This window comes from Coregonus lavaretus (assembly GCF_964263955.1).
Source record: "Coregonus lavaretus genome assembly, contig: HAP1_SCAFFOLD_1106, whole genome shotgun sequence".
In the NCBI taxonomy this organism is placed as follows: Eukaryota; Metazoa; Chordata; class Actinopteri; order Salmoniformes; family Salmonidae; genus Coregonus; species Coregonus lavaretus.
In genome coordinates, this window is record NW_028159858.1 from 28,659 (window position 1) to 160,000 (window position 131,342).

At 44.7% G+C, this 131,342-nt stretch overlaps 2 protein-coding genes across 6 annotated transcripts in view; both read right to left on the reverse strand.

Moving 5' to 3' along the window:
* The window catches only part of LOC311122374 (alpha/beta hydrolase domain-containing protein 17C), a 35,149-nt gene extending 26,507 nt beyond the window's left edge, over positions 1–8,642 (reverse strand). The window contains exon 1 of the mRNA XM_084196741.1: positions 7,797–8,642. Coding sequence (XP_084052867.1) covers positions 7,797–8,281 — 485 coding nt within the window. The 5' untranslated portion in view covers positions 8,282–8,642. The remainder of the gene's footprint in view (positions 1–7,796) is intronic.
* Positions 8,643–35,413: 26,771 nt separating this feature from the next.
* Positions 35,414–121,098, reverse strand: LOC311122372 (aryl hydrocarbon receptor nuclear translocator 2). 5 transcript variants are annotated; one of them, XM_084196736.1, is made up of 21 exons: positions 120,780–121,054; positions 117,129–117,243; positions 116,735–116,776; positions 114,013–114,060; positions 112,391–112,438; positions 109,723–109,936; positions 108,595–108,808; positions 85,142–85,244; positions 82,005–82,070; positions 80,181–80,266; positions 77,098–77,174; positions 74,200–74,334; positions 67,061–67,135; positions 62,589–62,740; positions 52,137–52,212; positions 49,527–49,650; positions 48,588–48,690; positions 47,877–48,015; positions 46,894–47,044; positions 38,857–39,002; positions 35,414–36,987 (listed from the first exon to the last, which is right to left on the reverse strand). In XM_084196736.1, the coding sequence occupies exons 1-21, from the start codon at positions 120,808–120,810 to the stop codon at positions 36,889–36,891; spliced, it is 2,244 nt and encodes a 747-aa protein (XP_084052862.1). In that variant the 5' UTR covers positions 120,811–121,054; the 3' UTR covers positions 35,414–36,888. The 5 variants fall into 5 exon arrangements, with proteins under 5 accessions (XP_084052862.1, XP_084052863.1, XP_084052864.1 ...); XM_084196737.1 differs by lacking the exon at positions 116,735–116,776 and having other exon boundaries at positions 120,780–121,098; XM_084196738.1 differs by lacking the exon at positions 112,391–112,438 and having other exon boundaries at positions 120,780–121,095.
* Between the last annotated feature and the right edge of the window lie 10,244 nt (positions 121,099–131,342).

Sequence of the window (131,342 nt, forward strand, 5' to 3'; positions counted from 1 at the left end):
CGTATCACATTTAACAAACCAAACATTGAAATAGCGTTATAGAAAGTAAAGTAAATACCCAAACCGGTCCGTGCATCAATACCGTTATATAGTAAAATACGGTATACCATCCAGCTCTAGTATATGGGTCTCATGATGTAGGCTAACCTAGGCCTAGCCTATACAATAGGGCCTACTAATTGCATGGCATACTTCAAGGCAGGGTTTCCCGAACTGGTTTTTGCCCTAACAATACACAGCTGATTCAAATAATCAAAGCTTGATGATGAATTGGTTATTTGAATCAGCTGTGTAGTGCAGGGGCAAAAACCAAAACGTGCACCCTGCTTCTGCACCCTGCACCTGCACCCTGCACCTGTTGTATTCGGCGCATGTGACCAATAAAATTTGATTTGATTTGATTTCACCACCCACCCCTGTATCAAAGAATGACAGATGCCTTCATGTATACCAACAACAACAAAACAGTGGAAAATATGGGCACCATTTAATGAAATGGAATAATATGGTGCCACTGCCAATTTATCCAATTCATCTGGGATTGAGGCTTGCGGATTTCTCTGAACGCATATAGTGGGATCGACACAACAGACCCCTTTAAGCCTAAAACCGGCAGACAGACTGATATTTTGGGTTAACTCTCCCTTTAAAATCAACAGCATCCGAGGGATGTGAAGTCAGTATGTTGTTACAGGCAGGGTGGTTGTGTTGAAGGCTCTGGGAGATACGAGCTCTCCTCCGCTGAGGCTTGTCTATTGACAACACACGTTACTGCTTTACAACCACTCAACAGGATTGAGACAGTCATTACCTGCAAGGTAATGGACACACACACACTGCATCAAGTGAGCCGTCAGCTACATCAATACTGCTCACTATCTCAGTAACTGAACACTAGTTAACTTTGTCCAATTCAAGAGAGCAGCCCGAGGTAGGCCTAATTCATTTCTAAGAAATCAAATAGGTTGCGTGCGTGCGTTTGTTTCTAGGCACAATCTTAATGGTTTCCCACCAAATGTGATTAAAAAGATATTGAATAAACATAAATCTTCTCCGCAGGTACTCCTGCCCCCCCCCCCAAGAGCGGAGAAATGATTAACAGTGTTTTCATGCATGGGCAGGCAGCTCAGGAGGGTCAGGGCATAATGAAATGTTTAATGCACAAAAGGAAGAGTTGTTAAAAGCTCTCCCTTCAATGGCATTCAGACAATCTGTCAAATCCATTTTTAATTAGAGACATGTTTGGAATGGGAGATGAGATGGCCTGGTTGAGCAGGTGTTATTCTTCTGTGATCCTATTTTTCATTCATGTTCATTTGAGGGAAGAGGTTCAGCGCCAGGATTATTGATCAGTGTGTGACAGTGAGCAAACGCAAAATGAAATACCACGTGTAAGTAATTTGTTCTTCTGTAATCATAGCTGTATAAAAAATAAGGCCAAAAAAATCTCACAGAGCACTGAATGACATGAAGTTGGCTGCAACACTGGTAAAGATGCAACGGTTGCGCTTAACTGACACAAATAACAAGCATGGTGGCAGATCCCCAAGACAGGATGGCTGTGAGGTTTATGGTGGAGAAGCTCCTGCCTATACCCATCGGAAGGCAGCGGAATAGAATGCAAACTAGTTGAAATAGTGGTCGGAAGTTATACATTCTTGGAGACAGGCAGGCAATCATGTATCACTCAAACTGCGGTTTAAAGTGGAATGAGTGAAAGGCTTACACAATTGCAAACACACACACACACACACGTGCATTCCCACACTAGGGGGCTTTCTCACCAGGCCATTGTGACTGAAGGGGGCTTTCTCACCAGGCGCTGCAGGCAGGCTTTCAATGTGTCACACCGGCTTCTCCTGAAGCACATCTCAGGGCAGCAGCAGCCCACTTGATAGAGACATTCATTTGCTCACTCAATTACAGCTGACATTCTCCTGAAAGGCTGATTGTGTCGAACAAGCCCAGATAAAAACAGTTTGACACCACTTTGCATGGGAACTGCTGCCAAGCGACAATAGCCCAATAAGAAAAGGTAGCCCGAAAACTGTTGGCAATAACAAGGGAGCTAGGCCAAGGCCCGTATTCCTTTGTAGAACACCTTGATAGTGTGCAGGGCCGTGCACAGACCTTTCAGGGGGCAGGTGCTAAAAATAAAAAAAGCACCATAAAATAAAAAGATCTACTTTCGTATCTCTAAATGTATAACATACTGTACAAACTGCCTCTGTAGCAATGTATTTTTTAATTTTTTTGCATACAGTGGGGGGAAAAAAAGTATTTAGTCAGCCCCCAATTGTGCAAGTTCTCCCACTTAAAAAGATGAGAGAGGCCTGTAATTTTCATCATAGGTACACGTCAACTATGACAGACAAAATTAGAAGAAAAAAAATCCAGAAAATCACATTGTAGGATTTTTTATGAATTTATTTGCAAATTATGGTGGAAAATAAGTATTTGGTCAATAACAAAAGTTTCTCAATACTTTGTTATATACCCTTTGTTGGCAATGACACAGGTCAAACGTTTTCTGTAAGTCTTCACAAGGTTCACACACACTGTTGCTGGTATTTTGGCCCATTCCTCCATGCAGATCTCCTCTAGAGCAGTGATGTTTTGGGGCTGTCGCTAGGCAACACAGACTTTCAACTCCCTCCAAAGATTTTCTATGGGGTTGAGATCTGGAGACTGGCTAGGCCACTCCAGGACCTTGAAATGCTTCTTACGAAGCCACTCCTTCGTTGCCCGGGCGGTGTGTTTGGGATCATTGTCATGCTGAAAGACCCAGCCACGTTTCATCTTCAATGCCCTTGCTGATGGAAGGAGGTTTTCACTCAAAATCTCACGATACATGGCCCCATTCATTCTTTCCTTTACACGGATCAGTCGTCCTGGTCCCTTTGCAGAAAAACAGCCCCAAAGCATGATGTTTCCACCCCCATGCTTCACAGTAGGTATGGTGTTCTTTGGATGTAACTCAGCATTCTTTGTCCTCCAAACACGACGAGTTGAGTTTTTACCAAAAAGTTCTATTTTGGTTTCATCTGACCATATGACATTCTCCCAATCCTCTTCTGGATCATCCAAATGCACTCTAGCAAACTTCAGACGGGCCTGGACATGTACTGGCTTAAGCAGGGGGACACGTCTGGCACTGCAGGATTTGAGTCCCTGGCGGCGTAGTGTGTTACTGATGGTAGGCTTTGTTACTTTGGTCCCAGCTATCTGCAGGTCATTCACTAGGTCCCCCCGTGTGGCCTCTCTCATCTTTTTAAGTGGGAGAACTTGCACAATTGGAGGCTGACTAAATACTTTTTTCCCCCACTGTAGGCCTATTTATTTATGCAACACACTCACTCATCACAAATTGCAGACTAGTTAGTTACATTTTAGTCACTTAGCAGACGCTCTTATCCAGAGCAACTTACAGGAGAAATTGGGGTTAAGGGGGTTGCTCAAGGGCACAGGCAGATTTTTCACCTAGTCCGCTCGGTGATTCAAACCAATGACCTTTCTGTTACCGGACCAATGCTCTTAACCACTAGGCTACCTGCCGCCCAGTGCCTCCTAAAGACATGATTGACGTTGGGAAAAGAGGGTAGGCTATCTACTGGTCATTGATGTTGACGATGAATGTAAATCTGATAGTTAGCTAGCGCTATAATATTTTTACTGGTTGTGATTTATCTTCAATGCACTTAAATAATAACTTTAATAATATAGACTAATAGTCATAATCTTCTAACTCATGATATATGGCTGGCTAGTGTGGATATTTTAGTATATGGTGGTTAGCTAGAGTCTAGACCAGTGGTTGCCAGACTGTGTGTCTGTCCTAAAAACCTTTCCAGTTTCACTGACTAACCCCATGACGCGCAGCTCACCGTCCTGCTATGGCCGACGAGCTCGTGCCAAAAGCCTACCTTTTGGATTTACTTTGTAAAACAATGTTCACTCAATAGACCTATTTGGAAGTTGATAAAATGTTGGTAGCCTACAGCAGACAGGTTAGTCTTCTCTTTTCAGCAGGAGCCATTTGCTTTCCAACATGTTGTTTTCCGCGACTGTATTGGAAATATTGCAAAAGGCCTGTTTTCTCTGCATGCTGTTCACTGACAGCTATTCCGACTGTAGGCTATGCCTTGTTATTGGGCTACATCCAATCGACAGCTAGGCTTTTTTTTTTAAGCTGTTGATCCTCCGTGGCTACATTGTAGGTGTAGGAGGCTATTCTGAAATTCATTTCCTTCTTATCAGACAGCAGTACGTCTATAACTTTGCCAATTTATTTCTAATTTATCAGGGGTGCTGCAGCACCTCCAGCACCCTTTCTGCAGCTATGATTCTATAATGAACTGCTGCTGCACATAGTCTATCAGCCAACCAGACCGAATATTGGAGACGATGTAAATCAAACGTTTTCTAGTGTTCATTAAATGGTATGCTGCTGTGGCAGTACTGTTGATATTTAAATAAGATAGTTTGCCACTCACACGACTGGTGACCACATTTTAAGCAGTGCATGTTTGGATACAGGGAGCACGCAATCTCCATACAGGGCAGACTGGGGAAAAAGGCACAACCAGGCACGTTAGGGCAGCATCAACGGACAGGGTAGGGGTCTGTCCAACTTGACGTCATGACGACATGGGTGCAGAACAACAACACAAAAAACAGTATACAAAATAAATACAATTATACCACCACCCAAAATGGCACTTGGCGATTGGGAGGGGCAGGTCAGAGGTATACCCCCATCTGTGCACCTGCCTGATAGTGTCACTGCCTGCCAAAAGCCCCACTGTAGAAAGCTTCAAACCTATTGATTGTTAGTCGGTGAACTCTCAGAGAACCCAGGCTATAAAATGTGGCAGGTATTGATATTGGTTAAAACTGCTTTGCAATAGATTAGGCTGCATCTCTGGACAAAGTTATTCGTACTCGGCTGGAGGAACTTGTATTAATTACAACGCTTTTCAAAGGGGTTATTCCTCGAACTAATAAGGATCACGGTTTGATTTGAAAGGCTTTTCTCCCTGGCTTTGAACTGGTAAAGACTCTCACTTGAGTTATCAAGCCCGGAGTCACTGTTAATGTAGCCTATAGAATGAATCGGTTGCATTACCACAGTTTATAATATTTCAAAATTTTTAGGGACACTAATGGATCCAAGAAAATTCTAAGTAATGTATTAAAATAACTGATAAGGTGGAAAAGTATTCGTAAGAGCGTAACACATCAAATTGTGAGATTGGTCAGCTAGTGAAACCATTATGCATTCAAAGTCTATCCAGCCTAATCTTACTATATGCTTGGACTACTAGCAGAACAATCTAATGTTGACTAAGCTTGGCGCAGTAATGACTGTCGTTTTCTATTTGTTGCTGTACACAGGCTGCATTCCATTCCAAACAGCTGTAACCTCACTAGTGCCCTCATTCACTCCCTTCCATAGATGTGATATGAGGGAATAGGGCCTTAGTGGTGGAATCAACAGGTCTAGCTCCAGACCTTTGATGGGGCAGGTGCTCATTCATACCTTTCTACTGCTCCTGTAGCCCAATTCACCATATAGATTTTATTAACATAGGCCTTTATTTTCTACAACAACAACAAAATTGCGAAGCAAGCTAGAACCACAGATTAAAAAAGGGAGTTAGAAACACTACTTCTTTGTTAGAACTACTCCTGGGGTGGGTATACTATATCAGCTGATCATTTCTCATGTAGGCTAGATGAATCAGACAACACATGCTAGCAGTTCCAAAGTAACCTATAGGCAGTATTCATTTCAAACTCGCCACGCGGCGCAGGTGGGAAGCTGGTGCATGCTATGAGGACAAGCCCGCGGTGGCAGAAGTGAAGGGACTTTTATCAAGATTAATGAGTTCATGAGAAATTATCTAGTTTGACAGGCAATTTGTTACATTTAAAGTTGAGAGAAAAGAGGCAAAACATTTTATAAAAAAAGTAATTCATTTATAAAAAAGGGCACCAATCAAAAAGGGCACTTCTTTTATAGGAGGGCAAAAGGGCAGATGCTCTGGCAACCCTGGGGCTCCAACTGTGCACGTGCCTGCTTAGCTCCACCTACCTCACTGTGTTACTTTAATCTATCCAATCAGATCCATGAAGGGGAGTGGTCGAGTGCAGAGGGGATAAAAGGGAACAACTTTTTGGAACGAAACGCAGCCCAAACTGATCCCTGGCCTTGACCCTATCCCAATGTGAAAGGAGCCAGTAGGGAAACATCCTTAAGAGCTGAGAAACTTTTAAGACACTTCTTCACTGCTCAACCTTTCACACTGTCTCCTGATGTTCTTCTTTTCTTCATAAACATAACCCCTGGTGTGTGGTCCAGTTATGGTGGGAGAGGTTACCAGTGGTCCAGTTATGGTGGGAGAGGTTCCCAGTGGTCCAGTTATGGTGAGAGAGGTTCCCAGTTTCCAACATACTACTCATTTGTCCAATTCCTTTTCTCCCTAGCTCCTTCTACCTGAATTTTGCACTCGTTCTATCCCCCTTGCTAGACAAATATGCAAATTTTCCCACCAGTGGTGAGCCACCAAACTGACTTTTGCTGATAAATATCAGTGTGTGATGATGTAGTTTTTTGCTTTAGTTTTCATGTACCCATTTTTTTAAAGATAAAGTTCAATGTGTTTCCATCGTATTTTCAACTCTACTGATAGTTGTCACGAATACTGTTGACTTAAATTGCAAATGTGCCTACTCTGGTCTTGGCACGTGCGCTCTAGCCAACAGTTGGCAGATATAGTGCGGGTAAACTGCGCAGGTAGGCTAGTCTACATGATGAGATTATGAATAAGACTAAGAGCGAGAATGTTTTTGGTCAAACGGCAGTCAAGCATCGACCATGTTCCTAGAAGAAGATCCTTGATATTTGTTGGAAAGCAGCATCAATCTGATCACCGGCACTTTCACCACCCTATGAAGTTCATCTGTAGCCTAATACACTGCATCATTTCCAGTAAGCTAACTACTAAGATGACACAGCACACCAGGCGGTCCTTGTTTGGATCCTGCCCTGACAAAAGCATCTCATAGCTGGGCTAGTAAGCTAGTGTCATCTGTAGCTCAATTGGTAGAGCATGGCGCTTGTAACGCCAGTGTAGTGGGTTCGATCCCCAGGACCACCCATATGTAAAAATGTATGCGCACATGACTGTAAGTCACTTTGGATAAAAGCGTCTGCTAAATGGCATATTTGTTTTTATTTTATTATATGCTATGGCTAGCCTATAACTAAAGCTCTCTGTCCTCGGCATACAGAGGAGACACAGCTAGTAGACAGTCAAACCTGTTTTCATGATTTCTGGAAGATCTAAATAAATCACAGCACGTTTTTGGACTCATTCAGCAGGTTTTAACTGATTAAGTAGAAGGGGCATACTGTTTAAAGTTCCAATGTGGGTGTCAAGATGAGTTGTCTTGCCTGCACAGATCAAAGTTTAAACATGGAAGCTCCTGGATATGTTCAGAGTAGCATGTCACAAAATCAATTGAATAGGTGCTAAGTACCAAATCACTATGCAACTAGCTACCACCTATCTAACGTCTCTAGTCCTCTCAGCCATATAAATGAATAGCTAATGCTCTGCTCTCAGCTGTGTAGGCATGTTATAGTGGTTGTCATGGAAATGGAGTACAGTAGCTAGCAAAAATAGACGAGCTAGCAAACGTTAGCTAAATAACAAAGCCCAAGACAATAAACCCAACTAGCTAGGTAGCGTGCATGTGAGCGTGTTGACACTAGCTGTATAGGCTATACTCACTTGTTCCTTAGCACCTGCCAGGCAGCCTCGATGTCCGCATACAGATTCTTTTCTGACGGTTTCCCGCTGCTGACACCGTAGCCCGAATAATCATACGAGAAGACGTTGCAGTTTATCCTCGAACCGAGGCCGATGTAGAAACTACACATTTGGCCTAAGTCCACTGCGTTACCGTGGGAAAAGAGCAGCGTGTACCGGCTGTTGGGTGCGCATCGTACGAACATGCACCCCACACGGTTTCCCCGACTGGTTCTGGTGTTGAACACCTCGACAGCGTCCAGTTCACGTTGGGAGTACTGCCAGTCTGCTCGCTCGGTTAGATGCAGGCTACTCGTCCCGTTAGCATCGGTGTGCACGGAGTACGTGGGTTCGGGTGGGAGAAAGGCTAGTTTAGACGCGATGCGACTGGGACAGGGTGGGCAACAGAATAGCCAGCATAGTTCGCCGAGGGAAAAACCATTCATCCTTGGGCCTTGTTCGGGCATTGAGGCTCGGAGTTACCCGATAGGCGCTTTTTCTTTGTAACACCAGCAAATGTATCCAGCTATGTTTTTTTTATCTAGCTGGTCACAAAATAACAGTAAACACTTCGTAAGGAACTAAGCTAGCTAGCCACCTAGCTAGGCTAGCAGCTGGCTACCTGGTTTATCCTTTGTATAGCTTGCTAGCTAACGTGATTTACAAAACTCAGAAAGCCGTTGTTGGCATGGTTAAGGATTTTTTTGTGTCGACAGAAGCGATATAACTTCCTTGTTATCATACAATTTCAAAACGTTGGTCGAAGAATTAAGCTTCTGTCAAACGTAAACGTCGAGTTAGCAGGCTAATACAATGTATGCAGCCATATCTTTCAGTAGTAACGCCAAATATAGGATTTCCGGTCAAACCGGATATCCTATCGCACTTGTTCGTCAAAATGGAATCATGTTGATGACAGAACCGTAGCATATTATGCAGTCACTTAACTGATAGTAGGCTAGTATTGAAATATGAGTGTTTTCTCTAATGCATATGCAATCATGCAACACCCTTGCTCAAGCTAGCTACATCAATAGTTTGCCTGAGACTAGACCACAGTTTGAATGGAAAGAGTCTTGCTTTTCCTGTAATTTCATCTGAATAAATGCACATTAGTTGTAGGTACATTGGGTTGGAAACAAATATACAAATTGCTGTGAAAAGAAAATGGATAATTCACAAGTTTAAGGACCAGACATCGAAATGGGTTTAGAATATTTATTGAGGAAATGGAATGGATGTGAGAGTGATAGGTTGTGGTATATGCACCTGTCAATTGGTTGAGATCGGCCAGATACTGTACTGGAGTTGAGGGAAATGGGAATATGGCGGAAGCAGATGATGAAGTGGAATCTGAATACAATGGCGGTAGAATCAAGGAGCATTGGAGTATTGTTCAAAATAATGGAAAACGGAGCAAAGTAGGGTACAGTGATGAGAATGACCATTCGTATCTAGTAGGAGTACGGTTTGTTAATAAGGAGCAGCTGAGCAGAGGACCAATCTTGAAGAAACAATTTGAGTTATCCAAACTGGTGGAGAGAGTGCTGGGTAAAGTGAAGGCTGTGAGGATCACGAGAGGCGGCCATGTTTTGATTATTTGTGTTTCTGCGGATCAGAAGGAACGTGCGTTGTGTCTTAATCAATTTGATACGTTTGAAGTGTTGTGTGTGTCTCTCTGGCGTTTCGTGGGAAGTTGATTTGGAAGAGATACAAAATATTCCTGGAGTGATTGAAGCACGTCGGATGAATCGAGTGGTAAATGGGGAAAAAGTGAAGAGTTTATCTGTTCTTTTGTTTTTTGAAATGGAGTCTCTCCCTAATGAAGTGCAGTTAGGGTATATGAACTACAGAGTTAGAGCATTTATCCCAAGACCAATGCAGTGTGAACATTGTAAAGCTTTTGGTCATGAAGAAAGTGTTTGCAGAAGGGAGAAGCCGAGATGTACAAGATGTCGAAAATATAATATTAAGTGTTATAAAAGTTTTAAAAAATTTAACATGTTGTAATTGTGGTGGGAATCATGAAGCCATGTATTCTGAATGCCCCACAAGTGTAAAGGAAAATGAGGTGGTCAAAGTCAGGGTTGTACAGAGTATTTCATATGCAGAAGCTGTGAAAAGGGTTGAGGGTTTGACTGTTGCGCCAGAAGAGTCCATGGTAGTGGATAGGCCTTCACTGCAGGCTGCAGGGGTTGTCTTAAACCAAGAGGATCCTGACATTTTAAAGGTTAAAAAGGTGGACTTTGTGGCCTTTATCGCAATGGTGATAAATGGCACTGCCAAAGTGGAGAAAAGGTCTAGGAAGATAGAAATCATTGTGATTGCGGCGAAGCAGTTCTTGGGGCTGAAAGATTTCACAGCAAAGGAGTTACATGGAATATTAGCAAAAGCCGTACCAAATTCTCAGGTCCTAGAGCCTGAGAAGGGAGACATGGAGAACTAAAAGAAGGAAGAAGTGGGAGTTTTGTTTGTTTTGGCAATGTACTATTTTTATTAGGGTGGATTGTTAGTATCACTATTAAGTATGGATTTATTTTTATTTTAGGTTTCAAACCGTCCAGTTGGTGGCAGCAATACAACTTTTGGATGTAGTCCGCCATTAAACCCACAGAAGAAGAAGAAGAAGAAGAAGAAGCGATCAAAAGTACAAATAGGATTCCTTAGTTTCAATGTTAGAGAATTTGTCCCATATGCACTGCAGTGTTTTAAATGCCAAAGAATGGCATTCAGTGTAAAGGAAAGAAAAGATGTGCCAAGTGTGGAGGGGCACATGATTACAGTGAATGTGAAAGCAATGTGAAGGTTAAGTGCTGTAATTGTGGCGGAGAATGCAGTGCAGGATTCGGTGGATGCCAGGTACAGAGAGAGGCTCAGAGATATAGGATCAGTCATGATGTATCATATGCAGAGGCCGTAAAACAGATTGGTAGAACTGCAGTGTGGACTGATGGAGCTTACATGGATGTACCTGTAGTAAGTGGACCTACTGTCGGGGCTGGTGCTTCTGATGGTCCTGGCATGGTTTCAAGGCCTGTTCAGAAATATTGTGCTCATGAATGTGCGGTGTCAAAGGACACTTTGATAATGAATAAAGTTGACTTCATAAGGTTGTCAATACGTCTCGGGTTGTGGAAAGCAGAAATGCTAGGTTGAAGGTTATTGTGGAGACGGCAAAAGAGATATTGGGGTTAACAGATGTTACTGTTGAAATGGTTGTTGAAATGCTGAACAATCCTAAGGGTGGAGTGTTTCAGCATGATATAAAGTTTAATGGGGAGGGGTTTTGGGGGGAGGGTGTGGTAGAAGTTAGGGATTTATTTGGTTTTTAAATTTATTTTCATGGTAGTACAGAATTGGGCAGATCATGATTGATCGTACATTCCAGCACAGTAGGTGGCGGCATGCACTTAAATGGATATCCGTGGAAGAACCTAAGAGATACTAGATAGAAGGTGGAGATGGGATGCACAACTTGATAAGGCTAGTAACTTGACATGCACTGCAGAGCAAAGAGGAGGAATGTTAGTTTGGTCAGGTTTAGGTAGGGAGGCAGTGGTGATTAAGGAGAGTGCGGACAGGTGTGGAGGCTGATTAGCAATTAGCTGCAGCTGATGCTTGTTGAGTTGCTAGGGAGCTGCGTACAAGACAACTAGTTAAAGTGTTGCAAACTGGCGTGGAGGGTGATTGGCAATTAGTAGCAGCTGGTGCTTGTTGAGTTGCTAGGGAGCTGCGTACAAGGCAACTAGTTAAAGTGTTGCATTCAAGTCTAGTCCTCTCACCTGAATTTTAGTTCATTCTTAACACCAAAGTGTTCCTCGTGAATGGAAACGTGAATTAGCGTGAAAGCATATTTGAATACCATAGAGCACAGGCGCCAAACTCATTTCACAGAGGGCCGAGTGGCTGCGGGTTTTTGCTCCTCCCTTGTACTTGATTGATGAATTAAGGTCACTAATTAGTAAGGAACTCCCCACACCTGGTTGTCTAGGGCTTAATTGAAAGGGAAAAACCAAAAACCTGCACACACTAGGCTGTCCATGGAATGAGTTTGACACCCCTGCCATAGAGGTTGCAACTTGCATTCTTTCCTTGTATTTACAGAGTTGGGAGTGGTGTGTCTGCAGTATCATAGAATCCCTCTGGTGGGGCTCCACTAACGTTATACACATACACAGTTGCACTCTCTCAAACACACATTGCAATCTCAAACACACTGCACATACTGCCACAATCAGTAATAACCATATGGCGTCGAGACTGGGCTGGATTTATCATAGCTAGAAGGATGAAGCACATTACCAGATAGTCTAATGTGCTTAAAGCTGACAGGATGCAGAGACACGTGGCCTGGGACTTCGCTGAAAACGACTCGGCTGCCTGGGAAATTAAGTGGAGTATAATGTGCCGATTGCGCCAACCCATCTGCTTAATATTCGGAGGAGATAAGCATAACTTCAATTCCCGTGCAGAGCCCCGTGCAGCTGTAAAGTGTAGGCATGTGCCCATCACAGGAGGTTGGTGGCACCTTAATTGGGGAGGATGGGCTCGTGGTAATGGCTGGAGCGGAATTGGTGGAATGGTATCATGTGTTTCCATGTGCTTGATGCCATTCCATTTACTCTGTTCCAGCCATTTATTATGAGCCGTCCTCCCCTCAGCAGCCTCCACTGATGCCCATATGCACCATATAATTAACATGTTACAGTGTGTTCTGTAGTCTAGGCATGCACCAGTCACTCACGGACACGCACATGTTAGAAGAGAAGCATCCTAGAATGTCACATTCCTACTCTCCTCTTCATCATCTGCCCTTCATCATCCCTAGGTAGGTATACACACACACTCCTCTGCCCTATGTTCATATACGTTGACGCGCATTCTCAAATTAATGAAAGGAGACCGACAGGGATCAAGCATTTTAACTGCATCAAACGTCTAGTTGTCCGATCAAAGCAGATCTTTAACCTCATACAATGGCAATACACATCATTATCCTCGGATGAAAGATGAACCAGATAAATGAATGTTCGAGTAAACCCTGATGATCTTGCAGGCACATTGCTCTGAGTCCTAGTAGTCGTCACATGTTGTGTATTTCTCTGAGTTTCAGTGCGCTATGATAGGCTAAACACAAACTGTGGGAGAAATTAGCAATGGCCAGATTGGGCACCATGTCCTTTGTTTTATACCATGTGACATGATCTGGACACTGAGCAAAGTGTGTCACACACTGCACTTGAGCAAAAGCACTAATAAGAGATTTGAACAAGTTCACACATTTCAAGTTTACAAAAGCCTCATTAGCCAACCCATTAGAGAGTGTAAACGTTTAGTTTAATACGTGCTATTAATGCCCAGTTTAAAGCGACAATCAGCAGTTGAAACAATAACAAAGCATTTTCCCCACCCCTGTTTCGTTAAAAAGCTGAGGGATAGGCCTGGAGAAATGTAACCACTCTCAAATTCATAGACAGAGCTATGGATGCAAGGACTGACCATCCATGATATCAACATGATAGGCTATATGGTGATTTTACATTTACTTTGTTTACAAACATTGGAGTGAAACAAGCTTATGTTCTGATGGGGTACAACGGTTGAACTAAGTTCAAGAGGCATACGTTATATTCTTCAACAATCAATGGGTATCAATTGCATCAATTCAGAAGTCCAAAAATGGATGAAGCAACTGCAGATTTCCCCTTTTTATATGGGTAATTCAGCACTATTGAAACTCATGTTCATTATCTCCATCACTTTACCAGTGTCTAAATATGTGAAATCTGCAATTTTCTGTTCTGTGTAAAAAGATAAGAAAAGGTCCTAAGAAAATGATCTCCTATGAAAATCAGCTGATCGAATGCATTAGAACAGTGTTTCCGAACTCCAGTCCTCGAGTTCCCCCAACAGTACACATTTTTATTGTAGCCCCGGACAAGCACACCCGATTCAACCTGTTGACTAATAATCAAGCCATCAATGAATTGAATGAGGAGTGTTTGTCCGGGGCTACAACGAAAATGTGTACTGGTTGGCAGCAAGTTGATTCAGTTCAGTTGCACAAGCTGCCCTCTAGTTATGAAATTCTGCCCTTAGGACAGAACAGGGGTTTGTCTATCCCAAGACAAATAAGATCCAAAGACAGCCTGCTGATCATTGCCTCTACCCAACTGGGAAGGCCATGGCATGGCTTCCCCCCCATATGGTTTGTTTGCAGAGTAGTATGACACTGATCTTAGGCCAGTTTTGAGTGTCCCCTTAGTGGTTAAGGGTTGGATGTCGAGAGTGGTAAGCTGATCCTAGATCGGTGCCAAAGGGCAACATTAACCTGGAGTGAATGTTTGTTTAAATAGATCTGATTCCAGCTATGAGAGAGAGAGGTTTAGATCTTTCTCTCTAAGGCCGATGAGTATGAAGGGTTGGGTTAAAGTCCGGTCACAAGCAGGGACAACAATAACAGTCTTGCATTGCTGCTATAAAAGACCTCTTGCTGCCAAGCCGTCTGCACAGTAATCCATCTCATGTTTTGACACATTGCAGTATTTTTATTCTGATGGTATCTCATGTCCATATTCTCAGCTGTGCCTGTGGTAGACGTGAGAAGAAGAAGACAATCTGCATTTGAAACAGTAAGTGCAATCAAAGGAAGCAGAATATATTTTTAAAGGAACACATTATTTCGTAAGACCCTTTTCTTTATTTTGGAAGTTGAGGCGCTACTCTGGGTGGTTCTAAGGCCTGTACTCAGACCAATTCACCACTCACACCCCAGCCCAAAGGATTTGGTAACATCCCCCATCATATAATTGGCATATACATTACTCTTACTGAATTTCCACGTGGGCGAGGATATTGGAAATTTAATCAAAGCCTATTGGATGATAACTTGTTTTTAACTAGGACAGAGGAATTTATAACTGATTTTTTCCGACATAACATAGGTACAGCAAATCCCCTTATTGTATGGAACACTTTTAAATGTGCTTTTAGAGGCGATGCAATTCAGTACTCATCTCGAAAACAAAAGCAATTTAGGTCAAAAGAGTCCATACTAACAAAGGAAATAGAAGGTCTAACAGAACAGATAGATATCAATAAAAACTGTAACATAGAGGCTCAGAATAAATTAGAGGAAAAACAAAAAGAAATGGAGAAACTTATTCAAGAAATATCAAGTGTAATATATTATAAAAATAAAGCAAACTGGATGGAATATGGGGAAAAATGCACCAAATTATTTTTTAATCTTCAACATAGAAATGCTACCAAAAAGAATTTACTGAAACTGGTTACAAATGACGGAGTCACCCATGATTCACCAAATGATATTTTGAAGGAGGAAGCAAAGTACTTCAAGCATATGTTTTCGTTTCAGTCACCTCCATCTCCTCTAACTGAAGCTATTTGTAGGGATTTTTTTTCTGTTGATAATGTAAAATTAACAGACATACAGAAAGACTCATGTGAAATTACAGAGAAGGAACTTCTGGATGCAATTAAAGACTAAGTCCGGGAAAACTCCAGGGTTGGATGGCATACCAGTCGAGGTATACCAAACCTTTTTTTATATACTCAGAGGACCGGTATTAGCATGTTTTAACCACTCCTATGTAAATGGTAGATTATCAGACACTCAAGAAGAAGGTCTGATTTCATTATTACTGAAACAGGATACAAGTGGAAAATACAAAGATCCAGTTCATTAAAAAAATTGGAGGCCCCTTACAGTTTAGTGTTGTGATGCAAAAAATCTAGCAAAATGTATAGCGCATAGAGTTAAAAAGGTATTATCGGACATTATTCATTACATTTTTTTACATTTTAGTCATTTAGCAGACGCTCTTATCCAGAGCGACTTACAGTTAGTGAGTGCATACATTTTCATACTGGCCCCCCGTGGGAAACAAACCCACAACCCTGGCGTTGCAAGCGCCATGCTCTACCAACTGAGCTACAGACAGATTTTTTTACATGGACGATACATTGGAGATAATATAAGGCAAGTATTGGAAACAATAGAACACTATGAAAAACCTGGGAAACCAGGCCTGCTATTCATAGCAGACTTTGAAAAGGCATTTGATAAAGTACGACTGGAGTTTATATATAAATGCCTGGAGCATTTCAATTTAGGAGAATCTCTTTATAAAATGGGTTAAAATCATGTATAGTAAGCCTAGGTGTAAAATAGTAAATAATGGCTATTTCTCAGAAAGTCAAGAGGAGTAAAACAAGGTTGTCCACTATCGGCATATCTATTTATTTTGGCCATCGAAATGTTAGCTATTAAAATCAGATCCAACAATAATATCAAGGGATTAGAAATCCAGGGCTTAAAAACAAAGGTGTCATTGTACGCTGATGATTCATGTTTTCTTTTAAATCCACAACTTGAATCCCTCCACAGCCTCAGAGGATCTCGATACATTTTCTAACCTCTCTGGATTACAACCAAATTATGATAAATGTACTATATTAAGTATTGGATCACTAAAGAATACAATTTTTACATTACCATGTAGTTTACCAATAAAATGGTCTGATGGTGATGTGGATATACTCGGAATATGTCAACCAAATGACATAAATTATCTCACTCCAATACATTTTAATAGAAAGTTAGCAAAAATAGATAAGATTATGCTACCATGGAAAGGGAAATACCTGTCTATTTGTGAAAAAATCACCCTGATTATCCCAGTTTACCTATTTGTTTATGGTCTTGCCCACGCCTAGCGAACAGTTTTTAAAATTATTCCATTTTATTTGGAACGGCAAGCTAGACAAAATTAAACGGGCCTATTTATATAATGAATATAAATTCGGAGGCAGAAATTATTAAAATTAAAGCATTATACCTATCACTAAAAGCTTCAGTCATACAAAATATATACTTAAATCCGAACTGGTTCTCTAGCAAATTAGTAAGATTGTCTCACCCCATGTTCAAGAATGGCCTTTTTCCCTTTATTCAGATTACATCCTCTCACGTTCAGTTATTTGAAAAGGAAATAATCTCCCAAATATCATTATTTCTAAAACAAGCCATAGAAAGTTGGCTGCAATTTCAATTTAATCCTCCAGAAACGACAGAACAAATAATGCAACCAATATTGTGGTTAAACTCAGATATACTAATTGATCAAAAACCTTTTTTTTTTTTTTTTAAATGTTTAAAAAAGGTATAATCTTCGTAAATGATATCATAGGTAGGACTGGTGGAGTTATGTCGCACATGCAGCTAACAAAAACATATGGAAATGTCTGCTCTACCCAAAATTACAACCAACTAATTGCAGCATTACCGCAAAAATGGAAAAGGAAAGTGGAAGGGAGAAAAAGTAAGGCCCTGCATAAAGAACATAATTGGTTAAAGAAAATTGTGATAAATAAAAAAGTATACCAGTTTCATTGAAGGACCAAATGATTGACAGCCGTCCCATATAGATTGCAAAATAGTTGGGAAGAGATTTTTGACGTACCGATTCCATGGCATAGTGTTTATGAAATGTTTTTTGTTTTGGTACTGTCCATTTGTAGCTTGTTTTTGGTCACAGGTCCAGGAATGGCTAAAGGATTGCAATATTTACCTGGAGCTAACCCTGCAGATAGCACAACTGGGTGATCTGAAAAGTCATAGTCAATCGATCAATAATATAATAATACTTTTAGCAACAAAAAAATATTTTCAATTTACAATCTGTAGAAACAATGAGAATAGAAGGGTTCAGAACATTTGTGAAACATCACAGTACAGTTGAAAAATATATGGCAAATAGAAATCCAATATGGATGGTGTTAAGAGATAGATGGGAGGTGTTGAATGGAGCTGAAGGATGGGACTAATAACAACTAACAACAACTAATAACAACAAGATAACTAATGTAAAGCATACTGTGTCCATAATAAGTATATAGGTTATAGGTTGAGAGCTTTTGTGAAAGAGCACAGTTAGAAAGATGTGGCATATAGAAGCAAACCGGATGGACATCATGAAAATGATCAGAGAGGTTGAGGGTAGAGGAAGTTCAGGAGTAAAAACAAACTAAATAGATTTATTGTAAAATTGACTGTGTCCATAAAATGTACAGTGGGGAAAAAAAGTATTTAGTCAGCCACCAATTGTGCAAGTTCTCCCACTTAAAAAGATGAGAGGCCTGTAATTTTCATCATAGGTACACGTCAACTATGACAGACAAATTGAGAAAAAAAAGCCAGAAAATCACATTGTAGGATTTTTTATGAATTTATTTGCAAATTATGGTGGAAAATAAGTATTTGGTCAGTTACAAACAAGCAAGATTTCTGGCTCTCACAGACCTGTAACTTCTTCTTTAAGAGGCGCCTCTGTCCTCCACTCGTTACCTGTATTAATGGCACCTGTTTGAACTTGTTATCAGTATAAAAGCCACCTGTCCACAACCTCAAACAGTCACACTCCAAACTCCACTATGGCCAAGACCAAAGAGCTGTCAAAGGACACCAGAAACAAAATTGTAGACCTGCACCAGGCTGGGAAGACTGAATCTGCAATAGGTAAGCAGCTTGGTTTTAAGAAATCAACTGTGGGAGCAATTATTAGGAAATGGAAGACATACAAGACCACTGATAATCTCCCTCGATCTGGGGCTCCACGCAAGATCTCACCCCGTGGGGTCAAAATGATCACAAGAACGGTGAGCAAAAATCCCAGAACCACACGGGGGGACCTAGTGAATGACCTGCAGAGAGCTGGGACCAAAGTAACAAAGCCTACCATCAGTAACACACTACACCGCTAGGGACTCAAATCCTGCAGTGCCAGACGTATCCCCCTGCTTAAGCCAGCCCTGCTGTCCAGGCCCGTCTGAAGTTTGCTAGAGTGCATTTGGATGATCCAGAAGAGGATTGGGAGAATGTCATATGGTCAGATGAAACCAAAATAGAACTTTTTTGGTAAAAACTCAACTCGTCGTGTTTGGAGGACAAAGAATGCTGAGTTGCATCCAAAGAACACCAAACCTACTGTGAAGCATGGGGGTGGAAACATCATGCTTTGGGGCTGTTTTTCTGCAAAGGGACCAGGACGACTGATCCGTGTAAAGGAAAGAATGAATGGGGCCATGTATCGTGAGATTTTGAGTGAAAACCTCCTTCCATCAGCAAGGGCATTGAAGATGAAACGTGGCTGGGTCTTTCAGCATGACAATGATCCCAAACACACCGCCCGGGCAACGAAGGAGTGGCTTCGTAAGAAGCATTTCATGGTCCTGGAGTGGCCTAGCCAGTCTCCAGATCTCAACCCCATAGAAAATCTTTGGAGGGAGTTGAAAGTCCGTGTTGCCCAGCGACAGCCCCAAAACATCACTGCTCTAGAGGAGATCTGCATGGAGGAATGGGCCAAAATACCAGCAACAGTGTGTGAAAACCTTGTGAAGACTTACAGAAAACGTTTGACCTGTGTCATTGCCAACAAAGGGTATATAACAAAGTATTGAGAAACTTTTGTTGTTGACCAAATACTTATTTTCCACCATAATTTGCAAATAAATGCATAAAAAATCCTACAATGTGATTTTCTGGATTTTTTTTTCTTATTTTGTCTGTCATAGTTGACGTGTACCTATGATGAAAATTACAGGCCTCTCTCATCTTTTTAAGTGGGAGAACTTGCACAATTGGTGGCTGACTAAATACTTTTTTCCCCCACTGTATATAGTATGCATCAGCTGGAAGTAGAGGCCTAGGCGTTGTTATTCACTAATTTACTCCAATTAGGGAAGGGGTCGTGGGGTTGGAAAGTAATAAAGGGAAATATATATTTTTTAAAGGATATGTATATAAACTCAGCAAAAAAAGAAACGTCCTCTCACTGTCAACTACGTTTATTTTCAGAAAACTTAACATGTGTAAATATTTGTATGAACATAACAAGATTCAACAACTGAGACATAAACTGAACAAGTTCCACAGACATGTGACGAACATAAATTGAATAATGTGTCCATGAACAAAGGAGGGATCAAAAGTAACAGTCAGTATCTGGTGTGGCCACCAGCTGCATTAAGTACTGCAGTGCATCTCCTCCTCATGGACTGCACCAGATTTGCCAGTTCTTGCTGTGAGATGTTACCCCACTCTTCCACCAAGGCACCTGCAAGTTCCCTGACATTTCTGGGGGGAATGGCCCTGGCCCTCACCCTCCGATCCAACAGGTCCCAGACGTGCTCAATGGGATTGAGATCTGGGCTCTTCGCTGGACATGGCAGAACACTGACATTCCTGTCTTGCAGGAAATCCCGCACAGAACGAGCAGTATGGCTGGTGGCATTGTCATGCTGGAGGGTCATGTCAGGATGAGCCTGCAGGAAGGGTACCACATGAGGGAGGAGGATGTCTTCCCTGTAATGCACAGCATTGAGATTGCCTGCAATGACAACAAGTTCAGTCAGATGATGCTGTGACACACCGCCCCAGACCATGACGGACCCTCCACCTCCAAATCAATCCCGCTCCAGAGTACAGGCCTCGGTGTAACGCTCACTCCTTCGACGATAAACGCAAATCCGACCATCACCCCTGGTGAGACAAAACCGCGACTCGTCAGTGAAGAGCACTTTTTGCCAGTCCTGTCTGGTCCAGCGACGGTGGGTTTGTGCCCATAGGCGACGTTGTTGCCGGTGATATCTGTTGAGGACCTGCCTTACAACAGGCCTACAAGCCCTCAGTCCAGCCTCTCTCAGCCTATTGCGGACAGTCTGAGCACTGATGGAGGGATTGTGTGTTCCTTTTTAACTCGGGCAGTTGTTGTTGCCATCCTGTACCTGTCCCGCAGGTGTGATGTTTGGATATACTGATCCTGTGCAGGTGTTGTTACACGTGGTCTGCCACTGTGAGGATGATCAGCTGTCCGTCCTGTCTCCCTGGAGCACTGTCTTAGGCGTCTCACAGTACGGACATTGCAATTTATTGCTCTGGCAACATCTGCAGTCCTCATGCCTCCTTGCAGCATGCCTAGGGCACGTTCACACAGATGAGCAGGGACCCTGGGCATCTTTATTTTTGTGTTTTTCAGAGTCAGTAGAAAGGCCTCTTTAGTGTCCTAAGTTTTCATAACTGTGACCTTAATTGCCTACCTTCTTAACGACCGTTCCACAGGTGCATGTTCATTAATTGTTTATGGTTCATTGAACAAGAATGGGAAACAGTGTTTAAACCCTTTACAATGAAGATCTGTGAAGTTATTTGGATTTTTACAAATTATCTTTGAAAGACAGGGTCCTGAAAAGGGGACATTACTTTTTCTGAGTTTATATGTATGTATATGTATTTATATGTATGTATGTGTATATGTATGTATGTATATGTGTGTGTGTGTGTATATATATATATATATTTGCGAGAGAAAAAAACATATGGGGGATTGGAAGTGATGCAGACAATTACATTGATGGAAGTTACAATCTATCTGCAATATTAAAGCTGATCTACCCCCATCCCCCCCCCCCCCCATTATATATATATTTAAAACAATCCCCCAGACACACAATCACTGCAAATGTATATCAGCACATTGTGCTAAAATGGCTGTCTGACTTTGTCTTAAACAAAGGACGTTCTAAGAGCGTCATCCTTACGACCACAATATCTAGAAGAGTACTCAACTTATCTTTACCCAAACATTATTTTGACTCTAGACTTACAATGGCTACCACAAAAATGTGCATAGTGCCATATCTATTAAACGACTAGACAAATACTAGACTGCAAGAACAAGACTTTGTTCTCACGTCAAACAACTTTAAAGTAGGTTTTTATGTGAGGTTTTATGTGAGGTTGGCTAGTTCATCATTTTGTACCGCCACCTCGTTAAATCCATTACAGGTTTAATGGAGGTGAGGGAGAAAGTGACCAGGAGAAAAAGAGACGATATGGGGGGAGTGAGAGAAAACAGAGAGGCCATCAAAAAGAGAGAGCTAGAGAGAGACAAAGGAAGATACATACTGTGAAGAGTGTGGTAAGGAGACTGTGATAACCAGTGATGTAGTGCTAAATAAAACCTGTCATAACCAGCTGTGTGTCATAACCGGTCATAACCAGCTGTGTGTCATAACCATGGCTTGTTCTTTCAGAGGGCACAATGAGGATATGACCCCTTTAGCGTCACACTCTAGCCAGCTTCCCGCTTTGTGAATCAGCACTCCCATCCCGTACCTCTTCTCTCTGCCAACTCTATCAGCATCTACTTCCTGTATGTGTTTGCTCCCCTCCCTCCCTCTGCCTGCCATGTCTATCGTCTGCCAGGGGGAAATCTTCTGCCCAAAAACTCTAACTCCAATTTCCGGTTCACTCAATGCTGGGGACCGTAAATCCTTTCATTGCCATATCCTAGTCTGCATCCCAAATGGCACCCTATTCCCTATATAGTGCACTACCTTTGACCAGGGCCCCTGGGCAAAAGTAGTGCACTGTATAGGGAATAGGGTGCCATTTGGGACGCAGACCTCTTGTATTAGCATAACAAGACAGTGGCCGACACGCCCAGATGGTGCAATAAAAAGGGCTTTGAGCAAACAGGGAGAAGTCACCGGGTAGCTTACGTTTGCAATTGACCAGAACTCTCCCAAGGCTTTTGTTCGGGCAACGTCAAAGACACCAATATAACCGGGTTCCTTCACCATATCCACACAGTATTCACATCAACAATGGAGGGAGCCAATTCAGCTGTTTACTCAACAGTACCTGACTCACTCCTTCTGGGAAGAGAAGTGTTCTCAGGCGCACACACACAGAGCATACAAACATGCAGACGCACAAACACACACACTCTCCACAATCACATCACTACCAACCACTGAGGGACTTCATCTAAAATCCTCAGAGTTAAATAAGTGTTTATTTCAGCCAGAGAGAAGGAACATCATCCATTCTGAGGCACTTAACGATCAAAGGGAGCAAGACAAATGATACTTTACCCACTGGGGAGACGGAGAAGAGAGATGTTTACCCCCCCCCAGAACAACAACAATCCGAGGTCATCAGACCGCAGTCTACAGCTGTGCTAGCACAACAACAGTACTGAATGTGATGTTCTGAGCTTGCCCTGATAATAGACTTTCATTATGTAAGTCCAGATACACCCAATGACACCTAGACAAGCAGCCAAAGTCCATAGTTTTTTAACCTGAGATGTCTTGCAGGGGGGTGGATTTGGACGCCAACATCTGCACTTAGATCGAGGCAGATTCATTTTCTGTGGGAATGATGCCTTAATGGGCCTATGGGAGTCCTTTCTCAGGCAAGCTGCACGCTTATCGTCTGAATTGTCAACACATGCTCCATTATGCAAACACACACACACACACACACAAACGCCCTGGCAAAGTGGTGCAAGGAAAATAACCTCTCCCTCAACGTCAACATTTACGTCATTTAGCAGACACTCTTATACAGAGCGACTTATAAATTGGGGCATTCAACTTATGATAGCCAGTGGGACAACCACTTTTATTTATTTTTGTGGGGGAGGGGGGGTAGAAGGATTACTTTTATACTATTCCAGGTATTCCTTAAAGAGGTAGGGTTTCAAGTGTCTCCGGAAGGTGGTCAACAAAACGACGATGCTGATCATGGACTACAGGAGACAGCAGAGAGAGCACACCCTCATCCACATCGATGGGGGTCGCAGTGGACAAGGTCAAAAGCTTCAAGTTCCTCAGCGTGCACATCACTGACGACCTGAAATAGTCCCTTCACACACAAAGTGTGGTGAAGAAGGCGCAACAAGAGGCTGAAGAAATTCATCTTGGCCCTTAAGACCCTCACAAACTTCTACAGATGCAACATTGAGAGCATCCTGTCAGGCTGTATCACCGCCTTGTACGACAATTGCACCGTCCGCAACCGCAGGGCTCTCCAGAGTGTGGTGTAGTCAGCCCAACGCATCATCAGGGGCACACTGCCTGCCCTCCATGACATCTACAGCACCCAGTGTCACAGGAAGGTCAAGAAGATCATCAAGCACCTGAGCCCCAGCTTGTTCACCCCGCTACCATCTAGAAGGAGGAGACAGTACAGGTGCATCAAAGCTGGGACCGAGAGACTGATAAACAGCTTCTATCTCCAGGCCATCAGACTGTTAAACAGTCACCACTAGCACGGCCTCCGCCCAGTACCCTGCCCTGAACCTTAGTCACTGTTACTAGCCAGCTACCACCTGGTACTCTACCCTGCACCTTAGAGACTGCTGCCCTATGTACATAGTCATTAAACACTGGTCACTTTAAAAATGTTTACATACTGTTTTACCCACTTTATATGTATAGACTATTCTAGTCAAGGCTCATCTTATATAACTAGTGCTGTACACACCTTTTCTATTCATATACTGTCCATACTGTACGCACATTATATATACAGTGCATTCGGAAAGTATTCAGACCCCTTGACTTTTTCCACATTTTGTTACGTTACAGCCTTATTTGAAAATTGATTAAATCGTTTTTTCCCCTTCATCAATCTACACACAATACCCCATAATGACAAAGCAAAAACAGCTTTTTATCATTTTTGGCTGGGCTACTCAATGACATTCAGAGACTTGTCCCGAAGCCACTCCTGCGTTGTCTTGGCTGTGTGCTTAGGGTCGTTGTCCTGTTGGAAGGTGAACCTTAGCCCCAGTCTGAGGTCCTGAGTGCTCTGGAGCAGGTTTCATCAAGGATCTCTGTGTACTTTGCTCCGATGATCTTTCCCTCGATCCTGACTAGTCTCCCAGTCCCTGCCGCTGAAAAACATCCCCACAGCACGATGGTGTAGGGATGGTGCCAGGTTTCCTCCAGATGTGACGCTTGGAATTCAGGACATAGAGTTTGATCTTTGTTTCGTCAGACCAGAGAATCTTGTTTCTCATGGTCTGAGAGTCCTTTAGGTGCCTTTTGGCAAACACCAAGCAGGCTGTCATGTGCCTTTTACTGAGGAGCGGCTTCCGTCTGGCCAATCTACCATAAAGGCCTGATTGGTGGAGTGCTGCAGAGATGGTTGTCCTTCTGGAAGGTTCTCCCATCTCCACAGAGGAACTCTGGAGCTCTGTCAGAGTGTCCATCTGGTTCTTGGTCACCTTCCTGATGAAGGCCCTTCTCCCTGATTGCTCAGTTTGGCCACGTGGCCAGCTCTAGGAAGCATCTTGGTGGTTCCAAACTTCTTCCATTTAAGAATGATGGTGGCCACTGTGTTCTTGGGGACCTTCAATGCTGCAGACATTTTTTGGTACCCTTCCTCAGATCTGTGCATCGAAACAATCCTGTCTCGGCGCTCTACGGACAATTCCTTTGACCTCATGGCTTGATTTTTGCTCTGACATGCACTGTCAACTGTGGGACCTTATATAGACAGGTGTGTGCCTTTCCAAATAATGTCCAATCAGTTGACTTTACCACAGGTGGACTCCAATCAAGTTGTAGAAACATCTCAAGGATGATCAATGGAAACAGGATGCACCTGAGCTCAATTTTGAGTCTCATAGCAAAGGATCTGAATACTTATGTAAATAAGGTATTTATGTTTTTATTTTTAATACATTTCAAAAAACCTGTTTTCATGTTGTTGTTACGGGGTATTGTGTGTAGATTAATGACATTATTATTTTAAATCCATTTTAGAATAAGGCTGTCACGTAACAAAATGTGGGAAAAGGAAGGCGTCTGAATTCTTTCCGAATGCACTGTGTATGTGTGATATATAGATATATATATACATACATACATACATACATACATACATACATACAGTACCAGTCAAAAGTTTGGATACCTACTCATTCAAGGGTTTTTCTTTATTTTACTGTTTTCTACATTGTAGAATAATAGTGAAGACATCAAAAATATGAAATAACACATGGAATCATGTAGTAACCAAAAAAGTGTTAAACAAATCAAAATATATTTTATATTTGAGATTCTTCAAATAGCCACCCTTTGCCTTGATGACAGCTTTGCACAGTCTTGGCATTCTCTCAACCAGCTTCATGAGGTAGTCACCTGGAATGCATTTCAATTAACAGTTGTGCCTTCTTAAAAGTTAATTTGTGGAATTTCTTTCCTTCTTAATGCATTTGAGCCAATCAGTTGTGTTGTGACAAGGGTATACAGTAGATAGCCCTATTTGGTAAAATACCAATTCCATATTATGGCAAGAACAGCTCAAATATGCAAAGAGAAACGACAGTCCATCATTGCTTTAAGAAATGAAGGTCAGTCAATACGGAACATTTCAAGAACTTTGAAAGTTTCTTCAAGTGCAGTCGCAAAAACCATCAAGCACTATGATGAAACTGGCTCTCATGAGGACCGCCACAGGAATGGAAGACCCAGAGTTACCTCTGCTGCAGAGGATAAGTTCATTAGAGTTACCAGCCTCAGAAGTTGCAGCCCAAATAAATGCTTCACAGAGTTCAAGTCACAGACACATCTCAACATCAACTGTTCAGAGGGGACTGTGTGAATCAGGCCTTCATGGTCGAATTGCTGCAAAGAAACCACTACTAAAGGACACCAATAAGAAGAAGAGACCTGCTTGGGCCAAGAAACACGAGCAACGGACATTAGACCGGTGGAAATGTGTCCTTTGGTCTGGAGTCCAAATTGGAGATTTTTGGTTCCAACCGCCGTGTCTTTGTGAGACGCGGTGTGGGTGAATGGATGATCTCCACATGTGTATTTCCCACCGTAAAGCATGGAGGAGGATGTTGCATGGTGTGGGGGTGCTTTGCTGGTGACACTATCTGTGATTTATTTAGAATTCAAGGCACACTTAACCAGCATGGCTACCACAGCATTCTGCAGTGATACTCCATCCCATCTGGTTTGGGCTTAGTGGGACTATCATTTGTTTTTCAACAGGACAATGACCCAACACACCTCCAGGCTGTGTAAGGGCTATTTTACCAAGAAGGTGAGCGATGGAGAGCTGCATCAGATTACCTGGCCTCCACAATCCCCCGACCTCCACCCAATTGAGATGGTTTGGGATGGGTCGGACCGCAGAGTGAAGGGAAAGAAGCCAACAAGTGCTCAGCATGTGTGTTATTTCATAGTTTTGATGTCTTCACTATTATTCTACAATGTAGAAAATAGTAAAAATAAAGAAAAACCCTTGAATGAGTAGGCATGTCCAAACTTTTGACTGGTACTGTATATATATATATAAACATTACACACTAACAAACACGTATGTGGACACCCCTTCAAATTAATGGATTCGGCTATTTCAGCCACACCCGTTGCTGACAGGTGTATAAAATCGATCACACAGCCAAGCAAATTCCATAGACAAACATTGGCAGTAGAATGGCCCGTACTGAAGAGCTCAGTGACTTTCAACTTGGCACCGTCATAGGATGCCACCTTTCCAACAAGTCAGTTCGTAAAATTTCTGCTCTGCTAGAGCTGCCCTCAACTGTAAGTGCCGTTATTGTGAAGTGGAAACGTCACAATAACGGGACCGCCGAGTGCTGAAGCGCGTAAAAATCATCTGTCCTCAGTTGCAACACTCACTTCCGAGTTCCAAACTGCCTCTGGAAGCAACGTCAGCACAATAACTGTTCGTCGGGAGCTTCATGAAATTGGTTTCCATGGAGAGTAGCCGCACACAAACCTAAGATCACCACGCCCACAATGCCAAGCGTCGGCTGGAGTGGAGTAAATGAGAACGAGATGTTCGACGAGCAGGTGTCCACATACCTTTGGTCATGTAGTGTGTGTGTGTGTGTGTGTGTGTGTGTGTATATTCCTGACTCTGACATTGCTCGTTCTGATATTTCTTAATTGCTTTCTTTTTACCTTTTGGATTATGTGTGTATTGTTTTGTATTGCTAGGTATTAAAACTGGTGTCGGAGCTAGAAACACAAGCATTTCACTGCACCTGTGATAACATCTGGGAATCTGTGTACGTGACCCATAAACTTTGATTTGACATGCACTCACGCACATATTTGACCCCCACGGGTTCTCACACTGATAGGCTCCCAGCTGGAGGAGATTTGACCCCCAGAAGGCCCCTGGCAGACCCCAGCCCTGCATACCTTCTCCCTGGGTTCAGTCCAGCTGGGGCCTGGGCCGATCAGGATAGAAGATCGGGAGAGGATTCCTGCTTTCAGCAATCTCACTCCCCTGGAGTTAAAAGACAGAGGTTTGACTTGAATTGAATGAGTTTAACTCAATAACTTTAGTGTAAATCCTCCAATTGACGTTAAAATAACAAATTATATTTATTTACCAAGGCAAATGGACATTGGTGACTTCGGCAAATTGTTGTATTCAGTATTCAGCTAGTAGCCTATCTGCTAGTAAGGTGATACATTGAATGGATAAAGTACACAAACATGTTACTAATGGTACTAGTTTTAAAGTCCTGAAGCTACAAACACCTGAATGAGACAGCAGTGATATGCTTTATTAAATCCACTGTAGAACTTTTAACAGTTGAGTGCACAGATAAAGGCATAAAAGAGAGAAAAACATGGAACAAGCAGAATCCAATTCACTCCTCCCCAAAGATTTGTTATTTGAAGCCTCTCTTCCTGTGAGAGATATGACAAGGAAACAAAGTCACACATTCTGCCTGAGGGTAAACCTCCTAGCCAATGAGCGACCTCTCCTTCCTGCCCATCTCAGTGTATGTGGTAGAAACCTATTATGAAACAGTCATATTCATGTACCTGTGCTGTAAAAGCACTCAACCACGAAGCACTGCAATGCGGCTGATTATAGAAGTGGGTAACACCAGTTATAATTGATGCCCTAAGGCAGGGTTTCCCAAACTCGGTCCTGGCCCCCCCCTCCCGGGTGCATGTTTTGGTTTTGCCCTAGCACTACACAGCTGATTCAAATAATCATCAAGCTTTGATTATTTGAATCAGCTGTGTAATGCTAAGGCAAAAAACAAAATGTGCACTCTTTGGGACCAAGTTTTTCTCAACTGGCTTACCTGGTTAAATAAAGGTGAAAAAAAAAATCAGGACAGAGGTGGTGTCACTAGTGTCTTATTTTTAGGACCAGGTTTTCCTGACCATGTGCCCTGACCAGGAAAAACTACTACAGTATGATATCTACCTCATAATAGTAGATCAACAGTTACCTTTAAGAGGCAATGTTTGTTCACAGCGCATGTGTGAGATGACATTGCCCAAGATATGCTTTGATTTCTCTGACAGCTCAGTTTCACATGCACGCACATTGGCAAGCTCACTTGGTAACACCTCTCCAGAATCTATTTACGAGGTCTTGAATGTACAGGTAGTCAATTATAAATGACTGCCTGGCCTGCATTCCTTCCTGACATGACACGCACTCAGATTAGCCTGTAAATACCTATCTGACATCTGCTAAACTCTGCAGCATTTCAGATGGACTGGTGGAGGAGCCTGAGACAGAGAGAGGGGAAAGAGAGAGATGGAGGGAGAGAAAGGGTTAGAGGGATGGATAGTGTGAGAAAGGAGAGAGAGGGAGGTATGGAGTGAGAAAGGAGAGAGAGGGAGGTATGGAGTGAGAAAGGAGAGAGAGGGAGGTATGGAGTGAGAAAGGAGAGAGAGGGAGGTATGGAGTGAGAAAGGAGAGAGAGGGAGGTATGGAGTGAGAAAGACGGAGAGAACTAGGGGCGTGGTCTTTCTGTAGCTACATGCACTGGTGTTTGTCTGGCGCAGTCTATCATGCCTGATTGTCATACCCTCATGGAAGGTAGCCTCGTGTTTATTTGAAAGAGTCAAGCTGAAGTGTTGTTAATGGTGTTTGTGTTTGTGTGAGAAATAATAATAATAATAATAATAATAATAATATGCCACTTAGCAGACGCTTTTATCCAAAGCGACTTACAGTCATGCGTGCATACATTTGTGTATGGGTCTCTAAACTTGGATTTTATTTTGGGGATTAGTTTTAACCATCCCACCCTGACAAGAAGACACTGTGAATGTTTATCTTTTCTTCAAACAAAGGACCAACATTGACTCCACTTTATGTGGATCAACAAACAATACGTGTCAAGAAAGATGGCCGACATTTCTTTAAAATATAATCTGTTATATAAATATAATTAGGTAAAAATAAAGATTTCTTGACACACACTCTGCAGCCCAAACCATATCCGTAATATCCGTAAGAAAGGCATGTCGTTCACACAGCTCTCTGCTCCAGGCCCTGCAATCATCGCTGAGATGAGATTCGGAATCCGCTGTGGGGTGTGTGTGTGGAATTGTGCTTGTGGAATCTGTCGTGTTTGCCAGGGCTGGGTTTTGCGTCTGTCTTTCTGTTTGTCTGTCAGTCTGTGTGCTGACAGGCTTGAATCACGCTCTTCTGCTTCTAAGCCATCTGAACGTACAACGGCAACAAACCCCAACACACCAACAACCTGTTTACTTGGGGAATCGTGTTGGTTCGGCTGTGCTTTGGAAGTCACCCATTCCACACACTCTCATTAACGATACACTTTGGGCTGGTTCCCTAGACACAGATTAAGCTTAGTCCTGGACAAAAAATAATTTTCAATGGAAAATAACAATTAAAGTGTGACAGACTAGGGTTCAAACCCGGGTCTCCTGCGAGCCACAAGACTGTGTTAGCCCGTTGAGCTAACACAGTCATCGAGGAGCTAACACAAGTCTTCAGGTCTCAGGCAAAGTTACTCAGCACTTGAGTGTGGTTAATTAGCCCACTGCACATCGTTGTGTTTTTTTGCTTATATCAATTGTCTTTGTATTGTGATAGGCCTACTCTTTCACCACGTTCCAGGCTGACTACATTGCAGTCGCCTGCCAGATCTCACAACGCCTTGATAGGTGTTAAACATACTGTATCAGCTAACCACATGGTATGCTATAGCAATCTGATGCTTGACTGCACAGTCGATGATGTGGCACACAATCATTGGTTTCTGCGTGCAATGTGACTACAATAATCGTCCTGGAACGTGACCACTGTCATGCCCATGAATTTCAGTTTGTATTGGTGCGTTCCAGGCCAACTACATGCATAAGCATCAACAATGGTTATGCGCCACTTCATCGACTGCGCAGTCGGACATCAGATTGCTATATCACATGATGTGGTTAGCTGATATGTTATACACCTATCCAGTCGTTGTGAGATCTGGCATGTGTCTGCAATGTAGTCATCTATGACCACGGACATTGTGATATAGCAATCTCAGTGAGGATCTACCTGGATCCCTCAGAGTTAATGATAACCTCACAGTTAACCCCAGCCTGGGGGAACAGGCCACCCCTCAGAGTTAATGATAACCTCACAGTTAACCCCAGCCTGGAGGAACAACCACCCCTCAGAGTTAATGATAACCTCACAGTTAACCCCAGCCTGGAGGAACAGGCCACCCCTCAGAGTTAATGATAACCTCACAGTTAACCCCAGCCTGGAGGAACAACCACCCCTCAGAGTTAATGATAACCTCACAGTTAACCCCAGCCTGGGGGAACAGGCCACCCCTCAGAGTTAATGATAACCTCACAGTTAACCCCAGCCTGGAGGAACAACCACCCCTCAGAGTTAATGATAACCTCACAGTTAACCACAGCCTAGGGGAACAGGCCACCCCTCAGAGTTAATGATAACCTCACAGTTAACCCCAGCCCTCAGAGTTAATGATAACCTCACAGTTAACCCCAGCCTGGAGGAACAACCACCCCTCAGAGTTAATGATAACCTCACAGTTAACCCCAGCCTGGGGGAACAGGCCACCCCTCAGAGTTAATGATAACCTCACAGGCCAACTACATGCATAAGCATCAACAATGGTTATGCGCCACTTCATCGACTGCGCAGTCGGACATCAGATTGCTATATCACATGATGTGGTTAGCTGATATGTTATACACCTATCCAGTCGTTGTGAGATCTGGCATGTGTCTGCAATGTAGTCATCTATGACCACGGACATTGTGATATAGCAATCTCAGTGAGGATCTACCTGGATCCCTCAGAGTTAATGATAACCTCACAGTTAACCCCAGCCTGGGGGAACAGGCCACCCCTCAGAGTTAATGATAACCTCACAGTTAACCCCAGCCTGGAGGAACAACCACCCCTCAGAGTTAATGATAACCTCACAGTTAACCCCAGCCTGGAGGAACAGGCCACCCCTCAGAGTTAATGATAACCTCACAGTTAACCCCAGCCTGGAGGAACAACCACCCCTCAGAGTTAATGATAACCTCACAGTTAACCCCAGCCTGGGGGAACAGGCCACCCCTCAGAGTTAATGATAACCTCACAGTTAACCCCAGCCTGGAGGAACAACCACCCCTCAGAGTTAATGATAACCTCACAGTTAACCACAGCCTAGGGGAACAGGCCACCCCTCAGAGTTAATGATAACCTCACAGTTAACCCCACCCCTCAGAGTTAATGATAACCTCACAGTTAACCCCAGCCTGGAGGAACAACCACCCCTCAGAGTTAATGATAACCTCACAGTTAACCCCAGCCTGGGGGAACAGGCCACCCCTCAGAGTTAATGATAACCTCACAGTTAACCACAGCCTGGGGGAACAGGCCACCCCTCAGAGTTAATGATAACCTCACAGTTAACCACAGCCTAGGGGAACAGGCCACCCCTCAGAGTTAATGATAACCTCACAGTTAACCCCAGCCTGGGGGAACAGGCCACCCCTCAGAGTTAATGATAACCTCACAGTTAACCCCAGCCTGGGGGAACAGCCCACCCCTCAGAGTTAATGATAACCTCACAGTTAACCCCAGCCTGGAGGAACAACCACCCCTCAGAGTTAATGATAACCTCACAGTTAACCCCAGCCTGGAGGAACAGGCCACCCCTCAGAGTTAATGATAACCTCACAGTTAACCCCAGCCTGGGGGAACAGGCCACCCCTCAGAGTTAATGATAACCTCACAGTTAACCCCAGCCTGGAGGAACAACCACCCCTCAGAGTTAATGATAACCTCACAGTTAACCCCAGCCTGGGGGAACAGGCCACCACTGCTTTTCTTCTCTCCCTCCCTGCTAGCTCATGTCATAATGGTGGGTGGAAGATTCCACCGTTTGAAAGCAAACAGATTCAGTACAGTAGTTACTAGTGTCAGGAGAACAAAGTCCTAGTAAGTTAAATACACTATAGCCAACTGAAAACACACACATCCATCTCCTGTGAAGTGTTATTGAATCCTCCCATAAACCCTGCTCACACTGAAACCCTTTTCACACTATTGTGCCATCTCCAATATTTTCCTCAGACCAAGTTTCGGCAACACCTTTCCTTTTTGACCACTGAATAACGTTCAATAGGTCAGCAGTGCTTTTTTTTTAAACCATATTGCCTCATCTTGTCATCTCAGTGTGTTCGTGAAGGAAAAGAGAAAGGAAGAGGTAGCCATTTGTTCTTTCTGCAGACTCATCTCCCGGTACTCTAGGGTAAATCCACCTTAATGAAAACAGACAAACGCCCATCTTGTCTTGTGTGAAGTGATAGTGTGGAAAGAGGGACATGCCTGCCAACTCTCCACACACAAATACTAACTCATGTACGTGCGTGCGCGCTCACACACACTCACACACCATCAGACTGACAACTATGGGAGAGAGCCCAACTCAGCGCCTCCCTCACGTTCACCCTGATTCTTTCCGGAAAGGAAGGGCACACTGATGCTACTGGCACTAGGACAGGACTCGGAGGACACCAATGAATGAGTGATACACGCGTCTTCATGACTATATGTTTTGACAAGCAACGGAAACCTACAGTAGAGACAGATCTAACATATCCCTTTGTAAATCCAAACTGTAGACTAGATTGGAGAGTTTCCATTACAAAAACACAGGACAAGGATGTGTCTCAAACAATGGAACACTACAGTGAGGGAATAAAGTATATGATCCCCTGCTGATTTTGTACGTTTGCCCACTGACAAAGAAATGATCAGTCTATAATTGTAATGGTAGGTTTATTTGAACAGTGAGAGACAGAATAACAAAAAAATCCAGAAAAACGCATGTCAAAAATGTTATAAATTGATTTGCATTTTAATGAGGGAAATAAGTATTTGACCCCCTCTCAATCAGAAAGATTTCTGGCTCCCAGGTGTCTTTTATACAGGTAACGAGCTGAGATTAGGAGCACACTCTTAAAGGGAGTGCTCCTAATCTCAGCTTGTTACCTGTATAAAAGACACCTGTCCACAGAAGCAATCAATCAATCAGATTCCAAACTCTCCACCATGGCCAAGACCAAAGAGCTCTCCAAGGATGTCAGGGACAAGATTGTAGACCTACACAAGGCTGGAATGGGCTACAAGACCATCGCCAAGCAGCTTGGTGAGAAGGTGACAGTTGGTGCGATTATTCACAAATGGAAGAAACACAAAATAACTGTCAATCTCCCTCTACCTGGGGCTCCATGCAAGATCTCACCTTGTGGAGTTGCAATGATCATGAGAACGGTGAGGAATCAGCCCAGAACTACACGGGAGGATCAGAACTACACGTGAGGATCTTGTCAATGATCTCAAGGCAGCTGGGACCATAGTCACCAAGAAAACAATTGGTAACACTACGCCGTGAAGGACTGAAATCCTGCAGCTCCCGCAAGGTCCTCCTGCTCAAGAAAGCACATATACAGGGCCGTCTGAAGTTTGCCAATGAACATCTGAATGATTCAGAGGAGAACTGGGTGAAAGTGTTGTGGTCAGATGAGACCAAAATCGAGCTCTTTGGCATCAACTCAACTTGCCGTATTTGGAGGAGGAGGAATGCTGCCTATGACCCCAAGAACACCATCCCCACCGTCAAACATGGAGGTGGAATCATTATGCTTTGGGGGTGTTTTTCTGCTAAGGGGACAGGACAACTTCACCGCATCAAAGGGACGATGGACAGGGCCATGTACCGTCAAATCTTGGGTGAGAACCTCCTTCCCTCAGCCAGGACATTGAAAATGGGTCGTGGATGGGTATTCCAGCATGACAATGACCCAAAACACACGGCCAAGGCAACAAAGGAGTGGCTCAAGAAGAAGCACATTAAGGTCCTGGAGTGGCCTAGCCAGTCTCCAGACCTTAATCCCATAGAAAATCTGTGGAGGGAGCTGAAGGTTCGACTTGTCAAACGTCAGCCTCGAAACCTTAATGACTTGGAGAAGATCTGCAAAGAGGAGTGGAACAAAATCCCTCCTGAGATGTGTGCAAACCTGGTGGCCAACTACAAGAAACGTCTGACCTCTGATTGCCAACAAGGGTTTTGCCACCAAGTACTAAGTCATGTTTTGCAGAGGGCTCAAATACTTATTTCCCTCATTAAAATGCAAATCAATTTATAACATTTTTGACATGCGTTTTTCTGGATTTTTTTGTTGTTATTCTGTCTCTCACTGTTCAAATAAACCTACCATTAAAATTATAGACTGATCATGTCTTTGTCAGTGGGCAAACGTACAAAATCAGCAGGGTATCAAATTCTTTTTTCCCTCACTGTATAACTTGTATGGAAATATATTTTTTATGTTCTTCTTGTACTTTAAGGTTGTGTGTTAATTATTTCTACACTATATTCTGTGACACAAAAATCTGCCCAGAAACATATCTTTGATTGGAAGCCACGTAACCAATAAAGATTTATTTTCACAAGCACAAAAATGTGTTAAACAAAAATAAATGGGTAACATTTACACAATTTTATACAGGTTCCTTAAACTCAATGTACAATTAACAGACTAAACTAAATACCGATAGTTAAATATGTACTCACAATGCACACATTGATGACCTACACAAACATACACAAAAAACAACGTATACTGTGTAAAAGTAACACGAGTCAACATAAAAATCACATTATTTACAAAAACATCAATTATGAGATTTTTTTTTTAGCAAAAGGATTCCAGTTCTAGATTCTGTCCCATCAGTCGTTTACCAGAGACACGGTACACAATCTATCATGTAAAAGTTCCCTCGCTATAAAGTATTATTCAGTCTCTGTTAATAATCATAAAAGATAATAATATAATAAAGTTATAAAGTAGAGCAGTGAGAGCCACAAGGATACACTAGACTAGTATAATATACTGTACTGCGTTGCTTTGACGGTATGGCGTTTTTTTTCCCTTTTTAGCAAGCTGGTGAGTTTTAGCCGTTAGCTTCGATGAAGTGCACTTAAGCATTGTAGCTTAGACACTTTTTCCGGTGAGTGAATTCATTTTTTACGTTTTCTTTTTATACACAGAATCCTTCTAGACTTCAGTAGGTTTTAGCCAGGGGTTATGAACATCACTACATATAGGTATAATTTAGGTCATAAGCGTAATGGAATACTGAGGGAAGAGCAGCAGCGACATACTGTATGATAATATGTATCGATGATATCAACATTGATCAGCGTGGTGAGTGTCTCTTGGCCTGGGGCAGTTTGGCAGAGTAGACTTCAAATGGAGTGCAAAGTGGATATTGGCAGCTTAAAAAGGTGCAATCTGTAATTTTCATTTCCCCCAAAAAAGTGCTGCCTGCCTCTGCAAGTGTTTGCAAATGGAAGGGGGGTGCCTGCATTGTTGAATTTTCTAGTCTTTGTATTTTTTACTGCTTCTTGGCATATTTTGTAGTACTTCAAGATGCCACTAGGGGAAATGAAAGATTACAGATTGCACCTTTAAATTCACAAGGCTTTGATAAAAGAGCTTATGAAAACAGCCATCATTTGAGTGAATTAAGACATTATTACAAAGGAAAAGGTCAGTACACCACTAGTAATGTACCGGTCTTCTATAGAACCAACTCTCCTCTCGTAAAGGAAAGAGGTATGTGTCAGAGAGATAAACTTGGCCTCAATGCCTTAAAACGTAGTGTGTGTGGGTGTGTTTATGTGAGGGTGTGTGTATGTGTGTTAGGACAAGTGCATCTGGACATTCACTGTGCTCTACTGCATGTGTGCGATAAACTCTCTGTGTGTGTGACGATGGGTAGCCATGAAGGACGGATGCACATCGTGTTCTGTTCCTTTCTCCACCATCAGTGGGTTCTAGTGGAAGAACAGAGCAGCGTTCCATTGATAGAACGTAAAAGGGTTCTACTCAACGGGTTCTACTCGGAGAAGGGAGGGAACATGCCCAGGTCAGCAAAGTCTTCGATGTTGTAGTTGGCTGTTCCTTGTGTTGGGTCTCCTGCCATCGGCAACATGTCCTACAGAGAGACAGACGGGGGAGGGAGAAAGGAAAGGTTAGACTTTCATGTGGAGCCATATCAGACAGCACTGTGTACACTGGGCTCAGGCCAGGAAAGGAGAGGAAATAAGCCATTGAAGCACAGTGTGTCCAAGGTGGCCTCTCTTCCTGGCTCCCATACACATGGATTACTGTAGGATATTGGCGCTCGGTGTTGGTGTGCGTGTTACCTGGAAGGGTTAGTGTGTCTCTGTGTGTGTGTGTTACCTGGAACAGTGCTGTCTGGGAGGGGTTAGGGTGTGTCTCTGTGTTACCTGGAACACCTCTGTCTGGGAGGGGTTAGGGAGTGTCCCTGTGTTACCTGGAACACCTCTGTCTGGGAGGGGTTAGGGAGTGTCCCTGTGTTACCTGGAACACCTCTGTCTGGGAGGGGTTAGGGAGTGTCCCTGTGTTACCTGGAACACCTCTGTCTGGGAGGGGTTAGGGAGTGTCCCTGTGTTACCTGGAACACCTCTGTCTGGGAGGGGTTAGGGAGTGTCCCTGTGTTACCTGGAACACCTCTGTCTGGGAGGGGTTAGGGAGTGTCCCTGTGTTACCTGGAACACCTCTGTCTGGGAGGGGTTAGGGAGTGTCCCTGTGTTACCTGGAACACCTCTGTCTGGGAGGGGTTAGGGAGTGTCCCTGTGTTACCTGGAACACCTCTGTCTGGGAGGGGTTAGGGAGTGTCCCTGTGTTACCTGGAACACCTCTGTCTGGGAGGGGTTAGGGAGTGTCCCTGTGTTACCTGGAACACCTCTGTCTGGGAGGGGTTAGGGAGTGTCCCTGTGTTACCTTGAACACCTCTGTCTGGGAGGGGTTAGGGAGTGTCCCTGTGTTACCTAGAACACCTCTGTCTGGGAGGGGTTAGGGAGTGTCCCTGTGTTACCTGGAACACCTCTGTCTGGGAGGGGTTAGGGAGTGTCCCTGTGTTACCTGGAACACCTCTGTCTGGGAGGGGTTAGGGAGTGTCTCTGTGTTACCTAGAACACCTCTGTCTGGGAGGGGTTAGGGAGTGTCCCTGTGTTACCTGGAACACCTCTGTCTGGGAGGGGTTAGGGAGTGTCCCTGTGTTACCTGGAACACCTCTGTCTGGGAGGGGTTAGGGAGTGTCCCTGTGTTACCTGGAACACCTCTGTCTGGGAGGGGTTAGGGAGTGTCCCTGTGTTACCTGGAACACCTCTGTCTGGGAGGGGGTGAGGTCGCCTGATATGGAAATGAGTCGCGGGAGAATTAAATTGAAATATAAAATTAAACCAGAGAGTGCCCTTAGATCATGGGGAAAGGCTGCCCTTGACAGTTGCAGAATGATTCAAGTGCAGCCTTTCGAGCTGTCATGTATGCTGCAGACAATGCATTCACAGTTCACTGCGGAGGAGTTTTGGTTCCTGACTCAAAGGGAATACCCTGCAGTCTCCCTCAGAGCAATAAAACTCATGGTACCCTTCGCCAGCCCATATCTGTGTGAAGCTAGATTGAGCAGTGCGCTCGTCTGCATTAAAACCAAATATTGATCCAGGTTGGATGTGACAGCAGAGATGAGGTGCTCACTGCTGACCACGGCCCCTGTCTTTGAGAAGCTCCAACGTGACATGCATCAAGCACACCCATCTCATTAGCGGTGGTGAGAAAATTGTGCCTTCAAGACAACTGGGAACTGTGAAAAAAAACTAGGTCAAACTAATTTGCAATTGACTGTCATAGCCCCACATTAAAAGTATGTGATGGTGAGTTGAGCCCCAAATAAAAAAGTAAACATTGGCTGTTAATTACATCATTTTTTTCACATGGTTGGGGTCGCGGACAAAAAAAAGTTTGGGAACCCCTGTGTTAGGGTGTGTCTCTGTGTTACCTGGAACACCTCGGTCTGGGAGGGGTTGGGGTGCGAGTGTGGCTCTCCTCCCTGCTGGCTGTGGTGCTGGTTCTGCCACTGGGACCAGACCTCACTGGGCCGACCCTGGAACTGACCCCCACTCTGACTGCCCTCTCCTGACACATCTAGAGAGAGAGGAGGGGGGGCGGGGGGGGAGAGGGAGGGGGGGCGGGGAGGGAGGGGGAGGGGGGGCGGGGAGGGGGGAAGAGAGGGAGAGAGGGAGAGAGAGAGGGAGGGGGGAGAGAGAGAGGGAGGGGGGAGAGAGAGAGGGAGGGGGGAGAGAGAGAGGGAGGGGGGGAGAGAGGGGGAGGGAGGGAAGAGAGGGGGAGGGAGGGAGAGAGGGGGAGGGAGGGAAGAGAGGGGGAGGGAGGGAAGAGAGGGGGAGGGAGGGAGAGAGGGGGAGGGAGGGGGAGGGGGGAGAGAGGGGGAGGGGGGGAGAGAGGGGGAGGGAGGGAGAGAGGGAGAGAGGGGGAGGGAGGGAGGGAGGGAGGGGAGGGAGGGAGGGAGGGAGAGAGGGAGGGAGGGAGGAGAGAGAGGGAGGGAGGGAGAGAGGGAGAGAGGGAGGGAGGGAGGGAGGGAGGGAGGGAGGGAGGGAGGGAGGGAGGGAGGGAGGGAGGGAGGGAGGGAGGGAGGGAGGGAGGGAGAGAGGGGGAGGGAGGGAGAGAGGGGGAGGGAGGGAGGGAGGGAGAGAGGGAGGGAGGGAGAGAGGGAGAGAGGGAGGGAGGGAGAGAGGGAGGGAGGGAGAGAGGGGGAGGGAGGGAGGGAGGGAGGGAGGGAGGGAGAGAGGGAGGGAGGGAGGGAGGGAGGGAGGGAGGGAGGGAGGAGGGAGGGAGGGAGGGAAGGGAGGGAGGGAGGGAGGGACAGCGAGAGAGAGCGAGAGGGAGGGAGGAGGAGAGACAGTGAGCAGTCGGCAGATACATTGCATAAGTGTGAGGTGACCCTTCACCACCCTTGGTGTTCAGACAGGATATAGTCATCCATGTTCTCTGTTCCCTACAGGCCCAACACTAATACATATCTACATCCCAAATGGCACCCTGTCCCCTATATAGTGCTATATATAGAAGGCTCTGGTCAAATGTATTGCACTATGTAGGGAATAGTACATGTCTCCCTCAGGGGAGAGGTTAGAGATGCAGTTAGGAATGTTTCAGGAGAGCTGGACGCAAGCACAAACACGCTGGTCTGCATTCATGTATGTAGGCATGTACTTTATCAGGCACACAAACACACACACCTCCCTATCCCATAAAACGCCTACATGCCACGACGGGGGAAGTTATGCAGTAGTTAGTAAGGCTGTAAAACCATCATAAACAGCTTTGAAGTCTTGACCTGACTAGACAATAAATCCTTATCTGAGAGGAGCTGAGGGAGCGCCACGCATCGTTGGCTTCCTAGTGTGTGTGTGTGTGTGTGTGTGTGTGTGTGTGTGTGTTTCTGTACCGCTAATGTGTCAGAGCCATTGTAATGAGGACATCCTACTCATAAATCCATTGATTTGCTGAGTGTGCCCAAGGTCTCTGATATTTCACGTAGGTGTTCCTAACAAACAATAATGTGACTGTGTAGGATACATCATGAGTCACCAGTGAACAATGCACAAAGCCATAGGCCTAGGTGTGCATCCCAAATGGCACCCGATTCCCTATATAGTGCTCTACTTTTGACTAGAGCCCTATAAAGTGCACCATATAGGGAATAGGGTGCCATCTGGGACACACAGAAGGAATAATCCACAGGCAGAACTCATACTAGGTAATACATTGAGGTATGAGGGATATCTAAACTACATGTTCCTCCTAGCTGGAATATTAAAAACAGGGAGATATCTAAGTTACATGTTCCTCCTAGCTGGAATATTAAAGACAGGGAGATATCTAAGTTACATGTTCCTCCTAGCTGGAATAATATTAAAAACAGTGAGATATCTAAGTTACATGTTCCTCCTAGCTGGAATAATATTAAAAACAGGGAGATATCTAAGCTACATGTTCCTCCTAGCTGGAATATTAAAAACAGGGAGATATCTAAGCTACATGTTCCTCCTAGCTGGAATATTAAAGACAGGGAGATATCTAAGCTACATGCTCCTCCTAGCTGGAATATTAAAAACAGGGAGATATCTAAGTTACATGTTCCTCCTAGCTGGAATATGAAAAACAGGGAGATATCTAAGCTACATGTTCCTCCTAGCTGGAATATTAAAAACAGGGAGATATCTAAGCTACATGCTCCTCTTAGCTGGAATATTAAAAACAGGGAGATATCTAAGTTACATGTTCCTCCTAGCTGGAATATTAAAAACAGGGAGATATCTAAGTTACATGTTCCTCCTAGCTGGAATATTAAAAACAGGGAGATATCTAAGTTACATGTTCCTCCTAGCTGGAATATTAAAAACAGGGAGATATCTAAGTTACATGTTCCTCCTAGCTGGAATATTAAAAACAGGGAGATATCTAAGCTACATGTTCCTCCTAGCTGGAATATTAAAGACGGGGAGATATCTAAGTTACATGTTCCTCCTAGCTGGAATATTAAAAACAGGGAGATATCTAAGCTACATGTTCCTCCTAGCTGGGATATTAAAAACAGGGAGATATCTAAGTTACATGTTCCTCCTAGCTGGAATAATATTAAAAACAGGGAGATATCTAAGCTACATGTTCCTCCTAGCTGGAATATTAAAGACAGGGAGATATCTAAGTTACATGTTCCTCCTAGCTGGAATATTAAAGACAGGGAGATATCTAAGTTACATGTTCCTCCTAGCTGGAATATTAAAAACAGGGAGATATCTAAGTTACATGTTCCTCCTAGCTGGAATATTAAAGACAGGGAGATATCTAAGTTACATGTTCCTCCTAGCTGGAATATTAAAGACAGGGAGATATCTAAGTTACATGTTCCTCCTAGCTGGAATATTAAAAACAGGGAGATATCTAAGCTACATGTTCCTCCTAGCTGGAATATTAAAAACAGGGAGATATCTAAGCTACATGTTCCTCCTAGCTGGAATATTAAAGACAGGGAGATATCTAAGTTACATGTTCCTCCTAGCTGGAATAATATTAAAAACAGGGAGATATCTAAGCTACATGTTCCTCCTAGCTGGAATATTAAAGACAGGGAGATATCTAAGTTACATGTTCCTCCTAGCTGGAATATTAAAGACAGGGAGATATCTAAGTTACATGGACGTATGTGCACACACACAGAGCATTGGCCTGGTTGTGTCCCACTGTGTTGACGTCACCCACAGAGCGTTGAGGATTGGCCTGGTTGTGTCCCACTGTGATGACCTCACACACAGAGCATTGCTGAGCGGCCTGGTTGTGTCCCACTGTGATGACCTCACTCACAGAGCATTGAGGAGCGGCCTGGTTGTGTCCCACTGTGATGACCACAAACACCCTCACTCTCAGATGTGAGAGACACAGCAGCAGTCGCTCCACTTCATTTCCTCTCTCCTCTATACAGACAGACACATACTGAGCCAGACAGACAGATAGACAGACCGACACACAGGGAGACAAATACTTTCTGGTGCGCTAACACACTGCATGACACACCCTGTAGGGGGATGCTTTCAGAGTTATGTTCTTCTGTGTGTGTGTGTGTGTGTGTGTGTGTGTGAGATGGGTGGGGGTCGCTCCACATTAAACAGAAGCAGATTGATAAGCTCTACAATATCATATCCCCTAGCATAACTCATATCCTGCTGCTGAGAGGGATAACCATAAACACACTCACATGACCTCAGCACATGGAACCTTGACAGTTTAGTGCCGTAAATAATGGAGGGAGGGAGGGAGGAATGCGAGCAGAAATAAAGGAGGAGAGGAACAATTAGTCAGGAGAACGGAGGGATGATTGTTTGTTTATAGAATGGAAACAAATCTGTAAATGACTACAATAAAGGGAAATGACAAAACACACAACGACAGAGGAAGTCAGAGGTGCTGAGAAACAGATAGGCTGTAACTCACTTCTATTCCTTAGTATCTCTCCTCACCTCTGTCTCTGCACCAAGACTAGCCCGGAGGAGAGAGGGAGAAATAAAGAGAGAAGGAGAAAGAGAGAGGGAGAGTGTGTGTTAGAAAGAGACAGAAGGAGAGCGAGAGAGAGAGAGAGAGAGAGAGAGAGAGAGAGAGAGAAAGAGAGAGCTAGTCCATTAGTGTAAAGATTGTCAATTAAAAGCTCATCAGATGGTCATGGCTAGACCAGACCTCCATTCCCCCCAGCTGAGAGATGAAGAAAAAGAGAAGAGAGAGAGAGAGAGAGAGAACACAGAGAGAGAGAGTACAGAGAGAGAGAGAGAGAGAACACAGAGAGAGAGAGAACAGAGAGAGAACAGAGAGAGAGAACAGAGAGAGAACAGAGAGAGAGAACAGAGAGAGAACAGAGAGAGAGAACAGAGAGAGAACAGAGAGAGAGAACAGAGAGAGAGAGAGAGAGAGAACAGAGAGAGAGAGAGAGAGAACAGAGAGAGAGAGAGAACATAGAGAGAGAGAGAGAGAGAGAACAGAGAGAGAGAGAGAGAGAACAGAGAGAGAGAGAGAGAGAACAGAGAGAGAGAGAGAGAGAACAGAGAGAGAGAGAGAGAACAGAGAGAGAGAGAGAGAGAGAGAGAGAGAGAGAACAGAGAGAGAGAGAGAGAACAGAGAGAGAGAGAGAGAGAGAGAGAGAACAGAGAGAGAGAGAGAGAGAGAGAACAGAGAGAGAGAGAGAGAACAGAGAGAGAGAACAGAGAGAGAGAACAGAGGAGAGAGAAACAGGGAGAAAGAGAGAGAGAAAGGACAGAGGAGAGAGAAACAGAGAGAGGGAGAGAGATCTATGACGTCCTGAGATGTGCCACTACTACTAATGCATTCTAATACACTATTTAAATGCACAAGCTAGATTTTCTGCTCCAACAGTAAAGTATGGCATGGACAGTTTTTGGACGACTGAGGGGGGGTTTCGAAAGTGCTGCCGTCTGTTCTTTTCCATTTCCTAAGTCTCATACGTAACTACAGCAACATCTGTCATAAAAAACAGTCTACTTTCCTCCTATAGCTGCCGAATATCTTGTGTGGATTCCATTCCCCTTGGTTGGACTGCAAGGCAACCCCAGCATACAGTACGTTTAGCTTTGACCTTTTACCTCTACCCTATGAATGACTTGTCCAAGAGAGATAGTCAGTGCACAGCCCACATGGAGAGGTTTAGGTATGTTACCAGGTTTCCTTTATGGAGATGCTACATTGCTAAAACATGACCCGACTTTACATAACATATCCCAAAAGACATGGACGTACACTGTACTGTCAATATTTCCCTTCCAAAATCACCCAAAAGGATATATTTAAAATCTTTTCACATTCCTGTGTGTGTGTGTGCGCGCACATGGTTGGGTAACTTCATTTGGCGTGCCTGGGATCCTCTCACCCGATCTGATGTCATGGGGTGAAAGGGGTAATGGCTGTGTGTCGATGTGTGTTAAATGTATGGAAAACAGATTTTGCCAGCGAAGCGTTAAGAGGAGAGAAACATGACATCAATGAAAACCCACTGCTGTCCCACAGGAACGTTTGAATGTCAGACAGTGTGTGCGAGAGTGTGCGCGTGTGTGTGTCTGTGCTCACGTATGTGTGTGAGTGTGTGTGTGTGGTAAGCTGGTATGTCACTATAGAAAAGTGTAGACAGTTTGATGATACGGGCCGACACCTGTGAAGTAGCAAAAAAACATGCCTTTCAGCAGATGTACTGCTCACACATGAACATACACACGTTCAACCAAGCCTCTACCACACAGACACATGCTATGAGAGCAAGAACAAACATTTCAAATTCCTACTCTTTTCAGGCTTTTCAAGAGAACAGATTCCCAGTGGCTTTTTATGAGAGCTGATTCCCAGTGGCCAATCATGAAAGATACAGGCTGTCCCAGGCTTTGGGTTCAACTCATCAGAGAAGAGTCAGGTGTGCTAGTGCTAGGCAGGAACAAAAGCCTGCACCAAAACCTGTAGGTTAGGACTCGGGTTTGGTTAAGTAAGTTAAGTTTCACAAAATGTCCAAGGTTTCCAGAAATCCCGATTGGAAGGTTCCCGGAATCAAGAGGGAATAAGCAGGAACTCTGGGAACTATCCAACCAGGATTTCTGGAAAATTTGGGAATGTACGGAACATTACTGGAATTTTGCAACCCTAGCAGGGTGTGTGTGTGTGTATATATATATATATATATATATATATATATATATATATATATATATATATATATACAGTGGGGAAAAGGACAGAGGAGCCTCTTAAAGAAGAAGTTACAGGTCTGTGAGAGCCAGAAATCTTGCTTGTTTGTAGGTGACCAAATACTTATTTTCCACCATAATTTGCAAATAAATTCATAAAAAATCCAGCAATGTGATTTTCTGGAGAAAAAAATTCTCAATTTGTCTGTCATAGTTGACGTGTACCTATGATAAATTACAGGCCTCTCTCATCTTTTTAAGTGGGAGAACTTGCACAATTGGTGGCTGACTAAATACTTTTTTTCCCCACTGTATATATATACACACACACACACACTCAGCAAAAAAAGAAATGTCCTCTCACTGTCAACTGCGTTTATTTCCAGCAAACTCAACATGTGTAAATATTTTTATGAACATAACAAGATTCAACAACTGAGACATTAACTGAACAAGTTCCACAGACATGTGACTTGCAGAAATTGAATAATGTGTCCCTGAACAAAGGGGGGGGGGGGGGGGGGGGGGTCAGGATCTGCATTAAGTACTGCAGTGCATGGACTGCACCAGATTTGCCAGTTCTTGCTGTGAGATGTTACCCCACTCTTTCACCAAGGCACCTGCAAGTTCCCTGACATTTCTGGGGGGAATGGCCCTAGCCCTCACCCTCCGATCCAACAGGTCCCAGACGTGCTCAATGGGATTGAGATCCGGGCTCTTCGCTGGCCATGGCAGAACACTGACATTCCTGTCTTGCAGGAAATCACGCACAGAACGAGCAGTATGGCTGGTTGCATTGTCATACTGGAGGGTCATGTCAGGATGAGCCTGCAGGAAGGGTACCACATGAGGGAGGATGTCTTCCCTGTAACGCACAGCGTTGAGATTGCCTGCAATGACAACAAGCGCAGTCTGATGATGCTGTGACACACCGCCCCAGACCATGACGGACCCTCAACATCCAAATCGATCCCGCTCCAGAGTACAGGCCTCGGTGTAACGCTCATTCCTTCGACGATAAACGCAAATCCGACCATCACCCCTGGTGAGACAAAACCGCGACTCGTCAGTGAAGAGCACTTTTTGCCAGTCCTGTCTGGTCCAGCGACGGTGGGTTTGTGCCCATAGGAGACGTTGTTGCCGGTGATGTCTGGTGAGGACCTGCCTTACAACAGGCCTACAAGCCCTCAGTCCAGCCTCTCTCAGCCTATTGCGGACAGTCTGAGCACTGATGGAGGGATTGTGCATTCCTGGTGTAACTCAGGCAGTTGTTGTTGTCATCCTGTACCTGTCCCGCAGGTGTGATGTTTGGATGTACCGATCCTGTGCAGGTGTTGATACACGTGGTCTGCCACTGCGAGGACTATCAGCTGTCTGTCCTGTCTCCCTGTAGCGCTGTCTTAGGCGTCTCACAGTACTGACATAGCAATTTATTGCCCTGGCCACATCTGCAGTCCTCATGCCTCCTTGCAGCATGCCTAAGGCACGTTTACGCAGATGAGCAGGGACCCTGGGCATCTTTCTTTTGGTGTATTTCAGAGTCAGTAGAAAGGCCTCTTTAGTGTCCTAAATTGTCATAACTGTGACCTTAATTGCCTACCGTCTGTAAGCTGTTAGTGTCTTAACGACCGTTCCACAGGTGCATGTTCATTAATTGTTTATGGTTCACTGAACAAGCAATGGAAACAGTGTTTAAACCCTTCACAATTAAGATCTGTGAAGTTATTTGAGAACGAAACAAACATTGATGGAATGCTTTGCTGTGATTGGCTGGTGCTTACCGAATGCCGTGCTGCGGTTGGCCAGTCCAGAGTAGGCGTTGCCGCTGGGCGATGAGGTGGCCGGGGAGGACAGGGGGCTGTAGGAAGACGGGTCTCCTTGGTAACTGTGGCCGGAGCCTATCCCAAACGGACTGGACTGGGCCTTAGTGGACTGGATGGAGAGAGAGAGAAAGAAAGAAAGAAAAAAGAAAGAAAAGAGAGCGTATTACTAGACTAGCAGAGAGACGTGTGTGTGTGTGTGTGTGTGTGTGTGTGTGTGTGTGTGTGTGTGTGTGTGTGTGAGTGTGAGAGTGAGAGACTGGTATAGGGTGAGGAGAAGACAGATGAGCTGCTCAAGACCATATGCTCAACACACTACCCTTAGCATGCATGTTGTGTGGTCCGATATGCAGATCAGAGAACACACACACACACACACACACCATCTATCCATAATCAGGCTCTGCTGATGCGATTCACTAAAGTGAGAAGAGAGAGCTCCGCATAGCGAAAAGAGAATCTGCATAGCGACCACAAACGCATTTCATTAGAACTACTACTGATGCTATTGGCTAGCAGTAGAGGATTCCTGTTGTAAACCAAAGGAGAGATGACTACATTCTGTAGCTATGGGAGTCAGTTTGTGATCAAGTGTGTCGTCTGCCTGACTGGAAAACACCTAGAACACCTAGGCATTAGATCTGGAATGGAACCAGTCTCCACGTCTGGATTGATTCTACAGATATTTGTTCAGTTTCAGATTTCTGGATTCTATCTGGCTCTACACAAAACGCAAACCACCTCTGCTACATGTTCAGGCCTGTGTGTGTGTGTGTGTGTGTGTGTGTGTGTGTGTGTGACCTGGCCAGAGAAGGGGGGGTCTGTTGCTAGTCCTGTGTGTGTGTGACCTGGCCAGAGAAGGGGGGTCTGTTGCTAGTCCTGTGTGTGTGTGACCTGGCCAGAGAAGGGGGGTCTGTTGCTAGTCCTGTGTGTGTGTTTTTTACCTGACCAGAGAAGGGGGGTCTGTTGCCGGTCCAGGTCACCTGTCCTGGGTTGAGCTGTCTGGAGATCTGAGCTAGGTTCTGATTGGACGATCCCGACGGCTGGATTTCATTAACCCCCGGGACATGGATCACTGAAGAGCTGTAACACACACACAGAGAGAGAGACAGCATTCCAAGTTAATGTGTGACATGTGAGCCTTTATATAGGCCCCTGCAGACAGTCATATTTCATTTATACTTTAACAAAACAACACATTTAACTGTTCACATCTGTCAACTCTAGTCTGCTCAATTGTTTAACCATCACCTGCGGCCCTGTCTTTCCCCACGGCTTTCAACTTTAAACACACGTATATACACACACACCAATGTGCATGCACGCACACACACACACACACACACACACACAGGGCACACACACACACAGGGCACACACACACACACACACACACACACAGGGCACACACACACACAGGGCACACACACACACAGGGCACACACACACACACAGGGCACACACACACACACACACAGGGCACACACACACACACACACAGGGCACACACACACACAGGGCACACACACACAGGGCACACACACACACACACAGGGCACACACACACACACACACACAGGGCACACACACACACACACACACAGGGCACACACACAGACAGTCAGACGCACCCACCCACACACAGAGAGGTGTACCTGAAGCTCTTGGCAGAGTGTCCGGGCTGGAAGGGAGAGTTCTGGGAGTAGAGCTGCTGACCTCCCGCCGTAGACGAAGGAACCATCATCTTCTTCTCGCCAGCTAGAACCACACAATACACACACTGTTTAGAGAGAGAGCGAGAGAGAGCGAGAGCGAGAGCGAGAGCGAGAGCGAGAGAGAGAGAGAGAGAGAGAGAGAGAGAGAGAGAGAGAGAGAGAGAGAGAGAGACATTCAGAGAGAGAGACAGATAAAGAGACATTCATTAACTCCCGAGTGGCGCAGTGGTCTAAGGCACTGTGATGCAGTGCTAGCTGTGCCACTAGAGATCCTGGTTCGAGTCCAGGCTCTGTCGTAGCCGGCCGCAACCGGGAGACCCATGGGGCGGCGCACAATTGGCCCAGCATTGTCCAGGATAGGGGAGGGAATGGCCGGCAGGGATGTAGCTCAGTTGGTAGAGCATGGCATTTGCAATGCCAGGGTTGTGGGTTCGTTTCCCACGGGGGGCCAGTATCAAAAATAAAATTATGAAAAATAATAATGTATGCACTGGATAAGAGCGTCTGCTAAATGACTAAACTGTAAAATGTAATTCAGAGCGAGAGATAAAGAGACATTCAGAGAGAGAGAGACAGATAGAGACATTCAGAGAGAGAGAGAGACAGATAAATAGACATTCAGAGAGAGAGAGAGAGAAAATACACCACACAGTCAGAGATAGAAAGAGGGAGGGAATGGAGAGAGAGAGAGGAGAAACTGCAGTCCTGATTGAGTTGTGGGGAGGTTGTTTTACATTTCTCCCCTGGATGAAATACCACCACCACAACCAACTGCCTACCATGGGCCTTACGACAAACACTGGCTGATTAATGCTTCCTTATCTAAACACACACACGTAACAAGACAAGTAGAGGTGAGAATATAACTAGATAGCGTACAGCCAGAGATGCCGGAGTACATGTCAGCGAAGCGCGGGTCTCTCTCCTGTGAGAACATGGTGTCCGTCTTGTCAATGTTCTTGCCCGCCTCGTGAACCCCTCCTCCCACACTGGGAACGGGCACCTGGAGGGAGCGGGGAGGGAAGAACAACTTCATTTAATAACACTACCTTTATTTATACAAGGGTGTGAGCATATCCCTCTTGCTAATGTACAGTCAACAGCTAGAGGAGAGCGAGTGGGAAGGACATCTTCACTTAATGAAACCCAAGTAACTGTTGGGTTGGGCTCAATTCCATTTGAATTCAGTCAGTTCAGGAGGTGAACTGAAATTCCAATTCCAAACGTTTTTTTCCTCATAGACAAGCATTGAGGAAGAATTTGATTTCAAATGGAATTGACCCCAAGCCTGTTATACAGTTGAGCCCTTTTAAATGTCCAATGCAGCCATTTTTTTAAAATCACAATATCAAATCATTTCTGGGCAACAATTAATTACATGACTGTAATTGTTTTCAATTAAAATGGTCAATAAGAAACAAAAATAGCTTCTTAGCAAAGAGACATTTCTCAAGCAAGAATTTTGCTAGGACTGTCTGGGAGTGGTCTGAGTGGGGAGGGGAAAACTGAAACTAGCTGTTATTGGCAGAGACGTTTGGAACTCTTTATTATTGGTCTATTAACTAATTTACCGCCTGGTGAAGTCACCAGTCAGGCCAAAACTCCATCCCACCAAAACAGGGTGAAATTTCAGGTGGTCTTTTCAAATAGCTCTTAACCTAAAAGGGCATTATCATAATTTTCACAATTTCAAGAGGGATATACTCACAGTATTATTCCAACCTCATAGTATGTTAATACACTGCTCAAAAAAATAAAGGGAACACTTAAACAACACAATGTAACTCCAAGTCAATCACACTTCTGTGAAATCAAACTGTCCACTTAGGAAGCAACACTGATTGACAATACATTTCACATGCTGTTGTGCAAATGGAATAGACAACAGGTGGAAATTATAGGCAATTAGCAAGACACCCCCAATAAAGGACTGGTTTTGCAGTTGGTGACCACAGACCACTTCTCAGTTCCTATGCTTCCTGGCTGATGTTTTGGTCACTTTTGAATGCTGGCGGTGCTTTCACTCTAGTGGTAGCATGAGACGGAGTCTACAACCCACACAAGTGGCTCAGGTAGTGCAGCTCATCCAGGATGGCACATCAATGCGAGCTGTGGCAAGAAGGTTTGCTGTGTCTGTCAGTGTAGTGTCCAGAGCATGGAGGCGCTACCAGGAGACAGGCCAGTACATCAGGAGACGTGGAGGAGGCCGTAGGAGGGCAACAACCCAGCAGCAGGACCGCTACCTGTGTGTCTGCTCAAACGGTCAGAAACAGACTCCATGAGGGTGGTATGAGGGCCCGACGTCCACAGGTGGGGGTTGTGCTTACAGCCCAACACCGTGCAGGATGTTTGGCATTTGCCAGAGAACACCAAGATTGGCAAATTCGCCACTGGCGCCCTGTGCTCTTCACAGATGAAAGCAGGTTCACACTGAGCACGTGACAGACGTGACAGAGTCTGGAGACGCCGTGGAGAACGTTCTGCTGCCTGCAACATCCTCCAGCATGACCGGTTTGGCGGTGGGTCAGTCATGGTGTGGGGTGGCATTTCTTTGGGGGGCCGCACAGCCCTCCATGTGCTCGCCAGAGGTAGCCTGACTGCCATTAGGTACCGAGATGAGATCCTCAGACCCCTTGTGAGACCATATGCTGGTGCGGTTGGCCCTGGGTTCCTCCTAATGCAAGACAATGCTAGACCTCATGTGGCTGGAGTGTGTCAGCAGTTCCTGCAAGAGGAAGGCATTGATGCTATGGACTGACCCGCCCGTTCCCCAGACCTGAATCCAATTGAGCACATCTGGGACATCATGTCTCGCTCCATCCACCAACGCCACGTTGCACCACAGACTGTCCAGGAGTTGGCGGATGCTTTAGTCCAGGTCTGGGAGGAGATCCCTCAGGAGACCATCTGCCACCTCATCAGGAGCATGCCCAGGCGTTGTAGGGAGGTCATACAGGCACGTGGAGGCCAAACACACTACTGAGCCTCATTTTGACTTGTTTAAGGACATTACATCAAAGTTGGATCAGCCTGTAGTGTGGTTTTCCACTTTAATTTTGAGGGTGACTCCAAATCCAGACCTCCATGGGTTGATAAATTTGATTTCCATTGATAATTTTTGTGTGATTTTGTTTTCAGCACATTCAACTATGTAAAGAAAAAAGTATTTAATAAGATTATTTCATTCATTCAGATCTAGGATGTGTTATTTTAGTGTTCCCTTTATTTTTTTGAGCAGTGTATATATAAAACAGAGGAAAATCACATTTTTGACTGCACTGGGCCTTTAATGATATACATGCAACAGCTTCAAAGTCTGTCTAGCATGAAAAGCCAGGGGTATGGATAGGTAATGGGGCTACACTGGGTACAGTGGGTATAGGGCATATTTTATACTATGAACAGGCAGGTATAAGGGCAGCTATAGGGGTCCTGTGGGTAATATGAACAGGCAGGTATAAGGGCTGATATAGGGGTCCTGTGTTATACCTGTGATAGATCATATGCTGTCAGGCCGTCTCTCTGATGGACCTCCAGCTCTGCCTGCTGCTGCTGTTGGAGCTGCCTGGAGAACACACACAATGACAACACATTAATACACAATCACACAATACCATCACTACAACACAATACCAGCACTGTAACACAATACCAGCACTACAACACAATACCAGCACTACAACACAATACCAGCACTACAACACAATACCAGCACTATAACACAATACCAGCACTACAACACAATACCAGCACTACAACACAATACCAGCACTACAACACAATACCAGCACTGTAACACAATACCAGCACTACAACACAATACCAGCACTACAACACAATACCAGCACTACAACACAATACCAGCACTACAACACAATACCAGCACTGTAACACAATACCAGCACTACAACACAATACCAGCACTACAACACAATACCAGCACTACAACATAATACCAGCACTACAACACAATACCAGCACTACAACACAATACCAGCACTACAACACAATACCAGCACTACAACACAATACCAGCACTACAACACAATACCAGCACTACAACACAATACCAGCACTACAACACAATACCAGCACTACAACACAATACCAGCACTATCACACAATACCAGCACTGTCACACAATACCAGCACTGTCACACGATACCAGCACTATAATACACTATAACACAATACCAGAACTATTACACAATACCAGCACTACAACACAATACCATCACTATAACACAATACCAGCACTATCACACAATACCATCACTATAACACAATACCAGCACTATCACACAATACCATCACTATAACACTATACCAGCACTATCACACAATACCAGAACTATTACACAATACCATCACTATAACACTATACCAGCACTATCACACAAAACCAGCACTATAACACAAAACCAGCACTATAACACAATACCAGCACTATAACACAATACCAGAACTATTACACAATACCAGCACTATCACACAATACCAGCACTATAACACAATACCAGCACTATAACACAATACCAGAACTATTACACAATACCAGCACTACAACACAATACCAGCACTACAACGCAATACCAGCACTATAACACAATACCAGCACTATAACACAATACCAGAACTATTACACAATACCAGCACTACAACACAATACCAGCACTACAACGCAATACCAGCACTATAACACAATACCAGCACTACAACACAATACCAGCACTACAACGCAATACCAGCACTACAACGCAATACCAGCACTATAACACAATACCAGCACTATAACACAATACCAGAACTATTACACAATACCAGCACTACAACACAATACCAGCACTACAACGCAATACCAGCACTATAACACAATACCAGCACTATAACACAATACCAGAACTATTACACAATACCAGCACTATAACACAATACCATCACTATAACACAATACCAGCACTACAACACAATACCAGCACTATAACACAATACCAGCACTACAACACAATACCAGCACTATAACACAATACCAGCACTATAACACAATACCAGCACTACAACACAATACCAGCACTATAACACAATACCAGCACTATAACACAATACCAGCACTACAACACAATACCAGCACTATAACACAATACCAGCACTACAACACAATACCAGCACTATAACACAATACCAGCACTATAACACAATACCAGCACTACAACACAATACCAGCACTATAACACAATACCAGCACTATAACACAATACCAGCACTACAACACAATACCAGCACTATAACACAATACCAGCACTACAACACAATACCAGCACTATAACACAATACCAGCACTATAACACTATACCAGCACTATCACACAAAACCAGCACTATAACACACTAGACATGCTTGGAGAACACACACAATGACAAAAAATGTATACACAATGACACCATACCAGCACTGTAACACAATACCATCACTGCAACACAATACCATCACTATAACACTAGAGATGCCTGGAGAATACACGCAATAACAACACACTCATACACAATACCCTCACTTTGATACGTTTCCACTTTAGATTGTATTATTAGTAACAGATGGACAAGTTATTGATACACAATACCAAAAGACCAGCATCCAAATAGCACAACTGGCACCCTAACGGCTGTAGAACAAATGTTAACATTGACTGACTGGACCAGTACAAGAAAAACCTACAGTGAGGGAAAAAAGTATTTGATCCCCTGCTGATTTTGTATGTTTTCCCACTGACAAAGACATGATCAGTCTATAATTTTAATGGTAGGTTTATTTGAACAGTGAGAGACAGAATAACAACACAAAAATCCAGAAAAACGCATGTCAAAAATGTTAGAAATTGATTTGCATTTTAAATGAGGGAAATAAGTATTTGACCCCCTCTCAATCAGAAAGATTTCTGGCTCCCATGCGCCTTTTATACAGGTAACGAGCTGAGATTAGGAGCACACTTAAAGGGAGTGCTCCTAATCTCAGTTTGTTACCTGTATAAAAGACACCTGTCCACAGAAGCAATCAATCAATCAGATTCCAAACGCTCCACCATGGCCAAAACCAAAGAGCTCTCCAAGGATGTCAGGGACAAGACTGTAGACCTACACAAGGCTGGAATGGGCTACAAGACCATCGCCAAGCAGCTTGGTGAGAAGGTGACAACAGTTGGTGCGATTATTCGCAAATGGAAGAAACACAAAATAACTGTCAATCTCCCTCGGCCTGGGGCTCCATGCAAGATCTCACCTCGTGGAGTTGCAATGATCATGAGAATGGTGAGGAATCGGCCCAGAACTACACGGGAGGATCTTGTCAATGATCTCAAGGCAGCTGGGACCATAGTCACCAAGAAAACAATTGGTAACACACCACGCCGTGAAGGACTGAAATCCTGCAGCGCCCGCAAGGTCCCCCTGCTCAAGAAAGCACATTAACATGCCCGTCTGAAGTTTGCCAATGAACATCTGAATGATTCAGAGGAGAACTGGGTGAAAGTGTTGTGGTCAGATGAGACCAAAATCGAGCTCTTTGGCATCAACTCAACTCGCTGTGTTTGGAGGAGGAGGAATGCTGCCTATGACCCCAAGAACACCATCCCCACCGTCAAACATGGAGGTGGAAACATTATGCTTTGGGGGTGTTTTTCTGCTAAGGGGACAGGACAACTTCACCGCATCAAAGGGACGATGGACGGGGCCATGTACCGTCAAATCTTGGGTGAGAACCTCCTTCCCTCAGCCAGGACATTGAAAATGGGTCGTGGATGGGTATTCCAGCATGACAATGACCCAAAACACACGGCCAAGGCAACAAAGGAGTGGCTCAAGAAGAAGCACATTAAGGTCCTGGAGTGGCCTAGCCAGTCTCCAGACCTTAATCCCATAGAAAATCTGTGGAGGGAGCTGAAGGTTTGAGTTGCCAAACGTCAGGCTCGAAACCTTAATGACTTGGAGAAGATCTGCAAAGAGTGGGACAAAATCCCTCCTGAGATGTGTGCAAACCTGGTGGCCAACTACAAGAAACGTCTGACCTCTGTGATTGCCAACAAGGGTTTTGCCACCAAGTACTAAGTCATGTTTTGCAAGGGGGTCAAATACTTATTTCTCTCATTAAAATGCAAATCAATTTATAACATTTTTGACATGCGTTTGTCTGGATTTTTTTGTTGTTATTCTGTCTCTCACTGTTCAAATAAACCTCCCATGAAAATTTTTGACTGATCATGTCTTTGTCAGTGGGCAAACGTACAAAATCAGCAGGGGATCAAATACTTTTTTCCCTCACTGTAAGGGTGCTTTGTGTACTATTAAATACATACTACAAGCTGGTCTGTACATCTGTGCTGTAGGTGTTTTTTTTCTCTCTCTCTCTCTCTCTCTCTCTCTCTCTCTCTCTCTCTCTCTCTCTCTCTCTCTCTCTCTCTCTCTCTCTCTCTCTCTCTCTCTCTCTCTCTCTCTCTCTCTCTCTCTCTCTCTCTCTCTCTCTCTCTCTCTCTCTCTCTCTCTCTCTCCTCTCTCCCTCTCTCCCTCTCTCCCTCTCTCCCTCTCTCCCTCCCCCCCTGTACACTGGAAAACAACAGATTCTAATTCGGTACTCTCAAAAACAAGCCTTTTTTTTAGCGTAGGGGAATGGTTATGTTATGAACAACATCAGCTGTGTCCCAAATGGTACCCTATTCCCTTTATAGTGCCCTATGGTCCCTGGTCAAAAGTAGTGCACTCTTAAGATGCCATCTGGGACACATTCATTGTTGCAGAGTCAGTATATTGTGAATGGCTAAACGAGAAGAGCAACACCTGCACGCAAACAAATATTTAGAATAGTCAATGTGGTGGCAATAAGATGTTCTTAACTCAAAACCATTTCTGGACAGAATGTCTCCGGTCAGCTCTTACGCACCATTAGTAAGCTGGCAACAGAATGACTTTATTTCTCACACACAAACAGGCAGATTAACTTTACACAAACACACACTCTTGTGCCTCGAATCCATTTGTTGTTGGAAAATTGCACCACAGCAGCACAATCTAATTCAGGCCCTTAATTTCAAAAGCCTTGGAGTGATTTCCTGCTAAGTTCTTTTCTGGAGCATCCAACCCTGACATTTCCTGTTTCTTTCTTTCTGGGTAAACTGTTTTTCTTCTTCTGCCATGAGAAGTATGCAGCACTCGCTCTCTAGGAGAAGAGATGAGGAGGCCACTAGACTACAGAGGACCAGTTGGGTTTGAGACAGACCGAGACAGACAGACCTCAGGAATTTGACAGCTCATCTCTCTGTCTCTTTTTGCTTTCTCTCTCTCCAAGTACATCACAACCTTCCTCTTTCCCTGCCTCAAATAAATTCCTGAATGTCAAAGAGAGCGAGCAAGAGAGAGAGAGCGAGAGATGGAAACACGTGTGTTAACAACATGAAAGCGTCCCCTGGCAGTGTACATAGACTGGTGCTGTGCTGAACTTAGTGACCCTGGCCGCCACAGCCTATAAGAGCCTAGCGTCTGACAAGAGACCTAATGGGAGTAACTAGAATATATTATGGCCAGAGCGCCAGTGTGTGTATGTGTATACTGTATGCCAGTGTGTGTGTATACCCGTGTGTTTGTGTCCAGATCAAAAACACCTGTCACTAGGAATAAAGAGCTTCCATTAAGGAAAACAAACTACTCTAAAACCCCATTATGTCAAGTGCTGCTTAGTGGTCCTCTCAAAGAGACACTTGTGAGTGAGAGAGAGATAGAGAGAGAGAGGGAGGAGTAGAGGAAAAAAGGAGGTAGAGATGTAGGGGGGAGGAGGGGTGAGCACAGAGGGGTCACCTGCATGTGGTCCTCTGTAGCTCAGCTGGTAGAGCACGGCGCTTGTAACGCCAAGGTAGTGGGTTCGATCCCCGGGACCACCCATACACAAAAAAAATGTATGCACGCATGACTGTAAGTCGCTTTGGATAAAAGCGTCTGCTAAATGGCATATTATTATTATTATTATTATTACCTGGACTGAGAGAGGACAAAGATGGATAACACTTGGCCAGGAAAACTCCAGAGGATATTTGAACTTCTGAAGAATGTGCAAAAATACGTCCAGCCAAGCCGACTCCAAGTTTCCACCAGTTACACAACTCTCCTGTTTAACTACCTCTAATGCACTCAGCATCACACGGTCGGGAAGAAACATTATTATGAAAATGTAACCGGTTCAGAGTGTGTGTGTCTGATGTTTGTGTGTGTTTGTAAGTGTGTGTACATGTGTGTACTTGTACATGTGTGTGTGTGTATGCTTGAAAGTGTGTGTGTGTGTGTGTGAGACGCAGATGGAGTTGCTAAGGTTTATAATTTGTTGTTGTTCTGCTCTGGTGCCCCTGGGTAAACTCCAGCAGTAATAAACAGCGGATGGGGAATGGCTTCATTGGTGACTTGGCTGCTATGGTGTGTGTTGTCTCTGCCCACACATTCAGAGCTGGCCTGATAGTGGGGTTCTGAGGGAAGCAGCCAGGTCACACAGCAGTGGCTGATGGGATGTAGCAAGGGTGCAAGTGGGCAGCCTGAGGCTTGTAGCCATGGTAACAATGCCAATGCACGCACGCACACACAAAAGCCCTCCACAGATTGCTTCCTAAACAGAAACAGTTCCAGAAACAGGGCCAGAAGTGGAGGCTAGCCTCTTTAATATCTCAGTTTATGGTTCAAACCTAGAGCCAGCCAACATTACTAACCAATACAGATGGCTCTGTTTGGCTTGCCCGTCAACTGAGGCACACAGATGGGGCAGTGTGTCAGGTGTGTCATGGTTCCACAGTCATCTCCTTGTACAGTCCTGCAGGCTAAACGAGACTCAGGAAGCAAGTTGGAACATTGACCACATTACCATGCAGCTGCTAAAATACTATTCGAGTTGTTAGAATACACACACAATCTCCATTACAATGTTGCCATTCCCTTTAATCCAGATACACTGCATGACCAAAAGTATGTGGACACCTGAACATCTCATTCCAAAATCATGGGCATTAATATAGAGTTGGTCTCCCCTTTGCTGCTATAACTCCACTCTTCTGGGAAGGCTTTCCACTAGATGTTGGAACATTGCTGCGGGGACTTGCTTCCATTCAGCCACTAGAGCATTAGTGAGGTCGTGCACTGATGTTGGGTGATTAGGCCTGACTCGCAGTTTGCGTTCCAATTCATCCAAAATGGTGTTCAATGGGGTTGAGGTCAGGGCTCTGTGCAGGCCAGTCAAGTTCTTCCACACTGATCTTGACAAACCATTTCTGTATGGACCTTGCTTTGTGCACGGGGGCATTGTCATGCTGAAACAGGAAAGGGCCTTCCCCAAACTGTTGCCACAAAGTTGGAAGCACAGAATAATCTAGAACGTAATTGTAAGCTGTAGCGTTAAGATTTCCCTTCACTGTATCTAATAGGCACTATGCGTTCTCCTGGCAAACCCAGATTGGTCCATCAGACTGCCAGATGGGGAATGGTGATTGTGTTTCCACTGCTCCACAGTGTTCCACTGCTTCCACTGCTCCACAGTGTTCCACTGCTTCCACTGCTCCACAGTGTTCCACTGTTTCCACTGCTCCACAGTGTTCCCGACCAACAGTTCTGGTGCTGACGTTGCTTCCAGAGGCACTTTGGAACTCGGTAGTGAGTGTTGCAACCGTGGACAGACGATTTTTAAACGCTACGTGCTTCAGCACTCAGCGGTCCTGTTCTGTGGACTCGTGTGGCCTACCACTTTGCAGCTGAGTCATTGTTGCTCCTAGATTTTTGCCCTTCACAATAACAGCACTCAGTTGACCAGGCCAGCTCTAGCAGGGCAGAAATTGTATGAACTGACTGGTTGGAAAGGTGGCATCCTATGACGGTGCCACGTTGAAAGTCACTGAGCTCTTCAGTAAGGCCATTCTACTGCCAATGTCTGTCTATGGAGATTGCATGGCTGTGTGCTCAATTTTATACACCTGTCAACAACGGGTGTGGCTGAAATAGCCGAATCTACTAATTTGAAGGGGTGTCCACATACTTTTGCATATATAGTGTAGATGCAGATTCACCATGCATGGTCTGGTATTTTCATTGTCCAAGGTCCACAGCGTGTGTACTGCAACCGGCTCTGAAACAACAGGGTTTTTCCCACTGGCTTCCCCCACAACTACATCTTACTTTATTTACTTGGTCCAGTAGTAGTAGCTACCACGGTAATGAAATATGGCCTACACTGAGTGTGTGTGTTTTGTTGGCTGTCTATACATGGGCTGGCTATACATGGGCTGGCTATACATGGGCTGGCTATACATGGGCTGCCTATACATGGGCTGGCTATACATGGGCTGGCTATACATGGGCTGGCTATACATGGGCTGCCTATACATGGGCTGGCTATACATGGGCTGGCTATACATGGGCTGGCTATACATGGGCTGGCTATACATGGGCTGGCTATACATGGGCTGCCTATACATGGGCTGGCTATACATGGGCTGCCTATACATGGGCTGGCTATACATGGGCTGGCTATACATGGGCTGGCTATACATGGGCTGGCTATACATGGGCTGTATGCATAGATATATGCCCAGCTAGTTTTCCAGAAATGATTGAGTGTGTGTAACCTATAGTTTGTGAAGAGATATCCACTATGAGAGGGGAATATAACCCAGGAGAGTAAAGACATTGTCCAGATCCCTATATTCTTTCCCTATTATATGAAGTGTGCATTCATTCACTCCCCCTCAAGAATTTGAACGCATTGGACTGCATCCCAAATGGCATCCTACTCCCTCCATAGTGCAGTGGTTTTGACCAGGGCCCATAGGATAGGGTGCCATTTGGGAAGTATCCTTGGATTGGTGTAAGAAATATGGCAGTCGCTCTACATCAAACACTCCTAAATCTTGGAGGGGAAGTGAACTAGTGCCCACCAGAGAGAAGACAGAAGAAACAGAGTGGTGTCTCTCATGGACAGCAAATTTACTGCAGGGTAACACTCAGCTATATCAACGACCAGATGGTCTGTCTCATAACCCTGTGTGTGTGTGTGTGTGTGTGTGTGTGTGTGTGTGTGTGTGGTGTCGCTGGGTGAGACTTGCTCAGGTACCCCGGTGGTCAGATGCTGAGCTTCACAACTGTTGTATAGGGTTGATGAATAAGATTAGATATTTTATGGAGCCTATAAATCAAGTACACAGTCTGTAGCCAGCCAGGTTTCCACTGCCCTGGCTCTCACCTCAGCTAGAGAGAACACTGGCACACAATGGAGCGCACACACACACACACATACATATGCGTACCCACACACACACACAATGGAATGTTTACTCCGCTAATCTGATCTCCAGACAGAAACATTATGTTACTGCCTTCCTTAACTCATTATAATGTCTGAGGAAATTGAGAAAATGATGTTTCAGACCATGTTTCCACACACACACACACACACACACACACAGAGACACACACAGAGACACACACAAACACACAAACGGGTGGAGGCAAAACAATCACAATCTAGCAATCTAAAACAAACGGAATAAGGGAACTCTTCCAGTGTTTCCGGAGTGTTCCCCAGTTCTCCGGAGTGTGAGTGGGATGTTAGTGTTGGAAGCGTCAGGATCATTCATAAAGTGTAAAGTCAATGTTGATGGTCCTGGGGTATGAGGTTTGCACCCATTCTCTGATTCTTCACCCACTCTAAAAGGCCTTTCCTTTTCCTCTCTGGCCTCTATTTAGGCACAGTGACAAAATCAACAGTGACGCCACCGCCCCCTACTGACCAGGACCTGGTAGTGCAGCTGAAACGCGCAGGTAAGCAGCCCCGCGCACGTTAACAGTACGTAAACACAAACGCTCAGGAGTACACATACACACAAAAACATGCACAAACTCACACACACTCAACAATACAATATCTGCTACAGTTAGAGGGGATAACTGGGCCTGCTACAGCTAGAGGGGTTAACTGGGCCTGCTCCAGCTAGAGGGGATAACTGGGCCTGCTACAGCTAGAGGGAATAACTGGGCCTGCTACAGCTAGAGGGGATAACTGGGCCTGCTACAGCTAGAGGGGATAACTGGGCCTGCTACAGCTAGAGGGGATAACTGGGCCTGCTACAGCTAGAGGGGATAACTGGGCCTGCTACAGCTAGAGGGGATAACTGGGCCTCTACAGCTAGAGGGGATAACTGGGCCTCTACAGCTAGAGGGGATAACTGGGCCTCTACAGAACATGTAACTGTCTCACCAGCAGTCGTTCAATACAGCAGTGTAAAAAGGTGCCTATTATGACTGGTCACTCTAGTCCTTTTGGGTTGATGGCTAAAGGCATATTATGGATTTCCTTTGGACATGCTAGAATCACATTCAAAAGAAGAGATCTTTCCCGGATACATATTGCATAGCCATTTAATTTCCTGCACTACAAAACAATTAATGAATTGGACCAAGAAGTCTATTGGTGATGTCCAGCGAGTGTACAGTATTGTGCGTGTGAGAGATCGAAAGTCGGACTAAAGGCTGACAGTGTGGAACAGGGTTTCCCAAACTCTGTCCTGCCCCCCAGCCGTTTTGTTTTTTGCCTTACCACTACACAGCTGATTCAAATAACCAACTCATCAAGCTTTGATTATTTGAATCAGCTGTGTAGTGGTAAGGCAAAAACCAAAATGTGCACCCGGGGCCAGGGCCGATTTTGGGAAACCCTGTTCTAGAACATTCCACTGGTCTATTTTTGTCCCAGGACGTGAAACATGTGTCAACAATTTCCACACACATGTGGCGTGTGTGTGTTTATTACTCAGTGTCTATCTCTGTGTGTATATGTCTCTGTGTCTGTGTAAGTAAATATGTCTGTGTGTGTGTCGGTCCTTGTGTGTGTGCGTGCGTCGGTCTGTGTGTGTGTGTGTATGTGTCCACCTACTTGACGTTGGTGTTGGTGCAGATGATGTACTCGATCTCGTCGGAGTAGGGGTTCTGGAAGGTGAAGGAGCTGGTGCGGATTAACATCCACTCTCTGTTCTTCATACGGAACCTGTACATCACCGACAACACCTGGCCCTTCAACTTTACCACCTAGATGGGGGGGAGAGAGAGAGAGAAGGTTAGATAAGACACATCACAGACAACCTGACCACCTAGAATGGAGGGAGGGGAACCTTGCGTGTGTGGTGGTGGTGGTGGGGGGGGGGGCGGGGGGGGGGGTTCAACATACAAATGCTGAAATCAGCACATTCAAAACAGCACATATTGCTAAGGGAGAGAGAGAGCGAGAGGGAAATATTCCTCCATCTAAAGGGCTTACAAATAAAAAAAGAACTAATTCGAGGAAGAAAGGAGTTGGAGTACTCAACAAAAAAGGTCAGCTTTAATCCATTGTCAGGATGAGAACAGGTGACTGACGTTGCTGTCAAGCTGACGTCTTCCTCAGAGAGTTTCGCCATCTTGGGTGGGGAGCGTGGAAATCAGGTGGACTTCAGAAGATTTTAGGTTTTCGGTTCCACCCAGTCTAATCTCCCCATACCTCTCCTAGCATACCTCTCCGTACACACACACTGACACACACACACACACACACACTTGACACACCTCTTTCTCTGAATATGCCCTCCATATGCATACCAGTGAACCTCACCTGTCAATCTGGTTAATGGACGTACTGCTTTGCATCTAAATGCCTTTCAAATAGGGGATCTGAAATGGGCTTCTGAAATGGGCATTCGTAATGAAAGCTCTGTGGACAATCTCAGAGACATGGAAGAGTGTTTTTCCTTTCACACAGCGGGCACCACCAGCTAAACGAGAGCGGGAGAAGGCCAGAAGTTTAATCTTATTTTGAGAAAAAGGCACGATTTCCTTATTTACTTGAGCAAATGTGGATTAGACACGTTTCGACCGCACCTTTTATTCAGCACATATCTCATTGCTTAAACATGGACTAGGGAGGATTGAGCATCCTATTGGTCAGAATGTATGACCTGTGACCTCAGTAACAGGAAGAGATAGTGGAGCAGTCCTTTGTGCTTGGCAGCAAATCTCAAAAGGCACACTATTCCCTATGTACTGCACTAATGTTGTCCGAGGCCCGGGGCTAAGTGACCAAAACTAGTGCAGTATGTATAGGGGCTCAAAAGAGACACTGGAAGGTGTGTGTGTCCGTGCTTGTTAGGATCTCAGTGTTTGTGCGTGTGTGTGTTCGTGTCTTCATGATTATCTGTATGAGAGAAGTGAAAGGCCAGGGCAGGATGGGGCTACAACATAGAGGGTGTGCCCCAAATGGCACTATATTCCCTACATAATGTCCTACTTCAGACCAGAGCACGTAGTGCGCTATAAAGGGAATAGGGTGTCATCTGGGACACAGCTGTTAAGACGGACCACCAATTATCCCAATACTTCTACTCTACTGTCAGCGACTGAGGCTGGGCTGACAGTGGCAACTACATAGAAAGAGACAGGAGGTAGAGAGGAAGTGAGGGGAAGGGAGAGAGAGAGAGAAAGAGAGCGAGAGAAAGAACGAGCGAGCGAGGGAAAGAAAGAAAGAGCGAGAGGGTGTGCAAGAGAATGAAGTGCGTTTGAGTGAAAAATACTTACATCCCTCATCTCTATCTCTCAATCTTTCATTACCTTGAGCTGGAGTGGTTCCTACATGCTACGTGTGCCTGTGTGACTGTGTGTGTTGTCATTACCTCTGAAGATGTTAAACTGTCAGTAGGCTGGGAATACAAAAAATGGGAATACAAAAAATGGGAATACAAAAAATGGGAATACAAAACATGGGAATACAAAAAATGATTTTCTGCCACGAAAACAAACTGTGTGTTGCACAAAAGTCAATCGCATACAAACCAATCAAAGCTGACACTCACAGCTGAGAGCCAAAGCTATTGGTCTGCCAATACCTGAATAAAGGTACCAGAGTCTGTCTGTCTCTCTACCTGTCTGTCTGTCTGTCTCGCTCTACCTGTCTGTCTGTCTGTCTGTCTCTCTCTACCTGTCTGTCTGTCTGTCTTTCTACCTGTCTGTCTGTCTGTCTGTCTTTCTACCTGTCTGTCTGTGCCTTTCTACCTGTTTGTCTGTCTGTCTGTCTGTCTGTCTGTCTGTCTGTCTCTTTCTACCTGTCTGTCTGTCTGTCTGTGTCTTTCTACCTGTCTGTCTGTCTGTCTCGCTCTACCTGTCTGTCTGTCTGTCTGTGTCTCTCTACCTGTCTGTCTGTCTGTCTTTCTACCTGTCTGTCTGTGTCTTTCTACCTGTTTGTCTGTCTGTCTGTGTCTTTCTACCTGTCTGTCTGTCTCTTTCTGCCTGTCTGTCTGTCTGTCTGTCTGTCTGTCTGTCTGTCTCTTTCTACCTGTCTGTCTGTCTGTTTGTGTCTTTCTACCTGTCTGTCTGTCTGTCTCTCTACTTGTCTCCCTCTCTGTCTGTCTGTCTGTCTCTCTCTCTCTCTCTGTCTGTGGAGCTGCAGGCAGTATGTATGTGTGTGTGTGTGTGTGTGTGTGTGTGTGTGTGTGCTGACAGGGCTTGGCAGTTCGCTCTGGGTGATAGCGCTGAGGTCTCTATGCTGCTCATATCAGGAGATATCTGGGACAGACAGGTGGACATGAGCTCTCTGCCAGATGATAGAGAATCTGAGTGTGTGTCAGAGGGTAAGGAGTGTGTGTCTTAGACATTTTGTCTGTGTGTGCCTGTCAGAAAGGTATGTGTGTGTGTGGGGTTCTGTTCCATGGAAGGAAACCTCTGCCAGAGAGGAGTGTATTAGGGAGTATCAGGGAGTCAAACATGTAAAATAATATTGCCCTAACAAAACATTCCACCTTTCACCTCATTGCTGGCATTCAGTACACAGTGCTCCCCTGGCAGAGACACTGAACCGCAACGCAGAGGACACACACCTGGGTGCTCAGATATAAATGTTTCATGTAGAACAGATCCGTCAGTCCAGTTTATTAGGGTTAGGCAATAGGGTTCGCTCTATTCCTTACATTTCTATCTGCAACGTTGTGAACTTTTCACCCTTCTAAAAAGGACCCTGCAGTGTGTTCCTGTCAGCTGCTGCACATCTTAAACCATTACAGATTGGCCAATAGTATTAGCCTGTCTGCCAGTCCTTGGCATGGCTCCAGTCTTCAGGCTAGGCAGATGGAGGCACTGGATTTATGACCTTTAATTCACCAGGTAGGTTATTTAGTGTCTTTTAGAATCACGACCTGGGGTGAGTTCCCCCAAATAATGAAGATCTTATTAAGTACATTGGTAGGCAATGGATGAACGATGGTCTCAATGCTAAAGATGACCTTGATGGTTTGGGGGAAACTCACCCCTGAGCAAAAGCATGTTTCTGCTAGTTTAATTTCCAGGTGAGCCTAGGGTTGCAAAATTCCAGTAACTTTCCCGAAATTCCCAGGTTTTCCCTGTGGGCCCTGGTCAAAAGTAGTGCACCTTAAAGGGAATAGGGTGCCATTTGGGACGCAACCCATGACTTTGGATGGGCTGTCTGTTCTAATGGGCTGTTCGTTGTACTCAGTCTCATTCGACCATAATGACGGGCTACTGGTGTCTAATTAAAGAGCGCCTCCCTTTTCACCTCGGGGTGACAGGGTCAGGAGAGGACCTGAGTGGAACCACTGGCGTGTGACAGGAAGACGAAAGTTTTACTGCCAGACAGAGTAATTAAACCTCTGTTGTAATTCAACATTATGATGCCCCATCTCCTTATTAATTCAGCCACTTACTTAGATAACTAGCAAGTTAAAAGTAGGGGTCGCGTTAACAAAGAATTCTTAATTTTTCACAAAGGAAAAATATATTTACATTTTTGTAATTTAGCAGACGCTCTTATCCAGAGCGACTTACAGTAGTGAGCTCATACATTTTCATACTTTTTTCGTACTGGTCCCCATACGCCTACTCCCCCTCTCCTCTCCTCCTCCCCCTCTCCACACCTGATCCCCCTCTCCTCCTCCCCCCTTCCCCTCTCCTCCTCCTCCCTCCCTCCATCTCCTCCTCCCCTTCTGCTCCCTCTTTTTGCCTGATCCACCTCTCCTCTTCTGCTCCCCCTTTCCTCCTCCCCCTCTCCTCCTCATCTGCTCCCCCTCTCCTCTCCTCCTCCCCCTCTCCTCATCTGCTCCCCCTCTCCTCATCTGCTCCCCCTCTCCTCTCCTCACCTCCCCCTCTCCTCTCCTCACCTCCTCCCCCTCTCCTCACCTCCTCCCCATCTGCTCCCCCTCTCCTCTCCTCCTCCCCCCCCCCCCCCTCCCCAGTGGTGTAGTACCTGTTGAAAGATCTCTCAAGTGGTCTCTCTGTGGTCCTCTGAGTGACAGAACTCTTCCTCATCCCGGTCTCCTCCACCCTCCCTCTCCTCCTCCCTCCCTCCCTCCCACCCTCTCCTTCTCACCGTACCTGTTGAAAGCTCTCTCTCAGGTGACTCTGGTCCTCTGGGTGGCAGAACTCCAGGATGTCTTTCCCCAGCAGATCCTACACAAGATGACGACACAATAAATACACACAAATTCATAAAACTACACACTTCAGGTCAATTTCAAATCATGAAATACAAGTTCATGTTTTAATTTAATAAAAAATGTTTAAATTCAGATAAAATATATGTTGGCATTAATATCACTCCATACACACCATTTCACACTATAAAAACATAATTACACACAATAACAAATACACAATTCAAATACTTTCTTTGGGATCCACAATTAAACTTTGTCCAATTACTGGACAAAAAAGCATTTTCAATGTAGATTATTTCTTGACAATGCCTTTTAGTCCAGGACTAGGCTTCCTCTGCCTGGGTTAGGAAAACAGGCCATACAGGTCATACATTATTCAGACCCTTGGACTTGAGTCACTGGCCTTTACTGAATTAATCTGTCTTCCATTCCTTGCATCCGTTCTCCCCGGCTCTTTCTCATTGGAGAAGAAGGTCTAAGGGTAGCCACCTTGGACCTTCTCCTCTAATACGGTTGAGAAGGAGCTGAGGAGAGGATACGAGAAATTGAGGGCAGAGGAATTGAGATCAAGCCAGTGATACATCTTTAAATAATTATTCCTGTCATGAAAAAAACCCAACAACAACTGTGCTTCCCAAATGGCATCCTTTGCCTATCAGTGCACTACCTTGGACCAGGGCCCACAGGGCTCTACACTACCCCACTGGGCTCTACACTACCCCACTGGGCTCTACACTACCCCACTGGGCTCTACACTACCCCACAGGGCTCTACACTACCCCACAGGGCTCTACACTACCCCACAGGGCTCTACACTACCCCACAGGGCTCTACACTACCCCACAGGGCTCTACACTACCCCACAGGGCTCTACACTACTCCACAGGGCTCTACACTACCCCACAGGGCTCTACACTACCCCACAGGGCTCTGGTCAGAAGTAGTGCATGATGTAGGGAATAGGGTGCCATTTGGGAAGCAAACTGTCTCCTTTATACAAACATCCTAAATACACACACCATCTGCGCTGTAGACGATCATACATCATTATACATAAACAAGGGAAATTAAATTACAAAAGAAACTCCCACCCTGCCAAGCGATCATACTTTCTCATCCTAATAAAGCGACTTTACGTCAGGAATCGGCCCAATTTCGCTAATCTGTTTCTGTAGTGTGAATGGCGTTGAAAGGAGAGGGGTAGATTGGGAGAGAGTGCTATTTGACCAAAGGAATTCCAACTGCATACCACTTTGATCCAGAGCCTTCCTACCAATCAGGAATGATCTAATCTTTTCAACGCTATGAGAATGGAGTGTATTTCACGAAGGGTCTGTGTCTGTGTGTGACTGTGTGCGTGCGTGGTATGCACGTCCTAAACTTTCCCGCCGGTCCAGAGCCAACAACTAAACAAATCAAATCAAATGTTATTTGTCACATACACAGGTTTGCGGGTGTAGCGAAATGCTTGTGCTTCTAGCTCAGACAGTGCAGTAATATCTAACAACTAATATCTAACAATTTCACAACATATACCCAATAAACACAAATCTAAGTAAGGAATGGAATTAAGAATATATACATATATGGATGAGCAATGACAGAGCGGCATTGACTAAGATACAGTAGAATATTATAGAATAGAATGCAGTATATACACATATGAGATGAGTGATGCAAGATATGTAAACATTAAACACTATGGATGACCAGGGGGACACAGACAATACCGTTCCTGGTGCAAAAACAATGTCCTATCCCGGAGCTCGAGTAAATGACATTACTAAGCTGCTCCCGAATGTACTATGCCAGGACATGGAAATCGATTCTATCGTAGTCCATGTAGGTTTTAATGACATTATGAAGGGCAGCACTGAACAGCTGAAACTGGATTTTAAAGAGCTGATTGACTCTCTGCTAGACACTAACAAAAAAACCATCATATCTGGCCCTGTGCCCTCTCTGAATCGTAGCATTGAATGCTTTAGCAGGATTCTTGCTCTTCACAACTGGCTACGTGATTATTGCAGCTCAATGGGTGTAACTTTTGTTGACAATTTCGATACCTTTTGGAAACAAAACACGTTTTATAAGGATGGGATCCACCCAAATAATTTGGGTTCCTGGATCCTTTCACAGCATTATAAGGCTGCGTTGAGACAATGACTTAACAATGACCCAAGCCCAGCTCAGCTAATCCCTACCATTGTGACGCAGAGTTGTCAAAACGCTTCAGCAAATGTACATTACACCAGGGGCGTCGGTAGACACAATATAAGTAACCTAATTTATGTCCCTCTAACTGCCCTGAATGCCTCTGCTGACCCTACAGCTATTGTATGCAGTAATCATGTGCCTAAGAACCAGATTTATACTGTTGTTAGCACTGAGCCGGTGTGCCCGAGGAGGAAGACCACTGTGTGCAGCTCACCCTGCACTAACATTAAGAACATGAGCGCATCTACTGCTGCTAAGCTTCCCAGTAAAACAATAAAAACAAGTAAACATCCCAGAAGAAAAGTGCTCAAAATAGCCCACGTTAACATATGTAGTTTAAGAAACAAGGTTCATGAATTCAATAACTTGCTAGTAACAGATTACATTCATTTTCTGACTATCTCTGAAACTCACATAGATAATACCTTTGATGATACAGTGGTAGCAATACAAGGTTATAACATTTACATAAAATTTAGAAATGCCAATGGTGGAGGTGTTGCTGTTTATATTCAGAACCACATTCCTGTGAAGATTAGAGAGGATCTCATGTTAAATACTGTTGAAGTAATATGGCTACAGGTTCATCTGCCTCACCTAATGCCCATTCTGGTGGGAAGCTGCTATAGACCACCAAGTGCTAACAGTCAGTATCTGGATAACGTGTGAAATGCTTGATAATGTATGTGATATCAATAGAGAGGTATACTTTCTGGGTGATTTAAATATTGACTGGCTTTCATCAGGCTGCCCACTCAAGAGAAAGTTTCAAACTAACCAGTGCCTGCAACCTGGTTCAGGTTATCAGTCAACCTACCAGGGTAATTACAAACATTACAGGAATAAAATCATCAACATGTATTGATTATATCTTTACTAATGCTGCAGAGATTTGTTTGAAAGCAGTATCCAAATCCATTGGATGTAGTGATCACAATGTAGTAGCCATATCCAGGAAAACCAAAGTTCAAAAGGCTGGGCCAAATATTGTGTATAAAAGGTCATACAATAAGTTTTGTAGTGATTCCTATGTTGTTGATGTAAAGAATATGTGTTGGTCCGTGGTGTGTAATGAGGAGTAAACAGACACTGCACTTTACACATTTATGAAATTGCTTATTCCTGATACTAATAAGCATGCACCCATTAAGAAAATGACTGTAATAAACTGTTAAATCCCTGTGGATTGATGAGGAATTGAAAAATTGTATGGTTGAGAAGGATGAGGCAAAAGGAATGGCAAATAAGTCTGGCTGCACAACCGATTGGCAAACATATTGCAAAATTGAGAAATCATGTGACTAAACTGAATAAAAAGAAGAAACTACACTATGAAACAAAGATAAATGACACAAAGAATGATAGTAAAAAGCTTTGGAGCACCTTAAATGAAATTTTGGGGAAAAAGGCAAACTCAGCTCCATCATTCATTGAATCAGATGGCTCATTCATCACAAAACCAACTGATATTGCCAACTACTTTAATGATTTTTTCATTGGCATGATTAGCAAACTTAGGCATGACATGCCAGCAACAATTGCTGACACTACACATCCAAGTATATCTGACCAAATTATGAAAGACAAACGTTGTAATTTTGAATTCCGTAAAGTGAGTGTGGAAGAGGTGAAAAAATTATCGTTGTCTATCAACAATGACAAGCCACCAGGGTCTGACAACTTGGATGGAAAATTACTGAGGATAATAGCGGACGATATTGCCACTCCTATTTGCCATATTTTCAATGTAAGCTACTAGAATTTGTGTGCCCCCAGGCTTGGATGGAAGCAAAAGCCCCCTTTACTGGCTCAAATAGCCGACCAATTAGCCTGTTACCAACCCTTAGTAAACTTTTGGAAAAAATGGTGTTTGACCAGATACAATGCTATTTTACAGTAAACAAATTGACAACAAACTTTCAGCATGCTTATAGAGAAGGACATTCAACAAGCACTTCCACAAATGACTGATGATTGGCTGAGAGAAATTGATGATAAAAAGATTGTGGGGGCTGTTTTGTTAGACTTCAGTGCGGCTTTTGATATTATCGATCATAGTCTGCTGCTGGAAAAACATATGTGTTATGGCTTTACTCCACCTGCTATATTGTGGATACAGAGTTACCTGTCTAACAGAACACAGAGGGTGTTCTTTAATGGAAGCCTCTCCAACATAATCCAGGTAGAATCAGGAATTCCCCAAGGCAGCTGTTTAGGCCCATTACTTTTTTCAATCTTTACTAATGACATGCCACTGGCTTCGAGTAAAGCCAGAGTGTCTATGTATGTGGATGACTCAACACTATACATGTCAGCTACTACAGCGACTGAAATGACTGCAACACTTAACAAAGAGTTGCAGTTAGTTTCAGAGTGGGTGGCAAGGAAGAAGTTAGTCCTAAATATTTCTAAAACTAAAAGCATTGTATTTGGAACATATCATTCACTAAACTCCAAACCTCAATTAAATCTTGTAATAAATAATGTGGAGATTGAGCAAGTTGAGGTTACTAAACTGCTTGGAGTAACCCTGGATTGTAAACTGTCATGGTCAAAACATATTGATACAACAGTAGCTAAGATGGGGAGAAGTCTGTCCATAATAAAGTGCTGCTCTACCTTCTTAACAGCACTTTCAACAAGGCAGGTCCTACAGGCTCTAGTTTTATCGCACCTGGACTACTGTTCAGTCGTGTGGTCAGGTGCCACAAAGAGGGACTTAGGAAAATTGCAATTGGCTCAAAACAGGGCAGCACGGCTGGCCCTTGGTTGTACACAGAGAGCAAACATTTATAATATGCATGTCAATCTCTCCTGGCTCAAAGTGGAGGAGAGATTGACTTCATCACTGCTTGTGTTTGTGAGAGGTGTTGACATGTTGAAAGCACCGAGCTGTCTGTTTGAACGACTGGCACACAGCTCAGACACCCATGCATACCCCACAAGACATGCCACCAGAGGTCTCTTCACTGTCCCCAAGTCCAGAACAGACTATTGGAGGCGCACAGTACTACATAGAGCCATGACTACATGGAACTCTATTCCACATCAGGTAACTGATGCAAGCAGTAGAATCAGATTTAAAAAACAGATAAAAAATACACCTTATGGAACAGCGGGGACTGTGCAGCAACACAAACATAGGCACAGACACATGCATACACACACATGATAACATACACTCTATACTCACATGTACACATGGATTTTGTGTTGTGGATTTGTGGTAGTGGAGTAGGTGCATGAGGGCACACACTTAGTGTGCTGTGAAATCTGTTATGAATGTATTGTAATGTTGTTTTAAATGTATAACTGCCTTAATTTTGCTGGACCCCAGGAAAAGTAGCTGCTGCCTTGGCAGGAACTAATGGGGATCCATAATAAATACAAATACAAATAACACAGCATATAGAGCTATCAAGACATGCTGGAATGTAAGGACCACTCAAAAGATAATGATTAGGCCATGATAGTCTTTGATTGATTGATTGATTGGTTGTAGGGTTTGCAGAAATCTGGTAACTTTCCCAAAATTCCCAGATCTTCCTGAAATCCCGGTTGGAAATTACCTGGAATCAGGATGGAATAACCAGGAAAATCGGGGAATGTTGAGAAAGTTATTCGAATTTTTGCAACCCTAAATGATTAATTGATTGAGCGATCAGTCGACAGTCTGTCAGGTTTAAAATGTCGCTCTGTATTCTGGTGTAGGCTAAATTCAAGCGCTTCGGAACACAATATGTACATTCTTTACACTGTAACTCTATCCTACAGTCTTTACCAACATCTGACCTATCAAGAGTCAGGCTGGGAAAATGGAGAACACTTCAATCTTAAGTTATTGAAGCTTTAAATAACTTAAAAGATAGTTGTCTGTGTATACACTTGTAAATCATCTTTAAAACCTGCAGTTGGATTGTCATCTAAAAAGGCCCTACTGTAACTTATGTCTGTAAACTCACAAGTACGTACTAACACACAGACAGGGGTCTTACATTACAAGCCAACAAGCAGGGTTCATCTCTCCTTATAAGGCAATATTAGGAACCAGGGTTTCTATAGCTTCTGTGAAAATGCATACTACCCTTCCTCCCTTTCACTGCTGATCTAACATGGTGGGACAGGTGAAAACAAGGACTCCACTAAGTACAGCCTGTCCCCTTGATCTGTTATTAAACACACGCTGGTCTGAAAAGAAGATTATCTTCCTCAATAGTGCGCAGCGAATTCATACTAGGAAAGGAGTAGGACATCCTGGCATTTAAAGTGTACTTATTTCTTTTTTTCAATTATACATACTATAAAACATACTATTGTTGCATAGCCAAAAAAGCCTATTTAGTACATAGGACCATTCAGTATCCGGACACGGTTGGCGTTTCCCATAGTTTAGTTTCCAGGCGGTGCATAAAGACCATGAAATCAATATTCCGGGCCTCTTCAATTTCAAATGAAACACTGCCTCATCTTTACATTTAACAGTCTGTGACATGGCATCAGCTGCTCCATTTCGTCAAGGGGGGTTGGAAACCTATTAACAGGTTACGTCACTACTGGTCACTATTTGCAACATTTTCACAACATTTCACAATGTCTTGCCCTAAAGAATGAGTAGAATGTGATGAGTGGGCATCGAACGAGCGGCTCCAGTTCACCATAGGGCTTTTATTGTGAACTCTGACAGGTGGCATCACAGGCAACAGATATGTTTTGCTCAATATGGTTCCGCTCAATAACATGATAGTTTTGATGTCACCTCACAGACTGTTCCGGTTACGTTTCGCAATTTTCTAAATGTTTCGCAACGTCGTGCCCTACTAAACGAGACCCTGATTGTGATGAATAGGGGGAGGAACCAACCTGAGGCTGGTATCCAATCACATTGATGCACCGCGGGTCCACAAAAGTGATGATGCCGTCTGAGTTGTGGCGCGACAGGAACTCTGTGGGAACCGACAGGCCATTCATATCCATGGAAACGGGAGAACTGGTCACCTAGGAGATGAGGGGGAACATGTAATCGATTAATTAACCAATCAGTTAATAAACATTTCTGGAAAATTGATTGATGAAACATTGGCACAAAGGTTTTGACAGACTCTCTGAAACTTAAAACCTTTTTTTCAATTGCTTTTAGCGCATTTCTTCTCTCAACCTCTTGAATTTTCATCAGGTGGGAGATGACTCTTTGGACATGGTTACATAAAACCTCAGAACTCTTCATCTCCTAAAACATGTTGACTAAGAATGTGATGTTCCTCCCTTGCTAGTTAAAAGCGGATGAAAAAGGACGAAGGGACCGGAGGGTTAGATACAGTATATGTGAGAGAGATTAAAGGACGAAGGGACCGGAGGGTTAGATACAGTATATGTGAGAGAGATTAAAGGACGAAGGGACCGGAGGGTTAGATACAGTATATGTGAGAGATTAAAGGACGAAGGGACCAGAGGGTTAGATACAGTATATGTGAGAGAGATTAAAGGACGAAGGGACCGGAGGGTTAGATACAGTATATGTGAGAGAGATTAAAGGACGAAGGGACCAGAGGGTTAGATACAGTATATGTGAGAGAGATTAAAGGACGAAGGGACCGGAGGGTTAGATACAGTATATGTGAGAGATTAAAGGACGAAGGGACCAGAGGGTTAGATACAGTATATGTGAGAGAGATTAAAGGATGAAGGGACCGGAGGGTTAGATACAGTATATGTGAGAGAGATTAAAGGATGAAGGGACCGGAGGGTTAGATACAGTATATGTGAGAGAGATTAAAGGACGAAGGGACCAGAGGTTTAGATACAGTATATGTGAGAGAGATTAAAGGACGAAGGGACCGGAGGGTTAGATACAGTATATGTGAGAGATTAAAGGACGAAGGGAGCAGAGGGTTAGATCCAGTATATGTGAGAGAGATTAAAGGACGAAGGGACCGGAGGGTTAGATACAGTATATGTGAGAGAGATTAAAGGACGAAGGGACCGGAGGGTTAGATACAGTATATGTGAGAGAGATTAAAGGACGAAGGGACCAGAGGGTTAGATACAGTATATGTGAGAGAGATTAAAGGACGAAGGGACCAGAGGGTTATATATGTGAGATGATGGAGAAGGTAAAAGCAGGAGGAGGATGGGAGTACCAGGAAGGTTATTTTTGAGAGCCTTCAGGGCCCTTATTCATAAAGCGTCTCATAGTGGGAGTGCTGATCCAGGATCAGGCCCCCCCCTCTCCATTTAATCTAATTCATCAAGACCTAAAATACTAAACTGATCCTAGATCAGCACTCCTACTCTGAGAAGCTATATGAATACGGGGCACTTTTTCAGGAGCATGTTTAATGCAGCTTAAAATTATCCTGTGTTGTGCTCAATTCTGTTCCCCCATTAGCTTCCGTTCCCGACACCAAAGGCCTGTTTCTTCCTAATGTCATCCGATCATATGAACATGATATCTGTTGTAGCATGTGATGTGGTCTCATAAAGACTTCAGTTGTGTCTCAAAAGTTTCGTCCAAAAGCAAAGAGACGGAATCTGGATTACAATGTCCTGAAAACTGTCCCAAGTGGTTAAATGGTCCTGAAAACTGTCCCAAGTGGTTAATCGGCAGCGTTTGAGATACAGTAGAAAAGGTTTTATCAAAATTTAACAGAAAATATTACCTACATATTAACACATTGTTTTGACCATTTAGCCAGATACTGTACGTCTGGTGTGTCTTAAGCACATGTAAGCATCCTTTACGTTTGTCTGTATCCTGCAGAAATATCCTGTTTTTGGTGTTCAATACATGTCCCAGTTCGATATTGCCCGTTTGGTTGACCGGTCAGTCTGACTCAAGAGGTTCCCATCTCTCTATGAGGTTCTATTGTATATGGCAGTATACTCAAGTACTATTTGAGAAGGTCCAGTCACACAAATGTTCTAGGTGGCGAAGGTCCGGATGGATATTGTCATTTATCGGCATAGTAACAAACCCCCACCTCACACCCCTTGTTGGTGGATAGAACATTTTGCAGTTTTAAAGCTAATTTCCCTTAATTCTACACATTTTGCATGGGGTAGATAATGGTTTGCTCTTTTAAAGCTCATTTCCTGCAATTTCACACATTTTTCCATGTCTTATGAGTGTTTATATGATACCAGGGGTCGAAGCCCGACGAGTAAACCAGGACCCCCGGTCCGCATTGACCCCGTTCTGGGTTCAGATCCAGACTGCGGTCCGCCAGTTGAGTATGGGGGGTATATGGGATCCTATGAGGGGACAGTAGCAGTTCAACTCCTTCTAAAACATCAGAGAAGTCTGGGAGCTGAGAAGGTTAAGGTGGGAGAGGGAAGATGTTGGACATATGAAGAGGAGTTGAGCTGGTTGAGCTATTGGGCGGGGGGGGTGAGTTATGGGAGGAAGGGTGGAGCTCTTCACACCACACACACGAGACGCAAGTTATGGGAGGATGGATAGAGCTCTTCAGTGCACGTTCCACCTGTCTGCTCCATTACTGTAATCCTCCTGGACTGATGCTCCCTGACAACCCCGTGCTCAGGTCACACACCTTGGCATAAACGATATGCACCCACCCAACCACACAAACATAGATCACAGACACAGACAACATGAGACTGAGGTGATTGGGTTTCCATTTAATTTGAGCAGAGGCTTTTTGTGGATCCATAACTTTATATAGCAATGGGAGAGGAGACTGTGTCGTGTGCTAATCTCTGCACGTCATCACAGAGCGTGTACACAAACACACAGGACGGTACCTGCAGTCTTCCGATGGCCACCAGGCAGTATTTACTGGTCTGTCCTGCCTCTGTGTCTTCTTCTGGTATGGTCATACCTGAGATAGGGAGAAAGAGGGAGCGTGAGAAAAGAGGGAGAGAGAGAAAAGAGGGAGGGAGGGAAAAGAGGGAGAAAAGAGAGAGATAAAAAAAAGAGAGTGGGGGAGAAAAATATATTAAATACACGAGACAGTGAGATATCAAGATGGCAGCTATCCAATAAAGTGTAAATGTGTGATTTTGCATTTCAGATGTGAACTTTGTGTTGTTGAGAGGTGATTTCCAGCATGACACTGTGTAGTCTAGTACCGTACCAGTGTGATGTACAAGCTGCTTTCTCAATAACGGCTGAGACGCAAGCAGATAAATCACACACACACACACACACAGGCAGGCATGTAAACACATACACACAGTCTCTATGAATCTCTGCAAATCATCCGGAACAAATATCCAAAAACTTCTCTCTCTTACTGCCAGTATCAATAATCATGTACATCACAGAGGGAGAGAGGGAGGGAGGGAGGGAGGGAGAGAGAATGAGCAAGAGAGAGTTCTTGTTCCATCAAGTTTTATATTGATTTAAATGTTGATATCAGTTTCCCACAATAATGAATTCCGGAAACACAAAAACACCTATCAGTCATAATGAAGACTGTTCGCAGATCCCCCCCCCCCCCAGTAGAGGATCAGTGTGTTTTTCGATCTGTCTGTCTTATTGTCTGTATAATCTTTCAAATGACAAATAAAAAACCTTGATAAAAAAAAGACAATCTGTGTTGAGGACTTTTACTTGCATATTCAACCAACTAGTCAGCCACGTCAATGCAAGAAGTAGTCTACGGCCCAAATGGCACCCTTTTCCCTATATAGTGCACTACTTTTGACCAGGGCCAATAGGTACCCTATTCACTGTATAGTGCACTAATTTTGACCAGAGACATATGGGAATAGGGTGCCAATTGGGACACATACGTCTAGATTCAATAATATACGCAACTATAATTTTGATGTTCCATCCCAGCCAATTACCATCCATCCTACTACCTGACCTCCATCCACTTTAGTCTCCCCAGGGCCTTTGTTCAGAAAGACACAGAGTAGGAGTGCTGATCTAGAATTGCCCTTTACATGAACAGGGGGGGACCTGATCCTAGATCTGCACTCATAATCTGAGACGTTTTATGAAATGGTGCCCAGAAGAGCTGACATGAGCCATGCGCTACATCCTACCAGTTCCTGTGCTGTTTTCATAAGCCAGAAGGATGGATGGTCTACGTGCGTGTGTGTGCACGCGGGTGATGCGTCCGATTATACAACGGGTGGGTCTAATCCTGAATGCTGATTGGTTAAAACCGCATTCCAGCCGGTGTCTATTCCACAAGTTACCACCGGCTAAATCTATGACGTTAACGTGCCTATTTACTCTGTTCCATCTGACTGCACAATCCACTGTCTCATCAACCCAGCCAGGCACTTTATAAACTTGATCTCTACTATAAAAAGCATCTAGACATTATCTCACATTTCTTTTAGACTAACATTTAGTTTTCAACAGCGGAGATTTGTATAACCTTGCTGTCTGTCTCTCCGACATTTGCAACATTGTTTCAATATTCAAATTCGATCTCCTGAGACAGACAGGCAGTCAGCGTTTCTCAGTCAGTCGAAATCATGAATCAGCTGGCATAATCTTTATGGATATATACAAAGAAATGTCAATTGAAAAAAGGTAAAACGAAACAAAGTGCAGCTAGTTTGCAGTCTTTCCAGCTTCATTTTAAGTGATTGTGTTAGCTGTGTTGTTGGCTAGCTCCTCTGAACAACAGTGTCCTGACGATTGAGCACATTTTCTATGCCAGACGAAATCGCGCCTCATTAGCTCATTGTTATGGATGTATCCAAATAAATGTCACTAGAAAACAGCTTAAACAAATGCAAATGCATCTACAGTTGACGTGACTAAGTTAGCCGTAGTTGGCTAGCTAGGGAGCAAGGGATAAGAACGTTGCCAACCAGTATGGCAATAGAACATTTAGAACCAACGACTGGGTCAATAGATGCAGAACAAAAAGACTGAACGACTTATCCCTTATCTCTGGGAACCGAACCAATAGAATGAACGACCAGCCGGCTTGTGTCGGGATTTGTGTCGGGACTATGTCTCGTGGAAGGATGAAATAGTATGAATAAATTCAAAATAATTTTTTTAATGAAAATATGTCAATCATTATTTGAATATGTTGGTAACCGTTTTATAAAAGTGATAATGCTTGAGAAGCCGGTGTTTGGAGGATATATTGGCACGGTTTGCCAGCCCTCTACTTCGTCTCGGGCCTAACAACACCCATGCCAATATATTCTCCAAACACCGGCTTCTCGGGCATTATCACTTAATTCAGTACCTTAAGACTGATAGTGGGCGAGCGATAGACTGACAGACCAGAACATTCCACTGGTCTATTTTTGTCCCAGGAAGTAAAACATGTGTCAACGATTTCCACACACGTGTAGTGTGCGTGTGATCGGGATTCTGGGAATCATCCAGTGCAGCCTCAAAGCACTTTAAGTACATTTCATACTGTGATGCTAAAAGTTGCTCAACCCCACCCCCCCCACCCCACATCTAGACACCTGGTTCTGGGAATTGCAGACAATTCCAGACCGGGGGGTTTCGTGACTCTGTAAACACTTGGAAGAGTTGGCGTGTGTGTGTCAATGAGTGCATCCGAGGTCCTGTGTGATCTCTGACCCCCATCCATCCTGGATGCGACGTCACCTCTGTCAGTGTGTGTGTGTGTGTTTGTGTGTGAGAGAGACTAATTAAACATCCCAGACCCCACAATCACACCATCAGACACCTGAGAATATTTTATTGAACCTGAGGAATCTATAGAATAGAATGTAGAAAACGTGTGTGTGTGTGTGTGTTCTGCTACCACCACTGTTGTCTCAATGTTTTGAATGGAAGACCCACACACTGCTAGCATCAACAAAGCTATTTGTTGACCTAGTTAGGGAGAACTCTGGGTAGAAAAGGGTTGTGTATGTGTGTCAGTAACTACCTGCAGGGGGCCATGCCTTGATGTAGCCGGTACAGTGCACCACAGAGTACTGATCCTCTCCCTCCTTCGAGGGTCCCAGGCCGTTCCTAGAAACAATCAGATTACACACACATTTTATAACACACACACACACACACACCAGGGTTTTTTCTGGATCAATAACGGGCTTAGGTGGTGGGCGTGACAGGGGCGGCGTGAAAAATACTAATTCTACACATTTTTCCATGGAGCTGAGCGAAAATGTTGCAGTTTTAAAGCTAATTTCTATGCATTTTGCAATGGCTAATGCTGTGTTCTTTTGCTCAAACATAATAACAAAATCAACACTGCTAAATTCATTGTTTGTGGAAATGTCAATTCTCTCTGACTGTCTAGCTTTTTATTTTGGTGATTGTTAGTTCTCAAAGATTATATTATTTAAAAATACACAATGAGTGTACAAAACATTAGGAACTTCTTCCATGACAGACTGACCAGGTGAATCCAGGTGAAAGCTATGATCCCTTATTGATGTCACTTGTTAAATCCACTTCAAAATCAGTGTAGATGAAAGGGAGGAGGCAGTTTAAAGAAGGATTTTTAAGCCTCGAGACAATTGAGGCATGGATTGTGTATGTGTGCCATTCAGAGGGTGAATGGGCAAGACAAAATATTTAAGTGCCTTTGAACAGGGTATAGCAGTAGGTGCCAGGCGCACCGGTTTGAGTGTCAAGAACTGCAACGCAGCTGGTTTTTTCACGCTCAACAGTTTCCCGTGTGGGAAGCATTTGAGTAAACATGGGCCAGCATCCCTGTGGAACACTTGACACCTTGTATAGTCCATGCCCCAATGAATTGAGGCTGTTTTGAGGGCAAAAGGGGGTGCAACTCAATATTAGGAAGGTGTTCCTAATGTTTTGTACACTCAGTGTATAGGTCCGTTATATTTTCTATATACTTTATATATGGTTTTAGTCGTTTAAGCATTTATCAAGCCCCAAATGTATAATAATAATAATAATGAATATATAATAATAAAAAATATATATACACACACACTTTTATTTTTAAATACTGTTTGGACCAAAAAAATGCTTATGCAGCCTAGGTTTCTGCCTTTCTAGGGAGTTTTTCCTAGCCACTGTGCTTCTGCATCTGCATTGCTAGCTCTCTGGGGTTTTAGGCTGGGTATCTGTAAAGCACTTTGTGACAACTGCTCATGTAAAAAGGGCTTTATAAAAATGTTTTACCTTTATTTTACCAGGTTAGTCTCATTGAGATCAAGAGAGACCTGGCCAAAATAGCAACACACAAAGTTGCAGACACATTTACAACATAAAACACTACAGTTAGAAAAATCTAATTTACACATTGAACAGCAAGATGGTTTGGGAAAGAATGGTGCAAATAGGGGTTAAAACATTGACAGGCCCCCCCACACTTAATTTCCCATCAGTGTTTAACCTTTAAGCTTTAAACTCATTTAAAGGGACGAGCTCCTGTAATTTCAGGACCTGAAGCTTGTTCCAAGCGGAAGGGACAGAGAACTGGAAAGCTTTTCCCCTAGCTCTGTACGGGTCTTAGGCACAATCAACAAAACACAGTCATGTGATCACAGGCGACAGTTTTCATTTGTCTGCTGGACAACGTAGTTACACAAGTAAAATGGGAGCTGTCTCAATATGGCCTTATAAATAAAAAAACGTTCCAATGATGGAATCTCCGAAGGGCTAAATCATCGGTACGTTTTTATTTCTAAGGCCATATTGAGACGGGGAGAAAATAAATGGAGTAAAAAAGAAAGGTAGGAATAGTAAAGTGACAGCGGACGTCTGTCTGCCTCACCTGTATCTCTTCCTCATGTTGGACAGTCGGTTGAGAGAGATGTGGTCCAGTGGGGTGCTGCCACATCTGAAGAGTAACACACACAGGATACTATACATCAGGGATCATCAACTAGATTCAAACGCGGGACGATCTTTTCTTGAGCGGATGGTCAGGGGGTCGACACATAATTACAAATCATTTGTAGACTACAAATTGAACGCAAGAAGAATATTTGACAAAAACAATCATTTCAAACCTCACTTACATTTGCATACCTCTCTCTGTTATGCGTGTGAATACTTTAGAACAGATTTCCAAAATGTAAATCACTTGGAGCTGATTTGCTGGTGTTTTTACAGTCTTTTTATATTTTTTGGGGGGAACCCTGCTATACATCATACACACTATGGTAACACTGGGCCTAGGACTCCTATTTGGCACACGTGTAGTGCGCACACACACACACACACACACACACACACACACACACACACACACACGAATGCAGAAACAGACACATAGGCACACACACACAGAGAAAGGAAGGGAGCGAGAGAAGACAGAGATGGAAAGAGACAGAGATGTGAACCAGTCCCACTGAAAACAGATACAGAGATGTTAAGACCAGAGAGCTAGAACACACTGACTGAACAAATAACCAGGGCCTGACATTATATAATGTACTGTTGTATTAGCTGTGTGAGACTACAGATGCATGACAAATGGCACCCTATTCCCTATATAGCACACTACTTTAGACCAGAGCCCTATGAACTATATAGGGAATAGGGTGCCATTTAGAACGCAACCATGGTGAGTGTTATTGGAAAAATCTTGTTTGGTGCGTTTGCCATGTTGCTGTGGATAGGATTCTCCTCAATGAGAACAATACTTTTGAAATCTGAACATACTTGTGTGTATGCGTGTCTGCTAAATGACACGTGTACTGACTAGATGACTGCACAGAAATGGAGACGGAAAACATTACATTTTACATTTTTGTCATTTAGCAGACGCTCTTATCCAGAGCGACTTACAGTTAGTGAATACATATTTTATATATTAAAAAATAAAATAAAAAAATACTGGCCCCCCATGGGAAACGAACCCACAACCCTGGCGTTGCAAACGCCATGCTCTATCAACTGAGCTACATCCCTGCCGGCCATTCCCTCCCCTACCCTGGACCAATTGTGCGCCGCCCATGAGTCTCCCGGTCGCGGCCGGCTGCGACAGAGCCTGGATTCGAACCAGGATCTCTAGTGGCACAGTTAGCACTGCGATGCAGTGCCTTAGACCACTGCGCCACTCAGGAGCAAACAACGTGTACTGTTGGACCAGGTCTCTCTTACAGAACAGATTGTATCTCACTGAGACTTGAGAACCTGGATAAATTATGTTTAAACCAGAAAAACGGATTTATCGTCATTGATGTCAGCTTTAACCAAGTCTACACAGTCTCACATTATGTATGAAAAAAGTATGAAAAATGTATGCACTCACTAACTGTAAGTTGCTCTGGATAAGAGCGTCTGTTAAATGACTAAAATGTAAAAATGGAACAAAGACAGAACCCATTTGACATGCGAGTTTCTTTTAGCCGGTGAGTCAGGTATTATTGAGAGTAGGGAGGAGGGACAACCTCCAGTTTTTCCACTGATCAACAAAAGGTTCAAGATGACATCATCTTCTGCTCTTCTGGAGTTAGCTAATATTAGCTTCCCTGAAATGATGTTGAAGAATGAACAATTCCTTTACAGTTTGTTGCATGGCGTGCTGTTTGGGGCTCTGTGTATGTGTGTTGTGTATTCTCAGCTGTGGTCACTGCAGAGTGCAGACAGTCATCCCTGCATGCTGTTTCCAATTTGCCAAGCGGCCTAAATAGCAAACTAACAAAAGACACACACACATTCCAATCCTCCTAACAAACTGTGATTAGCATCTGTGTAATGTGAGTGAGGCAGATGCAACAAGCACAAACATCCCCATTCCTGTGCTAACGAAGCTTTACGTATGTCAGGACGCATCGGAAATATCGGGAAGACGCGTGTCGGTGGTCTGGGTTTTAAAAATGGGCCGTCCATTTCAAAAACATTTTAGCGGTCATTCTGTGTGCATCAGAGGAACCGGTTTCTAGATTTGCAAACATCCTGAGAATGAAATAAACAAGAGTAGTGCTCGGGGTTGAAGCGAGTGGGAGGGGGGCGGGGGTGCATGCTACACACACACAGGGGGGTGAATTCTGAGCTGGATTCCCAACAGATTAGAGTGATTATTGAAATATCTGCAGCAGGATATGTCATACATAATGACGTGTGAGCTATGGAAACATCCATCACTTTAAACAATGGTGTGTCTTCACTTCTTCATGTTGGGGATAGAAAGCATATGGCTCGATGGCCATGGGGGGAAAGGATATGGCTCGATGGCCACGGGGGGGGGAAGCATATGGCTCGATGGCCATGGGGGGGAAGCATATGGCTCGATGGCCACGCGGGGGGGAAGCATATGGCTCGATGGCCACGGGGGGAAAGGATATGGCTGGATGGCCACGGGGGGGGGGGAAGCATATGGCTGGATGGCCACTGGGGGGGGGAAGCATATGGCTCGATGGCCACGCGGGGGGGAAGCATATGGCTCGACGGCCACGGGGGGGGGGGGGGGGGGGGGGGGGTGAAGCATATGGCTCGATGGCCACGGGGGGAAGCATATGGCTTGATGGCTGCGGGGGAGTGAAATAGGTTATGGCTGCACGCACATCACAGTCTACGTCCCAAATTACACCTTATTCCCTATGTAGTGCACTATGGGCCCTGGTCAAAAGTAGTGCACTATATAGGGAATAGGGTGCCATTTGGTACGGAGAATGCATCTCACAGGCAGGTGCGAACCAAAGACTGGATGATTGCTGCTTAGTGATATAGGGAGACGAAGGTATCTACATATTATCAGAGCTGACTAAGTTTGAACCTGACAGAGTTTTAAAGGATGGAGGAGTCCTTTTGGAAGTGAGTCTACAGCACAGGTGTTAATCACTTTAAATCCCCCGCAGATGGAGAGATGGATCAAGTTGACATACTGTACGTGCACACACACCTAAGACAGACCATCCATATGCTCATGGAGGAATGACACACACAGAGACACACACACACCTCATTCTGCAGATGAAGGATCGTCTGGAGCCCATGCACATCCTCATAGACGACTGTTGCCCCTCCTTCTTCACTGTTCCTGTCTTCAGGTCCAGGATACGCCCTGAGGAGACAGAGGAAAGAACATGAGATGAGAGACGCTCACACACAGCCTTGCAGCATCCTGAGGTTCGGGAGTAGAGCTACACCACTGTTTCTGTCTGGGACAGGACATTTTTGTTGGTCAACGTATCGCTCCCTTGTTTCTCATTAAGTGTTGGAGAGGAAAAACTATTTCATCCCTGATATTTAGCCTAATGTAATTAATGGAGAGTGTCTCTCCCTCTGTCTGTCTGTCTGTCTGTCTCTTCCTCCTCACCCCATTTAACCCATTTAGAGACTATTAGCTGCATCATCACTCACTTGTCTGTAAGAAAACATGTCTACAGTAATGCCAGACAAATAAGGTTTGTGTGTGTGTGTGTGTGTGTGTGTGTGTGGTGTGTCCCGCAGCGATCCGTTCTAGCTGACCCCAGTGTGTTTTTTCAGAGGAATTCCTCCTCCACACACGGTCAGTCTGAGCGGCGTTGCAACTAATTTGTTTGTTAGATGACTGTAGGCTTAGATCATGCTAACAGCTATCGGGTTAGCTAGGGCCAGCCAGAGGTTATTCAGCCGGACAAAGAGCGGATTCAAGCCACACACACAGATGAGTATGAGCGAGCACACACACGACACGCACATACACACTCCACAATTCACGTTCCAGCTGTAGACTACACAACAGGCCAATCCAAGGCCGGGGGCATTCAACAAGGAATATTGATGACAGGTGGGGGGGTTTAATGTTGAAACTGGACATATGGACAACCTGCCAGTAACATTAGTGCAATGAACGCAGCATTAAACAATGTTAACTCTGCAAACTCCCAAAGCACTGATGAGGTAATCTATACGGTTCTATTCTAGCAGTGGCTTGTCAAGGGAGGGAGGGGGCCAGTGTTTGGCCACGGCTAAAGGCTGGATTTTAGTTTAGGCTACAATCTTGTATTGAAGGGGAGAGGATACAAGGATCTCAGCTCCCTCTCTTCCCGAGACTGACCCATAGAGGTCGAAAGAGAGCTCTGGGTGAATACAACCCGTCTTAGCACGGACATTGCCATTGAGGGCTTCCACCATTTTAAAGTAGGAGATGAAACCTCTTTCTACCTCTATGGACTGACCACTATGTTTAGCTAAAGACACTCTCTCCCTGGGGCTGTGGGTGCCCTGGGATGACATATAACGTTTAGAATTGGCCAAGGTCAGGAGTCCAATTAGAAGGCTCTGGTTTCGTTCGGTGGATCACACATGAACATGTTACCAGCATTTACAATGGAGAGTATACAGACAGGAGAGACAGGAGATGAGGTTATTTATCAGCATTACCATGGTTTACCATGAAGAGGATGGAGACAGGAGAGACAGGAGATGAGGTTATTTACCAGCATTACCATGGTTTACCATGAAGAGGATGGAGACAGGAGAGACAGGAGATGAGGTTATTTACCAGCATTACCATGGTTTACCATGAAGAGGATGGAGACAGGAGAGACAGGAGATGAGGTTATTTATCAGCATTACCATGGTTTACCATGAAGAGGATGGAGACAGGAGAGACAGGAGATGAGGTTATTTATCAGCATTACCATGGTTTACCATGAAGAGGATGGAGACAGGAGAGACAGGAGATGAGGTTATTTATCAGCATTACCATGGTTTACCATGAAGAGGATGGAGACAGGAGAGACAGGAGATGAGGTTATTTACCAGCATTACCATGGTTTACCATGGAGAGGATGGAGACAGGAGATGAGGTTATTTACCAGCATTACCATGGTTTACCATGAAGAGGATGGAGACAGGAGATGAGGTTATTTACCAGCATTATCATGGTTTACCATGGAGAGGATGGAGACAGGAGATGAGGTTATTTACCAGCATTATCATGGTTTACCATGGATAGGATGGAGACAGGAGAGTAGAGGTATGTCTCCCAAACACAAAACCAGACCAGTAACACATTGGCTACATCAAATGTTATTTTCCCTGAGACATCAACACACACCATTTACATTTAAGTATATTTAGCAGACGCTCTTATCCAGAGCGACTTACAGGAGCAATTAAGGTTAAGTGCCTTGCTCAAGGGCACATCAACAGATTGTTCACCTAGTTGGCTCTGGGATTAGAACCAGCGACCTTTCGGTTACTGGCACAACACTCTTAACCACTAAGCTACCTGCCACCCACACACATGCGTATGCACACGCTAAGACACCAACAAGTACAAACAAGTTTGTTTGTGTGAGCGTGAGTTTCCTCTACTGTGTTTGTGTCCAATTTGTAAGTCGCTCTGGATAAGAGCGTCTGCTAAATGATGTAAATGTAAATGTGTGACCTCATGTTCTAACTGACGGAGGTTAGAAGTCATCACACACACAGGGCTTGGGTTTCGGTAAGTGAGTTAAGGAGGTGATAGTTTAATCAGTGGATTCCCAGGCTTTGTCTGGAGGAGATTACTAAGATGTTCTCTTGTTAGCAGGCGGGCTAGCTGCCGTGTGTGTGTGTGTGTGTGTGTGTGTGTGTGTGTGTGTGTGTGTGTGTGTGTGTGTGTGTGTGTGTGTGTGTGTGTGTTCGTGCATGTGTGTTGGTGCGTGTGTGGTCCTGCATGTGTGTGTGTGTGTTCGTGCATGTGTGGTTGTGTGTATGTGTATGTCTGTTCGTGCATGTGTGGTTGTGTGTGTGGTTGTGTGTGTGTATGTGTATGTTGGTGCATGTGTGGTTGTGGGCTATCCTCTGTTTCTCTCCATCTGCCAGTGGAGCGCCACAGGTAAAGTTTATCCTGGAACTAATTCCATGGGAAACACTGCAGGGTAGAGGAGGAAGACAAACACTGCTGCACATGTCTGGACACCATCAGCTGTGTTAGTGTGTTTATTTGTGTTGAGCTCCCGTTTCTATAAATGTGTGTGTCTGCCGGTTATCCCCGTTGGTCAGGGATGGTCTCTACTTAGTGATGATTTCAGGGAAACCGGGAGGAAATGAAGGGATCAACACACCCCACAGAGGCAGGGGGATCAGCTGGAATGAAGGCATCCCAGGGAGATCCAAGGAAAGCGGAGCAGCAAACACATGCAGACATTTGTGTGTGTGATGTGTGTGTGTGTGTGTGTGTGTAGTGTGTGTGTGTGTGTGTGTGCACGCCAACTACAATCCAGTCCAGAAACCATGTGTTTCTATGGGTAGTGGCTAGGGGTTGTTTAAGGTCTAGGTGCACCACACATATGCAAGCGTGCGTACACACACAAACACGTACTGTACGTACACACACACACACACGTAGTGTACATACATACATACACACACAAACACGTACTGTACGTACACACACACACGTAGTGTACATACGTACACACACACACACATGTACTGTACGTAAACACATAGTGTACATACGTACACACACACACACACACACACACACTGTACGTACACACACACAAACACGTACTGTACGTACACACACACAAACACGTACTGTACCTACACACACAAACACAGTGTACATACGTACACACACACGTACTGTACGTACACACACACACACACACACGTACTGTACATACACACACACATACACAAACACGTACTGTACGTATGTACACACACGTACTGTACGTACACACACACACAGAAGGGATGTACGGTATGTGCGGTCCAAAACCATGTGTGTCTACGGGGTGTCTATGGGGTGTGACACACTCAAAGGAGATAGGATAAAGCAGTGACAGACCACTGCAGTCCTCAACAGCTGCAACATCACTGCTGCTTCTACTTGTTGACTTTTCATAAGTGAAAGAGTCAGACTGGAAAACCAGGGTCAGTCGGGAGAAAACCACTTCAACTAAATAATAATAACACAAAAACAAACCGGGATGGTAAAAGGTTTTCAGTGTAAAGTTAAAGGACTAAAACCAGATGTAGAAAAGATAATGGAGCTATATATAATGTTTGAGTCACTCAGACAGCATAAGAACAAGGCATAAGTCATGGCAAAATGTGAATAATTGAAGAAACATTTGCTTTAAAACCTGTCCCCAAACAAAATATGTAGAATTGCAAGAAATTAGCTTAAAAACACCCTAACTTTGCCACTGCTGTTGAAACAAATCCTAGGGGAAAAACTGAATACAGATTTGTTTTTCCTTTAAAAAACGTTTTACTACGGTGTGCAATTGAACACAACCCAGGTGTGAAGTCTCTGTGTCATTGTTCCATCACTGAATTGCCAGGGGATACACAACAATGATGGAATGATGCCCCCAGCTAGCTTGGCTGGCACCAAGCCTCCTTTCTCCCTTGCCAACCACAGCTACCCGTACTCAAATGACAAAAATAACAACATAGTTCTGGGAACCATACTTACGACATCTGGGTTAGCCCTAGTAACACATTCAGCAGCTGATAGCATTTATGCAGTAAAGGTGCACTATGCAGAAATCTCTACGCCATTTCCTGGTTGCTAAAATTCTAATAGTTCGCCTAATTTCAGTTTGTGACAAAACAAGCAAGTATAGTGTAGAGAATAATTGTACCATCTAAACCTCTGTGAAATATATTTTCCATAACCAAAAATATTGTATTTTCAGCTGTTTGAAGCTGGTGTACAAAACCGAAAGTAAAAGACGCAAAAACAAAACTTAAAGAACGGGAAGCATAGAAATAGCGCACATAGAACAGATCTACCGCTTCTTAGACTTGGTTTAAATTAGATTTCTATGTGAATTTGGTCAGGTCGCCCAAAAAGCTTTAATGTCAAGGAATGATGAGCACAGACGCATGTTGAAGATATACCCAATCACGTCGTAATATGGGGAACAACTATTGTTACCAGAAATCAAACTGTGCATGCCCAGGTCGTGTTACCACTGGTTTAACTCAAGTGACATGCAATGTCGTAAGTATGGACCCTGGGAGTTTATGCCAAGACTCATCAACAACATAGAGTGTAGTTGCTGTCGACTGCTATACAGTAGCTTCCCATGCAAAGTGGCAGTACAATTATCATTTACAGAGAAGGGATGGCTAAGAAATTTGTTCTACACAGAATATTTAGTCATGGTTCAGGAAGAGTAGAGCCGGCTGTCTTGACTTGGTTGGTTTCACACACACACACAAATATGCATGTATTTGATGTACAGCGCCTTGCAAAAGTATTCATCCCCCTTGGCGTTTTTCCTATTTTGTTGCATTACAACCTGTAATTTAAACAGCTTTTTATTTGGATTTCATGTAATGGACATACACAAAATAGTCCAAATTGGTTTAGTGAAATTATAAAAAATTAATTACGGAAAAGTGGTGCGTGCATATGTATTTACCCCCTTTGCTATGAAGCAACTAAATAAGATCTGGTGCAACCAATTACCTTCAGAAGTCGCATAATTAGTTAAATAAAGTCCACCTGCGTGCACTCTAAGTGTCACATGATCTGTTACATGATCTCAGTTTATATACACCTGTTCTGAAAGGCCCCAGAGTCTGCAACACCACTAAGCAAGGGGCACCACCAAGCAAGCAGCACCATGAAGACCAAGGAGCTCTCCAAACAGGTCAGGGACAAAGTTGTGGAGAAGTACAGATCAGGGTTGGGTTATAAAAAAATATCTGAAACTTTGAACATCCCACGGAGCACCATTAAATCCATTATTAAAAAATTGAAAGAATATGGCACCACAACAAATCTGCCAAGAGAGGGCCGCCCACCAAAACTCACAGACCAGGAAAGGAGGGCATTAATCAGAGGCAACAAAGAGATCAAAGATAACCCTGAAGGAGCTGCAAAGCTCCACAGCGGAGATTGCCGTATCTGTCCATAGGACCACTTTAAGCCGTACACTACACAGAGCTGGGCTTTACGGAAGAGTGGCCAGAAAAAAGCCATTGCTTAAAGAAAATAATAAGCAAACACGTTTGGTGTTCGCCAAAAGGCATGTGGGAGACTCCCCAAACGTATGGAAGAAGGTACTCTGGTCAGATGAGACTAAAATTGAGCTCTTTGGCCATCAAGGAAAACGCTATGTCTGGCGCAAACTCAACACCTCTCATCACCCCGAGAGCACCATCCCCACAGTGAAGCATGGTGGTGGCAGCATCATGATATGGGGATGTTTTTCATCGGCAGGGACTGGGAAACTGGTCAGAATTGAAGGAATGATGGATGGCGCTAAATACAGGGAAATTCATTCAGACAGAGGCTGTAGTGTAGTTAGTATTTAATAATAATTCCATATATGGCCATGTTTTATGACTTTAAATGATTTATTTCATGTTTTCATTCTTCAAGAAATTTGAGACTGGGACGGAGGTTCACCTTCCAGCAGGACAATGACCCTAAGCATACTGCCAAAGCAACACTCGAGTGGTTTAAGGGGAAACATTTAAATGACTTGGAATTGGCTAGTCAAAGCCCAGACCTCAATCCAATTGAGAATATGTGGTATGACTTAAAGATTGCTGTACACCAGCGGAACCCATCCAACTGTCCCTCTGTAGCTCAGTTGGTAGAGCATGGCGTTTGCAACGGCAGGGTTGTGGGTTCGATTCCCACGGGGGGCCAGTAACTGAAAGTCGCTCTGGATAAGAGCGTCTGCTAAATGACTAAAATGTAAATGTAAACTTGAAGGAGCTGGAGCAGTTTTGCCTTGAAGAATGGCCAAAAATCCCAGTAGCTAGATGTGCCAAGCTTATAGACACATACCCCAAAATACTTGCAGCTGTAATTGCTGCAAAAAGTGGCTCTACAAAGTATTGCATTTGGGGGGGGGGGGGGGGTGAATAGTTATGCACGCTCAAGTTTGTTTTTTTGTCTTATTTTTTGTTTGTTTCACCCCAAAAAATATGTTGCATCTTCAAAGTGGTAGGCATGTTGTGTGAATCAAATAATACAAACCCCCAAGAAATCCATTTTAATTCCAGGTTGTAAGGCAACAAAATAGGAAAAATGCCAAGGGGGGTGAATACTTTCGCAAGCCACTGTACATACACAAACATGCACTGCCCACACACACACAACCAGGGTTTCCATTAGCTGGTAATATGAAAAGACGATAAATAAAACTGCCGCCGACCAATTGTCCGGGAGAAGAAAATCCCATTGCAAAATAATGGTTCTTAGCCTATTCCTTGGTGGAAATACCAGTCGATGGAAATACATGACCTATAAGTGTTTATTTATTTATTTTAATTTAGGGGGTAGATCAGCTTTAATACTGCAGATAGATTGTAGCTTCCATCAATGTAATTGTCTGCATAATTTCCAATCCCCTATATTGTTTTGTAAATATATATATATATATATATATACAGTGGGGAAAAAAAGTATTTAGTCAGCCACCAATTGTGCAAGTTCTCCCACTTAAAAAGATGAGAGAGGCCTGTAATTTTCATCATAGGTACACGTCAACTATGACAGACAAATTGAGAAAAGAAAATCCAGAAAATCACATTGTAGGATTTTTAATGAATTTATTTGCAAATTATGGTGGAAAATAAGTATTTGGTCACCTACAAACAAGCAAGATTTCTGGCTCTCACAGACCAGTAACTTATTCTTTAAGAGGCGCCTCTGTCCTCCACTCGTTACCTGTATTAATGGCACCTGTTTGAACTTGTTATCAGTATAAAAGACACCTGTCCACAACCTCAAACAGTCACACTCCAAACTCCACTATGGCCAAGACCAAAGAGCTGTCAAAGGACACCAGAAACAAAATTGTAGACCTGCACCAGGCTGGGAAGACTGAATCTGCAATAGGTAAGCAGCTTGGTTTGAAGAAATCAACTGTGGGAGCAATTATTAGGAAATGGAAGACATACAAGACCACTGATAATCTCCCTCGATCTGGGGCTCCACGCAAGATCTCACCCCGTGGGGTCAAAATGATCACAAGAACGGTGAGCAAAAATCCCAGAACCACACGGGGGGACCTAGTGAATGACCTGCAGAGAGCTGGGACCAAAGTAACAAAGCCTACCATCAGTAACACACTACGCCGCCAGGGACTCAAATCCTGCAGTGCTAGACGTGTCCCCCTGCTTAAGCCAGTACATGTCCAGGCCCGTCTGAAGTTTGCTAGAGTGCATCCAGAAGAGGATTGGGAGAAAGTCATATGGTCAGATGAAACCAAAATAGAACTTTTTGGTAAAAACTCAACTTGTCGTGTTTGGAGGACAAAGAATGCTGAGTTGCATCCAAAGAACACCATACCTACTGTGAAGCATGGGAGTGAAAACATCATACTTTGGGGCTGTTTTTCTGCAAAGGGACCAGGACGACTGATCCGTGTAAAGGAAAAATGAATGGGGCCATGTATCGTGAGATTTTGAGTGAAAACCTCCTTCCATCAGCAAGGGCATTGAAGATGAAACGTGGCTGGGTCTTTCAGCATGACAATGATCCCAAACACACCACCCGGGCAACGAAGGAGTGGCTTCGTAAGAAGCATTTCAAGGTCCTGGAGTCTCCAGATCTCAACCCCATAGAAAATCTTTGGAGGGAGTTGAAAGTCCGTGTTGCCCAGCGACAGCCCCAAAACATCACTGCTCTAGAGGAGATCTGCATGGAGGAATGGGCCAAAATACCAGCAACAGTGTGTGAAAACCTTGTGAAGACTTACAGAAAACGTTTGACCTGTGTCATTGCCAACAAAGGGTATATAACAAAGTATTGAGAAACTTTTGATATTGACCAAATACTTATTTTCCACCATAATTTGCAAATAAATTAATAAAAAATCCTACAATGTGATTTTCTGGAATATTTTTTCTCATTTTGTCTGTCATAGTTGACGTGTACCTATGATGAAAATTACAGGCCTCTCTCATCTTTTTAAGTGGGAGAACTTGCACAATTGGTGGCTGACTAAATACTTTTTTTCCCCACTGTATATTTTAAACAGGACAGGACCCAGAGGCTACATGTAGTTTCATTATCCAGACAGGACCCAGAGATTACATGTAGTTTCATTATCCAGACAGGACCCAGAGGCTACATGTAGTTTCATTATCCAGACAGGACCCAGAGGCTACATGTAGTTTCATTATCCAGACAGGACCCAGAGGCTACATGTAGTTTCATTATCCAGACAGGACCCAGAGGCTACATGTAGTTTCATTATCCAGACAGGACCCAGAGGCTACATGTAGTTTCATTATCCAGACAGGAACCAGAGGCTGAGGCTACATGTAGTTTCATTATCCAGACAGGACCCAGAGGCTACATGTAGTTTCATTATCCAGACAGGAACGAGAGGTTGCGGCTACATGTAGACAACTATCACTCCGTCTCTACATCCATCACTCCTTATATCCAGACAGGACCCAGAGGGCGAGGATACATTTAGACAACTATCACTCCAATCATCCCTCATCCATCCCCTCATCCCTCTATCCATCCCCTCATCCCTCTACATCTGTCCATCCTTTCATCTTTATATGATAGATGAGAATCCATCTCTCTCCATCCCTTTCTGACAGATTAGGCTCATCAGAGAGAAGCCATGTGAAGTGAATCCAACTGTATACCTACCACTCCATCCCTCTTTTCCTACCTCTTCATCCCCCTTTCCTTCCCTCTCTCCATCCCGACAGAAGGAATGGAGGTTGAAGCATTTCATCTCTCACTTTGCCAGCGGGTCCTCATTCGCTTTCGGCCTGGTCCAATCACTGTTCATATAATACGCATGCTCATCCAATCAGTAACCTCGGCATGTCAACAGCTCATTAGCCATGCAAGGGCGTGGGAGGAGTAACCAGACTCACTTAATCACTGTGAAACATGAGGCTAATCACACACAAACACACACACATCAGGAGCTGAGGCAGGCTAAATATTTTATCTGGAGCTGTTTTCCGCTCCAGGACAAATGATTAGGCTACACTGAGGGGACACCAGCTATGAGATGAAATCAGTTAAATGTTCCAATTTCAGAGGAGTATATTTCGCCCACGTGCAGAAATCGGTGGTAATCTGAGACGTGTGGTTTGGGAGGCGACGGGAACATCCGTGTGTGTCGGAGCGGAGGCCCATAGGGCTTGTGTCAAAAGTTGTGCACTATATAGGGAATAGGGTGCCATTTGGGATGTCATATTCAATTCAATTTCACACTGGGCGCATGTTGTCTGACTGTGGTTTCTTCAGTGGGCACTGGTGATTACTGAAGGTGACTAAAAGTGACTCTTACACTTTAAAAAAAAAAGTTAGCACTCTGTAGGTTACTGTAGGAGACTCAGTGTCTCGCTCCCACTCCAAAACCAAAGTTTACCGAACATTATCAGAGATGAGTACAGGTCCCACGCCATCTGTTGCAAAAATGACTACTTGAGGTCTGAAAACCTCTGATAAACATATGCTAACGCATCATGTTGTATATAATAATAGATGCAATATGTTTTACTACGGTGTGCGATTGAACACAACCCAGGTGTGAACTCTCTGTGTCATTGTTCCATCACTGAATTGCCAGGGGATACACAACAATGATGGAATGATGCCCCCGGCTAGCTTGGCTGGCACCAAGCCTCCTTTCTCCCTTGCCAACCACAGCTACCCGTACTCAAATGACAAAAATAACAACATAGTTCCGGGGCCCATACTTACGACATCTGGGTTAGCCCTATGGCTTAGACCTTTGTAACACATTCAGCAGCTGATAGCATTTATGCAGTAAAGGTACACTATGCAGAAATCGCTACGGCATTTCCTGGTTGCTAAAATTCTATTAGTTTGCCTAATTTCAGTTTGTGACAAAACAAGCAAGTATAGTGTAGAGAATAATTTTACCATCTAAACCTCTGTGAAATATATTTCCCATAACCAAAAATATTGTATTTTCAGCTGTTTGAAGCTGGTGTACAAAACCGAAAGTAAAAGACGCAAAAACAAAACATAAGAACAGGAAGCATAGAAATAGCGCACATAGAACGGATCTACTGATTCTTAGACAGTTTAAATTAGATCTATAACTCAGATTTCTATGTGAATTTGGTCAGGTCGCCCAAAAAGTTACATATTTCAGCTTTAAATGTCAAGGAATGATGAGCAAAGACGCTTGTTGAAGATATACCCGATCACGTCCTAATATGGGGAACAACTATTGTTACCGGAAATCAAACTGTGCATGCCCAGGTCGTGTTACCACTGGTTTAACTCAAGTGACATGCAATGTCGTAAGTATGGACCCTGGGAGTTTAGGCCAAGACCCATCAACAACATAGTTTAGAGTTTAGTTGCTGTCGACTGCTATACAGTAGCTTCCCATGCAAAGTGGCAGTACAATGATCATTTACAGAGAAGGGGAGGTTAAGAAGTTTGTTCTACACAGAATATTTAGTCATGGTTCAGGAAGAGTAGAGCCGGCTGTCTTGACTTGGTTGGTTTCACACACACAAATATGCATGTTTTTTTTGAAAATATATTTTCCTTTATTATTTTCCCCTAACCCTACCACCCCTCCCCTAATTGGAGTAAACTAATGGACAACAACACTTAGGCTTCTACTTCCAGCTTATACATACTATATACATTTTACGGACACAATGTATTTTACAACAGTTATCTTTTGTTTGTTTTTAATCCCATCCTTCAGCTACCATCAACCCCTCCCATCTATCTCTGAAGACCATTCCGGTTTGATTTCTATTTTGCCATATATTTTTAACTGTGCTATTTCACAAAAGTTCTGAACCTATATACATTTTACGGACACAGTATATTTTACATTCGTTATCTTGTTGTTTTTAAACCCACCCTTCAGCTCCACTCAAACCCATTTGGCCTAGAAGATAATTTCAATAATTTAGTGGAATTAAATTGGTGCTTGTGTATTTTCGTTAGTCGTTATGTTTATCACACGCACACAGCATACAGATACAGAGCCTATGCACACAGCATACAGATACAGAGCCTATGCACACAGCATACAGATACAGAGCCTATGCACACAGCATCCAGATACAGAGCCTATGCACACAGCATACAGATACAGAGCCTATGACCACAGCATACAGATACAGAGCCTATGCACACAGCATACAGATACAGAGCCTATGCACACAGCATACAGATACAGAGCCTATGCACACAGCATCCAGATACAGAGCCTATGCACACAGCATACAGATACAGAGCCTATGCACACAGCATACAGATACAGAGCCTATGCACACAGCATACAGATACAGAGCCTATGAACGTAAAATCTGTCAGACAGCGCGAGAGCTGCTGCTGCTACAGCTTCTCAAACAGCTCATTCGTTGCTGCTGGAGTGAAACATGCTTTAATAAGCCCCATAATGGCGTAACAATTCTAAATGCAATGGCGTCTTAAAAACAGTTTTGTTGGCCACGATTAAAAAGCGCAACTATTTTTATTTCTCAATTGAAGTGTGCTTCCCATTCGCCATTCAAACGCATATAGGCAACGGTAGGCAGGCTTCAGTGCATCACGCACCACTATGCAATGAGCTGGAAGCAGCATCCATTTTGAAAACATATAGTTCAATTGTTTGAAACCTGTACGTTTTACTTCATATTATGGAGGCATGTCTTACCTTGCTTCAAAGTAAAATCCGACCATAGAAACGTGGAGGCAATTATTTTATAAATACTTCCATATGCCATTGGCACATGGATACAATGATAGATAGATATATTTTTTGTTGTTCCCACGACCCGAGCGTTGCAAGCACCATGCTCTACCGACTGAGTGACACAGTATGTTAACCTGTATGTAAGGAGTTAAATAAGATAAATAAGGAGTTATTGACCTGAATTGACCTCCTCAACAACCTTCTCTTCCCATCACTATGACTTCCATCACTAAGCTGCAGACAGCAACAACCTCTCCATCACTATGACTCCCATCACTAAGCTGCAGACAGCAACAACTTCTCCATCACTATGACTTCCATCACTAAGCTGCAGACAGCAACAACTTCTCCATCACTATGACTCCCATCACTAAGCTGCAGACAGCAACAACTTCTCCATCACTATGACTTCCATCACTAAGCTGCAGACAGCAACAACTTCTCCATCACTATGACTTCCATCACTAAGCTGCAGACAGCAACAACTTCTCCAACACTAAGCTGCAGACAGCAACAACTTCTCCATCACTAAGCTGCAGACAGCAACAACCTCTCCATCACTATGACTTCCATCACTAAGCTGCAGACAGCAACAACTTCTCCATCACTAAGCTGCAGACAGCAACAACTTCTCCATCACTAAGCTGCAGACAGCAACAACTTCTCCATCACTAAGCTGCAGACAGCAACAACTTCTCCAACACTAAGCTGCAGACAGCAACAACTGCTCCATCACTAAGCTGCAGACAGCAACAACTTCTCCAACACTAAGCTGCAGACAGCAACAACTTCTCCATCACTAAGCTGCAGACAGCAACAACTTCTCCATCACTAAGCTGCAGACAGCAACAACTTCTCCATCACTAAGCTGCAGACAGCAACAACTGCTCCATCACTAAGCTGCAGACAGCAACAACTTCTCCATCACTAAGCAGCAGACAGCAACAACTTCTCCATCACTAAGCTGCAGACAGCAACAACTTCTCCATCACTAAGCCGCAGACAGCAACAACTTCTCCATCACTAAGCTGCAGACAGCAACAACTTCTCCATCACTAAGCAGCAGACAGCAACAACTTCTCCATCACTAAGCCGCAGACACACCATCACTAAGCTGCAGAAAGCAACAACTGCTCCATCACTAAGCTGCAGACAGCAACAACTTCTCCATCACTAAGCCGCAGACAGCAACAACTTCTCCATCACTAAGCCGCAGACAGCAACAACTTCTCCATCACTAAGCTGCAGACAGCAACAACTTCTCCATCACTAAGCCGCAGACAGCAACAACTTCTCCATCACTAAGCCGCAGACAGCAACAACTTCTCCATCACTAAGCCACAGACACACCATCACTAAGCTGCAGAAAGCAACAACTTCTCCATCACTAAGCTGCAGAAAGCAACAACTGCTCCATCACTAAGCTGCAGACAGCAACAACCACTCCATCACTAAGCTGCAGACAGCAACAACTTCTCCATCACTAAGCCGCAGACAGCAACAACTTCTCCATCACTAAGCCGCAGACAGCAACAACTTCTCCATCACTAAGCTGCAGACAGCAACAACTTCTCCATCACTAAGCCGCAGACAGCAACAACTTCTCCATCACTAAGCCGCAGACAGCAACAACTTCTCCATCACTAAGCTGCAGACAGCAACAACTTCTCCATCACTAAGCCGCAGACAGCAACAACTTCTCCATCACTAAGCCGCAGACAGCAACAACTTCTCCATCACTAAGCCACAGACACACCATCACTAAGCTGCAGAAAGCAACAACTTCTCCATCACTAAGCTGCAGAAAGCAACAACTGCTCCATCACTAAGCTGCAGACAGCAACAACTGCTCCATCACTAAGCTGCAGACAGCAACAACCACTCCATCACTAAGCTGCAGACAGCAACAACTGCTCCATCACTAAGCTGCAGACAGCAACAACCACTCCATCACTAAGCTGTAGACATCAACAACTGCTCCAAATAAAACAATAGTAGCCTGAACTGATCTGTCTGGTCTCTCTCTGTCAGCTAGCTGGCAAACACACTTGATTCTAATCATTCACATACAGGCAGGCAGGCTCTCACACACACACACACACACACACACACACACACACACTTCCACTACAAAACAGGGGGAGAAAGGAGGACAGACAGAACAAAACATAGTTGGTTTAGTTCCACTGGGTTTCACACTGGGCCAAGGCTCTAATGCTCTGACTGACTTCAAAGGGCATGTGTGTGTAAGTGTGTGTGTCTCAAAGAGTCTCTACGCGTGCGTCTCTACGTGTGTGCGTCCTCAATATTCTCCAGAGGGAGAGAGGAGTGTGTGATAGTTGTGTGTTGTGGATGTCATGCTGCTTCTGCCGGCGTAATCCGTTAGATTCAGAAGAGAGGCTGTAGCGTCTATGTGAGGACAACCAAGCTTTTCTCAGGTCAACAGGACCAGAGTGATGGTGGTATTCACATGGCTACAGTGCCCTCTAGTGGACACAGTTATTGTATATCCCTCCTATTCAGATGCAATACAGTGTACTAGGGATGCCATCCTTTCTTCCAGGCAGGGCAACAGTCATTCTTGTTAGTCATCCTAACCAGAGAGGATGGATTGGAAAACCTCTTGGTCTTAACTATTGAGGAAACAGTCATGCTTGTTTTTGGAGTAGAATTCCATAGCTAAAGTACGGGTTTGTGCGCTTTAGGATGCAATATAATCTGTCATGGACTTCTGGGAATAAGAATAAGAGTGAAGACCATGGGACCGTCACTATCTGTCAGAGAGTTGGTTATAGACAGGATGGGACTGTCACTATCTGTCAGAGAGTTGGTTATAGAACAGCATGGGACCGTCACCATCTGTCAGAGAGTTGGTTATAGAACAGGATGGGACTGTCACCATCTGTCAGAGAGTTGGTTATAGAACAGTATGGGACCGTCACTATCTGTCAGAGAGTTGGTTATAGAACAGGATGGGACTGTCACTATCTGTCAGAGAGTTGGTTATAGAACAGGATGGGACTGTCACCATCTGTCAGAGAGTTGGTTATAGAACAGTATGGGACTGTCACCATCTGTCAGAGTTGGCTATAGAACAGGATGGGACCGTCACTATTTGTCAGAGAGTTGGTTATAGAACAGGATGGGACTGTCACCATCTGTCAGAGAGTTGGTTATAGAACAGTATGGGACCGTCACTATCCGTCAGAGAGTTGGTTATAGAACAGGATGGGACCGTCACTATCTGTCAGAGAGTTGGTTATAGAACAGTATGGGACCGTCACTATCTGTCAGAGAGTTGGTTATAGAACAGGATGGGACCGTCACTATCTGTCAGAGAGTTGGTTATAGAACAGTATGGGACTGTCACCATCTGTCAGAGAGTTGGTTATAGAACAGTATGGGACTGTCACCATCTGTCAGAGAGTTGGTTATAGAACAGGATGATGGGACTGTCACCATATGTCAGAGAGTTGGCTATATGACAGGATTCAGTGACGGTATTGTGGAGCAGTATTCCGACTGGTAGTGGAGTTCTCATCATCGGCGATCACTCGAGTTGAGTAGGATTGTCCTCCATGGTGTCTTCTATTTGTGGATCTTCAGATGGCTGTAGATGTGATGTGGAATTTCTTAAGGTTTGTTTTGATGTCTTTGTAGCGTTTCTTTTGCTCGCCAGGGGCTCGCTGACCTTCCTTCAACTGGGAGTGCATGATCTGTTTCGGGAGGCGTGAGTTGGGCATCCGGATGACATGGCCTGTCCATCGGAGTGTTGTATTATACACAGAGTGCACTCTTTCCATGACAGACTGACCAGGTGAATCCAGAGGAAAGCTATGATCCCTTATTGATGTCACATGTTAAATCACATGGTGTCACATGTCACATGGTTATAATGGCGCCGGAGAAGATGGCTGCCGTTTTACAGCCCTCTAAACAATTGTACTATTATGTGTGTTTTTTCACGTTATTTGTAATTTATTCTGTACATAATGTTTCTGCCATCGTCTCTTATAACCAAAAAGAGCTTTTGGATATCAGGACAGCGATTACTCACCTCGTATTGGACGAAGAGTTTTTCTTCAACGAGGCGGCCGCGAAGGATATCCTACAGACACCGGACAAGGCCCAAATCCCAGTCATTCGCAGGAGAAAGAGACAGAGATATCGTGGACGTAGGTCGGGGTGCCTCGTAAAGATCCGACGGCGAGCAAGTAAACTGCCTCTTCCATCAATCCTATTAGCCAATCTTCAATCATTGGAAAATAAATTAGATGACCTACGATTACGCTTATCCTACCAACGGGACATTCAAAACTGTAATATCTTATGTTTCACCGAGTCGTGGCTGAACGGACATGGACAACATACAGCTAGTGGGCTATACGCTACATCGGCAGGATAGAACGGCTGACTCCGGTAAGACAAGGGGTGGCGGTCTGTGTATATTTGTAAACAACAGCTGGTGCACAAAATCAAATACTAAGGAAGTCTCGAGGTTTTGCTCGCCTGAGGTAGAGTACCTCATGATAAGCTGTAGACCACACTATTTACCAAGAGAGTTTTCATCTATATTTTTCATAGCTGTCTATTTACCACCACAAACCAATGCTGGCATTAAGATTGCACTCAATGAGCTGTATAAGGCCATAACTAAACAGGAAAACGCTCATCCAGAGGCAGCGCTCCTAGTGGCCGGGGACTTTAATGCAGGGAAACTTAAATCCATTCTACCTCATTTCTACCAGCATGTTAAATGTGCAACCAGAGGGAGAAAAACTCTAGACCACCTTTACTCCACACACAGAGATGCATACAAAGCTCTCCCTCGCCCTCCATTTGGCAAATCTGACAATAACTCTATCCTCCTGATTCCTGCTTATAAGCAAAAACTAAAGCAGGAAGCACCAGTGACTCGGTTAATAAAAAAGTGGTCAGATGACGCAGATGCTAAGCTACAGGACTGTTTTGCTAGCACAGACTGGAACATGTTCCGGAATTCTTCAAATAGCATTGAGGAGTACACCACATCAGTCACTGGCTTCATCAATAAGTGCATTGATGACGTCGTCCCCACAGTGACCGTACGTACATACCCCAACCAGAAGCCATGGATTACAGGCAACATCCGCACTGAGCTAAAGGGTAGAGCTGCCGCTTTCAAGGAGCGGGACTAACCCGGACGCTTATAAGAAATCCTGCTATGCCCTCCGACAAACCATCAAACAGGGAAAGAGTCAATACAGGACTAAGATTGAATCGTACTACAACGGCTCTGATGCTCGTCAGACGTGGCAGGGCTTGAAAACTATTACAGACTACAAAGGGAAGCACAGCCGCAAACTGCCCAGTGACACAAGCCTACCAGACGCGCTAAACCACTTCTATGCTGGCTTCGAGGCAAGCAAAACTGAAGCATGCATGAGCGCACCAGCTGCTCCGGATGACTATGTGATCACGCTCTACGTAGCCGATGTGAGTAACACTTTTAAGTAGGTCAACATTCACAAGGCCGCAGGGCCAGACGGATTACCAGGACGTGTACTCCGAGCATGTGCTGACCAACTGGCAAGTGTCTTCACCAACATTTTCAACATGTCCCTGACTGAGTCTGTAATACCAACATGTTTCAAGCAGACCACCATAGTCCCCGTGCCCAAGGACACTAAGATAACCTGCATAAATGACTACCGACCCGTAGCACTGACGTCTGTAGCCATGAAGTGCTATGAAAGGCTGGTCATGGCTCACATCAACACCATTATCCCAGAAGCCCTAGACCCACTCCAATTTGCATACCGCCCCAACAGATCCACAGATGATGCAATCTCTATTGCACTCCACACTGCCCTTTCCCACCTGGACAAGAGGAACACCTACGTGAGAATGCTATTCATTGACTACAGCTCAGCATTTAACACCATAGTGCCCTCAAAGCTCATCACTAAGCTAAGGATCCTGGGACTAAACACCTCCCTCTGCAACTGGATCCTGGACTTCCTGACGGGCCGCCCCCAGGTGGTAAGGGTAGGTAACAACACATCTGGCACGCTGATCCTCAACACGGGGGCCCCTCAGGGGTGCGTGCTCAGTCCCCTCCTGTACTCCCAGTTCACCCATGACTGCATGGCCAGGCACGACTCCAACACCATCATTAAGTTTGCCGACGACACAACAGTGGTAGGCCTGATCACCGACAACGATGAGACAGCCTATAGGGAGGAGGTCAGAGACCTGGCCGTGTGGTGCCAGGATAACAACCTCTCCCTCAATGTGACCAAGACAAAGGAGATGATTGTGGACTACAGGGAAAAAAAGAGGACTGAGCACGCCCCCATTCTCATCGACGGGGCTGTAGTGGAACAGGTTGAGAGCTTCAAGTTCCTTGGTGTCCACATCACCAACGAACTATCATGGTCCAAACACACCAAGACAGTCGTGAAGAGGGCACGACAAAGCCTATTCCCCCTCAGGAGACTGAAAAGATTTGGCATGGGTCCTCAGATCCTCAAAAAGTTATACAGCTGCACCATCGAGAGCATCCTGACTGGTTGCATCACCGCCTGGTATGGCAACTGCTCGGCCTCTGACCGCAAGGCACTACAGAGGGTAGTGCGTACGGCCCAGTACATCACTGGGGCCAAGCTTCCTGCCATCCAGGACCTCTATACCAGGCGGTGTCAGAGGAAGGCCCTCAAAATTGTCAAAGACTCCAGCCACCCTAGTCATAGACTGTTCTCTCTGCTACCACACGGCAAGCGGTACCGGAGTGCCAAGTCTGGGTCCAAAAGGCTTCTCAACAGCTTCTACCCCCAAGCCATAAGACTTCTGAACAGCTAATCATGGCTACCCAGACTATTTGCACCTCTTTTTACGCTGCTGCTACTCTGTTAATTATTTATGCATAGTAACTTTAACTCTACCCACATGTACATATTACCTCAACTAGCTGGTGCCCCCGCACATTGACTCTGCACCGGTACCCCCCTGTATATAGCCTTCCTACTGTTATTTTATTTTACTTCTGCTCTTTTTTTCTCAACACTTTTTTGTTGTTGTTTTATTTTACTTTTTTATTGAGAAATAAATGCATTGTTGGTTAAAGGCTGTAAGTAAGCATTTCACATGTGGCAAATACATTTTGATTTTATTTTATTTGAAATCCACTTCAATCAGTGTAGATGAAGGGGAGGAGACATTTTAAAGAAGGATTTTTAAGCCTTGAGACATGGATTGTGTATGTGTGCCATTCGGAGGGTGAATGGGCAAGACAAAACATTTAAGTGCCTTTGAAAGGGCTGCTGGTTTTTCACGTTCAACAGTTTCCTGTGTGTATCAAAAATGGTCCACCACCCAAAGGACATCCAGCCAACTTGACAACTGCGGGAAGCATTGGAGTCAACATGGGCTGTGGAACGCTTTCGACACCTTGTAGAGTCCATGCCCCGACAAATTGAGGTTGTTTGGAGGGCACTCTGTGTAGTAGTGGTGAAACTGTTTATATTGGCCTCCTCCAGCACGCTGGTATTGGCGCGCCTGTCCTCGCAACTGATCCTCAGGATTCTTCGTAAGGATATTTGGAGGTGTTGTTCCAGTGCTTTCAGGTACCTACTGTAGGTGGTCCATGCGCTCCGTATACAGTGGGGGAAAAAAGTATTTAGTCAGCCACCAATTGTGCAAGTTATCCCACTTAAAAAGATGACAGAGGCCTGTAATTTTCATCATAGGTACACGTCAACTATGACAGACAAATTGAGAAAAAACCCCCCCATGAAAATCACATTGTAGAATTTTTAATGAATTTATTTGCAAATTATGGTGGAAAATAAGTATTTGGTCACCTACAAACAAGCAAGTTTTCTGGCTCTCACAGACCTGTAACTTCTTCTTTAAGAGGCTCCTCTGTCCTCCACTCGTTACCTGTATTAATGGCACCTGTTTGAACTTGTTATCAGTATAAAAGACACCTGTCCACAACCTCAAACAGTCACACTCCAAACTCCACTATGGCCAAGACCAAAGAGCTGTCAAAGGACACCAGAAACAAAATTGTAGACCTGCACCAGGCTGGGAAGACAATCTGCAATAGGTAAGCAGCTTGGTTTGAAGAAATCAACTGTGGGAGCAATTATTAGGAAATGGAAGACATACAAGACCACTGATTATCTCCCTCGATCTGGGGCTCCACGCAAGATCTCACCCCGTGGGGTCAAAATGATCACAAGAACGGTGAGCAAAAATCCCAGAACCACACGGGGGGACCTAGTGAATGACTTGCAGAGAGCTGGGACCAAAGTAACAAAGCCTACCATCAGTAACACACTACGCCGCCAGGGACTCAAATCCTGCAGTGCCAGACGTGTCCCCCTGCTTAAGCCAGTACATGTCCAGGCCCGTCTGAAGTTTGCTAGAGTGCATTTGGATGATCCAGAAGAGGATTGGGAGAATGTCATATGGTCAGATGAAAGCAAAATATAACTTTTTGGTAAAAACTCAACTCGTCGTGTTTGGAGGACAAAGAATGCCGAGTTGCATCCAAAGAACACCATACCTACTGTGAAGCATGGGGGTGGAAACATCATGCTTTGGGGCTGTTTTTCTGCAAAGGGACCAGGATGACTGATCCGTGTAAAGGAAAGAATGAATGGGGCCATGTATCGTGAGATTTTGAGTGAAAACCTCCTTCCATCAGCAAGGGCATTGAAGATGAAACGTGGCTGGGTCTTTCAGCATGACAATGATCCCAAACACACCGCCCGGGCAACGAAGGAGTGGCTTCGTAAGAAGCATTTAAGGTCCTGGAGTGGCCTAGCCAGTCTCCAGATCTCAACCCCATAGAAAATCTTTGGAGGGAGTTGAAAGTCTGTGTTGCCCAGCGACAGCCCCAAAACATCACTGCTCTTGAGGAGATCTGCATGGAGGAATGGGCCAAAATACCGGCAACATTGTGTGAAAACCTTGTGAAGACTTACAGAAAACGTTTGACCTGTGTCATTGCCAACAAAGGGTATATAACAAAGTATTGAGAAACTTTTGTTATTGACTAAATACTTATTTTCCATCATAATTTGCAAATAAATTCATAAAAAATCCTACAATGTGATTTTCTGGAGAAGAAAATTCTCATTTTGTCTGTCATAGTTGACGTGTACCTATAATGAAAATTACAGGCCTCTCTCATCTTTTTAAGTGGGAGAACTTGCACAATTGGTGGCTGACTAAATACTTTTTTTCCCCACTGTAGCAGAGTGGGAAGAAAAAAAAAAAGATTTTTTTTTTTTTTATGAAGCTTTTTTCTACCGAATGTGTTGTACTAATGTATTTTCTGTGAAGGAAAACTATAGTTGCATGTCCCCGATCACTCTATTGAAGCAAAAAACTTGTCATTCAATATAAAACGCGACCCCTGTCAATACACAGCTGGACTCACCTGCTCCCGCTTTCAGCCATTGTGCTGTTTTTACAATCAAACTCGTGACTCGCTCAACTGTTCTGGGGAACTACTGTAAAATAATATGACAGTTGAAATTAAGAACATGATCTCCTAACGTATTGCACAAGTTGACTGAAGGTATTTACTTAAAAAGTAGCTAGAAATATTAACATTCATTGAAAAACTAGTTTCAACGGTATTGACGGTTCTGAAAAACCCTCCCGTGGCTATTTCCAAATACCCTGGTATACGGTATACCGCCCAAGCCTAGTTTGTAGGCTACTGTGAGTGTGAGCGAGTGACACGGGGAGCAGGGAGGGAGACGAGAGACTGCAACCAACCAAGCCGACTCACACTATAGTAGGGTAAAAGCTGCCATAGCTAGGTTATTTATCTTCCAATATGATTACGTAGTACCTGTCTTGACTGCATCAAACCGGGAGAAGCTAGTTAAGCTAACTAGGCTAATTGAGGCTGCATGCGCTTTCTCGTCCTACACAGTTACAAATAACAACAACTCCATCTAGATTATTAAAAATATATATTGTAGTCCATCCTTCACCTATTAACTCCATCATTTCAATTTCATCTTCCATTGATTTGATATCTCCTAACTTCTGCCCCACATGGAGGCTCTATGACTGTAGCCTATTGCTGCTCTTATGAACAACAACAAGTTACTCGCCACTCTCGTGAAAAGAAAAAGCAGCAGTATAAATTATAAAATCTCTCTCTCTCTCGCAGCAGTCGCGTTCGGAACTGTTTGGGTCCTTACGGACAAGTCAGTTAAAATTACACATACCCGAGACCCGTGACAATCATATCAAATCCGACCCGTGACATTATTTAGAATTGTGGATCCAGACCCGCTCGGGTCCCGGATCAGGTCTCAGGTATTAAGGTACAGGTGGATCTGTGAAAGACATCTAGTGTGGTGATTATTGGTCCGGTGTCAAAGATTTTGTTAGGTCTATGAAGGCCTTGTTCCCGCCATTTCTCTTGTAGTTTGCGTGCTGTGAAGATCATATCTGTAGTACCTCTGGATGGGCGGAAGCCACACTGCGATTCTGGGAGTACTTCCTCAGACAGGGGCAGTAGTCAGTCGGACAGGGGCAGTAGTCAGTTGGCAAGGACACATGCAAGTACTTCTAGCTATAGGAACAGTGGTATTCCTGAATGGTATACCGGACCAATATTCCTTCCTATCATGGAGTTCTAGCTTAGGGAACTGCAGTATTCCTAAGCAGTATTCCCGACCAACATTCCTACCTCTGTCATGGAGTTCTAACAGTATTGCAAACCAACATACCTTTCACTAGGAAATATCAAAGCAGTATTCCAGGTCCTACCTGTCATGGAGTTCTCCGAGGTGCTGAGCTGTTCCCGGAGCTTGTCCACGTCGTCAGGATGCACCTGCTCATACAGCGTGCTGCCGAACCACTCCGACTGCGGGTGGTTGAGCACCGGCGTCACCGAGTCAGACACGTAGATCACGCGGCCCGTCTCCGCGGCGACCACAAACAGGAAGCCGTCGGCCGCCTCTAGGATCAGGTGCTTCAACTCCTATTAGACGAGAAGAGAAAAGAGAAACAGAACACACACGTGTGTGACGGCAGAGCAGAAACACACGTCACAGTAAAGATGAGGGATATACAGTATTGATTGACATACCATTGGTGAAAATCTGGGACAAACAGACACACACACCAAGGGCAGAGGCAGGGGGCATGACAGACAGCCTGCAAAAGCTTTATTTAATTTTTTCAAATTGATAAGATCAATATGCTGACAGGAAATTGTGTCAGCTGATATCACTCGTAGAGCTGCACAGATGAGCAGACCCCAACGTACAGAACCCAAATGTAGAGTCAAAGAGAACAGAACAAAACCAGTTCATAGACTCACCTTTTCAGTTTGGCTTTGTACTAGTCGGGCATTATTCCCCCTTATTTTTTCATTTCTAATTCCTATGTGTTTGTATTCATTTTCTGCTGCTTTTATTGCCTTCTATGTTACTGTCTTTTTATTGTTTACTTTTTAATGACTATTATTACTATTTTATTATGTACAGCACCTTGAGTTGCGGTCTATGTATGAAATGTGCTATACAAATAAAGTTGTTTTATTATTACCTGTTTGGTGAGGAGGAGGGTTTGTAGACCCTGCTAAATTACTCACACACACACACACACACACACACGCAAAACGCACACACACACGTGCGCGCACATCAGCCCCCATGACCAACCCACCCACAAAACACACACACACACACATTGGTCGTGTTCCAGGCCGACTACATTGCAGTCATTGCATGGCATCAACCAATGGTCGTGTGCCATGTCATAGACAGCGCAGTCGGGCATCAGATTGCTATATCATACGATGCGGTTAGCTTAAACACCCTGTGAGATCTGGTAGTCGTCTGCAATGTAGTCAGCCTGGAACGCGGCCTTCGTCACCCCCACCTATAATACCTGTTCGGTCAGGAACGAGGGCTTGTACGCCCCGTCAGTGGACGTGTTCCCGGTCCCTCTCATGGACTTCATGTGGGACACGGCCATGCGGAGGATAGTCAGCTTGTCTGGCTTGCGGGCCAGAGCGCTGCATGTGGGCACCATGTCCGACAGCTCCGTGATGTACTGCGTCATCTTGTTACGGCGACGCCGCTCTATCTCGCTGTGGTTCTCTCTGGAACAGAGAGGAGGAGTTAGACACAAAGGGGGAGGAGTCGCTGGTGGTCAGGGGGGTTAGGACACAGCTGCAGATCAGAGGGCTGTCCTTTCTAACATGACCATCCAGTGACTACCATCAGCATATACCAGTGTTTCCTCTAGCAGTGCTTAGGCAGGATGGGCTGCCAACAAAATAATTTGCCTCCATTGGTTTGAATTGGAACTTTGGGTGTTAAAAGCTTAGTGTGTTAGTTTTGGTGCAATAAGGCAAACTCTAGTGAACTGACTTCAAACTTGGTTGTTCAACACCTACCTATGGCTGGATACACACTTTTACTTAAACTGAACTCATTGTCAGCCATTCTTGGAGATACAGTACGTATACATACTATACATAAGAACCATAATGCTCTGTACTAGAGAAGACTGAAGGTAAGTTAGGAGAAGAGAAGTCATTCTGTTGCTTTTCAGGGTTTGAGTTTTGTCTTCTGAGGATCTAAAGAACATACAGGGATTAATGAACACAGCAGACCAGAACACAAATCTCTGAGCTACGGATAGACGGGTCCCCGAGTTCTGTTCATTTCTTTGATCATGAAAGTAATGTGTGAATAACGTACAGTGCCTTCAGAAAGTATTCATACCCCTTGACTTTTTCCACATTTTGTTGTTACAAAGTGGGATTAAAATGAATTGTCATTTTTTCCAAAGATCTAAACAAAATACTTGGTAATGTCAAAGTGGAAGAAACATTTGTAAAATAATTCATGAAAAATAACACTCCAATATATCTTCTCCCAGTGTCTGGTGGAAAGCCGACTGAACCAGGTTTTCCTCTAGGATTTTGCCTGTGCTTAGCTCCATTCATTCAGATTACAAGCATACCCATAACATGATGCAGCAACCACTATGCTTGAAAATATGGAGAGTGGTACTCAGTAATGTGTTGTATTGGATTTGCCCCAAACTTAACACTTTGTATGCAGGACAAAAAGTGAATTGCTTTGCCACATTTTTTGCAGTATTATTTAAGTGCCTTGTTGAAAACAGGATGCATGTTTTTGAATATTTGTATTCTGTACAAGCTTCGTTCTTTTCATTCTGTCAATTAGGTTAGTATTGTGGAGTAACTACAATGTTGTTGATCCATCCTCAGTTTTCTCCTATCACAGCCATTAAACTCTGTTTTAAAGTCACCATTAGCCTCATGGTGAAATCCCTGAGCGGTTTCCTTCCTCTCCGGCAACTGAGTTAGGAAGGATACCTGTATCTTTGTAGTGACTGGGTGTATTGATACACCATCTAAAGTGTAATGAATAACTTCAACATGCCCAAAGGAATATTCAATGTCTACTTAATTTTTGACCCATCTACCAATAGGTGCCCTTCTTTGCTAGGCATTGGAAAACCTCTGTGGTCTTTGTGGTTGAATCTCTGTTTGAAATTCACTTCTTGACTGAGCGACATTACAGAAAATTGTATGTGTGGGGTACAGAGGTAGTCATTCCAAAATAATCTTAAACACTATTATTGCAGACAGAGTGAGTCCATACAACTTATGTGACAAATGTTTACTCCTGAACTTATTTAGGCTTGCCATAAGAAAGGGGTTGAATACTTATTGACTCAAGACATTTCAGCTTTTCATTTTTTATTAATTTGTACAAATTTCGACATTATGAGGTATTGTGTGTAGGCCAGTGACAAAAACATCTAAATTGAATCCATTTTTTATTCAGGCTGACACACAACAAAATGTGGAAAAAGTCAAGGGGTGTGAATACTTCCTGAAGGCATTGTATTTCTATGTCCCAAATAGATGGTTTCCATACGAGCCTTTTTTGAGTCAGCACTAACTGAATTGGGTGCCATTTGGGAAACAACCTTCATTTCCATAGCAGAGGTCTGATGCCATAAATAATTTAGGAATATGAATTATGAATAAAATGTCAGATTAATAAATTGTAAATTATGAAGATTATGTTTGTACTCAGAGTTACTAATATAAATTAGGGAGCTTTGATAGATTTTTTAATTGGTGTGATTTACTTGAATTTGACTTGCACATTAATCAACATTGCTGTAAATGTGACAGGTTGAGCCTGCTGGGTAATTGCCATCTGAAGTCTCTGAGCATTTAGGCTTTCCTTTTGACCGTATTCTATCCAAGTCTCCATAGCTCTGTGGGCCAAATTCACTCAGTGCTTGGCTGCCTGTTTGAAATGACAGTTACACCTGACATATGCATTAAGGAATGAAAGACAACTCTAAAAACATCATATTTAACAACGGCCTTTTATCCATTCCTAACAGTTAGTGTTTTTAAAAATGCATGTAGTGTTTTATTCACTGGTGAAAAGAGCAGGTGTAACCTGGTGCCGCTGTAAACGTTAGGTAAGTGTTTTAGTCAAGCCCTGGGAGGTTGGGTGAGTCAGTGAAATCCTGTGGAGCTCTAGCAGGCCAGGCCTACCTGGCATATCTCTCCTTATGATCACCAGGTATCTGATCATCATCATACCTAGAGAGAGGAGCAGAGAAGAAACACAGCATGTAACACCTGGGACACCACTCACTGAGACGCAAACACCTGAACACAGTAGCATAACGAGGGTAGCCTGACACACCCTAACACAGTAGCCTGAACACGGTAGCCTGAACACGGTAGCCTAAACACAGTAACCTGAACACAGTAACCTGAGAACAGTAGCCTGAGAGGGTAGACTGAACACAATACCCTGAACATGGTAGCATGAACACAGTAGCCTGAACACGGTAGCCTGAACACACCCTAACACAGTAGCCTGAACACAGTAGCCTGAACACACCCTAACACAGTAGCCTGAACATGGGATGACACACATGTAGAATTAGAATGATACACATGCTATTTATGGTCTTTAAAAAGAGGTTTATATTTTGATGAGAGCGACATGCACAGGACAGGTAATGGGTGTTCTGGCAGAAAATGTCCATGCGTTGTATTAAGTGGTTGTAAAAGTGCTAACTATTCCCTTTGTAGTGCACTACTTTTGACCAGAGCCATATGGGCTCGGTACTCTCTGGACTCTAAGAAGGTCTAGGGAGTGCCCTTACTAGAGTGGATTAGACAGGGGAGAGCTGCTAAGTATTGTTAGAAACATAGTCCGTTTTGGTCACATCTAGAGGGCAATCAAGTACTATGTATATTTTGTGTGCAGTCAAAATGAAACTTGAAAAATGTGACTCCCCATGGCCTGGTAAGGTATGGAGTAACAAGTCAACATGGGACTTCCCATGGCCTGGTAAGGTATGGAGTAACATGTCAAAATGGGACTCTCCATGGCCTGGTAAGGTATGAAGTAACATGTCAACATGGGACTCTCCATGGCCTGGTAAGGAATGAAGTAACATGTCAACATGGGACTCTCCATGGCCTGGTAAGGAATAAAGTGACAAGAGACTTTCAGAAGGTGTGTGAGAACACTATTTATAATAAGCTGTGACATGCTGGATGTCTGCAACAAAAGCCCACAATTTATCAATGTGGTATTTTTTGTAAATATGCTCTGGTTGCTTGGTAGGCTCTTCTCATCAGCTTTAGTAATGTGGTAGAGGTAGTAAGTAGTGCGTTTCTCATTATATAAAACATGCTGTTGTAGTTTATCCTCTCGCCAGCAGAGGGCATTGTCTCCACTCCACTAAAAGAGAGACCACTGCTGCCAGAGAACTCTTGATAAATCTGAGAGAACACAGAATAGAGGAAAAACCACACGTTGGAGAAAAACAAAACGTGAGAGAATGCCTGTGGGTGGAACGAGAGCTGAAGCTGCTTTTGAGGAACAAAAAAAGTTGTTAAACTGATCAAAAATGATAAAAACGCTTGAAAATATGAAACAATGGGTTTGGTAAATGTGATTGAATGTCCATAAGCACTAAGATGACAACAAGGAGAGATTGTACAAAATATGGAATTCTGTATTATAATCACTCATCATAACACCAACTTCAAGTCTAGAACTTGACTGCTTCTCATATAAATAGTTATTTGTTACGACAATGAGACTGACTCTTAGTACATGGAAATATCAGTGGGCCATCTTTCACTGTTCTTACCTTGAAAATTTACTAGGTCCTTCCCCATCCTCGTCATCAAAGTCCATCCTGCAATCAGAGATCACAACAGTTACTCATCTAGTCTAGGGTGTGTGTGTGTGTGTGTGTGTGTGTGTGTATGTACGTGTGTGTGTGTGTGTGCTGCTACACTGTTTTATGGCTGTATTTTCCTGCTGAGGGAAATTAGCTTGACAGCCAACTCTTTCTAACTTTCTAATTCAGTGGACACAAAAGAGAAAACATTTTCAAACAGAGGAGCTACTACAATGAGAACGCTTATTTCCTCCCCTGCCCCTACTGAACAATGAGAACACTTATTTCCTCCCCTGCCCCTACTGAACAATGAGAACGCTTATTTCCTCCCCTGCCCCTACTGAACAATGAGAACAATTATTTCCTCCCCTGCCCCTACTGAACAATGAGAACGCTTATTTCCTCCCCTGCCCCTACTGAACAATGAGAACAATTATTTCCTCCCCTGCCCCTACTGAACAATGAGAACGCTTATTTCCTCCCCTGCCCCTACTGAACAATGAGAACACTTATTTCCTCCCCTGCTTCTACTGAACAATGAGAACGCTTATTTCCTCCCCTGCCCCCACTGAACAAGGCCCTGGTGCAACAGCACCACATAAATTGTGAAATGCATCGTCACTGCCAAACAGATAAATAAATAAATCGATTTCCCTCGACTCTAAGACTAAGTCCCAATTAGCACACTTTTCCCCTATAGTGCACTACCTTTGGACTAGGGTCCATGGGCCCTGCGGTTGACATGTTATGATGAAAACACTACAACTCAACTTCACTGAGACACATTTGATTAAAGAGTATCAGAAAGAGTATTAAAAACCTTAAGATACGGCTACATTTCATATGTATTTTCTGACGCAGCATTTCACCATTATTTTCTTACGTAGCATTTCAGTACATTACAAAGTTGCTGTTAACACAACATGTAATAGTAAGCAAGTGTGTCAAGAAACGATACAACATAAGAAGAAATCATAACTTTAACACGACTGTTTTAGTCAAGTGAGTCAACACACTGAATGGACAAACATGTCAGAATGACAAACTGTTCAAGAGGTGTTATGTCTTTGTAATGTAAAGCACTTTGTGTTGTTTGCCTTTTAAATGAACAGCACTATAGAAATAAAATATATTGTTATTATTAAAAAGGTACTAGCGTGGGAAGTGCAAACCGCTGAGGCCGCCTCTGTAGCTGAAAGGTTGCCATGCCAATAGTGATGACTCGTCCAGTGTGGCGTTTTTCAATCTCACCTCACGCCTCTCTGTATCTAACTGACTACTGCATTGACCTGTGATGTCTTGATACAGCGATCTGTTGATAACAGACACGCTTTGTTCTGTGTGTGTGTGTGTGTGTGCGCACACGTGTGTCAAAGCAATGTACAACAGTACATTTCATGTAATCTGATGACTGATTAGATAGAGCATATATGACTGAGATTGTGAATGATTCTTAGGTTTGACTGAATTCAGCCTCCGGTCGAGTTCCCACCTGATCACAGACCAAGGTAGAGTTAAATAGAGGGCCAGTTATTGTTATAACAGAGGTATAAAGGAACACACAGAGTCACTGAGGAGTGGCATTATGAGTGGAGTGCTCAGTAATTACAGCCGTCACCTTAATGCCATAGTCTGTGATAATAATCTTCTTTCTCCCACTCATTCTTCTGATAATAGTAGAAGTGCTGATGAGTATTTCTGTCTGTCTCTGTATTCCTAAGTATCACTGTCTCTGTCTGTCTGCCTGCCTGTCGTTCTACCCGTCTGTCACATGCAGTCCCTCAGTGGTGTGGCTTGCCACATTCAACGGCTCTTTCTCAACTGTCTTTCCTCGATTCCCCGCGTCCTCTCTCCTTGCCTCCTTCTCAAAACGCATTGGAGGAGAGAAGGTCTCAGGGGAGGGACCTCGGATCTTCTCCTCCAGTTAGAGGGAGGTGAGAAGAGAGGACATGAGGACACAGAAAGAGCCTACACAGACTAACATGTCTGATAGGGGAGGTAATGCAGTATGCATGGTTATGTCTGATAGGGGAGGTAATGCAGTATGCATGGTTATGTCTGATAGGGGAGGTAATGCAGTATGTATGCATGGTTATGTCTGATAGGGGAGGTAATGCAGTATGCAGGGTTATGTCTGATAGTAGATGTAATGCAGTATGCATGGTTATGTCTGATAGTAGAGGTAATGCAGTATGCATGGTTATGTCTGATAGTAGAGGTAACGCAGTATGCAGGGTTATGTCTGATAGGGGAGGTAATACAGTATGCAGGGTTATGTCTGATAGTAGAGGTAATACAATATTAATGTTATGCCTGATGTAATACAGTATGCATACAGCATGCTTCCACTGAGCATAAGCCTATCTCAGTGAACATTGAGGATCATTACTCTGTGTTAGTATCTGTTGTTGACTGTCTTAGTCAGGCTCCTACTGGAAATGACATGTTGCGTCTCCAGTTTTTAGTTTTTATCCACAAACATTAATGTAAGGAGTAAATAAGAGATGCCCTGGACAGGTCCCTGTTGTGTTCCCTGTGTCATGTCGAGTTGCCATATTGCCTGGATGGCTTTTGCTTTAATTTGTTCATGTTTGTGTAGGCTAGATGTATAATGGATATGTTGTTGTATAGGCAAAATGCCAGGGCATGGGGTAAATACGTCCTGATTTTGCCCCGGTGGATAACGTACCGTGGAATACTCCCGTAATCTTCTTTTCCCTCTGTCTTCGACCTGAGAGTGTTTTTTTAATCATACATGCAGCTATATGAGATTAATGTTTACTTTTTCGGTGTCACTATGTCAAACTATCATACATTGTATATCTCTGACATTGTGTTACCCTGTCCTGCTAATAAAACTTGTTTGAAATTCAACATTGGAATATTGGCCTGTGTGCTTGCTCTGTGTTTTGTTATCTGTGCCTGAAGTTCCGCTCATTGGAATAATTAAGCAATTTAATTCAATTCTATTGATATTTGGTCTTGGGAGAAACATGGAATACTGTTGGTATACAGGTGTAATACTACTGGAACACCAGTGGAATAGCCTTGTGGGTAAAATACAGATATAAAATAGTACTCACCCTCCGGATCTCCTCTTGCCCCCGCGGCCAGGCATGGCTCCGCCCATCCTCACTTGGCCTGCCCCCACCACCGCCCCCGGCATAGTAACTGGCCCCGGCAACTCACTGCCCATCTCTGGAACAGACGACAGAGAAAGGTACCACATGAGAACATGGCATTAGACATTGTGTGACATTGTGACTGTATGACAGCAGCATTAATATTACTCTGAAAGCGTGGACATTGCCAAATTTGGTACCTGAACCGCCAAAAGAGCATGCCATGGTGGCTTTTCAGTTGTTTTCAATGTAGCCTAAACCCAGTCTGTTTTGGGACACAGAAATACTGAATATGGAGCTCTGTGTCGTGCTGGGTGGTGAGCTGAAGCACATTGCGTGCCAAATCACAATTTCTCTCTCTGTGCCTTTCCTTCTCCCAGGCCTACTAACTCACCCTCTCTCCCTCCCTTCTCTCTGGTCTACTCACTCACTCACTCCTTCAGCCAGACGTTATGGATAGGCCAAATCAAATCTTATTTGCCACATGCGCCGAATACAACAGGTGTAGACCTTACAGTGAAATGCTTACTTACAAGCCCTTAACCAACAATGCAGTTTAAACAAACCCCCTCCTCTGCCCCAGTGCTGCCAGCAGTTCTGTTAATATTTGATACAAGCTAGCGTTCCCCCTCTCCTCTCCTCTTCCTCCTCTCCCGCTCTTCCACTACCCTCTCCTTCCCTCTGTCTTGGAAAACCCCCAGCTGCAATGCAGACCCCAGTAAAGAACCAAATAATTAATTAATTCATGAAGTAGCCTAGACCTATATAAACAACACACTACTTAGCCTAGACCTATATAAACACCACAACACTTAGCCTAGACCTATATAAACACCACAACACTTAGCTTAGACCTAACACCACAACACTTAGCCTAGACCTATATAAACACCACAACACTTAGCCTAGACCTATATAAACACCACAACACTTAGCCTAGACCTATATAAACACCACAACACTTAGCCTAGACCTATATAAACACCACAACACTTAGCTTAGACCTAACACCACAACACTTAGCCTAGACCTATATAAACACCACAACACTTAGCCTAGACCTATATAAACACCACAACACTTAGCCTAGACCTATATAAACACCACACAATACTTAGCCTAGACCTATATAAACACCACACAACACTTAGCCTAGACCTATATAAACAACACAGCACTTAGCCTAGACCTATATAAACACCACACAACACTTAGCCTAGACCTATATAAACACCACAACACTTAGCCTAGACCTATATAAACACCACACAATACTTAGCCTAGACCTATATAAACACCACACAACACTTAGCCTAGACCTATATAAACAACACAGCACTTAGCCTAGACCTATATAAACACCACACAATACTTAGCCTAGACCTATATAAACACCACAACACTTAGCCTAGACCTATATAAACACCACACAACACTTAGCCTAGACCTATATAAACAACACAACACTCATACACACATAATAACTAGTGATCAGGAGGTGTGCAGCCAGACAGGGGCTGGAGTAGCATGGCGTACTGTGGTTCTAGGTGAGAACACAGTGTCTGGCTACACAGGGCTGGAGAGGACAGCCAGGAACACAGTGTCTGGCTACAGGAGGCTAGGGCTGAGAGGACTGCCAGGAACACAGCGTCTGGCTACAGGAGGCTAGGGCTGAGAGGACAGCAAGTAACACAGCGTCTGGCTACAGGAGGCTAGGGCTGGAGAGGACTGCCAGGGTTTCCCCTATCATTACTTAGGAGGAGCACCACCATGCCTAGTACCAGCATTCCCTGTGTAGCCTAATCTTTCAGCATACTTCCTCAATCCACCCAAAGAGGTCATAATATCACTGGTTCTCACAACATAACACAACAAACATGGATTACAGCCTATCGAATAACCTGACAAATAGGTTTGTTACTGGGATAGGAGGAGATTAATGCATTTTGTAATTTGGGTTTAATGAGCAAAAAAATGGTCTTTGCTAAAAAAAAAAAAAAAAATGCAATGTTTTTAGATCTGTGGGAAGTAGTTAACGAACATACTCTTCGGGAGAAAGGTAATAATAATCAGTTCATTCTGTTCCATGCTTCTCTTCACATGGCAACTCTATATGCAGCCACGGTGCTGTTAACATCCTAGTTCTTTATTTATTATACTTAATTTACATTTCCAATGAGAGAGAGAGAGAGAGAGAGAGAGAGAGAGAGAGAGAGAGAGAGAGAGAGCGAGAGAGAGAGAGACCTGCTGTTGTGGTTAATATGGGAAATGACAGTAAATCAGTAAATCTAAAATCAATTTCTTATTAAATGTTTTTGGCAGTAGAACAGTTGGTTTCAATAATCCATTAGTGTACACGAAATACATTAGGCCTAGGCTAAACAGAGCAAATAGAACTGGAGTATATGCACATTAGGAAACGTAAGATTTAGGCCTATTTTTAGAGTATTATTTTTTCAACACACAAGGCTAAGGCCACATTCCATAGCCTACAAATATTTGATGACAAGCAGCAATTCAGCAAAGCGTATATAAACCATTATTTGCCTTCCTCTAAATGTTTTGCTTCTATATCACTACCAAACTTGTATCACTGCCCAGAATTGATTATATTAATAAGAGCGCCAGCGATATAACTGCACCTCAGCATTGTAGCCTAGTACTTCCGCATAATAGAGTAAAAATTTAACAAAAAAGTTTCGCTGTGTGTACATTTATTTGCTCAGTAACAATGTAAAATGTAAATGTAAAAATGTAACAACGTAATGGCTACATAACAGCAACAATGTAACTCCTTTGTGACTGTCATTACATGACAAATTGAGTATCAAAGTTCAATCATAGACAAATGTAACTTATATCTTTCAACAGGCAAATAGGCAGATAAAGGTAATTATTTTACTGGTCATGCAAATAGACTAGCTAGGCCACTACTAGTTAGTTTGGCCATTCAAAAAAAAAACTTTAACTTCTCCCCAAATAACATTGAGTAAAGAAAGCCAGCCTTCAAAAGTGTTGTTAGCACCTAGCAAGCTGCAGATTTAATCTATCTAATGACTATCGAATCAACCGACGATGGAGAGGGACCAACAAATCGCTGTCACCAGTGACAAACATCGAAATGATTCGATTCAAATAGCCCGAGATAACGTCGATGAACCAAGGGCTCGGATATGCAAAATAACCTTTGTATCGTGAAGGGGACTGACTATTCAGTGAAATCAGAGCACGTAAATTAGCAGCGGCTAGCTAGCTGCCTGTTGGATGGAGCCAACACGCAACCAGCATCTAATTTTGCAGATAATAAATGCAAGACATTTAAAGCTTCTGCCCCTATCATAGGCTGTTTGTGTGAAAATAATGGTCGTATGTTCACGCTAAAATGAAGAAATGCGTTTATAGGTGTACAGAAAGTGTTTTGAGGCTGCCATAGCTAAGTGGGGGAAGGGGATGCTGTGGAGAGCTCGAGCTCTGTGATCCTGACGTTGGCGTCTTGAGCTAAGCGCCTCGGCTTTCCATTTCGGTAAATGTCAAAAATACATTTTGCGTTTCCAAGATATAAAGCGCAGTTTTTAACACCATTAAAACCCCACTGTTAAAATCGCGACTTACCCGATGGATTGACCGCGGCGGGAGTTGCCATGTTGCCTCGATGAAAAAACAAAATGCAGCTATGAAAATGACGCACGATACCGCTCGAGAGCCCGGGGAGAGACAATCCACTCAGGAGTTTGGGACACAAGCTCTCGGTTCAGCCACCTATAGCCTAACATGCATTAGGTCGAAATACAAATAACCCACGAATATCGACAATAACGGCCCTGTTATTTTGGGTTCGATTGGCCCGATGAAGCCAACGGTATTTAATAAATTCGTTCTTTCAGACTGAAAAATGCAAGATGTCTGAAAGGAGTCTAAACACCGCGAGACTTCACTTGAATGAATTATGTGTAGGCTATATCTTTACTTTGAGTCAAATTAAGCTTTGAAAGATGAAAAGTAAGCTAATGTCAGTGAGATGGAGTAGCCTAACATACTGTAATGACCTGACTAGATCATAAAAGAACAACTGTCCAGACAGAGGCTTGAGTTTACGAATGGACGGTTTATTAAACCAACTTTACACAGGCTACTGTTTGGCCGTAGCCCACGCCAAATAAATGAAAGATAACCCACAAGCCAATCGTGACCTTCTCTTGTGAAGCCCAGACGTAAAGAGAGAGAACAAAAGCTAAACATGGTCTTAACCTCCAATGCTCCATCCCCCTGCCCAACCCCCCTCCACGCCACTCTGCCAACCGCCAGGATGCCCGGCATCAGAACATTCCAGGCATTCCCGTGATTGGCAGATAGCAGGTTGATTGACATGTCGGACCCCGCGAACACTGGGTACTGGTAGGTACAACACAACCATCTAGTAGCCTAACACACAACACACAGCTGTCTGTGCGGGTCGCTACACAGCCCCCCCACCACAAAGTCCCTCGTCCCCGAGGGAACAAACAAAGTCTCTGAAGCGACCCGGAGGTCTCCTTTGCCTGCGTGGCTGTGATGGCCGCAGAGTGCCCCTCTGGGAACCAGGGGATGAAGGCAAGGACATGGGGGACAAGGAAGCGGGAACGGGTAATACAGTCCGTGGCTCTGGGGAACCACGCGGTGACACAGGGGGAGTGGGCTGTCTGGAGCCTTGTCTGCGGCACCTGGGGGTGGGTGCCTGGAGAATGTCATTGCCAGAGAGGGGAATTGTGGGGGTTCCTGGGGTTTGGGGAGAAGAGGCCCCTCTATATGGGGCTAACCTGTCCCGGTGCAGTGTCACCTTTCTCCCCCTGGGAGGAAGCTGCACCCGGTAAACAACCTCCCCTACCCTCTCCAGGACACTGCAGGGTCCCACCCAGTGACTGTCCAACTTGGGGCATCTGCCTTTTTTCCTTAGCGGGCTGTAGACCCAGACCAGCTCCCCAGCCACAAAGTGCCTTCCCCGGGTGTGCACGTCATAGTTCCTCTTCTGCCTCACACCTGCATTCAGCAGCTGCTCTCTGGCGAAGGTGTGGGCTGTCTCCAGGCGGTCCTGGAGTCTCCGGGCATACTCCGGCCCCGGGGAAACATGAGGGCTATCCAGGGGCCGACCAAACGCCATCTCCGCAGGGGTACGGATCTCTCTCCCCAGCATGAGGAGGGCAGGTGTGCAGGAGGTGGAGTCTTGGACAGCGGAGCGGCATGCCATGAGGACCATAGGCAGGTGCTTGTCCCAGTCACGCTGGTGTTTGGAAGAGACGATGGCCAGCTGCTGTCCAAGCATTTTGTTGAAGCGCTCCACAAGGCCATCACTTTGAGGATGGAGAGGAGTAGTGCGGGTCTTGTGCATACCCAGCCTCTCACACATGGTGGCGAACACACGGGACTCAAAGTTTCTGCCTTGGTCGCTGTGGATGGACTCTGCAGCTCCAAACCTGCTGAACATCCCCGCTGTCAGGGCGTCGACGATGGTCTCTGCCTCCTGGTCAGGCAGAGCATAGGCCTCGGGCCATTTTGTAAAATAGTCCATGGCCGTGAGCACCCAGCGGTTTCCACTGTCTGTGGTGGGGAACGGCCCAACTACATCCACTCCCACCCTCTCCATGGGAGCCCCCACTGGGAACTGTTGGAGCTGAGCATGAGAGCGGCCTGGGGGGCCCTTTCTCGCTGTGCAGTTTCACAGCGGCGGCAAAAGTCTTCCACATCCCTCTTGTGCTGCCCCCAGTAAAAGCCCTGACGGAGGCGGCGCAGTGTTTTTGTGACCCCAAAGTGTCCAGTCCCCACCCCCCCATGAGTACTCTGGAGCACAGCCTCCCGCAAAGCTTTTGGGACACTTGCCACCTCTCCTCCCCCGTAGCTGACTCCTTCCATGCCCGCTGTAACACGCCATCAGCCAGCCGCAGTCGCTCAAACTTTGACCACAACCCTTTGGTCGCGAGTGAGAGCGCTGTCACCTCTTCCCATGGTGGCCTCACCTGCGCCTCTACCCACTGTAGCACTGGCTGTAGGTCTGTGTCCCGTCCCTGCTGCTGCCCCCATTCAGCCACGTCGACAGTCTGCAGCTCACAGCAGACAGGCCCGCTCGCCCGACACACTGTGGCACAGACCCCCTCCTCTGCACACAGCTCTCTCTCCCGTCCCTCTCTCCGTTCACAGTGGCGGCAGCCGTCTGCAGTACAGGGACGACGGGACATGGCGTCGGCGTTGGAGTGGCGTGCCCCTGCCCTGTGCACCACCGTGAAGTCATACGGCTGAAGCTCCTCCAACCAGCGTGCCACCTGCCCCTCTGGCTCTCTGAAAGACATGAGCCACTGGAGAGCAGAGTGGTCAGTCCTTACAGTAAAGGGCAGACCACCCAGGTAGTACTTGAAGTGTTTGACGGAAGCCACAACAGCCAAGAGCTCCCGCCGGGTGACACAGTAGCGGCGCTCATGTTTGTCAAATGTTTTGCTGAAGTACGCCACCGCTCTCTCCCCCTCTGGCCCCACCTGGGCCAGCACCCCACCCATGCCCACATTGCTCGCGTCTGTGTCCAGGATAAAGGGCAATGTGAGGTCAGGGGGGGCGAGCACGGGGGCCTCGATCAGTGCACGTTTGAGGGTGTTGAACGCCTCCTCACACTCCACTGTCCAAGTGAAAGCCTTGTCCTTCGGCAGCAGGCGGTTCAGTGGAGCAGCAACGCTTGAGAAGCCCCGTACAAACCTCCTGTAGTACGAGGCCAGGCCCAGGAAGCTCTTCAGCTGACGCTGGTCGGTGGGGGTGGGCCAGTCTCTGACAGCCGCTACCTTGTCCTCCATGGTGCTGATCCCCTCCTTCCCCACTCGGTGGCCCAAGAAGGACACCTCTCTCCTCATGAAGTGGCACCTCTCGGGGTGGAGCTTCAGACCTGCGGCAGCCACCCTCTCCAGCACACACCGTAGCGCCCCCAGGGCTGACTGGAAGGAGCTGCCATGGGCCAGGATGTCATCGAGGTATACCAGACACTGCTGTCGGGGGATGCCATCCAGCACCCTGTCCATCAAACGCTCAAAAGTAGCTGGAGCGTTGCACAGGCCAAAGCACAGGACCTTGAACTGCCAGTGTCCTCTGTTAGTGGAGAACACAGTTTTGGCTCTGGCCTCTGGGGAGAGGGGCACCTGCCAGTAGCCACTGCGGAGGTCTAGTGAGGAGAACCAGGAGGACCCCCTAACCAGGTCCAGCGACTCATCGATACGTGGTATGGGGTATGAGTCCTTCCTGGTTACCTCATTCAACCGCCTGTAGTCCGCACAGAACCTCAGCTTGCCCCCATCTTCGGAACCATGACGACTGGCGCCGCCCAGGGGCTGTCTGAGGGCTCAATGAAGTCTGCCCGCTGCATCTCCAACACAGCCTTGTCTACCGCCTCCTGGCGTGCCAGCGGGATACGGCGGGGACGCATCTTGATAGGTCGAGCATCACCTGTGTCGATCTCATGCTGCACCAGATGAGTCTGACCCACCTCTTCCTCACTCAGCGCAAAGCTGTCTCTGAATTCAAACAGCAACTGCCTCAATCGTTCCTGCTGCTCGGGGTCAAGACCAACACAGTTCCTCCCCCATATCTCCCTCACTGCAGACAGTGTCCTCTCCCCTCCCATCTGGGGTAGCTGGGCTGGGGGGGCGCGGCCCGGGCTCACAGAGGGCTGTGTCGTGGAGGTAGCTGGGGGAATGTAACACAACGCCGTAGGTGACAGGGGGGCTGGGGAAAAGTCACACCCAGATGTGGGGGAGGGGGGGCAGCCATGAGTCTCTGCTGCTTTAACTGTTGGAGTAAAGGGTTTGTTGGGTTGAGTGAATGTGACATTAGGGGCCATGGTGACCTCCGGCCCTCCCTGGAAGCTCAGTGTGCCCCTATTTAGGTCTAACTGGCAGCCTGTGCTCCTAAGAAAGTCCAACCCCAGGATACAAGGGTCCTGCACAGCCGCCACCCACACAGGATGACGCACAGTCCTGCCCCCTACTGTCAGAGTCATTATTCCCTTCCCTTTCATGGGTGCCAGCTCACCTGTGACTGTGCGGAGCTGCACAGTTGTAGGCTCACACTGAGTCCAACCTGGCACAATATCTGGCCTCACCAGGGTTACTGTGGACCCAGTGTCCACCAGGGCGGAGCAGGGCACCCCCTCCACAGTGACAGGGACATGACAAAAGTCCCCAACACAGGTCCGGCCCACCACAACAACAGGCTCCATCCGCTTGCCCTCGTCTGCTTCTGGGGGAAGTGGAGCCTTGCTTCCCCGTCTGTGCCGGTGGGCTCCTCCTGAAGAAGATGGTGGTTGGGATAGAAAGCCAGGGGTCCGCACTACCCGGTCTATGCGGACCCCGAGCCGTTTCCCTGAGCTCTGGGGGACATGGGGCAATCTCGGCGCAGATGGCCTGGCTGGCCACAACCCCAGCAGACCCTGGGACCAGGGCGTGTGTTTCGTGCCGCCTGTAGCGACACAGCACGAATGAGTTCTGTCATTTCAGCCACCCATGCAGGCTTTTCCGGCTCCGGGCTGCTCTGCCCCCCAGCTCGCACAGAGGGTCTGTCTCCCTGCACCCCCACCAAAGCCCCAGCTGAAGCCCCAGCCCACACCAGCTCCCTCTCCAAAGCCATCTCCAAGGCTACCTGCAATGACTCAGGATGAGCCAGCTGGGTCTGTATGCGCAGCTCCGTAGGAGAGAGCGCCTGTATGAACTGGTCCCGTGCTAGCTCGCTCTGCACGGAGGGGGGCATGTGAGCATATGCCCGCCGAGAGAGGCTCTCAATGTCATTAGCTAGCACCCGTAGAGGCTCTCCAGGCTGCCTGCGTCTATTACTCAGTTCGGAGCGCAGTAGCCCGGGCTGTACACACTGTCCATAGCGCCTCCTCAGTGCTCCCACTAAAGCACCATAATCACGTCTGTCCTCGGGGCTAATCAATATCAAACAGGCCAGAGCTTCATCCGTGAGGCATAAAGCCAACTGCAGTGCCCTATCTTCATCCGACCACCCCCTAAAATGAGCTAACAGTTCAAACTGAGCATGAAAAGCTTCCCAATCCGCCTTACCGGAATACTTCGGGGTCTTAACGGATACGGACGCAGCCGGGAACTGGGCGCCGCCATGTTTGTTTACATCCTGAGCCCCAGATTCCTCGTCCCACCACGTCGACGTCACCCCTTCGGTCCGCCCACCAGAATCCGCGCGAAACACAGTCGACGAAGCACTCATGCCCGCTTCAGCCGCCATCACTCTAACGTCCTCCCTCAAGCGGCCTCTGGGCTCCGATGCCCTGGCGATCTCCTCAGCCAGAACCCCCGACGTCCATGCACACGCACCTCCTTGGCCATAATCGTCCCCTACCTCCACCTTCACTTTCGGATTCCCTCGAAGCATCTTCAACCCCCGTTCTCACCTACGGTAGCTAGCCACAGAAGTCAGCTAGCTAGCTGGCTAACTTTTATCAACGTTTTTACTTCTGACACCAATGTAATGACCTGACTAGATCATAAAAGAACAACTGTCCAGACAGAGGCTTGAGTTTACGAATGGACGGTTTATTAAACCAACTTTACACAGGCTACTGTTTGGCCGTAGCCCACGCCAAATAAATGAAAGATAACCCACAAGCCAATCGTGACCTTCTCTTGTGAAGCCCAGACGTAAAGAGAGAGAACAAAAGCTAAACATGGTCTTAACTTCCAATGCTCCATCCCCCTGCCCAACCCCCCTCCACGCCACTCCGCCAACCGCCAGGATGCCCGGCATCAGAACATTCCAGGCATTCCCGTGATTGGCAGATAGCAGGTTGATTGACATGTCGGACCCCGCGAACACTGGGTACTGGTAGGTACAACACAACCATCTACTAGCCTAACACACAACACACAGCTGTCTGTGCGGGTCGCTACAATACTTTGCCAGTATTTACTTCTTGAATCGTGGTCCTATCATTCATATAGAATATAATAGAACAGCCAAACCAAGTAGGCTAAAATTGAATCCCAAATAGGCCAAATGTTTGCTTTGTAAACATATATAAAAAAAATATATATATATATATATATATATATGGTGCCTCAACAGCATTTGTAAAAGATCTTATGCTTTTTCACCATTTTATCATTGTCAAACTAGGAGATGGAAATGAGAACTAGCTACATGTGTTTGATGTGAAGATCAATCCACTTGAGATGCATAGAGGACATGACTTCCAATGTCACAGATCATTTTAACTTGATGAATCCACAGGGTATTCTTTCAGAATCTGCACAAACCAGCAAGATTCTGGGAATAGGTGATCTAAAATCTAGGCCGTTCTCAAGATTCCACCCATCCTGATTTCACTCACAATGTTCGCTTTTGTTTTTCAATGTATGTTTTCATTTTGTCAATAGGGTTATGCTTGCAATTTGATGTGCAAAATGCAACACAGCTGACGACAGCGGAAAGTACAGTCGTGGTCAAAAGTTTTGAGAATGACACAAATATTAATTTTCACAAAGTCTGCTGCCTCAGTTTTTATGATGGAAATTTGCATATACTCCAGAATGTTATGAAGAGTGATCAGATTAATTGCAATTCATTGCAAAGTCCCTCTTTGCCATGAAAATGAACTTAATCCCCCAAAAACATTTCCACTGCATTTCAGCCCTGCCACAAAAGGACCAGCTGACATCATGTCAGTGATTCTCTCGTTAACACAGGTGAGAGTGTTGATGAGGATAAGGCTGGAGATCACTCTGTCATGCTGTTTGAGTTAGAATAACAGACTCAAATCAAATAAAATTGTATTTGTCACATACACGTGTTTAGCAGATGTTATAGCGGGTGTATTGAAATGCTTGTGCTTCTAGCTCCGACAGTGCAGTAATATCTAACAATTTCACAACATATACCCAATACACACAAAACTAGTAAGGAATGGGATTTAAGAATATATACATATATGGACAAGCAATGACAGAGCGCCATGGACTAAGATACAGTAGAATATTATAGAATGCAATATATACATATATGAGTAGTGCAAGATATGTAAACATTATTAAAGTGACTAGTGTTCCATTTCTTAAAGTGGCCAGTGATTTCAATAGGCAGCAGCAGCCTCTAATGTGCTAGTGATGGCTATTTAACAGTCTGATAGCCTTGAGATAGAAGCAGTTTTTCATTCTCTTGGTCCCAGCTTTGATGCATCTGTACTGACCTCGCCTTCTGGATGATAGCGGGGTGAACAGGCAGTGGCTCTGGTGGTTGATGTCCTTGATGATCTTTTTGGCCTTCCTGTGACATCGAGTGTTGTATGTGTCTTGGAGGGCGGGTAGTTGCATTCAGCAGACCGCACCACCCTCTGGAGAGCCCTGCGGTTGTGGGTGGTGCAGTTGCCGTACCAGGCGGTGATACAGCCCGACAGGATGCTCTCAATTGTGCATCTGTAAAAGTTTGTGAGGGTTTTAGGTGCTAAGCCGAATTTCTTCAGCCTCCTGAGGTTGAAGAGGCTCTGTTGCGCCTTCTTCACTACACTGTCTGCGTGGGTGGACCATTTCAGTTTATCGGTGATGTGTACGCCAAGGAACTTGAAGCTTTCCACCTTCTCCACTGCGGTCCTGTCGATGTGGATAGGGGGGTGCACCCTCTGCTATTTCCTGAAGTCCACGATCATCTCCTTTGTTTTGTTGATGTTGAGTGAGAGGTTATTTTCCTGGCACCACACTCCCAGAGCCCTCACCCCCTCCCTGTAGGCGGTCTCGTCATTGTTGGTAATCAAGCCTACTACTGTTGTGTTGTCTGCAAACTTGATGATTGAGTTGGATGCATGCTTGGCCACGCAGTCATGGGTGAACAGGGAGTACAGGAGGGGGCTGAGCACGCACCCTTGTGGGGCCCCAGTGTTGAGGATCAGCGAAGTGGAGATGTTGTTTCCTACCTTCACCACCTGGGGGCGGCCCGTCAGGAAGTCCAGGACCCAGTTGCACAGGGCGGGGTTCAGACCCAGGGCCTCGAGCTTAATGATGAGCTTGGAGGGTACTATGGTGTTGAATGCTGAGCTATAGTCAATGAACAGCATTCTTACATAGGTATTCCCCTTGTCCAGATGGAATAGGGCAGTGTGCAGTGTGATGGCGATTTGCATCGTCTGTGGATCTATTGGGGCGGTAAGCAAATTAAAGTGGGTATAGGGTGACAGGTAAGGTAGAGGTGATATGATCCTTGACTAGTCTCTCAAAGCACTGGAAGCTTTAAAAGGAGGGTGGTGCTTGAAATCATTGTTCTTCCTCTGTTAACCATGGTTACCTGCAAGGAAACACGTGCCGTCATCATTGCTTTGCACAAAAAGGGCTTCACAGGCAAGGATATTGCTGCTAGTAAGATTGCACCTAAATCAACCATTTATCGGATCATCAAGAACTTCAAGGAGAGAGGTTCAATTGTTGTGAAGAAGGCTTCAGGGCGCCCAAGAATGTCCAGCAAGCGCCAGGACCGTCTCCTAAAGTTGATTCAGCTGCGGGATCGGGGCACCACCAGTGCAGAGCTTGCTCAGGAATGGCAGCAGGCAGGAGTGAGTGCATCTGCACGCACAGTGAGGCGAAGACTTTTGGAGGATGGCCTGGTGTCAAGAAGGGCAGCGAGGAAGCCACTTCTCTCCAGGAAGAACATCAGGGACAGACTGATATTCTGCAATAAGGTACAGGGATTGGACTGCTGAGGACTGGGGTAAAGTCATTTTCTCTGATGAATCCCCTTTCCGATTGTTTGGGGCATCCGGAAAAAAGCTTGTCCGGAGAAGACAAGGTGAGCACTACCATCAGTCCTGTGTCAGGGCTCACTCACAATTTTGCCTAAGAACACAGCCATGAATAAAGAATGGTACCAACACATCCTCCGAGAGCAACTTCTCCCAACCATCCAAGAACAGTTTGGTGACGAACAATGCCTTTTCCAGCATGATGGAGCACCTTGCCATAAGGCAAAAGTGATAACTAAGTGGCTCGGGGAACAAAACATCGACATTTTGGGTCCATAGCCAGGAAACTCCCCAGACCTTAATCCCATTGAGAGCTTGTGGTCAATCCTCAAGAGGCGGGTGGACAAACAAAAACCCACAAATTCTGACAAACTCCAAGCATTGATTATGCAAGATCTCAGGATGTGGCCCAGAAGTTAATTGACAGCATGCCAGGGTGGATTGCAGAGGTCTTGAAAAAGAAGGGTCAACACTGCAAATATTGACTCTTTGCATAAACTTAATGTAATTGTCAATAAAAGCCTTTGACACTTATGGAATGCTTGTAATTATACTTCAGTATACCATAGTAACATCTGACCAAAATATCTAAAAACACTGAAGCAGCAAACTTTGTGAAGACCAATACAATACCAATACTTGTGTCATTCTCAAAACTTTCCTCCAAAAGATAAAAAAGGAAGATAACTTTGGGTGTAGGTTTCAGGTAGGCCTATCTGTAGGCCTAATCGAGGAAGGAGATGTTCTGTTTCACGTGAGTTACACATAGTTACTGTGTTACACCAATCATTTCAAACTACATGTATGTACAGATGGTATCTGTGACCATTATATTGATTGTGTCAAAGGAGGATTTGTTAATTGTAGGCCTATTTCCATTTCAAACGTAACCCCCAAGAGTCTAAACCAGGGGAGTTCTACTAAGCTAACATATGGAATTGTTTTAAGATGGTCATACCAAGGATAATTTAGCTATTTGATTTTGAATTTTAGGACCCCTTTAGGTATAACTTTTTTTCAAAATAAAAATATTAACAGATACATATATCAAAAGGAAGTTTGTTTTGAAGTGTCTGTCCTATATCTGAGAGATATAAAAAAAGATCAGGATTCTTTTTTTTTGTTGTTGACATATTTAACCCTTTTTTTAGGCACAAACTAATTCAATATACATGTACTTCCATTCCTTTTTTAAACTGGTACCGCGCTACCTTTAGACAAGGCTTGTAAGGCTTGTGGGCGTCCTAGAGCAGAACAACTGATATGTACTGTACGTGTTCATGGGATTCTCACCTTTCCATAGAGGGGACATAGTTTGACCGCCAAACTGTTCCGACGCTACCAGAAGTTGGTACCGACTTCAGACGAGTCCCATGACGTTTGTGGGGGTCGTAGAGCAAAACGGAGAGCACCATCGTGTCCGTGAGAGT

Coding starts and splice junctions, on each gene's coding strand:
- LOC311122372 (XM_084196736.1), bottom strand. CDS start 120,810: ATGGCAACTCCCGCCGCGGTCAATCCATCGG. Junction 85,245..108,594: donor CTCGGAGAACTCCATGACAG/GTAGGACCTGGA, acceptor CTGTCTCCTCAG/GGCGTATCCTGGACCTGAAG. Junction 36,988..38,856: donor CCCAGACCGAGGTGTTCCAG/GTAACACAGAGA, acceptor GTCTCTCTGTAG/GACATGTTGCCGATGGCAGG.